This window comes from Taudactylus pleione, unplaced genomic scaffold, assembly GCF_031769625.1.
Source record: "Taudactylus pleione unplaced genomic scaffold, aTauple2 ptg000066l, whole genome shotgun sequence".
NCBI classification, from domain to species: Eukaryota; Metazoa; Chordata; class Amphibia; order Anura; family Myobatrachidae; genus Taudactylus; species Taudactylus pleione.
In genome coordinates this window covers 16,811,323-16,955,501 of record NW_028284468.1, presented here as the reverse complement: position 1 = coordinate 16,955,501, position 144,179 = coordinate 16,811,323, and the positions used below count along the sequence as shown (strand labels likewise).

The following is a 144,179-nucleotide window of genomic DNA, read 5'->3' as shown; positions in this document are numbered from 1 at the left end:
TGGCATTGAAATCACCACCCAGGAGAATGTAGCCCTCTGTTCAATCTTGAAGTTGTACATAGAGGTCTGTGAAAAAAGCATTATTAGGTCCTGCTGTCGCATAGATAGTGACTTTTGTAAAATTTTTACCTTCCAACTCAACTTTAATTAACAGAAATCTGCCGTCATCATTCACCATCATATCAATTATATTCTAATAACAAGGCTTACTAAAAATCTGCCTGCTTGACAGTAAAGGAGGCCGTCCTATAATCCCCTATCCAATTATCCCTCAGATCAGATTTTCGCCAGTGGAATTCTTGAAGCACAGCAACATCTGGTCTAAATCGTTTGAGATGTTGTAAAACTTTTCTTCGCTTAACCAGAGTGTTTAGGCCTTCAACATTACATGACACAAATCGAAGATATCTTTTAACCGGAGTGGAAGAAAATACAGGATCCCCCAGATTAACCTATCCCAGTCCACCACTGTAGTACCAAGCAAGCAACCTGCAATAAATTACTGTATTATGTCCCAGCAAGCATGGACGGTCAAGGATAGAAAAGGAGTGGGTCGTGTGTATGGACTCATACAAACACAGATAATAATATGTCACTTGGCAATGTAACAGAGCATACAGTATCACATTTAATTTTTGGCACATTTCTTAAACCATCTGATTCAGTTGGAAGAGCCAAATAATGAGAGTTATGGTAAGAACTTACCTTTGTTAAATCTTTCTTCGAAGTCCATAGGGTCCACAAGGAGACCTTGGGGTGTAGGTTGGATCTGCATCACGGGAACCATGCATTTAAAGCTTTGCTCCCAGGATGCACTGGTCCATCCTCCCTATACCCCGCCCCTGAGTCTGAGTAAGTTGGTAAGTAGCCAAATGCTGGAGGAGGAAAAACAGAGAAGGAAGACTGGAACACTCGAGAATCATACTCACAGAGAAGGAGATGAGAAACCGTTGACCAGCCACATAGCCCATATGAAGCTAGGTGCATCAGGGCGGGTGCCCTGTGGACCCTATGGACTTCAAAGAAAGTTAACAAAGGTAAGTTGTTACCATAACTCTTTCCCTAGGCTCCACAGGGAGACCTTGGGGATGTCCCACAGCAGTTATTTTAAGGGTGGGGATGCTCCTGCACTGAGAGGAGAATCTGGCACCCAAAGGAAGCATCATGAGAGGCAAAAACATCAAATACATAGAACCTTAGAAGGTCTGAATGGAAGACCACGTGGCCGCCTTACAAAGCTGAACAGCCGAGGCACCATGGCGAGCTGCCCACGAGGGGCCCACAGACCGAGTAGAATGAGCAGCAAACAGAAGCCGGAACAGGCAAGCCTGCCTGTGTGTAGGCCTCTAAGATAGTCATATCTCAGAGGCCGGCCAATGTTTGTTTATATCCATAGAATACAAATAGGGAGTCTGATTTCCGAAGGGAACTGGTCCAGTCCACATAAATCCGGAGAGCACGGACCACATCCAATGAGGCCACACCTGCTGAGAGGTCAGGTGACTAAAAGGCTGGTACAATAATTTCCTGGTTAATATCGAAATTAGAAACCACTTTAGGAAGAAACTCAGGGCGAGTGGGAAGCACAGCCCTGTCCAGGTGAAATATCAGAAAAGGAGGATGACAGGAGAGCGCCCCCAATTCTGACACCCTCCTGGCAGAAGCAATAGCCAGGAGAAACAGAGTCTATGCTGTTAACCACTTGAGATCCACCAAATCTAGTGGTTCAAATGGAGGACCCTGGAGGGCCGAAGAACAACTACCAAAACCCAAAGAGCCACTGGGGGAACACAGGGAGGTTGAATCCGGAGAACACCTTGTAGAAAGTTGTGGACATCCGGAAGCGGAGCTATCCTTCGTTGGAACCACACTGACAGTGCAAAGACATGTACTTTCAACAAGGCCAGTCGTAGGTCGAGGTCCAACCCAGATTGAAGGAGTGCCAGTATTCTGAAAATACGAAACACCTGAGGGTCATACTCCCTTGAGTGACACCACTGGAAATATGTATGCCATACTCTGTGGTATATCCTGGCCGAAGCCGGTTTACAAGCTCTAAGCATTGTGTTGATGACAGAGCCAGAGAATCTTGTAGACCTTAGAAGGGATGTCTCAAGAGCCACGCCATCAAAGACAGACGCTTCAGGTGCGGGTAAAGGCAAGGACCTTGAGACAACAAGTCCGTACGTTGAGGAAATAGGAACGGAGTGTCGATGGAGAGACTCCGTAGATCTGAGTACCAATGACATCTGGGCCAAGCTGGAGCCACCAGCAGGACTGTGCCTCCGTCTTGCTTGAACTTCCAAAGAACCCGAGGAAGCAGGGATACTGGAGGAAATAGGTACACAAACTAGAAGGTCCACTTCACTGACAGAGCATCCACCAAGCTTGCTTTGGCATCTCTTGTCCTGGACCCTTACCCTGGCAATTTGTGATTGTGATGGGAAGCCATGAGGTCCACCTCTGGGAGGCCCCATTTGTCCACTAGGAGCAGAAACACCTCTTGGTGAAGATACCATTCCCCTGGATGCACGTCGTGATGGCTGAGGAAGTCTACTTCCCAATTGAGAACTCCCATAATGAACACTGCTGAAACGGCAGAGAGGTGACACTCTGTCTATGTCAGAATGCGGGACACTTCTGACATTGCTGCCTGACTTAGAGTGCCTCCTTGATGGTTGTTGTAAGCCACTGTGGTGGCATTGTTGGGCTGCACCTGCACGGGTTTTCCGTGAAGAATGTGTCTTGCCATCATGAAGCCCCTGTACACAGCCCGAAGTTCCAATATGTTGATTAGAAGGATTGCTTCTACTGCTGTCCAATGGCCTTGAAAGGAGTGAGGACCGGTCACTGAGCCCCAGCCCCAGAGACTGGCATCCGTTGTTAGGAGTACCCAGTCCAGGATCCAAAAGGGACAACCCTTGGTTTGATGAGCTGTGTCTAGTCACCAAGACAGAGACAGGCGCAACTCCGGAGAAAGCACCAGCGCCTGCAGGGGTTTGAATGGAACTGAGCATATTCCACCATGTCGAATGTTGACTCCATGGATCCTAGAACCTGCATCGCCGAGTGTACTGACACCTGGGAACTGTGGAGGCAACTGCACACTCGCCGTTGTAGGGAGGAGATCTTCTCTGGAGTTAGAAAGATTCTCTGCTGATGAGAATCCAGGAAAGCTCCCAAGTGATTGTCAGGTGCAGGTGTTGCTGAAGTACCTCCGGAGAACCTGCCAGCAAATGGAGATCGTCCAGGTACAACAGGAGTCAAATACCCTGACTCCATAGAGGGGCTGCCATGACAGCATAATTTTGGTAAAGACACTTAGGGCCGTGGATAGGCCAAAGGGCAGCACCAGAAGCTGGAAGTGACATTGCAGAATAGCAAACCACAGATAACACTGGTGAGAAGGCGCTATGGGGACATGCAGGTATGCATCCTGAATGCCCAGGGATACCATGTAATCCCCAGGTTCCATAGCCAACATGATGGATCGTAAAGTTTCCATCCTGAACTTGGGCACCCTGAGGAACTTGTTCAGAGATTTTAGGTTGAGTAAAGGCCGATGATACCAATTAGACTTTTGAATCAGAAACAGAGTAGCTAGTACTGCGTTGAGACAGTGGAACTGGTACAATTAACCCTGCTTTCAGTAAGGATTCTATGGCCTCCTGGATCTGCAAAGCCTTGTTCTTGTCCAAGGGAGGGCTTGTGCAGAAAAACTGGAGTGGAGGACTTTGACGAAATAAGAGGGCGTATCCCTGAGAGACCACTTCTACCCAAGCATCCTTGGTGGTGTGACACCAGCACTGGGCAAACTGAAGAAGTCTGCCTCCTCCCTGGGATCCCCCAGAGGGAGGCCCGTCCCATTAGGCCAAAGGTTTATCCTCTGACTTGGAAGTAGGGCGTCTGGCGCTCCAGGACTGTTTCTTAGGTTTGGAGGTCGATTTGGCCGCTGATTGTCTAGGAAAAGACTGTCCTTTGGCCTTTCCTTGAGAAAGAAAGGACCGAAAGGAAGAGGTTGTAGCCTTAGAAGGCGCAGAGGCTGATGGCAGAAAAGCTGACTTAGACTTAGCCAGTGTGTCTACAATTTTGTCTAGGTCCAGGCCAAACAATATCTCCCCATTAAAGGGCAAGGCCTCCATGCCTTTTTTGGAATCAGCATCCACCCTCCAGGAGCGTAGCCACAGGGAGCGGTGAACAGACATGGCCACAGCCGAAACTCTGGAGGTCAGGAGACTGGCATCCAAAGCAGCCTCACCAATATAAGCAGCCGCATCTCTCATGTGGCCCACCAAAGACCTATGAGCCTGAGGAGCTTCTCCTGGGAAGGTGTCCTCCAGAATATTTGCCCAGCTCTCTATCGCCTTGGCCACCCATGAGATAGCCATGGGCGGACAGGCAACAGCTCCTGAGAAAGAGTAAATTGATTTCAGGCATGTCTCCACCTTCCTATCTGTAGAATCCTTCAGGGAAGAAATGGAAGGCATGTAGCACTTTTTATCAAGTGAGTAACATGAGAACCTAATGTGGGATACCCTGAGGGGGAGGGATGGCTTGCTGAGGAAACCCCATATGGGGTAAAATGTCTGGGACCGCCAGGCGGCCGGCAATTGAGTCCAGTACCTGAGAAAACACTGCCCAAGGGGGATCCTGTCCCGTAGCTGGGGGGTTTGAGGGGCCAGGTAACTGATAGCACCTCATACATAACCCATCCTGAGATAAATCCTCCTTAATTACCCCCTGCAGCACATAGCTTGCAGGATAGCAGAGTGGGTGCAGCATTGTGCTCAACATCCTGGTCAGACATGTCTGACAATAATATAATATATATATATATATATATATATACACACACACACACACAGTGCCTTGCAAAATTGTTCACCCCCCCTTTGCATTTTTCATGTTTTGTTGCCTCACAACCTGGAATTAAAATGGATTGTTTGAAGGTGTGCATCATTTCAGTCACAGAATATGCCTACAACTGTGAGGTTGTGTTTTTTTTATATTGTGAATCAAACAACATTTAGGACAACATAGAAAACTTCAGTGTGCATAACTATTCACCGCCCTAAAGTCAGTACTTTGTCGAGCCACCTTTTGCGGCAATTACAGCTGCAAGTCACTCTGGATAAGTCTCTATGAGCTTGCCACATCTTGCCCCTGGGATTTTTGCCCATTCAAGGCAAAACTGCTCCAGCTCCTTCATATTGGATGGTTTCCGCTTGTGAACAGCAATCTTCAAGTCTGACCACAGATTCTCAATTGGATTGAGATCTGGGCTTTGACTAGGCCATTCCAACACATTTAAATGTTTCCCCTTAAACCACTCGAGTGTTGCTTTAGCAGTTTGCTTCGGGTCACTGTCCTGCTGGAAGGTGAACCTGCGTCCCAGTCTCAATCACAGGCAAACTGAAACAGGTTTTTCTCAAGAATATCCCTGTATTTAGCACCATCCATCTTTCCGTCGACTCAAATCAGTTTCTCAGTCCCTGCTGCTGATAAACATCTCCACAGCATGATGCTGCCACCACCATGTTTCACTCTGGGGATGGTATTCTTGGGGTGATGGGATGTGTTGGGTTTCCACCAGACATAGCGTTTTCCTTGGTGGCCGAAAAGTAAAATTTTTGTCTCATCTGACTAGAGCACCTTCCTACATACATTTGGGGAGTCGCCCACATGCCTTTTGGCAAACTCAAATCGTGTCTTCTTATATTTATCACTAAGTAATGGCTTTTTTTCTGGCCACTCTTCCATAAAGCCCAGCTCTATGGAGTGTACGGCTTATTGTGGTCACATGCACAGATACACCAGTCTCTGCTGTGGAACTCTGCAGCTCCTTCAGGGTTACCTTTGGTCTCTGTGCTGCCTCTCTGATTAATGCCCTCATTTCCCGGTCTGTGAGTTTTGGTGGGCGGCCCTCTCTTGGCAGGTTTGTTGTGGTACCATGTTCTTTCCATTTGATGATGGATTTGATGGTGCTCCGGGGGATCATCAAAGATTTGGATATTTTTTTTTATAACCCAATTCAGAATTTTACTTCTCAAAAACTTTGTCCTTGACTTGTTTGGAGAGCTTCATGGTGTGATGCCTCTTGCTTAGTGGTGTTGCAGCCTCTGGGGCCTTTTAGAAAAGGTGTGTTTAGTCCAGTTGCTTCCGACTTATAAGCAGAAAGTAAGATCTGCGAAGCCTGTGGTAAAGTCAGTAAGGAAATGGACTAATGAGGCAAATTGGAACTCCAGGCATGTTTTGATTGCACTGACTGGAATGTTTCTGAAGTTGTGTATAACCAGGCTAGAAATATTTTATCCCAAGAGATTAAGGCGGCTAGGAGATGCTTTGCTGACAAGTTAATTGAGAATTTTTCAGCAAATGACCCTGTGTCGGTGTGAAGGGGTCTGTAGGCTGTCACTAATTATAGGAAAGCACCTTCCCACTCTGCTGTGAGCCAAGATCTGGCTGTCGAGCTTAATGGCTTTTATTGTGGATTTGAGGAATCCAATTTTTTATTAGCTACTAATTCGGACTTTATTGTTCGATTGGAGGATACTCCCATTATTTCTACGGGAATGGCACCTGCAATAAGGGTAGAGGTGAGGGATGTGGAAAAGTTGTTTCGAAGCCTGAGGTCCAGGAAAGCTCCTGGTCCAGATGGGGTATCGCCACTAAGTTTAAAGACCTGTGCAGAACAGCTGTCAACGGTTTTTACAAGAATATTTAATCACTCATTGGAGTCATGTGCAGTTCCATCTTGTTGGAAGTCTTCAATGATTGTTCCAGTGCCTAAGAAATCTTGTGTTAACGAGGGTTTTGAATGATTACACACCAGTGGCGTTGATGTCTGTGATCATGAAAACGTTTGAGCGAATACTGTTAGCCCACCTGAAGGACATTACAAGGCCCCTACTGGACCCATTGCAGTTTGCCTATCGTAAGGTCAGTAGATGATGCAGTTAACATGGCATTGCATTATGCTCTTCAGCATTTGGATTTGCCAGGAACATATGCAAGGGTATTGTTTGTGGACTTCAGCTCGGCGTTTAACACAATCGTTCCACGTTTATTGTATCCCAAACTTGTTAGTTTGAGGGTTCCAGTGGCTACTTGCTGCTGGATTGTTAATTTCTTGGAGGATAGGAAGCAGCAGGTTAGGCTTGGGAGATTTACATCAAGTGTTAGGATGATTAGCACGGGGGCTCCTCAAGGATCTATCCACCCCTTCTTTTTTCCTTATATACAAACGACTTCACCTCGAGTGACCCATCCGTGAAGCTCTTGAAATTTGCGGATGACACCATGGTTATTGGCCTCATCTGGGATGGTGAGGAGTCCGCTTATAGATGAGAGACTGAGCGGTTGGTACACTGGTGTAGTCAAAATAACCTAGAGCTAAACCCGCTGAAGACGGTGGAAATGATAGTGGATTTTAGGAGGCACTATTTAGTGGTGCCTCCACTCACTATTGGAGATAGCGTGGTGTCTGTGGTGGAGAACTTTAGTTTTCTGGGTCCTGTGATATCCAGGGACTTGAAGTGGGTGTCCATTACAGACACCATTGTCAAGAAGTCCCAGTAACGGTTGTATTTCTCGAGGCAGCTCAAGAAGTATAACTTGCCGAAAGAATTGTTAATTCTTTTCTATACGGCAATAATCCAGTCTGTTCTGTGTACATCAATCACTGTATGGCTTGGATTATTAACCAAACAAGAGAAGAACAGACTGGAGAGAGTAAACAGGGCGGCGGAAAGAATTATCGGTGTTAATCTTCCTCCTATTAAAGAATTGTATTTAAGTAGAATCGAAGGGCGAGCAAAAAATATCGTAGAGGATGTAACGCACCCCAGCTATGACCTGTTTCAGCACCTCCCGTCAGGTAGGCGTTATAGATCGTGCCGGGTTAAAACTGCTAGGCACTTAAACAGTTTTTTTCCACAGGTAGTTATTGTGCTGAATAATCAAGGATTAGTCTAGAGCAGTGGTTCAAACTCTGTCCTCAGGATCCCACACAGGTCACATTTTCCAGGACACCCAGCAGGTGCACAGATGTATTCATCATTTACTGACACATTTTAAAAGAGCCATAGGTGTAGCTAATTATTGCACTTGTGATTCTGTGAGACCTGCAAAACATGCAATGTGTGGGGTCCTGAGGACCGAGTTTGAGAACCTGTGGTCTAGAGAATAGTAGGTCTATGGCATTTGCGATGTATTGTATAATTAGTATGTGAGTGTTTTGTTTTTATGGGTGTGTTATGGTTGTTGTTTTTATGTTATGGGAGGAGCAGCTGCCAAAATGAATTCCTTGTATTTTTATATTTGCCCAATATAACCCGATTCCGATATGCTGACAGATCATGTGATACTTCGATTTCACACAGGTGGACTTCATTTCACTAATTATCTAACTTCTGAAGGTAATTGGTTGCACCAGAACTTTTGAGGGGCTTCATAGCAAAGGGGGCGATTACATATGCACATGCCAATTTTCAGAATTTTATTTATAAACATTTTTTTATATATATTTTTCTCATTTCACTTCACCAAATTAGACTATTTTGTGCAGATCCATCACATAAAATTCAGATTTAAAAATATAAATAAATTACAGGTTGTAATGTAACAAAAAAGGTAAAAAGCCAATGGGGGTGAATACTTTTGCAAGGCTTTATTTATATATATATATATGTGTATATATATATATATATGTGTGTGTGTGTGTGTATGTATGTATGTATGTATGTATATATATATGTGTGTGTGTGTGTGTGTATGTATATATATATATATATATATATATATATATATATACACACACACAGTAATAGTCAAAAGTTTGGACACACCTTCTCATTCAGTGGTTTTGGTTTATTTAAATTATTTTCAACATAGTAGATTAATACTAAAGACATGCAAACTATGAAAGAACACATATGGAATTATGTTGTAAACAAAAAAGCGTTAAATCACTTTAATAATGTTATTGATAGGGGCCCCCACAAGTTTGCTGCCCAGGGGCCCCCACAGACCTTAATCCGGCCCTGATGTAATGTTACCTGCTATATATGGGCTGTTTACATGGAAACTTATAAAGACACCGACTATAAAGAAAGTGGAACTTTAAATCAATTATAGCTGGTTTTTCTCTGGAGAGAAGGATGAGACTTATTTCTAAAGGCGATTGAACTTTACCTTGTCCTAAGGATACTAATTGGCTGTTCCCATTGTTGGGCTTTGTTTTAGACGGAGGTTTACTTAAAGACTACTTTTTCTCAGCACATCTTTTTACTGTATACTAACACATTTTTTATTGTGGACTTTTACACTGTGCAACTTTCATTTTCTTTTATATTTGTGTATGTAGATCTATTCTAAATTAAATATTGTTTTAAACTTGTAATCTTTATGCGCTTCTTGTTATTGTAAGTTAGTCAATACTATTTATTTGCTTGGAGTATAACAGAATCACTCAGTAGGAGCAGCTGATTATTACAATTAGGTTGCACTATTCTTTTTATTTTTACTAATTAACTTTTATGCACCTCAATTATATCTGTTTGTTTTTCTATATTTCATATAATACACTGCAAATTGGCACTACATTCAACTGCCCAGATTCAGTGACTGGGAAGGCTATAGCGCAGTGTACACTATCTGAAAGGAGAGGTACACAGGGGGACTGGACCAAACGCTATCCCAGGAGATCTGCGATGCACCATACAAGAAAAAGGGCCGCCGGAGACCTCAGAGGGGGCGTGGCCATAGGAGGGAGCAGCTCAGCTAAGCCAGACCGCAGTGGAAAGGCACGGTGAGCTGAGGGGAGGAGCCGGCTGACTCCCCTGGCTAAATATTAACCCCTGGGATGCTAGCTTCCCGCGCCGATACTGTCCCTGTGGTCTAGTGGAAGCGCAGGGTATGAGGGGCCTGCATCCACCTGAGCGCCTTCTGTCTGTCTCCTGAGATTGGAGGCAATGACTGCTAATATGCTTGAAGTGACCCACCTTACCTGTCCCTGTACATCCGGTCGCAGTCTGGAAAGTCCGCGGGGCCCAGACAGCATGGAACCCAGGGTCCCATTGAGCTCCCCAAATCGTTACTGGCGTTGCGGTGCCAGCAGGGTGACGGAGCGGCAGCACAGACATCCAATTGGCAGTCTGTTGCTGCGCGCTCTGAAGATAGTTCAGAAACTACCAAATCATAATATAAAAATAAAATAGCTTTAGGGACTGCTAAGTAGCCTCTCTGCATTAACAGTGACCCGACTCCGGCCGGGCACCAACTCAAACTGAAGTGCCTCTGGCTCGGTGGCAGGGTATAGGGAGTATGGACCAGTGCATCCTGGGTTCAAAGCTTTAACTGCATGGTGCCCGGGATCCGGATCCAACCTACACCCCAAGGTCTCCCTGTGGAGCCTATGGACCCTGAAGAAAAAAAACAAATTATCATTATAATGACAGGAGGTAGAAGGAAAGGATGGAATTGGGGAGAAGAGATAGGGTGAGAGTCACAGGACAAAATTCTAAAACAGTGCAACTACAACAGTATAAATGAAGATAACATAATGAAGATAACAGTTTAATGAAGATAACAAATAGAGCATGAACTTCATATGGAGCAGGAGATAAAGAGCCAGAAACCAAGTAGTATCAGCCTGCAGAATCCATTAATGATTAAGGCACAGACTGTAGACAAACTAAAAATTTCTTGATTGGTGCAGGAGAGTCAAAGTAGTATTGTTAACCATTGTGATTAAAGGAGGGTATCCACTACTCGATTATAACAGAGCGATTGAACGATAACGACCAGCACTGTGTGCTGCCGCTGGTCGTTTCCAACATCAATCATCGCCCGAACATGCTGGTCAATCTGCCGATAACGACAGATTGACCATGTTCGGGGATGATGGAGGGTGCCTACACTGAATGACTGATAGTTCAGTGTAGGCACTGCAGGGGATGAGGAACGACGGTACGATTACGATGTTGTAATCGTACTGTCTTCCCTGTGTCGGGTAGTGGATGTGCACCATAATTGTAGCTTTGCAAGGTATATGAGCAAAATGAAGCTTGGCTTTAAATAGAGCTTTGCAGATGGGAGATAATTTGTGGCGTTCATTGCCACTTGATTCAAAAAATCCTGAATAACCAAGAGCTCGTCTTCATTATAGAAAAGAGTGCTAAGCGGTAAGCTTAGTTAGCAATATTGTGAATAGTACAGCTGTACTCACATTTATGCATATACAGGCTATATTGCATGGAGAAAAGCATACAGGTCACGAGCCGGTGACAATGTGGGTAGCAGTGCAGGATGCAAGTGGTACCAGCTTGTAAAACAGGGTGGAATAAGCAGTTATTAGCAGTCTTTCTGAGCTACTTGGAAGAAGTCAGTCTCCCACTGTGGAGCTTTATCACATTGACAAGATGGCACATCGCGGAAGTGCAGATGGTGGCCATCTTGGTAAAGGAATTGAAGCCTTCCTAAAGGAGCCAACATGAAGCATGCACAGTAGCGCTTTCCAGCTTCACTAATTGTTTGGCAAATTATTTAATGCTGGTAATATTACAATTATTGTATAGGGAAGGATAGAAATAAGTTTTATGAGACCGTGTATGAAGATGCTAATCTGTTCACTGTATGTGTATATATAGTGTTCCTTCTAGCTCCGGCGGGAGGCAGGGCGCCGGAGCTAGAGAGGGCATGCCTGCGCGCGCGGCGAAGGCGCGCGCGCGTCCGAGAAGGGGGCGTGGTCATCGGAAAAGGGGGCGTGTCTATAAGACGCGTCCCCTTTTCGTCACTCTTGGGGGCGTGCCCGGCACTTACGTGCCCTGCAGACAGGGAGAATAGATGCCGGGCGCATGCGCCCGGCGTCTATTCTCCGGCGGTGACCGGGTCACCGCATGTTTCTCCACCCGCGGGACACTGCGTCCCGCGGGTGAGAACGGCTCCCGCAGGCTGTGAGGGCAGGGCGCTTTTTGCCCTCCAGAAGGAGGGCAGGGCGCCGCGCCCCGCTAAAACAGCCTAGCGGGAACGCTATATATATATATATATATATATATATAACACACACACACATACACAATTTGAAGTGGCAAAAGTCATCGGATAGATGCCTAGTATCGTGTAGGACCCCCCTAGCCAGTCGAAGTGCTCGACGTGACATTGATTCCACAAGTGGATGGAAGACCTCTGGAGAGAGGTTGACCGATGCCATCTAGATAACTTCCCACAGCTCCCTGATATTTGTAGGTGCAGGATCTTGGGTGTGAATGGACCTCTCCACCATGTCCCATAAATGCTCAATTGGGTTCATGTCGGGCAAACATGGTGGCTATACCATTTGTCGGAACTCTCCAGAATGCTCCTTGAACCAATTCTGGACAACTTGGGACCGATGGAATATTCAAGTAGGATAATGCACTGTGCCATCAGTGAAAATGCAATGTAGGGGTTACCAATTTTTTTTATATATTTATGATTTTATGCATATAGATAATAAATGTGATATATGATTTTTCTACACATCCATTTCTCTATCAATGGTATTTCATGTTTATATGATTGGTATATAAGCGCCGGTCTTCAGACATACAGTATATATTTTCATATTCCCTAAAGGTTGACAACCTTGACTGGCTGCTGGTTGACAGCACACTTGTAATTTTATCTACTATTTCTGTACACAGTTTTTTTGTCATTTCAAAGTGCTGCAGTTATGAGCTATTTTTCGAATTTTAATGATCGATTAAGTAGAAGGCAATTCTACTTCACCCGATGGGAGGAGCAGAAGGATGTTATTTCTGAAGAATCTAATACTGATATGAATAAATATTTTTATAAATTAGAGGATTTATTGAAGACAGAGTCTAGGAATTGGCTAGATAGTGTTAATATGCAGCAATATAGATAAGAAAATGATTCCAAGGGGCCTGCGGATATTTAAACCATCCATTTTTCAGGGCAACATTGAATACTAACAAGAATTGGACCAGTTATTGGATGATTGCTCCCTAGCACTAATGAAATTAGTGATTCAATTTAGAACTGAAAAAGTACAAAAGCTGGAAAAAGAGAAGTATTAAAATCATCTATGGATAAGTACTCTACTCTATTAGAATACAAAGATAGGGCTCATAGAGTAAATGAGAGAATAATAGGTTTTGAGAAAAATCGAATGAAAAAACAAAGTAAATTTAAACGGGATTTGAAGGACTATAAAAATAACGAAGTGATAGACTTTGGATATTAAAATAAAAATAGGGACAGAACATATGAAGGGACCAATAAAATAAAGATATATATACCTCCCCAGTGGACAAAAGAGTTGGTCCATATTCTGATTATGATCATATTTTCAAAAATAGATTTCAACAAAACAGATTTCAGATAGATACACAATGCCTAGTGAAGAACAAAGGGACAGTAAATATCGCTCCCCAAATACTATGGGTGCTAGGAAAAAAGAGTTCCGAAATACAAATAAAAAGGAAGAATCACAAAAGTTTAGTTATCAAGAATATGCTGAAGATAAAGATCATACTGTACAGAGGGATTTTTTAGAGAATCGTCCAAGACATACAAGCTGGGATCTAACAAACAATCACACTCAGAGATATAAACATACCCCAAAGAGACAGAGATACAAGCCCAGAGGAACAAGAGGTGGGAAACAAAGGAAATAAGAATATAAGAAGGACCTAATTGATCCATAAGATATTCAGGAGAAGCCCAAGAATATCTATAATATATAATCTAAACATCTGGATGCTTCCTAAATCTCTCTCCTCAGTAAGGGACTTACATTCTCTCCTACAAGTGCTCCAAATATATTTGATCTCTTTGTGGATCTCAATAGGTTCATAAGAACTTTATGCCATAAACACTTCTTTGCTAACAAGAATCTTAAAAGAACAAATGATAATGCCATTCCGATTGTTTTAGACCAGTGGTGTCAAACTCGGGAACTTCAGCTGCAGTGGAACTACACATCCCAGCATGCAATGCCAGAGTTTTACTATTAAGGCATGCTAAAACTGTGGCAGGGCATGCTGGGATATGTAGTCCCACAGCAACTGGAGGGCCTGAGTTTGACACCACTGTTTTAGACCGAACAGATGATGTCCTCCTACTTTCCCTTGAAGAATTGTGGGAGGAAAATAATACAATCAATGCAACATCTCCGGTAATAGACAAAATATTTGATATTCAAAAAATTCAAACACAATTTAAATTAAAACCTGAGTTTTTTCCAATAAGGGCTAAAAGCATTAGCATCGAAGGGTTTTACAAAATCACATTAGATTTTAAGAATCTTTGTTCTCAGAATCCCAACAAAAATAGGTCTAACATGAACCTTTCGAGGGAAGAAAAGAGAGCCCTGGAAACTTTGACACAAGACACCTCAATTTTTATAAAAGAGGCAGATAAGTGGGGGCTCTGGTAGTTATGAACCGTGCCACTTATGTAATGGAGGTTCATAGGCAACTACAAGATGATAGATATTAGTCTTGACCAAAGATCCAACATCAGACTATCTAGCGTCCTTGAAAGAAATGTTGGAATCGGCTGTCAGTTTGGGTGTCATATCCAGGGAAGAACGCAGGTTTTTACTTCCTTAGTTCCCTAATACCCCCTCCTATTACTGTCTACTAAAATGCACAAATCTCTCTCTTCACCACCTGGTCATCCCACAGTTTCTAGCATTAATTCCCTTACTTCTAACATCTTTTTATGTTGACTCATTTCTTCAGCCATGGGTGAGCACACTGAGGGCCTAATTCAGACCCGCTCGCAAGCGGGTCGATGGTGACCTAATGCGCATGCGCATGACAGAGGGAGCTCCGTTGTGCGCATGCGCGAGACCCGCATAGCGACAGCTAAGCTGTCACTATGGGTCTCGCACCAAAGGGGGCATGCTGTCGATGGTGACTGACAGCACGCCCCCTTTGGTGGGCATGCTGGGGGCGTTGCTGCCCAGACGGAGGCGTTCCCATGGGAACACCTTCTGTCTGGAGCCGGCTCCACTGACATCACTAGTGATGTCAGTGGGAGTGCTTTTGGCTCTGATAGAGCCAAAAGCACACCTGGGCTACCACGACCATCTTTTTGGCCGCTCGCATAAGCTGTGGGTGGTCACCCACAGCTATGCGAACAGCCAGGAGGCCGCTTCATTGTTAGGTAGGAGGGCCCTGATTCAGAGCGAGCGCTCTGGTCAGAGCGTCCGGCTCTGAATCAGGCCCTGAGGTCCCATCTGAAAGATACCACACATTTTCTAAATTTAATTCAATCAATTCAGTGGAGAGAATCATATACATTCCTTACACTAGACGTTACAGCCTTATACACACGCATTCCGCATCAACAAGGGTGTGAAGTGTTATATAGACGAATATCATCAGATGGTGACCTCAGTGATTTGATTGTTAATTTCTTATAGACACTTTTTTATTTTAACACACAAATATTTTTTCTTTTTTGACACTTATTTACAGGTGATGGGAACAACCATGGGGACCAGATTCGCTCCCAGCTATGCAAAACTATACATGGGCAAATTTGAAAATGCCCATGTGTGGGGTGGCAGTTGGGGCACGTCTCTGGTCTTCTATGGCCATTATATAGATGATTTTTTATTATTTGGGATGGGGATCTTTCTTCTGCCATTTCTTTTGTTCAATCACTTTTAAAGGCGCATACACACGTAATGATTTTTTTAACAATTTAACTATAACGACATCGTTATCATTCAATCGTTGAAAAAATCATTCAGTTTCTGAGTTATAACGATGAACGATTATCGTTCATGCGCGTTCACATTTGTAGTTCATTCTGACAGACCAACTGAACGATTTTCATTAAGGGAAGTTACAAAAATCGTTTGTAGTTCAAAAAATCGTTCATTACACTTTAAAAAATCTATATAGGGTTAAGTTTTGCACAGTCAAAACAAGAAAGAAAAAATTCCTTTTTTGGGGCACTCTTATTAAATGAAATATAAGTAATATGAAATGATGGTGAGTTCTAAAACATAACTTTTAATTTAAACATACCCTATAAAATATACATATATGAATCATAGTACATATCATGAATATCAATGTTGAAAATAATATCTCAATACATAAAAATAAAATATCAATAGGCGAAAATATAGAAAACAGCAGTGTATACCTATTAGTATGATACACTGCCAGATACATATTAATCCTGTTCACAATACCATTATAATAATGTCGGTGAACAAAAAACTGTATGCAGCAAGTGGAAAAAATTTATATACGTAATAATAAATATCCACAAAATAATAGGGTTAATTGCCAAGATAATGATTCACATTTATCGATTAATGAAATCACACAGTTTCAGATATAAACTCAATCAGGGATCTAATACATATCTAGATTATATCAGCCTCTCAATTGCGATGACCTTAAATACATCAATCCTGTGAAAAAAGCAAAGGGGAAACAAGAAAAAAACGAATGCATATAAATTGCACCCATAATTAATATATATCAACAGTGCAAATGATCGTTAGCAATTTATATGTCTCTTAATAGTGATCGTCTGCATGTGTATCTAAATGTCACTCAATATAAATAGGTCAGAGATACACATGTTTTATAGAATAAGTAAGAGTAAGACACCTAGATGTCCCCCACATCTACTTTCTCCTGTTGTACTTATTCGCCTGGCATTGGACAGGTGATGAGAGAAGAGGGGCTGGTATCTATGGAGCATAAAGTATAGTGGTGGGTTGTTAAAGATCTTATGTAGCGGGAGTTAAATTATCTCTGGTGCCATCGGGTATAGCGGAGATCAAGTGCACCCAGATCAGTCAGGTCGCCACCTAGAAAAAGAAAAGATTTTACCTGTGCAGAACTCAGTCTGTTTTTGTTAGTATCGTGTCGGATTATAGTATCCGCGTCTGCTGCCTGTCAGCTGTGAATCAGCTGTGTCTCACCAGTCCCCGTCACGCATCAGCATGCTGCTCACTGCCTGCATCGGCCGTGTGGGACTCTGTTTAGTAGCGCGTTTCACCGAATGGGCTTGCTCACAAGACACCTTGTCTTGTTGTGAGCAAGCCCATTCGGCGAAACGCACGTCAACCCTACACACCTCCAACCAAGGACTCGATCAGCTGACCGTGGACGTTCTCCCACTCCCACCTCTACTAAACAGAGTCCCACACGGCCGATGCAGGCTGCTGTGAGCAGCATGCTGATGTGTGACGGGGACTGGTGAGACACAGCTGATTCACAGCTGACAGGCAACAAACTTAACCCTATATAGTGATATATTTATTCCGGGGAGCACCACCAATGCTGTAAATTGCTTAGATAATTTTTTCTTTTAAATTTTAATCTATACTGTTGGTATTCTATAATTATTTAATAATTAATTTCAATAGATCCTGTGCCTTAAATTACTCCCAGATCCCCCTTTCCTACTTTTTTTGATACTTTACAAAATCTGACAGATAATCTGACAGAAAATCATTGGTACCAAATTTGTTGTGTGTGTGTATGCATCTTAATTCATATAATTTGTTCTTTACTCATTGCTATCACCAGACCTGTGTTAATTTCCTGGATGTGACCCTCAAAATTGTTGATAATAAAATTGTGACTTCTAATTATGTAAAGGATGTTAATACCTATTCATACCTCCATTACAATAGTGCACATTATGGTCCTTGGAAGAGAAACATTCCAAAGGGCCAATTTATGCACCTTTGACGCAATTGTACACATGTAGATACCTTTTCTTCACAAGCTCAAGAAATGTTAAATTCATTTAAGAAATGTGGATATCCAGATAACCTGTTACAAAAAGCTTTTTCTGAAGTTTCCTCAATGGAGAGGGATGTATTACTTCAACCAAAATCATTGAAAAAAGAGTATGTAGAGAATAAACATTTAGCTTTTATTTGCAAATACAATAATCTAGCTCAGATATTAAAGGTATTGTTAAATAAAATTATTCAATTCTAAAACAGGATATTTTACTTGGTGATCTTTTACCTAACAATCCACAGATTATATACAGAAAGACTAGATCTATTAAAACAATCCTAGCTCAGAGTCATCTAAAAACAGAGAAAATAGATAAAAAAAGAAGGGTTAGTACAAAGACCATCTGGTTTCTATAAATGTGGGAAATCAAGATGTAATATGTACCCACATGAACAGAAGGACTACCACAATTATTATACCAACACAAAAGGAAGAATATGCCCTAAAGAGTTTTATGAATTGTGAAACCTGTTTTATTGTATATTTTACTTACATGTGGATTGCATTATGTGGGCCGCACCACAAGACCCCTTCGTGTATGGTTCATGGACCAAAGACGCAATATTCTTAATCTAAACTCACATCATAGTGTCTCACGACACTATGAAGCGGTCCATAATGGTAATCCTAGCTGCCTCTCGATTGTGGGCATTGAGACAATCTTACGCACATCAAGGGGAGGGGACAGATATAACAAATTGTGTTGCCAAGAGGTTTATTGGACTTTACAGTTCAACTCATTACATCCGGTTGGACTTAATGAGACCATTGAATTAAACTCTGTACTTTAATATCATAATATTGGAGGCTATGTTGGGTTTTCCCCTCCTGAATTGCCCACATATATATATATATATATATATATATAATTAGGGGTGAGCGGGTTCGGATTTCTGAAATCCGAGCCCCCCCGATCCGAGTCCGATCCGAATCAGGCTCGACTTTTCCCGCCTGACTCGGATCTGAAATCGAGGCAAAACGTCATCATCCCGCCTTCCGAGTCTCGCGGGTTTTGGATCCTATATAAGGTACCCACGTCGGCGCCATTTTCTCACTCGGCTGTGGACAGTGAAGAGGGAGGGTGGGAGTTAGGGCTGTGTAGTGTAGTGTAGTGTAGTGCTGCTGTTGTCCACTACTTCAAAGTCCATAGGGGCTGGCTGTGTTGTGCTGTGCTGCTGTTATTAATAGGGGCTGTGTCCATTACTTCAAAGTCCATAGGGGCTGGCTGGACTGTGTTGTGCAGTCAGTTCTCCATAGGGGCTGTGTCCACTCCAAAGTCCTGTGCAGTGTCCCAGTCCTAAAGAGGTGCTGTAGTGTTGTCCAGGGGGTGCTCTGTCCATCAGGGGTGCTCCCCCCAAGTGCTAAAAAAATAATATATTTTCTGTGTTTGTGAATTGTGTGCGCAGTAGCCGCACGTGCATCAACAAAGTAGTGCCAAGCGTGCGCCTGTGTCATAAGTAAAGGGCCGGCTGGCTTGACCGTTAAAGGGTTCTGTAACCCCCAAAGTACACTCCAAACCAAAAAAATATATATTTTCTGTGTTTGTGACTTGTGTGCACTGTGGCTGCACGTGCATCAACAAAGGAGCAGCGCCAAGCGTGCGCCTGTGTCCCATAAGTAAAGAGCCGGCTGGCTCATTTCTTAAAGGGTGGTGTAACCCACAAAGTGCACTACTCTCCAGCAAAAATAAAAAAATATTTTCTGTGTTTGTGTGCGCTTTAGCCGCACGTATATATATCAATATAACATAAATGGAGGACCAAACTTTCTCTGATAAAAATAAAATAGGGAAAGATCAAGAACCACTTCCTACTAGTGCTGTTGCTGCTGCTGGGAGTTGTTCATCATCCCAGAGAGGAAGTAGGAACATCACTACTTTTACTAAACAATTGACCCTCCAACAGTCCCTAGCGATGAGGATGAAGTACGACAGCAGTCATCCTGAAGCAAAACGTATAACTGAGGCCTTGACTGCTATGTTGGTGTTAGACGTGCGTCCGGTATCCGACATTAGTGCAGTGGGATTTAGACAATTGATGGAGGTAGTGTGTCCTCGGTTCCAAATCCCGTCTAGATTCCACCTGCATCCTCAAAGCAGCAGCGACAAGCGTGCGTCTGTCTGTTAAAGGGTGGTGTAACTCACGAAGTGCTCCAAAGAATAAAAAACTATTTTTTTTAATGTGTTTGTGACTTGTGTGCGATGTAGCCGCACTTGCATCCTCAAAGCAGCAGCGACAAGCGTGCGTCTGTCTGTTAAAGGGTGGTGACACCCTCAAAGTGTGCTACACAAACAATAAAAATATTCTTCTTTTTTCTGTCTTTGTGAATTGTGTGGGCTGTAGCCGCACCTGCATCCTTAAAGCAGCAGCGACAAGCGTGCGTCTGTCTGTTAAAGGGTGGTGACACCCTCAAAGTGTGCTACACAAAGAATAAAAATCTTCTTCTTTTTTCTGTCTTTGTGAATTGTGTGGGCTGTAGCCGCACCTGCATCCTTAAAGCAGCAGCGACAAGCGTGCGTCTGTCTGTTAAAGGGTGGTGACACCCTCAAAGTGTGCTACACAAAGAATAAAAATCTTCTTCTTTTTTCTGTCTTTGTGAATTGTGTGGGCTGTAGCCGCACTTGAATCCTCAAAGCAGCAGCGACAAGCGTGCGTCTGTCTGTTAAAGGATTACATCGGTGACAGCATCCAAGTAGGCATGTCAGACCTGTACTGGCAGGAAAAAGAAGCAATTTGGAGGTCCCTGTACAAACTGGCTCTATTTTACCTGAGTTGCCCCCCCTCCAGTGTGTACTCCGAAAGAGTGTTTAGTGCAGCCGGGAACCTTGTTAGCGAAAGGCGTAGGAGGTTGCTTCCACAAAATGTGGAGAAGATGATGTTCATAAAATGAATGATCAAGTCTTCCAGGGAGACCAGCCTCCAGAACGTACAGAGGGACCTGTGGTTCCAGCAGGGACGAATTAATACTCTGTGAGGATGAGGATGTACATAACACTGAAGAGGGTGAGGAATCTGTGGATGAGGAGGATGAGGACGACTTCTTGCCTCCGTAGAGCCAGTTTGTGCAGGGACAGATTAATTGCCAGCTTGTTTTGTGGGGGCCCAAACGAACCAATCATTTCAGCCACAGTTGTGTGGCAGACCCTGGCGCTGAAATGATTGGTTTGTTAAAGTGTGCATGTCCTGTTTATACAACATAAGGGTGGGTGGGAGGGCCCAAGGACAATTCCATCTTGCACCTCTTTTTTTTCTTTGCATTATGTACAGTTTGGGGCCTAGTTTTTCAATGCCATCCTGTCTGCCACTGCAGTTTCACGCCTAGATGGGTCACGTGTTTGTGCCGCCCACTCGTGTCGCTTAGCATAGTCATCCAGCTACCTCGGTGCAACCTTTTGGACATAAAAACACTATTGTGAGGTGTGAGGTATTCAGAATAGACTGGAAATGAGTGGAAATTAAGGTTATTGAGGTTAATAATAGCATAGGAGCAGAAAAACCTACAAATTCTGTGATTTTAGCTGTTTTTATGCTTTTTTTCAAAAAAATACAGATCCAAAACACAAAACCCAGAACCCAAAACACGGAAGGGTGGTTTTGGCAAAACCAATCCAGATCCAAAACACGAAGAAAGATCCAGATCCAAAACCAAAACACAAAACACGAAAAGTGGCCGGTGCACACCCCTAATATATATATATATATACACATACATACAAATATTTAATATTATTATATTATGAATTTATGAACATATATATTGTTTGACATTGGGATATAAATATTCCCTCCCCTCGTCCCATCCTTTTTTTCCCCATCCTAAAAGGTATGAGAATGGTAACAATTAAAGATAATGTAACAACATTCATACAGCGGTGGTAGATTGTGCTTAAAACTGGGGAGTTATAGAACATTTATTATTTAGTCATGAAAGGATATTGGAAATAATGGTATTAGTAATTGATTACTTAGGTGTAAATTTTTTATTTATCTAAATATGACAAATTGTTAGGCAACATTTAAATGAATAGCGAGTGATATGATTGCCATTTTTTACATGAACAGATACAAAACATACAATAAAATAATATCTGCTGCTGAAATGTATAATTTGAGATCTTTGTTATTCAATAAGGGACTATATATAGGAATAACTAATGACAAAGAGTAATGGTAATATTGGTATGGTTAGGATATATGTTGTTTACCAACAGGTCTGAAATTTAATTGGGTGTTTTAAAAATATTGTTTCTACTACAGGGTCCATAGGGCTCCACAGGAGACCTTGGGGTATAGGTTGATGACGTCAGTCGTCGAGCACCTCGATAGTTAAATTTGTGCTCCCAGCATGCACCGGGCTCCTCTATTATACCCCGCCCCCAGGCACCTCAGTTTCGTAGGTGCTCAGCATGGAGTCGGGTCACTTCAAGAGGGGCTGCATTGACAGCCCAGAATATAGTTGTTTTTACTGCAGAGTGGTCAGCACGGGCTGTCCAGTGGACGCCCATGCTGCCACTCCGACACCCCGCCGGCGCCGAGATGCGGGCACTGCACTACGGATCGCGGCGGGTGTCTGGGGGTTTTGGCTAGCAAAAGCCCTCAGTCACCCAGGGCTGTGGGCAGCTGGCGCCCGCTGATAACAGTTCATTTACTTCCCAGGGCTGGGGGGTCCCTGGGAAGAGGCTGCGTGTGGCACCAGGCACGGCGCCTGCGCTGTCACTATACCACCAGGGATAGGGGGCCATAACGTGCGGACGTTGTGGCATCCCAGGGGTTAATAGCACACCAGTGGAGTGGGCCTTCCCTGTATGGCACAGCCGGCCACTTCCCCACTGTACTGCGCGCCTCTCCACAGCGGTTTGGCGGTTGCAGGCAGCTCTCCTCCCTCAGGCATGCCCCCTAAGTCCTCCGGTGGCCATTTTAATGTGCATTAAACGCTAGTCTCACAGGGATTTGTGGAGCCTGGGTCCCCATACACATACCTCCCAACTGACCCGCATTTAGCGGGACAGTCCCGTTTTTCTGGGACGTCCCGCTGTCCCGCCAGCGGGCCGCAGTGTCCCTTGGTGGGGGGGGAAGTTGGGGGGAAGCATATAGAGCATAGCAGAGCAGCATGTGTGCAGAGCTAGAATAGACGCTGTGCGCATGCGCACAGCATCTATTCAGAGTACGGGGGGAAGCCCGGGGGCTGCCCAGCATCTCTGAGATGCTGGACACGCCCCATTAGTGATGTAAACGGGAGCATGTCATCAGACTACACCCTCTTTACGGTTAGGCAATGCCCCCTTTTCGGCCGCGCACGCGCGCAAGTCCCGACTTCCTCCCAACAAATGTTGGGAGGTATGCATACATAACCCTCCTCCAAGCAGGTCGGTGTATGTAGCACTCAGGGCCGTTTCTAGGGGCAGGCAAACCGTGCAGCCGCACGGGGCGCTCCGCCCTGACCAATGATCGCAAAATACGCGCTGCGCTACAGGCAGCGTGGGACTCAAACTTTAAAAATTACCGGGTCCTGCAACAGCGCTGTCAGCATGTCCCTAACCAATCATCACGGTGGCAGTAACCACGCATCCAATCGCCGCCTTCCCTCCTCTCCTCCTGGGTGTCACATGACAGGAAGGGCCCTTGCTCTCCGCTCTATCCGGTTGGCACTCACATCCGCTGCACTGACATTCTGGACGCCGGCTGAGAGCTCCGTCCTTCACTTTTGCCCTCTACACTTCACGGTCGCACTCCAGATGCCGCTCGAGATTAAGTTCTGTCCCCTCTGGTCTCACATAGCGGTAGGGGCCTTGGCTGTCCGCTCCCAACTGCTGCACTCCGGACTGGGCACTGGGCAAGGGACAAGCAGAGATGTGCTTCACCAGGTAACTGCACCTCTGCGGGGGGGAAGAGGTGGGGGGTGCAGCATGTGCTATATCAGTTGGGGGGGTGAGGCATGTGCTATGTCAGTTGGGGGGGTGCAGCATGTGTAATATTAGTTGGGGGGTGCAGCATGTGCTGTCAGCTATGTCAGTTGGGGGGGTGAGGCATGTGCTATGTCAGTTGGGGGGGTGAGGCATGTGCAATGTCAGCTGGGGAGTGCAGCATATGTAATATCAGTTGGGGGGTGCAGCATGTGCTGTCAGTTGGGGTGTGCAGCATGTGCTATGTCAGTAGGGGAAGGTGAAGCATGTTATTACAGACAGGGTGTGTGTATAGCATGCTGTGCCAGGGGGGTATGGAGCATGCCATGCCAGGTGGGGGATAGAGCATGCTATGCAAGGGGGTGTGGAGCACACTATGACAGGTGGTGTGGAACATGTTATGCCAGGTGGGTATGGACAATGTTATGTCTGGGGAGTGTAAGGTTGTTTGTGGAGCATGTTATGACAATAGGGGCAAAACAGAAGTTTTTGTGAAAATATTATAACGAGGGGGGGGGGGCATTTTGAATGTTCGCACTGGGAGCCGGATTGGCTAGAAACTGCCCTGGAAGCACTATTCCTACTAGACACAAGGTCTAGTTAGTTGATAATAGTACAGTATAGTGCAGGTTTTCCTGGCATTGTATGCGTCTGTTGCTAGCTCTGTCTGACTGTAAAACTCTTTTTCTCTGTCAGCCATTTTAGCTATCCCTTTACTTTCTCTTTCACTAGCCCTTGCGGTGATGATGCTGCCGAGGGATCAAATTACTTCACAGTTCAGTGGTGAAGGCGGAGCCTAAGTTGAGTTGAGGAGTTTGACACATACATTCATTATGTCTGGCAGTGATTCTGCTCATGCTGATATCTCCCTAATGGTGTATACACACGGTCAGATTTTTCTTCTGATCTGAACGATAACAATTTATAAAATCGTTCAATTGTTCATATCTGAAGGAAAATCTGACATATCTGACAAGCCTGAACAATGGACGATGAACGATGCGAGTTCCCGATGGTCAGATAACGATATCTGACATCTGATGTGTTTTCAGTCAGACTTGGATGATTCCATTCATTTTAATGCAGTCAAAAATCATTGAAATCATTCAAATGTATGCACCATTACACAGTCCTGCAATTGGTGCTTTGCTGGACAAAAGGAGGGAGATTATTGTGGGAGGATTGTGTACCCTGTGTATCAGAAATGCAGGATTACCTGCTGGGCCCAGCTCTTATCAAGAGCCGCCCTGGGCTTGTTTTGCACAAGCACTAACTACCCTGATGGGTCGGTTTGCTGCACCTCCAGTGGCCCCACAATTGGGGTACGCTCCGCAGCTTGCTATGCCATCTACGTCACAGGGGATTCCCAGACAGTTGGTTATGGCTCATAATATGCCCTTACAACCTACTCACTACCAGACTGAACCTGTTTGGGTTAATACTCTCTCCAATACAGTGCAAAACCTGTTGAGGTTTTACAGGGGGAGTCTTTCCAGCACCCTGCTAGGAAGGAAGTACTGTCTTCCCAGTCCACGTATTATCAAGATGATGTGTTGACTGATGATGGGGAAATTCAGGACTTATCTGATACAGAGCTCCCTCATTTGTGCAGTCCGAGTGGCTATGGATATTGGGGATGAGGATACCCCAGCAGCCAAATCCAAACATGCTTTCTTTAAGGAAGTTAAAAGTTCAGCGACGGCTTTTCCCCTGTCGGATCAGCTAGTTGAACATTTTTATTTTTTTATTATTTTTTATTATTATTAATGGTCTATGTATGTGTGTGTGTGTGTGTGTGTGTGTGTGTGTGTGTGTATATATATATATATATATATATTCATTGTCACATATATGATCATCTGTTATATGACAACTATATCCTAATTTAAGTGAGAACGAAATAACCATGATACCATTTATTTTATACAAATTTTTCTAATATGAAGTTTATTTATATATTGCTATTTTATATCTTGTAATAATTGGTTGTGTTTTTTGAATTTTTATCTATCCCAGTGATAAATATAAGCTGACAAGCTAACTGATCTTAATTATTTTCATGTGTTACCACTTATCACTGATCAGTATAAATAGAGTATGTTTCTGAGACACAAGATACCTCTGATGAAACGGCCTCTCCTATTGGCCGAGAAATGCGTCAGTGTTTCCTCTGAATCCTGGTTACAGATACCACCTGATCGGCTGCACGCCTCTCTCCAGCTGGCTTTGCTTCCACTGCTCTGGTGAGCATAGAGACGGAAACGCTGCCGCACCACAGCCGCCCAAGTCTTACACATTGGAGCTGTCACGTGGACCTCCGCTTTTGGCTCCCAATTGCCGCGTGGATTTCCAGCCGCTAATACACAGCGGACACGCTGATATACATCAGCTTTATTGGAGCTGTTACCCGGACCTCCGCTCTTGGCCTTCCCCTTTCTCTTGCCACTTGGACCTACAGTGATTTATATCCTGGGACGGCTGAATGTCTACATCATATTAGCTGTGATTAGCAGCAGACACCACCCAGTCACTTTGCCGGGACGCCGGCTATCGTTCTAAAGGTGGTAAGATTCTACTGTTATATGACACTATACAAGGAGCATATTGCCGTCATTGCCCTGAGCGATTAATCTTCTTCCAGCTGGAATGACATTATGCCTGCAAAACTCCTGTTTACTAACAGCCTGATTCACTAACGCTTTTTCAGCTACAATGTGGAATGCATGAGATGCTTTGCAACTAACTTTATGCTTATAAAAGCTGTCTGATGCATGCTGTTTTTTGCTACACTATATGTTGATTCCCTTTTCAGGTGGTTTATTTTATCTGGGATTCATTAATTTTTTATTGATATCTATGCTTACAATTGTCAGCTTTTTAATATTATGATATGTTAATTTCTATTGATCATTAAAATATTTACCTCTGTCCAGCGCTCTCCATTATTTTCTTTTTGTCTATTTTCCATTCGGGACCCAGCAATCCCGATTTTGTTGGGTTGAGCAGCACGACAGAGGTAATTTGTGTTTAATTGTTTATTTTATAATATATTACGTGTGTGTGTAATTTATATTCTGGGATAGCAAATTTTTGAGTACTAGAGATATTTATATATTTTTTGGTCTAATTGGACACCTATTTTCCTTAGCGCTTGGTAGATCCTTTCTTCCCCCTTTTTTTTCTCTTGGCAGAGATTTATTGCTGAAACCAAGCAGCTCTAGGCAGGATGCCAGGATTGAAATGTTTAACAGAACGTCTTAAGAGACGTAAAAACTTTTTAGATGATCCAGAAAATGAGGCTATGGTTGTCTTAGATGATATGAAAGATGATATGCATCAGCTTTTTAATAAGATAGAATCCCTTTCTTTAGCAGAAACTTGCCACTGGTGGGATAAAATTATGCTAAAAAAATATATCGATAAGGGGTTAATTCCAAAAGGATTGAGAGTCTTCAAATCATCTTCTTTCAGAGATGACAGTGTCTTCACTGAAGAATGAGAAGCTGTTTTGGATCAGTGTTCTATTAATTTAATGCAGCTCCAAATCAAATATAGGGAGAATAAAATTACTACTATCCAGTCTGAAATGGAAAAATTACAAACATCCCTGAAAGAATATGAGAAACATCCAGATTTTGATAGTAGAGATATGCAAGTAAATAAGAAAATAGAACATTTTGAGAAATCACTTATTGATACTAAAAATAGAAAATTGTCAAGCGATCAGACTGACTATGTTAAGGGTTAGGTCAGAACCTATAATAGACCACAACGTATAGCATCAACCGAGAGACCCAGTTTTAGACCTTTCTATAGATCCCCTCGTCCTGATATTAGACGATCATCTGAATCTTTTGGACAGAATAGAGATAGAAGAATGCAGAACCAATCTAATTCAAGATCTAATCAGAAGTATGATAATTCTATAACATGAAGTAAAAACTCCTGGTCAGATTTAGAACATCATAATCGATTCACCAACTGAAGAAGTAGACACTCCAACACATGATACTAGGGTTATAAGATCCAGTAATAATATAAATAAAAATAAAAAGAATAAATCTTCAATCTCTAATTTTTCTACTGCCCCTCATTTTTTAGGGACAGACTATCAGACACATCATCACACTCCCCCATCGTTTTCTCAAATAAATCACACAGAGACAAGATCAGGCTGGCCAGTCAAAAGAAACAGAGATATAGAGGCAGAGGAAGATGAGGAGGGAATCGACCCAAGAAACCCCAACAAGAATGTCAAATGGCGGTAGTTGATACTAAAGGGATATTTAATATATCTGATAAAATTTTGTCCGATGATGAAATATCCCTTCTCAGAAAAGGATTGAAATTTGCTCCGGCAAAAAAACCCAGTCTATTCACACTTCTTGTAGACCTAAATAGGTATGTGAGGACCCTTAGTCAAAAACGCTTTTTTGCCCTTAAATCACTTAAGAATAAGCAGTTGGAAGGATTTCCGATTGTCTTAGATGATGATGATAAGATTACATTACATATTTTAGAGTCTTTGAGAAAACATAGGACTTTCAGATCCTTGTCCTGAAGTTGATATAGAGATCTCCAATAGTCCTGAACAGGTTTATAATATTAATTGTAATAATCATATTTCTTTGAAGAAACCTTCCAACTTTTATCAATTACAATATTGGGGACCGTTTATTGACAGTTTTTATAGTACAACTATGGAAGACTTTAGAAGTCTATGTAAAAAAGCGGAAGATACGAATTTGACAGATAATCTGACCAAATTAGAAAGAATGGCCCTCAAGAGACTGACTAAAGATAAGAATCTGATTATAAAACAAGCCAATCAAGGCGATGGTTTTGGTAATACAAAATACTAAGGACTACATTGAGGAAGCCTTTAGACAGTTAGGGAATCAGTCTTTCTATTCTAGCCTTTTGTGTGATCCGACTGATGGCTATAGGACGAAACTTGGAGACCTATTGGATGATGCTTTGTCTTGCAGCGTGATATGCAGAGAGAGACTTTTGATTTTCTTTACACCACTCACCCGATCACTCCCATTTATTATCATTTGCCAAAATTCACAAAACACTCACCAATCCATCTGGGCATCCTATAATTTCTGGTATTGGGTCTCTCACTAGTAACCTTTCTTTTTTTGTTGACACTTATTTACAGAAGTACGTTATGTCTTTACCTTCATATATTAAAGACACAACACATTTTTTGAATCTTATAAATACAATCGAATGGAAAGACTCATATCACTTATTCACCTGTGATGTCGAATCGTTATATATACGAATATACCACATGAATTAGGTCTTCTTGCCATTAATTACTATTTGGATATAGACTCCACAGTAAATAAGGCAACACGTCACTTTATTTTGGACAGTATAAAGTTTATTTTGGAACACAATTGTTTTTCGTTTGATTCACGATTTTTTCTTCAGACACGGGGACGGCCATGGGGACCTGGTTCACCCCGAGTTTTGCGAACCTATACATGGCTTGATTCGAGGATCACTATGTATGGGGGAGCAGATTTGGGGCACACCTGGTCCTCTATGGGACATATATTGATGATTTGTATTTTGTTTGGGATGAGGATTCTAATTCTATTGATTCTTTTACTAAACACCTAACACGTTTGGGTTGAATTTCACCAGCACTTTTAGTTCTGCATCACTTAATTTTCTGGATATCACGCTGACAGTAGCAAATAATCAAGTCTTGACCTCATTTAGTAAACCAGTCGACTGTGGAAACTATTTCAATTATGCAAGTGGACATTACCTTCCTTGGAAGAATAATGTCCCCAAAGGCCAATTCCTCCGGATTAGGAGGCATTGTTCTACATTAGAAACATTTCAAGTCCAAGCTCAAGGGCTGTATGATACTTTCCTTAAACAAGGATATCCACACAGTCTGCTAGTTAAAGTATTACAGGAGTTCACTGACATAGATATGACTTCAATACTTTCTGATAAATCCAAACTCAAATCAAAATCAATTATAGATCAAGAAAATAAGAAAGAAGTAATACCTTTTATTACACAGTATAATACATTAGCTTATGCTATAAAAAAGATAATTTCAAAGAATACTTCACTTTTAAAAGCAGATAGGATTCTCAGTTCCGTCTTGGATGGCCAACAGAGAGTTGTTTTTAGAAAGGCATCTAACCTAAAACAACACCAGCCCCAAGTCTGTTCCAGGGAAAATCTAGAGACCATGTTACGACTATGATCCCCTGGTGACCTCCCAAACCACTAGGATTTTTCAAGTGTAGTGGGACAAGATGTATCACTTGCAAATTCTCTAAAAATAAAGCTACAGAAGTAGTTTCTTTTCATAATAAGAAAAAATGTAGTATTACTAACTTTATGAATTGTAAATCTACATATATTATTTGTTATCCAATGCAAATGCGGTATCCAATATGTAGGCAGGACCACCCGACCCCTACATTAGGTTTCCTGAACATAGGCATAATATACTCAATGGCATCAAAACCCACAGTCTATCTAGGCACGTGGTTTTTTTGCCACAAAGGAGATCTAGAGGGTCTCTTGGTTTTAGCCTTAGAACTGTCGAAGCTGGATTATTGGCTGAGACAAGATCAGTTTAAAATTGAATCGCAGCGACACCATCTTGCGACTGGCCGCAAGACGCCATTTTGCAAAATGGCCGCCTAAGCGCCATTTTAGATAAACTCACATTTTAGTACATGTGGCAATAATACCATTAGCATCATGCGAATGCATCTGTGACCATCACCATAGGTTATGGCGATTCACTAAAAGCCTATTTCATTACTTTACCTATTATAAAGGATATATTCCAGAAATGGCTTTACAGTATTGCATTACAGCAAGTGGCCAGGTGACAACTGGCTTGTGTAGATAAGCTTCCTGCATAGTGTTTGCCCACTACGGGTGGTCTAGCTAGAATACATTAGCAAGCTTCCTGCAATGACATGATTTCAAAGGCTAGAGTGTCACCTTAGGTCTGTCTCTTGTAGCTGGGATATTTAGCATTTTCACACAAGAGACCAGGAGAATAAAGAGTTTTCTTTCCTTTGAACACAGGAAAGCAGAGGACATGTAGAACTATCTGGCCCAGCATGTCACAACTGATAGGATGTTATAGAGGGCGTGATTAGAAAGATCCCCAGCTGTTAGAGGCAGGGAGAGTCTATTTGAACCGGAATTGGTATGAAATACCGCCGGCCGCAAGTGCCTAACCCTAATCCCCCCTCTGCCTAACCCTAACCACCCCCTTCCCTGCTGCCTAAAACTAAGTCCCCGGGGGGGTGCCTAACCCTCCCAGGGGGGTGCCTAACCCTAAGTCCCCACCGGGAGCCCTAAACCTAACCCTCCCCCCCGCGGCTGTCCGCTCGCGACGCCCGGCATCACTACGATCGTGATGCCGGGCGCCGGTCTTCCGGTGTCGGGGAAATGCGGGCGTCTACATCTGGACGCCCGGCATTTCACCATTGCCGGGATAAGACAGTCGGGAAGCTGGCTGCCGGTATTTAGGCAGTCGGCTTCCCGATTGCCTCCCTTTGAACCAGCCTGTTAAATGTGCTGTAACATATGCTTCTCTTCTGGGAACCAATGATATCAGCAACAGACTTCCCTATTGTATTGTTTATTCTGGGGGGTATAAATATGAGTTCACAAATGCTGGTCTTGAGTCTTCATGCTGAACACTGTATGACTAAGGGTCTCTTGCTGATGCCTATCTCCGGGTCCGGAAGCACCTGCGTATGTATACTGTACTTGGGGTCTGTATAATTTCCTTTTGTGCCTAAATTGTCTCCCTCTCTCTCTGTGCCTCTCTCTCTGTGTGAGTGTGCCTCTCTCTGTGTGTGCCTCTCTCTCTCTCTGTGTGTGCCTCCCTCTCTCTGTGTGTGTGCCTCTCTCTGTGTGTCTCTATCTCTCTCATTGTATTTATTTGCGCTTATTGTACACAAAACTGACTGTACTTTTACTTGAATAATACTTTGTGCTTCGGAACCACATGTTCTGAGTCTGGAGTCTCTATTTATTGTATGACTGCGTACGCAAATTAGCATCATCCTTAGAGGTTTATAGGAAGAATTTTAGAAGGTACAGGCAGGGGTATATAGAGGATCATTTTAATATCAGCAGAACATATTCCAAATACATCCAGAGGAGGTGATAGGTTTTGTAGGCTATGTAGAAGAGAAGCTTTCTGGATCTTCCAGTTGGAGACTTTGATGCCCTTCAGTCTGAATGATACAGTTGAATTTAATAATTTTTAATATTCTATACTCTGATTCTCTGAGCATGATACATCATATTATATAGTAGATTAGATGGTGACACTCTGGTTCCCCATTGGATCTTTTCTATATGTAATTTGTTTGCTATCCCCTCAACGTTTTCCATCGGTCCTTTTTCATACCTTCCCATAAACTACCTATATACCCTTATACAATATTAATAACCTCTCCCCCTTTTTGTGGTCTCTGTCATCTATCATCATTGGCCTATTCTTGGATTACATTGTGATGTGTCTATTATGTTTGTGTGTTTGTGCATATGGGTGCATGTGTATATGTATGCATATGTGTATGTATGAATTTATGTATATATGTGTGTTCACATATGTGTATGGTTATATGGGCATATATTTTTTATATATGTGTGTCATTCAATTGGTGATTATGTTGGGTTCACCATCTGGGTCTTGTTCTATAGGTCTCTTGACCATTATTGATAGTGTGTTTAAAGAGTGTTGTCGCATCATGCACACAATTTTGCTGTGTGTTTGGTTGGGTACGAATAAGATCACACTCATGGGTTTATTAAAACTTTATTATTTAATTTTTTATTATTATGGGTATATATATATATATATATATATATATATATATATACATTGTCACATATATGATCATCTGTTATATGACAACTATGTCCTAATTTAAGTGAGAACAAAATCACCATGATTATTCTGTTAATCTATTGAAGATAACATATAAATCTTTACTATATCCTGTTTTATAGGTGTCCATTTTACTTATCTTATTTTATTCTAATTTTTCTAATATGAAGTTTATTTATATATTGCTATTTTATATCTTGTAGTAATTGGTTTTGTTTTTTGAATTTTTATCTATCCCAGTGATAAATATAAGCTGACAAGCTAACTGTGATATTATTATTTTCATGTGTTACCACTTATCAGTATAAATAGAGTATGTTTCTGAGACACAAGCTACCTCTGATGAAACGGCCTCTCCTATTGGCAGAGAAATGCTGAATCCTGGTTACAGATACCACCTGATATGGTCCCTAACATACTACGATTCAAATCCAGAGCGCAGGATGCCCCCAAACCAGCCCAGCTAAGCCGCCCCAGGGCACCGCCTTAGTAAGAAAAGTGCAGTGTGAAAGAGATAGTTAGGAGCAGCTACTGCTGCATATAAAGAATGAAAATAAAAAGTGAGTTACCTTGGCCAAGATTATGCTAAAAACCTCTATCGATTGCAAAATTTTATTGCATTTATATATTATTAATAATTTGGAGTTGTGCACCTGAGATTTGTCTGTTTTTGTGCCTGCAATTGGTCTCATCAGGTAGCACCTCCCATTATATATATATATATATATTCAGGGTGTGCAGTCCAGAAATCTTTCCCATCACTGGTACGTAGATCTTCATCCATAGACACTCCGATGCTGATGCCTCAACGTCCAGACCTGTTGTCCCAAGGTCCTTGCCTCTACCCGGACCTGAGTCGTCTGTCTTTGATGGTGTGGCTCTTGAGACTGCTCTCTTGAGTTCCAGGGGTTTTTGCAGCTCGGTGGTGAACACCATGCTCAGAGCTTGCAAGCCTGCTTCTGCAAGAATTTATCAGAGTGTGGCACACCTTCTTTGAATGGTGTCGCCCCAGAGGTTATGATCCTCAGACATTTGGATTATCCAGGATTTTGGCATTCCTACAGGCAGACGTAGATCACGGTCTTCGCCTTGCTTCTCTGAAGGTGCAGGTTTCTGCCCTGTCAGTACTATTCACCGTGGGATTGCTACTCTTCCGGATGTACACACCTTTATGCAAGGTGTGCTTCACATCCAACCTCCCTTTATCCCACCGACGGCTCCTTGGGATTTGACTGTGGTCCTTAGGGCTGTACAAGGACCGCCATTTGAACCACTGGGCTCAGTGGATTTAAAATGGTTCACAATTAAAACTGTGTTACTTCTAGCCATTTCTTCGTCCAGAAGGGTGTCAGATTTGGGGGCTCTTTCATGTCGCCCTCCCTTTCTGATTTTTCATAGGGAGAGGGCTGTTCTTCATACTCGACCTGGTTTCCTTCCTAAGGTGGTATCCAGCTTCCACATTAATGAAGAAATAGTATCAGCTTTTAACTCGCCAGACCTTTCAGCTGGTGAGGCCTCTTTGGATGTGGTACGTGCTCTACAACCGTATGTGGACCGTACCAACTGATTTCGGAAGTCGGACTCATTGCTTGTCCTTTTTGGTTTCCGAAACATAGGATGGCCTGCCACTAAGCAGACTTTGGCATGTTGGATTCACCTGGCAATTTCAGAGACTTACCTTCATGAGGGCCTTCCTGTACAGTCCTCTATTAAGACTCATTCTACTCGGTCTGTGGGACCTTCGTGGGCAGCTCATCGTGGTGCCTCTGCTGTTCAGCTGTGCAAGGCAGCCACGTGGTCTACTGTCCATACATTCTTAAGGTATTATGCATTTCATACCCTTGCCTCTCAGGATGCTTCCTTCGGGCGGCAGATTCTTTCTGCACAGGAGCATCCCCACCCTTAAGGAGACTGCTTTGGGACATCCCCAAAGTCTCCTGTGGAGCCCTATGGACTCTGCAGTAGAAAATAAGAGACATGGTAAGACCTTACCTTTATTATCTCTATTTCTATGAAGTCCATAGGGATCCACAGGTCTCCCGCCGTGTCGCACATGTGCTGCAGATGGGCTGTGTTCTGGTCACCGGTTTTCCATCTCCTTCTGTATGTGAGAATGTGATACTTGAGTGTTCCAGAATTTCTTCCTTCTCTCTGCTCCTCATCCGTCCATTGGCTTATGAAACTGAGGTGCCTTGGCCTGGGGGCGGGGTATAGGAGAGGAGCCCGGTGCATCCTGGGAGCACAAATGTAACTATTGAGGTGCTCAACAACTGACGTCATCAACCTATACCCCAAGGTCTCCTGTGGATCCCTATGGACTTCATAGAAATAGAGCTAACAAGGGTAAGGTCTTGCCATATCTTTTTTTAAAAATATGGTTTAAAAATGCTGTTTATATTAGATCACTAAATGTGATCAGAAACAACCGACTCATGAGCAGATATTGCATTTTACTAAATGTTGATAAGAATGATTGATTAAAACTGCATATAAACGGGGCTTCTATGATCAAGTGAGCAGACACAAACCACGTGACCGAATATTTGTTGCCAGGGAACATGGGCTGCAGTTAACAGTTGCTAAGCAACATCAGAAACAATCAGTAGGATATTTTAACATCACATGGGTAGATCTGCATCACGTGATCGGCCCTAATATTGGGCTGAAGTTGACAGTTGCTAGGCAACATTGGAAATGATTAGAAGGTACATGATTGGTCCTATAATATCACATGGGCAGATCTGCATCATGTGATCAGACTTGACACTGGAATACAAAGATTGTATGAATACTATATGAGGTCAGACTTAACTTGATTGGATTGCTTATTTATGTCAATTCTTTTATATCTAAGGAATAGAAGTAGGATTGCCTTCATGTTATCAATAGTTTTTTTTTTTTTTTTACATGAAAGACTTAATTTTTTGGTCTTATAGGACTTAATGCACAAGTGTTTTGTATTGCCTTAAGTAAAAGGGTATATAAAGAGGTCTAAGGAGACAGTAGGGACATGCTTCTGATGAAGCTGGATGCACATAGTCCAGCTAAACTCATTAAGAGATTCCCTACACTGCTGCACTGACTTTGAAAGTGACCCTTGTATTCCATGGACTTGGGACACACTAGCCCCGCTGTTTGGATTCTTTTCACTCAGAACACTGCTACTCGTTGACTACCATTACAACCTTGCCTTGCGGTTATCTGCTAACTGGACTGCCATACTAAGATTGTTCTATTTGTTAAATATTTGCTGCACATAAAACTTTTCCTGATGTCTTGCTACAATTACAGCCTTTACCCAAAATAACCATTCAATGAGGGACTTCCTAGCAGCTGGAAAGATTACAGAGCACTGAATATTGTTGAGGCTCTTATGTTATATTGAAAGAGATGTCTCCAATTTTTATATATTTATGATTTTATGTGTATAGATAATAAATGTGATATGATTTTTCTACACATCAGTTTCTCTATCAATGGTATATAAGCACCGGTATTCAGGAGGAGCAACAGACCCAACCCATGCACGTGAACACACCCCCACACCATTATGGAACCACCACCAGCCTGCAAGGTGCCTTGTTGACATCTAGTGTCCATGGCCTCATGTAGTCTGCACCATACCTGAACCCTACCATCAGTCCGAAACAACTGCAAACATGACTCATCGGACCACGCGACATGTTGCCAGTCCTCCATGGTCCAATTAGGGACATCACAAGCCCTGGTGAGGCGCTGTGTTCAGTGTCGTAGTCTTAGCAGACACACTCTGGTGGGTCTTCTGCTCCAATATCTCAAGAAACTAAAGATCGCTGCACTGACCTGCTGAATATGCATCCAACCTATAGTAGGCATTTTTTATATCCTCACCCCTCTTGGGACTTTCCCTACTTCTAGGTATTTCATATTAATGTCATACCAGCTTTTTACATTTATTAATTGCTAGCTTTTCCATACCCTTAAGTTTATAAAAGTAATCATCTTCTACTTCCTCAAAAACCAGTTCACCTTCATTCTCATTAAACATACTGTTTTTTTACAATTTTTCACTCTTCTAGATATATCTCTAAAAATAGACATTTTTGTAGCAGCAATAATAGGTACCAACAGACAATTAAAATACAATAAAATAGCCTATATTTGTGCTATATTCAATAGAAATAATTTTGTTTACACTGAATAAGCAATTACAAACACAATAGCTGCTTCCCTAGGGATAATCTTCTATTGACTGTTCAGAACAATCCAAACAATATCATAAGTTCCCAGGAAGCACTTAATTTTTATATATTGCCCAAAGGGGCACACCAACTTAATAAGTAGTAAAATATTTTTCCTTTTTGGTGATGGTTCAAGATAAATGTGGCTAAAGATCATCTCCTGAAAATAAACCCTTGCACCAAGAATTTAGCAGATAAAAACCTTTCAGTTTTAAAATTCAACCAATATATTAATTGTCAATTTTAAATTTATTATTCACAATGTTAAAATTCCATCCTTACATGACAACATTGTGTGACCTCTCTTTAAGAAAGATGTTATATCTTCAGCTACATAAACCCTGTAAGTTAGGAGCTTCTAGTAGCGATACTTTTTTTTTTTTTTGTAAAGGGTCACTCCCAATTTAAATACCCAACACATTTCATCAAATAATTGACTTCTGCAGGGGTCTTTAATGAAAAAACATTCATATGTTTACAACATGGGTTTGAGAATTTCTTACACAAACCGTACCAAACAAATTTAGTAAAAACTGTATGAAATAAGCGGTTTCACATTTCTAGTTTATTATATCTACTCATATAGTGTTATTATCCAACAAAAGTCATTAACAAATGAAGGTCTCATTTGCAATAACTATACGTTATATCTTATGTCCAACATACAATGGTAATATTAATTATCACCAATATTGGTCCCAACAAGGTCTTTGTGTATGTGTGTATATATATATATATATATATATATATATATATTTATAAAATTAATGTTCTTAAGACTCAAAAAATTTTTTATCGTGCAGAGCAAATATCCCTTGGTTGACTTTACTGAAGATTTCAATGAATAAATGACCACTATAATATCTTCTAAACAGCAATTCTAAATTAAATAACAAAAACCTTACATTCCACCAATCCTTATTCCCTTTGCAGGGATTTACCATTACATCTATATGTGATAATTTAGTATTTACCATTACATCTATGTGTGATAATTTAGTTTAGCCACTATAAATAAAATAGCATTTGATAAAAGGTTACTTGTGTCAGAAGCTCTGTGTCAAACACGTATCCTGAATGCCTTAAAAAAGTGTGAATGAACTGACCTAGTCAGATTTCCCTTTATATACCTCTATACCCATGTTAAACACAACTTTATTTGTATAAATTATCATTTTTGATCATGTTGAACTTTTAAATAAAAGCAGCCTAGCCGGTGTTCAAACTGACTCATGAGATGTCAGATTACAACTGATGCAGGTGTGGCCATTTCCAAGACAGCACAGTATTGTGATGCCACCAACCATTACATACTACTATCCCATGACTTTAGCCACATCAGTGTAAATATGTTAGAGATGAGCATCAAAACCCGTGTTTTGGACTTGCAAAACCACCCTCACGTGTTTGGGATCTGTATTTAAAAAAAAATAAATAAATAAGAAAACAGCTAAAAATGACATAATTTTGACCGGTTAGCATGCAATCTAAAACCATAGTTCGGTTTTCAAATCAGAGCTCTGAAACGCAGGAACAGCAGATGCAGCGACGAGTTGAATTATGCAAGAACATCGTTTGAATGTCGGAGAGGATACCCAATTGCCTGACATTGATTTTGACGTGTGACTAATTGTGGATTCATCATTATGATCCCGAATCCAAACAGTAGCCCAGTGTATTGAAACATGCGAATTCGCCTCCGCCGCAAAAATTCAGTGCAATTCCTTCAGCATGTAAAGTCATGCTTCTGATGTTCTTTGATGTGCACAGTATGATCCTACAGCACTGGGTTCCCCGTCAACAGTCAATTAATGGTTACTATGCAAACTTTGTGAAAACCCATTTGTGTGAAGCTATGAGGAAGAAAAGACCACATTTGCTGAAGAAACGGTGGTTTTTGCTCCAAGACAATGCCAGACCACATGTTGCTGTTGTAACATCTGCAGCGCTGACTAAAATTAATGGGACAGCACTGGAACACCCTCCATATAGCCTGGACTGTGATTTATTGGTATTACCAACTCTGAAAAACAACTGCACGGAAAGAAGTTCTCAACAGACTATGAAGTGAAAAAATGCCACAGCTGCAACACTAAAAGTGCCGTCACAAAACAGTCTACTGCACGTCTTTGAATTGTTGTTGAAACGCTACAAAAAATGTTTGGAATGTGAAGGACACTACTTTGATAAAGACAAAAAAAAATGTTCAGTCATCTGATTCTGAATAATAAATAAAAAAAATCAGTCTTCTTACTTTTAAATCATCCCGTGTGTGTGTGTGTGTGTGTGTGTGTGTGTGTGTATATATTTCCTGATGAAAATGCACAGTCATTGAAACGTTGAGCCTGAGAAAAATTGGTATTGTGTGATTGAAACACGAGTGCCACGTCGATTCTGTCTGGCTATATTATATACACTTTGTGTCTCCCATATCCAAATATTCCAAAATATAGAATTATTTTGGCATGACTGAGATAATAAAACCTTTGATTTTAGATGGTTCAATGTACACAAACTTTGTGTAAGGCACAAATTATTAAAAATATTGTATAAAATTACCTTTAGGCTATGTGTATATGAAACAAATGAATTTCATTTCTGTACACAAACTTTGTTTGAGCCATAAAATTATGTGTATAAGGTGTATATAACACATAAATGCATTAAGTGTTTATATTGGGGTCCCATTCCTAAGATATTTCATTATGGTATGCAATTATTCCAAGCATTTTGGATATGGGAGACTCAACCCGTGTATGTGTGTGTGTGTGTGTGTGTATATATATATATATATATATATATATTAGTGTAGGGAATGTAGAGGCACACTGATTGTAAAATAACACTCCAAGTAATTAAATGCAACATATAAAAAGAATCTCTTTATTTAAATGTGACACACCTTAAATATTGATTAAGTGGCTGCTCCCAAATAGTGATAGGGTTTGGTACCCATAGTGAATATAAAGAAATGATAAAAGAAAGCGCCTACTAGTGTGTAAAAATATAAATGAACCACAAGTGAGACTAAAAAATGAGGATTATTTCATTACTTATCTGGTAAAGAATTCTTCAGTCATATGACCATTGGGAGAAATATATGGAAAAAAAACAAAAAAAGAACCAACATAGTGTTTATTGTACCACACTGTATGTTATTGAAAACTCAAATTAGACCCTTTTTATGGGAAACAATCTTTTCCCAAAATATAGCTCAATCAAGAGGTCATAGTAGGTTTTTCAATGTTAAAAAAAAGTTTTTTTTAATAACAGTGACATAAAATGGTAGAAAAACACATGTACAAGAAAAATAATTATATGCTTATCTGTCCATTCAAGGAGGATCATGGTACAGCAAAACCCAAGGTACAGCAAACCCAACGCGTTTCGTCTCTAGGACTTCATCAAGGGGATATAGACTATCTGTGGAGAGGCTGTATTTATACCTTAGTAGAATTAGAAATGAGAATCATACATGTAAAACAATTGTGATGTCACTTCCTGTGACTAAATCTCATCAAGACTGATTAAAGTTAAAATAGGATATTATATATAGCTATGAGACAATCTATAGTAACTAATACATGCACAAATACAAATAAAAGAAAAATAGAACAGAATAAAGATTGACCATTAAACATTTCACTTCCGGTATCGGACTGCTGGTGGAACGCAGGTGGCACGCAAACACGTAATTTCCGGCATCTAAGAATCTCCAGAGACGTTAATTACATCTAGAGTATCACAGATCCACACAAGGACACTGGAGCATACACAGTATGAGGTAGAGGATAGATCAGAAGCATTCCGCGGGCAATACTGAGCCACCCGTGGAACGCAAGCCCATGTGTGACCACGTCACATCCGGTGATGGGTCACTGGAGGCGGATCCATAACCATTCCTCGTCCTTTCCGGCATGAGGTGTCTTGGTGGAACGCAAATATTATCCAGAGTGAGTCACTGGTGGAACGCACCGCCATCTTTGACAGACAGTCATTGCCAATACCTGGTCTCGTCCTTTCCGGCATCGGATCTCTTGGTGGAACGCAAATATTGTCAACATGTATCACAGGTGAAATGCACCACCATCTTTAACCAGGAGAGTGTCGGACCAAACGGGACACATCGCCAACTTACATAGTGGCAGAAAATACTTATTTCCAATCTTTTATATCAGAGTCAGTTGAAAAACTCCACCATAATACATAAGGCAATAAAATATTTCTTTAAATATATGGCTGTCTCTTTTTCTTTATGCGGACAATGAATTCACTTAAAGGCATAGGACCTCCATGTTTCATTTCTATAAAAGGGCAAAGGTAACCTAAAAACAATGCATTAGAATAGAAAAAAAAAATATATATATATATATATATGCCATAAATGCATCAACTAAAACAAATAATGGGACACAGATATTAAAATGTATGAGGAATCAAGATGGCAAACCTAAATACCAGAAAAATAGAAAGGCAGCAATAAAAGATAAAAAGGATATCATAAAAGAGGTGCTATCTCAAAATATTCATTAAAACCAAGCGGGGAGAGTGTCTGTAGCTCATATATCCAGAACATCTCTCTTTTAGATACTTTATTCAAAATATTGTCTCCTCTTTCTCCAGGTTTTACTAGTTCAATGGCTTTAAAAGTCAAAAATTCTGGGTCAGAGAGATATTCAGCCAAAAAATGTTTAGATACTGTGTGACTGATGACTTTATTTTTTATATTTTTCGCACATGTTCTTGGATGCGCAATTTCAAATTTCTCTTAGTTTTTCCAACATATTTAAATCCCCATGAACATTCTAACAAATAAATCACCATGGTCGAATTACAGTTCATAAAATCTTTGACGAATTCTTTGGAATTATTAAAGTTCATAAATTTCTTCCTATTCGAATGAAGATATTTGCAGATGTTACAATTACCACATTTGAAACACCCTTTACATTTCATAAAGGAATTTGAATCTAATGATGGATTTTTCCTATATAAACTAGGAGCTAGAATATCTTTCAGATTCTTATTTTTCCTATATACAATTTTAGGTTTAGATGGTAAAATCCCCTTAAGAATTGGATCCATCAATAACACGTTCCAATGTTTATTTAGAGATGTTCTAATAAGGTTCTCTTGACAATTGTATGTCGTAATAAAGGGGATGATAGATTCTTCTTTCTTTGGCAATTATTTTTTGAGTAATTCTGCTCTGTCAGTCTCAAGAGTCTTTTTCAGTGCCTGGTTTATCACAGATTCTAGGTACTCTTTCCTTGAATCTATTTACATAAATATCCAGTTGTAGATCACATTCTTCTTGAATACTGCAGTTCTTCTTAATTCGATGGAACTGCGAATAGGGAATATTTGATCTCCATGTTTTAGCGTGACAACTTAAAGTGCAAATAGCTGTTTGTAGCAACCTGTAGTTGCAAGTATGGATTTCATCACCTTTGGCTGAGAGGGTAAGATCTAAAAACTTAATCTTGACTTTGTTCAGCTGAGATGTGAATTTGAAATTATATTCATTATTAGATATCCAATTAAAAAACTCTAAAAACTTGTCCTCATCACCTTCCCAAATAATCAAAATGTAATTACGTATCTTTTAAAAAGAATCAAATGACTTAAAAAAGGATTATTAGAATGAATAAAATCTTCTTCCCAGCTAGCCATAAGTAAATTCGCAAAACTGGGTGCAAAGATGGTCCCCATTGCCATCATGCATATCTGTAAATAAAAAGTATCCTGAAATGTAAAATAACTGTGACAAAGGATAAAACCAATAAAATCACAGATCTCTTCTTTATGTGTACTGGATAGACTGAATCTCTATTGAGGAATCTTCTACAAGCCTCAATGACCTTTTCATGTTTAATGCATGTATAGAAACTTTGAACATCATTGGTGACCCAATAATACGATTCTTTACACTTAAAATGAGACAATATATTTAACACACTATTGGTATCTTTTAAAAAGAATGGTAACTGAGTAACATATTTTTGAAGGAAGATGTCAATATACTCAGACATATGAGATGTCAAAGAATCAATACCCGCAATTATGGGTCTTCCCGGTGGGTTGATTAAAGATTTATGACTCTTCGGTAAGAAGTAAAAAATTGGTATTACTGGGGTAGAAGTCATTAAATACTGAAATTCTTCTTTTTGAAGTACATTATTAAGATATTGAATAAGGATATTTCTAAGTTCTTCAATGAAGTCATTTGTTGGATCCTGTGAGTTTCTTGTATGATGTTTCATCATTCAGTAATCTTTGAGCTTCCTTTTCATACTTTTTTTTTATCTATTACCACACTTCCACCTTTATCCGCCTGTTTTATAACAATCTCTTCGTTTTCCTGTAGATGTTACAATGCTTCTCAGAATTTTTTAGTTTTGAATTAACAAATGGTTTTATCTCTTTATCGCATTAATCTTTTTTCACAAGATCATAAAATACACCTATATGGTTGACCTTTGATTCTAAAGGATAGAATTTGGACTTTCGCTTTAATCCTGATTTTGATATTGTAGAAGTATCTATCTTTGTATATTTATTTAGATCTTTCTTGGCAAAATGTCTTTTAAGCGTTAGAGATCTTGTGAATTTATTTAAAATCAATAAAAGTTTCAAATTGATTCATTTGTCTACTGGGAGCGAACTTGAGACCTTTTTGGAGTAAGGAAATTTCTGCGGTTTTCAAGGGATATTTGATAAATTAAAGACACCATTTAAAGAAGGATCTGTTACTGGAGGTAACGCCTTTTGTTGTGCCTTCCTTCTACCTCCTCTGGTTCCTCTTCTTCTGGGAGGATTCTTTTCAAAGGGGATGCCATTTTGAATCTCTCTCGAAAAAATTTGGTTTTTATTGGATTTTGTCTCTCTACAATTGGGTCTGGTGATAAAAAATCAGAACTACTATTTGAATCCAAACATTGTAAAGCTGAAAATCTGTTTTTTGTAGTAATAGCTCTTGTAAAAGGTGAATAAAATAAATCATTAGGATGTATTCTCTTTGGTTTCATATGAAATTTATTTTTCTGATAAGGTGCAGTTCTCCAATTTGGATTTCTATTTGTATTTGTTAAAAGTTGTGGGTTTCTCTCTTTTTGAAACCTACTCCAATTGTTAACTTTATTATTTAGATAGTCTTGTTTGTCTCTAAAAAATGTTTTCTGTTGATCTTCTACGACCTCCTCCTCTATTTTTTCCAACTTTTTAGTAAGAGTTGTGTCGTTTTCTTTAAAAAAATTCTCTCCTGGTGTGGTATCAGAAGTATTTCTTTGGCTTTGAGATGTTCTATCTTGATCAAAGTATTTTTCTTCTCTGAGATAATCAGTTTCATTAAGTTAACTGAACAGTTATTCAGGATTTCATCCCAGGTATCAAAAAATGTTTTATCGTCCATCACAAATGTCGGTCTTTTGTTGATTCTTAGCCCTCTGGGGATCATGTTAACTGCGATATACTGTTCAAGGCCTTTAACTTCCCACCACACTTTAATCTCTTTAATAATTTCTCCACATCCCAGAATAGCATGTCTAAATCATCAATATTAGTCGTAGTATTTGGTGCATTAAAACCTTCTTCACTGAAGATTTTTTGACAGAGGTCAATCCTTTTCTCAAACCCTGTTTTAAACATCTAAAAGTGACCAAAAAATAGTGTAGGGAATGTAGAGGCACACTGATTGTAAAATAACACTCCAAGTAATTAAATGCAACATATAAAAAGAAAGAATCTCTTTATTTAAATGTGACACATCTTAAATAATGATTAAGTGGCCACTCCCAAATAGTGATAGGGATTGGTACCCAAAGTGAATATAAAGAAATTAAAAAAGAAGGCGCTTTCTTTTTTCATTTCTTATATATATATAATCCATACTGTGCATGCTAAATGTTTACTCGTTGGCCATACTCTGTTCTGTGCACTTCCTATGAAGTACATCCTTGGTTAGCCTACTACAATAGCAGTCTTTACTATCTCAGTGTGTCGCTGCACTATGAATGGCTTATGAAATACAGGGTGGTCCGTAAGTGTAACACCCTTATAAAAAGGAAATGAGTAAGGAAATATTAATCCAGTGTCTTGACATGATACGGGAGTAGCGGGAAACTTTTCACGGTATGTCCTTAGTATGGCAGCCATCTTGAAGTCTGCCATCTTGGGTGCAACTCTTTAATTAGGAAGGTAGTCATGCAACATATCAATCAGATGCAGAATTTCATGGCGTTCTTAATTTAACGTATCTTTATTAATTCTCAAGTTGCCATTGTCATTAATGTCACTACCTGCAAAAGAAAACTAAGTTAAAACTCAAGGAATAAAGATACGTTAAAATGAATCTGGTTGATATGTCACATGACTACTAGAAAATGGATTAATATTTCCTTACTCATTTCCTTTTTAAAAGGGTGTTTCCACACTAATGGACCACCCTGTATTAATCAGTGTCTAGTAGTGTGTGTTGCATTTTGAAATAAAAAATAAAATAACTTATAACGAGCAAAAAAACCTCTAAGGAACTTTATTTACTCAATCCAAATAAACATGTTGGCATTAAATTATAGAAGTGGCTGTGTATTTATTATTATTCATTTATTAACGATTAATATATTTTCCAGCCATTTACAAGAATATTAACCATTCATATCAGTCACTGCCCCACTGTCCCTTATCACATGCATATAAACTTTTTTTTGTGTCAGAAGCCAGTTAACCTACAAGTATGGCTTGGATTGTGGGAGGAAACTGCAGTACCTGAAGGAAATTCATGCAAGTGTGGGGAGAACATACAAATTCCACACAAGTAAGGCCTTGTTGGAAATTGAACACAAGAGATCAGTGCTGTGAAGCAGCAAAGTAACTATTATGTCACTATGCTGTTGTGTATGTATCAGCTGAATAATACATAAAAACATAACTTTAGGGTTCACTTCTGCCATATTAGGAGGAATGTGTTGTATAGTTATGTAGTATAAGATAATGAAATACAACATTTTTATTTAAATTATTTTTTCAGTTGATAAGTTTTCTCGACCATCAACCCATTACTTACCGACTGTATTTATACTTTATCAGTAGTAAACTGTTCTTTTATATTTAACAGACCCAGTTATGGTTTGAATATATCTGAATTAACTGTGGCTATAAACTACTACAGATTATGAAACACAGATGCAAAAGGTTCCCCACACACTAATTATTCTGCAGATTACAGCATACACGAGGCCCCACTAAGAAACTGCAGTCCTATCTAATCTTGATCTTTCAGACCAGAGGAAAATGTGGTTGGACAATGACAAGTATGAGATACTGTACAAAGTTCATCAGTACTTATTATGGGATTTATGGCAGACCAACTTTCTACAGCTTTTTAGATGATATACAACTACATAAAGTTTTTATTTGTTATGCAGTAATGAACACAGTGTATTATACAGCTGTCTGTTATGTTTAGACCAGGTAGGACTAACTTCCTGAAGTGTAAGACTGTCCTTTTTACGGGTAACTACACCTGTAGGAAACATAGCGGCTATTATAGTCCCGAGAGCTAAGTGTGAGGATTACTTTCTATTTAGTAGGCCACATTCAGTAATTCAGAACTCAAACCAAGCAGCAGAATCAACTCTGACACAGGGGGAGGACACGAGTAAAACAAAAGTAAAGCACATAGAGGCAGACTGCGGTCATCCTCTCAGCATGTGAAGTGACGATCAGATCACAATGGAGTATAACACTCATTTTAGTGATAGAATAGGCCCACCACCCAATACTGCCGGCCATGTAATGTACCACTCACGTGGCACAGACTACCAAAACAATAAAGAAATAAAACATTTATTTTATTTCATCCAAAAAAATGAGTACGAGAAATATGGTACAGTCTTTCAGAAATATAACAGTGTTAGAGCACTACAGAGAACAGGAACATGTTAATGCACAGACTCACGCAGGCAGCCAAGTTTAGTTTGTTGGGATGGTGAATAAAATAATTTATTATAAAACCATTCATAATTACATTTTTCTACAAAGATTGACACAAACAGCAAATTTTCTCAAAAAAATACAATGAATGTTATGAATAGGTAAATTTTTTGCATAGAAGGGTCACAATGCTGCTTGCATGTGAAAAGTAAAATTAAGCCACTCTCCCTTCATTCCATTCTCCCCAAACAATATCATTACAGACAATGTAAATACAAAACAGCCTCCATTTAAATTCACTATTTAAGAAAACATCGAACAAGAATTAAGACAATTTTCATATTCTATTTCCGCCAGTGTAACATTCTAACATCCCCTCCAAAAGAGAACATTCCAGCAACAAGCCATTAGCCCCCAGCTGGCACTTTGTTTTTTTTTGTACAATTTTTTAATTTTCAAAACTAGCTCTGAAATCAGAAATAAATCAATGAGATCATATTAGAAATTAATACAATAGGCATCTCACGACTTGTCCATGGTATGGAAGCTTCTATAAATCTTGTACCAACTTATAACTTTAAAGGAGCACCAGTGGCTTTTATCATAACCGGTATAAATGTACTAAACATTCCAGGCCACAGTGACATACACCACACATTAATGCCTGGCGACGACTGGTGTTAATTGAATGCATTTTTACTAGCAATTTTGACACTGTAAAAATGCATGTAAATGAGGGGATGACATGAAAAATTATTGTTTGTAGTGTGAAAAGACCAAGTACAGCTCTAACATTCACTAGTATTCCATTTGTTGTTTGGAAAACAGTAAAAAAGCACTAGCAATGAATAAAAGATAAAAGTAATAGCTTTGCTTGAGAGAGAGAAAAATAAAATATGGGCAGCCATAGCTTTGACATAACATACTGCAGAACTGACCAAAGTGTAGCCAGCCTAAAAACCCAGGAGCCAAGAGTAGAAAACAGCAAAATCTATATGCTTAAAATGGCAGTTTCTTTTAATCCAGTGGTCCCAAACTGGGTGAAAAGGGGCATTTGCAGGAGTACCATTGGTTGATTGTCCAGGACCAAATAAAATTATTTATGGTCAATGTGATATGCAAAACCAGTGCTGGTTGCTGCCAATAATAGAAGTGCAACTCTGCCTACCACCACGTAACAGAACCTAAGGATGACAGGTAAGTACAAATTAATATAATAATTTTTATCTGAATTACTGAAATAGAAAATGATGGCATAGGGGTACCATTAAAAAAGTGCTGATACTCTAGGATGCCAGTCCACGGGCTTTACCTCTTGCTTGCAACTATGTTCAGGAATTTTGGTTCAGCCATCGCTAGGTACAAGCATTGTTCTGTTGTATAGTCTGTATCCTTCCTTAAATATGTGATCAGTTTTGTATTTATTCATAAAAAAACATCACTGATCTTTTCTTACTATTGTATAAGCTTTTGCTCCAGCTGAGAGCTTCTCGGCTTGGTAGTAAAACTGCACACTGCAATATGGAATGTAAAGCTAACACTATAGAGAACACATAAATTGATGCAAACACTTTGCCTGCACTGAAACGTTTGTAACAATGCACTGCTAGCGCTCCTGATTGGACAGCAAGCCTGAGCTCCTCCCTAGTTCCTAAATAAGAACTTAGAGTGATACTGAATAATAATATAGTGAGATTTACACAGTATTATTCAATATCACTTTGCCTGTACTGCTCATACACATTTACACTGGCTTAGTCATATTCCAGAGATGTGGAGGCTGATGCATGTAATGTATATCCATTATTTAAGCAGCAAGGATGTATACATATTGGTGTTTTTTTTATATTTTTATAAAGTGCCTTAAAACATGAAATAAAGCACATCCCAAAAATAAATGTGAATTAAAAGGCTAATATGAAACCTACATTCAGGTAAGCACTGTGTTATTTGTTTGGCTGCACTTGTTTTTGAGTGGAATTCCATTTAAAAAGATCGCTAAACTATTTTTTTTATTCCATATCCATCATAAATGACCATTTGGGAAAGAAACAAGCATTTCAGTTAGGCTTCTTACTGTGGCACAAGTATTTCCCCAGTATGGCTTTTAATTGAAGTACAGCAAAACGGTAAGAGGTTAGAACAGTACGTTAATTATGAGAGGTGGGGTGATATGCAAATGTCATGTATAGTGGTTCCTGTGCGTTGTGTGACAATATACACACTGCTGCTGTCCTATCAGACGGCTCTACTGTTTTACAGTAAAATTGCCTGTAAGTTACCTTTCAGAATAATAGTCTGACAAGTAAAAACTTCAGTTATCTTCAGCTATAGCCTTACTGTCAAGCTCCATTGGGATAATGACAAGCAGTATTCAGTTACTTTCTTTTGTAGTGCAGTATCCAAGACACTGGAAAAGGGCAGGCCAATAGTCTTCAGTAACCTGCCTTGAGGTCACATAATTAACTTAAAGAGCCCCCTCAGTATTAAAACCTACAATCTAGTTCTCTGTTCACATTCTATTGTACACAAGCAATGCATTTTCTTCCAGCACTAAGTACTAGTACTCTAATGCTGTTAATTAGCATTATTAGGAGGTAACAAAGGCCAGCGGCTGCAATACACATCCTGACCAGCAGATGTAACTGTGTATCTGCTCCATTTGTGCATTGATTGCCAATATTCACATGCAGTAAAGGGTGTTGTTAATTTTAGGATACCTTGTATCTATAATTTATGCTACTTATAAGTAATGTAATGCGAGTTTTAATTTTACAAAAGGTGAGGGAACAATCAATGCCATAAATAGTCTATATCAATGGTTCTCAACCCTCAAGTTTTCTTAACAGGTTGTGTTTTTAGGATTTGTGTCTGCGGAAGCAGGTGGGATAATAACTGAGCCAGCAATATAGATTACCTCACCTGTACATGATTAAGGAAATCCACAAAGCAGGACCTGTTGGTGGTACTTGAAGACAGGAGTTGACAACCACTGCCCTATATACAGTAACCCTTGGTACGTTCTTATTGAAGTTTGCTAATGTATTATTTTGATACCAAATAAAAATAAATCACTAGGCAGCAATTATCAAAAAAACATTTTAATAGCTTGTGTAATACTAAACAATTTTAAAATGCATATTTTTAACTGCAGCCACTGTTTTGTGGCGTTACTGTTCTAGGAGACTTCTGGTATCATTGTTGCTATGACTTATAAAGGAGATGCCTTGCCATTGACAAAAACCCATTGAGAAAAATCATGTTACATAGCAGCACCTAGAGATTTTTACAATGTACAACATAGTTCCCTCTCGCAAAGATATGTGAATGAAGTATCTTCCAGCAATATAATTATTAGTAGGAAAAATCTTATCATAACATCACTAAGTTTTCATAAATGACAAGTGCATCTGAATAGTAAAATAATTGTGTCAGAAAAGTTACACTTCCAAACCAGGGGTAACCAGATAGCCAACAGTAAAGCTGCATACACATACACAACGATTTTGAAAATGAATGATTTTAGTAAACTATTTTCGTTTATTTTTTCAAGGGTAAAATAAACGAAAATAGTTTACTAAAATCGTTCATTTACAAAATGTAATGAACGATTTTTTTGAACTACAAACGATTTTTGTAACTGTCCCTTAATAAAAATCGTTAAGTTGTTCAGTCAGAATGGACGATGAACTACAAACGTGAACACGCATGAACGATAATCGTTCAACGTTTAGGCTAAAAAAATACAATTTTTTTTAAACGAATGAACGATAACGACGTCGTTCTAGTTAAATCGTTAAAAAAATCGTTCTGTGTATACGCACCTTTAGGGGTATATTTACTAAAGTGCAGGTTTTTAAAAGTGGAGATGTTGCCCATAGCAACCAATCAGATTCTACTTAACATTCATCTAGCACCTTATAGAAGATAATAGCTAAAATCTGAATGGATTCTATGGGCAACATCTCCACTTCTAAAAACCTGCAGTTTAGTAAATATACCCCTAAGAGCGAAGAGACAGCTTCACCAACTTTACCATAAAAGCTCCTGCACAGAGAAATCTCAAGCATTCCGGTTACAATACTGCAAGTAAGAACTGCTTCCCAAACAATGGTTTAGCACTTGGAAAGTGATGTATGGAGGGAATCTGGAAACCTGCATTTCATTAAACAGAATGTGTTTCTCCGGAAGTGTAGTGCATGTGATTTAAAGTTTGCAAAACATCTCAGTGAGGAATCACATGGAAGTTTACTGAATGATGAAACAATACAATGATCATACCTGAAAAAAAAAACTGGCCACATTATAAGTTGCAAAGTGGTATTAACAGAATACCATCTAGCACCCATTATACGGCTATACTACAGCTGACCAGTGCATAGTCCAAAGCCCACTTTTTTCAATTCATTCAAAATATCGGGGCAGCAGGTATTACAATGTTCTCATTTCTCAGTACTTGCTGAAGACTCCTGTGGGCAATTTACTAAGGAAGCTGCAGCTTCTTGGCATGTTTAACCTGGAATTTGAAACAGCAATACTAAGTTACCAGCTTAAACAGGTCGAGAAGCAGCGGATTTTGGAAGTCCCCGCTTAGTAAAGTTATTTCACTAGTTAGGTTAGGTGTAAAACAGAGCAGGATTGTGTATATGGCAAAGAAGTCTCAGTGGGTGTAACATATGTAGGCAGCATTCACATTTCACTGAGCATGTAATCGCTTTCATGCAGAAGATTTAGGTAACATGGTTTGCAACAGTTTACCATGTGAAAACACTAACATCAAAAGCAAATATATTGAAATAAAAGTGAATAGATTTGTGGGACAAACTTGCCTCTGGGTCAGTTACTGGAAATGGAATAATGTTATGAGCAGCAGATTTAAAAGGGATGTAAATTTACAATACAAACTCAACTAAAGGAAAAAAGCAACATAATTGTAACATTCATGACCAAGTGTAAACTGTCTCTGATCTCAGGATTTAAGATACTAGAAATTATGTGTGATCTATAAAGCTGCATGCAAGCTTTAGTCTTTGGTAATCAGTTATTAATTCCAAGAGGCTCCATTAAGTTTTCTTCTATTACTTACACTTGAAGTCTGGTGTACACAGAAGATAAAATCCAACACCTAATAACAAATGTTCTCACAAATTTTAGTATAAATCTAAAAACCTTTACATAGAGATCTAGAAATTATTTGTTGTTACATACAAGTTTTAATACCAGGCTTGTTTTATAAAGCCGGGGTGAGGCACAGGCCAAAGCTGGCATATTACAAAGAGGGTGACAAATACTTGAATAGTAAACTTTACCCTGAGAGCAATTTTATATTCAGTTTTCCTCTTTGTATAAAACAAAACACACACTACATACATATACATAATGTTTAAGTAAAGCAGATCAGTGGCAGGATCCTTGAAATGAAGGTACTTACACTGCTGGGAGATTTAATTTAATCCAAGTTATTAAGATTCCTTTCATCATGCCATGCAGTAGCTAGAGGTCTCTCACTAGATTAAGCTTCTGCATGTAACCGTCCAATAATCAAACATCCAGCAATGGAAGTAGTCATTTTAATCTAATTAAAGGGAATTAGAATAAAAAAAAATATTTCCCAAAAATATGTTTCTTTCCCCAACTATTATATTAGTAAAATTAAATTATGCATATTAAAAAGTAATGCTAGCGGCATGTATATATGCCTCTATAAAGGCACAAAACATTCAAATATACATTGCAACCTATCACTAACTAGCTCGTATTGCATGAGAACCTGTGTGAAAGTGTACTCAGTCCTTTGAGGCATGGTACAACACTGTGCGAATAGATCAAAACCAATTTTTAAAACATGGAAGTCAAAACCATTGATAGGTATCTAGGAAGTTGTAAACCAATTCCATACACTAAAGCGATTGGGCAGACAACAAAGGAGTGTGTTGCAGTATCCTGGACTTAGACACTTAACTGACTTCTGCAGTAAAGTGGAGGCAGTACAATCACTATATACAATTCCAATTGAAATGTCATATGTAAAATATTTGACCTCAGCAATCCCTTAAAAAAATGTGCAGAATATTTAGCAGATAGGAAAAGGTATTCAGATTGTGTTTGGTCACACAGAACAGCAGGTGATGTAGATATACAGCTTGAACTAACATAAAACAAGCCACCTGGCAATCTCAAAATGGGTACACTATGAACACAAGGTGGTCCTTTGCTCACTTTCAGCTACAGGGAGGGTTCTTTACAATAAGATCATTAAATACATGCATTACCAATATATTGGCACATATAACGTCCATAAAAGTGCTATAGTGACATAACTAAAATGCCTGCCAGACTGAATTAGTGCCTTTCCCATGTACTTTACAAACACTGCAATTTCTGCTGTCTCTTCTTATAATGCATTTTATAACAAATGAGCACAAGCAACCAAGAGAATAACAATCTGATAATCATGCTTGGATCTGAAGTTGCAGCTATTTAATCATAATGAAGAGTAATCGGGACATTCAAATGGGTTCATATAAGAATTTAGTAGCCTTTGAATGCTGGAAAAAGATTAAACCCATGGAATTACATTTGAAGAGGATGTTGAGGAGGAATAGAGCAGAGTGCTTCACAGTTTGAAAATAACTTAGTAGGAATTACTACTAATGAGCCTCAAAGTCCAACAAATCAGTACTAACAATTAGCATAAAACAACCATGTTAGACTGTAATTCCTCACAGAACTGCCTGCAATCTTGTACACTGCACTCCAGAACTTTAACCTGTATATCACATTTCCAGGACCACTTTAAACTTGTCTACTACACCCCCCAAAGTGATCTCACAAACAACTTCCTGAAGAACTCTGGATCCTACACACTAATCTAGGTGCAACATAATCTAGGACTGTATTAGGATGTGTCTTGCAAAAGCTGCATGATTGTATAGCTTATTTAGAAAACAGGTAGCACTTTGACTTAGATCATCTTCATGTTGTGTTTGGTAATGCGTTCTCTACGTATCCATCAGGGAAGGCCCCCCATCACTGAATATTCACTTCCAGTGCATCAAAACCTGTGAGAAGAAGATAATTGACAAGTCAGCGCTGCATATACAAGAAAATATGAAAAGAATAATGTAGATTGTTCTGTAGATTAGATATCATAAATCACAGAGGAGTTCAGAGACTATATAAACACACAGGGTTACAGTTCAAGGAATCTAAGCTGAATATAAAAGAACAAGTTATAATGTTCATATTGTATTTCAATAATACTTTAGACAAAAAGTGAACAAAACTGGATCCATTGATAAGGGGCATATGGTCAATTAAATGAAAGTGACAGAAGGTAAAAAGGAAAGGGATTCTGTAGAAACTGTAGTTTATATAACCACTGATAATTGGGTATATAAATGTTGTGCTACACTAAAAACTATATGATCTATATCTCAAAAGCTGTGGAATACTGTATGTATGCGGTATATTAATACCTTAGTATTATATGTCCCTTTATTTGATAATGTTGCTATCAAGCAACATAAATGTTGTATTATAGTTCTGCTGTAGCATTAACATTTTTAGCCTTTCTGTGGCAATGATGCTCTCAAGCAGCATGTAAATTTGTGCTTTTTTTAGCAATCAGCTATTTCAGAAGATCCAAAATTACATAAAAAATTATATTATAAAAAAAGAATTAAAATAAAATTATATGTTTGGGAATTTTCAACACCAGTCAAATTAAAGATATACTGTCAGGTGCATAAATATTGGGACATTGACAGAATTTTCATATTTTGGCCTCTATTCACCACAATGGCTTTGAAATGAAACAAACAAGATGTGCTTTAACTGCAGACTTTCAGATTTAATTTGAGGGTAATTACATCCAAATCAGGTGAATGGTGTAGGAATTACAACGGTTTCTATATGTGCCTCCCACTTTTTAAGGGGCCAATAGTAATGGGACTATCAACTCAAAAGCTATTTCATGGACAGATGTGGGCTATTCCCTCGTTATTTCATTATCAATTAAGCAGGTAAAAGGTCTGGAGTTGATTCTAGGTGTGACATTTGCATTTGGAATCAGTTGCTGTCAACTCTCAATATGAGATCCAAAGAGCTGTCACTATCAGTGAAGCAAGCCATCATTAGGCTGAAAAATCAAAACACACACATCAAAGAGATAGCAAAAACATTAGGTGTGGCCAAATCAACTGTTTGGAACATTCTTAAAAAGAAAGAACGCACGGGAGAGCTCAGCAACACCAAAAGACCCGGAAGACCACGGAAAACAACTGTGGTGGATGACAGAAGAATTATTTCCCTGGTGAAGAAAAACCCCTTCACAACAGTTAGCCAAATGAAGAACACTCTCCAGGATGTAGGTGTATATGTGTCAAAGTCAACAATCAAGAGAAGACTTCACAAGAGTGAATATAGAGGGTTCACCACAATATGTAAACCATTGGTGAGCCACAAAAACAGGAAGACCAGATTAGAGTTTGCCAAACAACATCTAAAAAAGCCATTACAGTTCTGGAACAACATTTTATGGACAGATGAGACAAAGATCAACTTGTATGATGGGAAGAGAAGAGTATGAGAAGGAAAGGAACTGCTCGTGATCCAAAACATACCACCTCATCAGTGAAGCATAGTGGTGGTAGTGTCATGGCGTGGGCATGTATGGCTGCCAATGGAACTGGTTCCCTTGTATTTAGTGATGATGTGACTGCTGACAAAAGCAGCAGAATGAATTCTGAAGTGTTTCAGGCAATATTATATGCTCATATTCAGTCCAATGCTTCAGAACTCATTGGACGGCGCTTCACAGTGCAGATGGACAATAACCCGAAGCATACTGCAAAAGCAACCAAAGAGTTTTTTAAGGCTAAAAAGTGGAATGTTATGCAATGGCCAAGTCAATCCCCTGACCTGAATCCGATTGAGCATGCATTTCACTTGATGAAGACAAAACTGAAGGGAAAATGCCTCAAGAACAAGCAGGAACTGGAGACATTTGCAGTAGAGGCCTGGCAGAGCATCACCAGGGATGAAACCCAGCGTCTGGTGATGTCTATGCATTCCAGACTTCAGGCTGTAATTGCCTGCAAAGGATTTGCAACAAAGTATTAAAAAGTGAAAGTTAGATTTAGGATTGTTTAGTTTGTCCCATTACTTTTGGCCCCTTAAAAAGTGGGAGGCACATATAGAAACCGTTGTAATTCCTACACCGTTCACCTGATTTGGATGTAATTACCCTCAAATTAAATCTGAAAGTCTGCAGTTAAAGCACATCTTGTTTGTTTCATTTCAAAGCCATTGTGGTGGTGAATAGAGGCCAAAATATGAAAATTCTGTCAATGTCCAAATATTTATGCACCTGACTATATATATTTATTATGTATCCAATTCTGTATTAAATCCTTTAGGAAACAGCCCCACCTACTGGTGCCAGTTTGAAAAATCTCCTTCACAAAATTAGTTATTGTTAAATCAGAATGAAATATTATACGCTATTACTTTAAGGGTGCACTGCAGGAAGTAGGGATGTGAAGGCTTGGATAGGTTCGAGTTTGCACGCCGAGTTCGGATTTTTCCCTCCAAAAAAACGGAACTCAGAAAGAGGCAAAACGTCATCTTTCATGGACAAACATCAAACATTCCTGGACAGTCATAGCTAAAGAATTTATTAGGATTACCTGAACTTTCGTCTTTACTAGCACATTTTATCTGCTCTCATTCTCCAGTCCCTTCAACGTGTGCTGACGTAGATGTGATCACTTCAGCTTGCAATGCACTACCCTCATCCAGACGTGCTCTTTTTGTGACTGGCTCTTTTTGTGCCTCACGATCAAAGACATTGGACACGGAAACAGGAATTGAGGTGCTAGCCTGAGCTGCAAGAAGCTGCAATGGGTTGGTCAGAGCTGCCAAAAACAGAATTAAAAATAAAATCACAGATTGTAATCAATAGTCAACAAAAAATCACGTCACAAGTTTCTCTCTGTCACAAGAAAATCAGCGGATGTCTGATTCCATGTCTGTAAACTACATTAACAAAAATAACTGAATTGCCTTAAAAATAACAGCAGTTTATTGCAGAGTTTCCCAAACTCCGCCACTACAGTCTACGTTTTAAAGATATCCATGCTTGCACACAGGTGAGTTAATTAGTACCTCAGTCAACTTGATTTAACCATCTGATTCAAGCAAGGATATCCTTAAAACCTGGACTGTAACGGCAGAGTTTGAGAACCTATGGTTTATTGTATAAAAAAGATATACAAGTGTTGCATATCAAATTCATCAGCACGGTCTCCTGTTGCATCCTAGTCGCATCGCATTGCAGCTAATACTCCTTTTACACCTCGGTTATTGCAGGGCTAATCCGGGTTGCTTCTGGGTGTAAAATTGGCCAGGGTTGGATTCCCGAGTCCAGTGACCTGGTAATCCAACCCAGGTAACTTGCAGGGTTTAACACGGGAACAACCTGGGAAAATTCACATCTGTTGTCGAAGGCAACCAAAGACAAAAACTATCTTTTTTGGGCACTCTTGAATAAATCTGAAATAAAGTACTGACTGTAAATTATATAATGAATATATAAAACTTAACATTTCTTAAATACCCTATAAAAAAGAGTGGTAGTTAGTACACTCCATATACATAAGCAATTTAAATACATCAAAAAATTATAAGGCGTAATCATTCTAAAAATGTATACTCAAATGTATGTTCAAGGCGAAAATATCTATATAAGTATCCCCAAGACATAAAATTAATGGTCACCGACCTACAGGGATATACAACCACTCCAAATTTTCAATTATACACAAGAAATTGAGCCACTTATACATTATTATATTTGGAAACAAATACAAAATTATTATTAGTGTATTTTCACACCGGAATTCTGTGTTGCAGTCTGAGGTGTATGCCCTCCTATTATAATAATTCAAGCATGATGCAATCTCTCAAAATCGAATGAATATTTAGGGATTCCCACATATCATCCCTTCAGAAATACTTGATGTATAGTGATAATTTCTCCATCAGTCATACTTTAAGCACAAATGTTATCTTGGTATGAAACACTTACAAACAATAATTCACACAACGAGCGGATCAAATCATAAATATGGGAAAAGTTTTTTAAAACTGTAAATCAGAGGTCTCAACCTATTAATCCTTCAAACAAGACTTAATGTGCTTAAGACAGTCTGAGGGCCATACTTATGTAACACATGGAGCGCCAAAAGGGTTCAATAAACATTTTGAACTTTAATTATGAAAATGCACGTATTTCTGACATTCATTCTGCAATTCCTGCTAGTCATGCAAATATCTTATTCAAAAAGAGTGATTATATGTCAATTAAGCAGACATAAATGGGTGTTAGTAATAATTGAATCCTCAATTAAGCATTACACACATGATTTAATACACATAGAAATAATATAGTAAAATTGAAGGATCTCTTGTTTCTACCTGACTGTGATAATTTTGTGTATTAAAACAACTGTTAGCCGGGGTACACGGTATCTCGATATCTCAGAACAGCTGTGTATTGGTGGGATATAGTGACTGAAAACAGTAAGGTCCAGGATAATAAGGTGGGCGTCTATCCACTTCTACTTTCCCTTGTCTGAGGCATCGAACAAGGGATGAGAGAGTGGAGGACGATGACCCTGGAAAGAACAACAGCAGTGCCTCTACTGTCTGGGACGTCAGCAGTGTCTCTCTCCTGTTACCATGAAGGCATTGCAGGAGAGGTCACCGGCATCCCCCCAGATGAGAGAGCACTATTAGAGTGATAGCGAAAGAGAGAGTACCTCCTGTCCAGGTGCTTATTCTAGTCTCAATCTATAAAAATTATTTTGAAAGTTTGATGAAACAGGGACAAAATAGCAGACCTTATAGATGAAGGCATCACTGTACTGCAGCTGGGTAGAATTCAAGAGTAGTATCAGCAGTTGCCATCCCCTGAACAGATGTAGTGCTATATATCACTTTTATGTGCTCTCCCATTACCTTGTCTTTTTTTCTGCCATCTGTCTTCATCACTCCACCCAGTCCTTCAGTTGTCCCCTCTACCCATCCCCCACGCCCCATCTCTTATATCTGTCCCCACTTCCTCCCTATATGTCATCTTTGTCCCTCTCACCTACCCATTCTTGTTTCTCATCTCTGTATCACTCACCTTCCCCTTCCACCAGTCTCATTTCTCCCCTCTGTCCATTCACACACACTCCCCCCAGACCTCCCTGTCTCTCAGCTTTGTCCCCCTCACCATCTCCCTGTCTCTCAGCTGTCCCCCTCACCATCTCCCTGTCTCTCAGCTCTGTCCCCCTCACCATCTCCCTGCGTCTCAGCTCTGTCCCCCTCATCATCTCCCCGTCTCTCAGCTCTGTCCCCCTCACCATCTCCCTGCCTCTCAGCTCTGTCCCTCCTCACCATTTCCCTGCCTCTCAGCTCTGTCCCCCTTCACCATCTCCCTGTCTCTCAGCTCCGTCCCCCTCACCATCTCCCAGCTCTGTCCAGGGGCAAACGCAGGATAATTAAAGGGGGGTTTCCAAATCTCCAATCTCAGAAAAAAACAAAAAACAAACATATTTCAATAAACATTACATAATATATATATGTATATATATATATATATATATATATATTATATATATACACACACACACACAATTGCATGTATATAGCTGGGACTGGTAAAAATAACAACAACATTGAATATATAAAATAAATTCTTCCTTTATTTGTAATAATGCCAGGGCTACTGATGTATTGGAAGACCATCCATGTAGAAGTACTATTCATAAGCAATCACTCTAGAAAACATCAAGGTTTTCAAATAGTTAACTCACCATTGTGACTGTCCGTGGCGTGAGCTCCGAGCAGCAGCCAGCGTGTGTAGAGGGTTCAGAAACCTGAGTGCAGAGAGAAGGAAGGTTCCCTGTCCTGCCTCAGCGATAGCTACAGATAACAGAGGTGCTAGGTTTTTTTGACAGCCCGTGCGGAGGAAGGTCTGGGCTGTCTGTATGTGCACAGGGGGGGTTTCTGAGTACCTTGCGTGAGCTACTGCTGTCCCCCTCACCATCTCCCTGTCACTCAGCTCTGTCCCCCTCACCATCTCCCTGTCTCTCAGCTCTATCCCCCTCACCATCTACCTGTCTCTCACCATCTACCTGTCTCTCAGCTCTATCCCCCTCACCATCTACCTGTCTCTCAGCTCTGTCCCCCTCACCATCTCCCTGTCTCTCAGCTCTGTCCCCTCTCACTATCTACCTGTCTCTCAGCTCTGTCCCCCTCACCATCTACCTGTCTCTCAGCTCTGTCCCCCTCACCATCTCCCTGTATCTCAGCTCTGTTCCCTCACCATCTGCCTGTCTCTCAGCTCTGCCCCCCTCACCATCTCCCAGCTCTGCCCCCCTCACCATCTCCCTGTCTCTCAGCTCTGCCCCCCTCACCATCTCCCTGTCTCTCAGCTCTGCCCCCCTCACCATCTCCCTGTTTCTCATCTCTATCACTAGTCTCAGTCTCCATTATCTCTCACCCCACACCACCCCCTGGGGCACGGGGTGGAGTGGGTGCAGGGTTGGATGCCGTTAGAACACGACTGTTCCTATCAACACTAGCACCCATCCACCCCCATTCCCTACTGGCAGAGCCCCATTATCTCATGTGAGGGGGGTGGGGTAATGCTGCTGCAGGTGCTGAGAGGTAGTTACAGTCCTGTCCTACCAGCACTGACAGAGAAGACAGAAGTCGGTCTGTGTCACGAAGTATGCCAGCCAGGGAGAGCAGTAAGGGGAAGGGGTGAGGCCTCCCTGCATCTAGACACATGCTTTTTATATATTGGATAACAGGAATCATTGAATGAAAAAATTTGACTTTACAGTTATAATGTATGTGGGCTACAAACCATAAACATTTCCAGTGAGACTGGCAGTGGTCATGACTTCTTTCCCACTTGGAGTTACTGATGAAAGGTGCGGTGCTATGCTCATTGTAGCTGTTGGCTGTAAGAGCGTAACTTTTTGTCCATGAAGAGTTTGGGGCACTGCATTTGCTACAGTCTGAATAACTCTGCTGGCAGTGGGAAGAGTAGGAATTGTAGCAAATGTGATGGTATTCACTTCATCTTTGATGCCTGTAAAATGAGAAGGGACACGGTAAATGCTTCTGTTCTGTTAAGTATGACATGCACATATTGCGGAGTATTTCTTCCTCTAGTTATCATGAGAACTGCTGGTGAAGTGGACCATTTAAAACCTTTGCAATTGGAACATTTAACAACAGAAACGTAATGTGGCCCATACAGGGCTGCCAAGACGTACATCGTGTCCGGATAATACAAGCGGTGTGGCCAAACATCATGCATTAAGTCGTGAAGCTGGACATTTCTCCTCCTCTACTACTTGCTTAGACACATGCTGTCAGTACGATCCGACACCATTTTTCTCCTGGTATTTGGGTGACCAGGACTTGACTGAAAGTGCCAACGCTGGTTCCAAATAGGTGGGGACCCCAAGCATATAGCGTCTACTTCTGTGACAGATCATTCAGTTGCGGGGAAAGTGCCCCTAAATTGAAACGATAGCTAACTAGTTGTCAGAAACCAAACAAAAATCGCCTCTTGCTGGGCCAACTGCTTTTCCCAGTTTGTCAGCGCACAGGAACATTCTGATGATCGTTGTTTGCTCCCACTGGTTGGCTGGTTTGAACGATAGCCGTTGTGTGTATAGCAAGCTTTGTTTTACACCTTCTAACAAAGCTATTTTTCCTATTCATCTTGAGTACCATATGCAAATTACACAAATAACTTGGTCGCACAAAGAAATTATACATCACTTAGTATTTTTACAAGTAGCATTCAATATTAATAGTGAGAACATTCTGTTATAACAACCTTTATACAGTATATACCCTATATACATTTCCTACAGCCTAAATCCCTGAACCACTTCCTGTAAGAAAGTCTACATATCAGAAAATAGATAGAGCAACAATTATTGCTTTCATTGAGTTTCACTGAGCTATCTCACAAGTCCCAAGTCAGATAGCTCACCTTGATCAGCAGGTGGTCCAAGTAGGGCATGACAGCCCCCTCCCTCAGATCTCAGGGTGTGCGGCTGTCATGGTCATGCTGTTGGTGAATTGTTTTTCCCATTTATTGCCTCCAGACCGTTGGAAATAATCATATCTAGTTCAGGAACGAGCAGGGATACCAATGAATACCAGTGTCCTTTATGACCCTCTGTTTGCATCCCTGGCCCTATTGGACAGCACAGTATGCCGAGGTTGGGGGGGTCAAAATCCTAGCCCCAATCAGCCCTGAGAGCAGAAACCTACTTTCAGACTTGGTCCATGCTTCGCTTAAAACTTCATCTATTTGCGTAGAAGAAGGGAAGAAAATGGTCTGTTTCTTATTCCTGTTAAACAGTGAAACCTCAAATTCTCAGCTGTCATGAATATTTAAACTCTGCCAGACACCTCTTACTAAATTCCCTACAGCCCACTTACTGTTAGTCCTTGTCAGTGCACAAAGAAACCTCAGGGATTTTAGCCACCTCGCCTTACTCTTAGGAGGAAACTCAGTCCTGATTCTTCCTGAGCCTGAACAAACAAAAGTAGCTTACGCTTTTGAGACCAGATTCCATAGTCCTTTCCAAGGAAGAGGAAACCTGAACCGGACCTCCTTCGACTTTGCAAACACTTGAGACCAAGCCAACTCCTCAGATCTAGGAGAGGAGGAGCCCAAAAGCACCAGCCGAGAGGCCCAAAGGATGGAGTACTTCTGCATTATGCATAGCTAATAAAATAATTTTGTTGTTGGCCCTTTTTTGTCATTCATAAGTAAACAACCTATCTTTCAAGGAGAATGCCAGAAAAATCGTATTATTTATTGACAAGTTTTCAGCACGGACTTCCCAGATATCAAGAACCATATAAAAGTATTTTTTAGAAGTTGATGACAGAGTTATTTATTTTCCTACACTGTCATATGTCAATTTATAGTCTAATTCAGCGGTTCCCAAACTTTCTTTTGGCACCTTTTTATACAGCACCCCTAGATCAAAAGTTTATTATTGAAAAACTCAGCAAAAATTATTAATTTTATGTCCACTATTGGAGACTGCCTGAGAGGAAGGACCATTAGCACCTTGATTTTCAATGCCTATTACCAAGAATTATACACGTAAGGATGGTATCTTAAGGAAGGAGATATCGACTTGAACACTACTAACTGTTTATCCCCATGACTAGGGAATTTTCAAGACGGTTTTACACTATGTAATCCTATTCTTATTTTTTGCATATATACTTCTTAGATAAAAGTACCACACTGTATTTCCCACGGTTATATCTGTATTCATTTCATGTGTTTCTGGACGTAAACCAAGGGATAACGGAGCCTGCGTTAGTTCCATGAAGCGATTTTTGTCACTTCCTACATTTTACATTTTAATACATGTACATTGCATATAAAATCTTTCACACCTTAATGTAAGATTAATCATAAAAATGTCACATCAGAAATGAATAAAAGTCACCACTGTTTCTGCTGTCCATAAAACTTTGATAAAAAGGACACATATTTGGCGTGTCAATAAAGCATAATTAGACAAGGATCACTTAACACTATTGCTATAAGTATGTAAAACTAAACATGGGACAAGTAAATTTTTTGTGATATTCGATAGCTAAAAGGACATCGAAAAGCAGGATACTCCAATACGTTACCTATAGATACCCCTATATGCAGTGGCCAAAATGGAAATTTAGATAAAAAATTTTAGTCACAGTCCAGAAAATATAAGCGAATGGGATTTGATTGTTTTACAACACAATCAGTAAGAAAAGTGATGGTATAGAATACCGACCCCCTTTGACCTCTAAGTCCAAAAACAATATAAAATTTGCTTCGCTAGATGGATATATAAAATAATTATTTGCAAAACTGACAGAGCAGACACCTATGGAATGGTTCTGGCCGTATAGGTGCAAATAGCATTGGTTCTTTAAAGGGGTTAATGGACACCTAGTTTATTGACATAATAATCTCAATGCTCTGCAGGTGAATTTACCCAGATCATGTTGCCAAACATTAGAGGTAAAGAAACTTGATACTTAATCAAGAATAACACAGAATTGCTCACTTCTGGCAGAAGAGACACCATCCAGTACTGTACCACGCAGTTCGTCTCTGGTACTGTGAGGCCTTTGGCTGGTAAATATATATCCATTGGCAGAGCTGGTGGGTGTTGTCACTACCTGTACCATGGTGACTGTGGGTGCTTGCTGCACTACATGGATGGCATGACTTGTGGGCTGAGAGGTCATGATGGAAGCAGGCATATAGGCCAAAGGCTTTGCCATAAAATTTGTTTGGTGTGCAGGCTTTGCCATGATAACCGGATGAGCACTGACAGGAGAACCTGCGACAGAAGAGAAAAAATCACATGGGTCACATATAATTGCAATTCTCTATACTTCATAAAAGATAAGGGATTATCTAAATGTATAGATACATTTTTTTAATCATATTGCTTTGGCGAGAGCCTCTCACCTAGTGCCCCCCTAATTTGTAGCATTGAAAATGGTTCGGTAAATTACGAACAGCCACGACCTCTACCACTAATATTCGGACATGCTGGATCTCACCGAATTAGATGCAGTGACTCATTTTCAGTTTGGCTCCAGTCCACCAAAGCTTTGGGCAGCACATACAGTGTAATGGTTAGCATTACTGCCTCACAGCACTGAGGTCATGGGATCGATTCCCACTACGGCCCTAACTGTGGAGTTTGTATATTCTCCCTGTGCTTGCGTGGGTTTCCTCTGGGTACTCCTGTTTCCTCCCACACTCCATAAATATACTGGCAGGTCAATTGGCTCCCAACAAAAATTAACCCTAGTGTGTAAGTAGGTGCGTATACATGTGGTAGGGAATATAGATTGTAAGCTCTACTGGAGCAGGGACTGATGTGAATGGACAAATATTCTCTGTAAAGTGCTGCGGAATAAATAGTTGTCAAATGTGAGAAGCAGAGGTAACGGTCTATATGTATATAAATGCACATAAAAATGTAAGACCACTCTCACTGATTGCCGATTATTCATAATCTCTAATCAGGTATAAAGATCTGACAGTCTGGTCTAGAAGAACCCTGCTCAAACTGTAAATCTTCCATTTAAACAGATCTTGTAGCTGCTACACTGTGTGGGAAAAAAAAACAAATGAAAAAGGTCTCAAATTTCGCCCTCCCATATATGTTATTCACTTGCACAATGCTTAGTTGCCAAGACCCTGCCTGGCTCTGTAGGTAATGGAATGGTGGTGTGGGAGCAAGGACAATCTCAATGAAGACCCATTATAATGAAGCACTGCAGAGTAGACTAATACAGAGAAGAGAAAGTTCCATCACAGCACATTACTGGAATGAGCAGGCTGGCCGGTATTGAATGGGTAAAGATGCTGGGCCTTGTTTATCAACAAGTTTTATCATTCACAACGAGTGATAAAACTTGTTGCGTATGATAAATGGTGCTCCAGCCAGAAAGCTCCCAATTGTCATCTGTTTGATAAAAGACAGTTGGGAGCCGATTGGCTGGAGCACCATTTATCATACGCAACAAGTGTTCTCACTCATTATGAAAGAGAAGACTTGTTGATAAATGAGGCCAGTATGTGTAGGTGACAAACAGATCAGAAATCTCTGGCTATAAGTATGGACAATTATGTCAACACCTGTACACTTATGATGGGAGAGAAGTCTACTAAATAAATTTAGAAATCGGTGAGTTTTTTCTTTTCTTATACAAGCAAATTCAAAGAGATTGTCTGAAGACAATCAAACGTATAAGCTGATAACATTTAACCACATAATATTTTTATGATACGATTGGTAAAATGTTCACTTAAAATTATATTTCAACTTAGAAAGTGTTTTCCCACCAGCTTACCCTATACTACACATTTGTCTTTTCCCATGTACATTACGCTATTCCTCTGGAGATCCTCGTTGTAACCAGCCATGAACCACCTCCGCCCATCATATGAATGGTATTCACCCAATTTCCCTGGTTTGGTACACTGCCCCCTCTATATAACAGCCCACCTTTATAATGTTGTCTATAACCACCTCTCCACAGCAATATAGGAATATATGTCACCCTGGTTATGACAGCTTGACCTATCCCTCTGAGCTGGCAGTATATGTTTAGTAGGTTTGCATTACAAATAGTATGGCTTCAGTAAAAACATTTCCACATGAACTTTGGCTTGAAGTACGTTTGCTATTATTTGTTACACAAATACTAACCTGGTGCGCTCTGGGAGTATCTGTACTCTGGCACCGAGGCCATCTTAAAACCGAAATCATGTGGAATGGGAGATCCCTCTCGCGACATGCTTTCAGGAGTCTGCAGGCCACTGGAGTTTGAGGTCATCAAATCAGGATATGTCGGAGAAGCAGGCGCACTCCTGCAAGGAGCAGATAGTATATTTTATATATAGAGATAATCCTGGCACATAACATAGCCAAAAAACATTTTACAGTAAATTCAAAACCCAATGTCACCCAGGCCCGTATACATGGGATTGCATATTTACCACACCTAAGAATGACTAATGTCATATGTTCTCAGGAAAATGACAGCAGCTTGTGGAGTAGGTAATATTCGCACAGAACTGACAGCCAAATAGATGTCAGATCACATTCTACAAAACATATCCACTTCTGTTTTTTCAAGATCAGTTTCTAGATTAAACAAAGTTTTTAAAGTCGCATACTAACTGATAATCTCAACCAAAAATCCCTCAAAAGGGAATATATTATTAACTGTATCCATCACCTGGAGGAAAGTGGACCAAAAGGAGTACGAAAGGAGGAGACACCCCTCTGCCTGCGCTTTCTAAATGCCTGTTCTACTAGCTTGGCTTCAGATGTAGGATCTATTCTCCAGAATGACCCTTTTCCGGGCTCCTCTTGGGAACGTGGCACTTTAATAAAGTAGCGGTTCAGTGAGAGGTTGTGACGTATAGAGTTCTAAAAACAAAATAGAAAATAAATAACAACCAAAGTTGATAATCAAGAGACAGCTAGACTAATTGTTTGGTCCATAAGGTCAGTGAAGGTGGATGAATAAACATGTACATGAAATGATACACAGCTGGTATTCTAAACACAATTGGTCAGATGCACAGTTGACTCACGTGCATCCAATAATATTTACACCCTTATGCAGAGTAGGGCACATCTCATGATGCAACCAGCCCTGCAATGGTCACATATGGCCTGAGTTACTACAGAAATACACCCAGATAAACTCACACCCAACCAGGCCATAAGTTTTTTGTTTTTTTTTAAACATTTTTCTAGATAGTGAAAAAATGAAAATTACTATAAAGTTTCATTTAAAATAAAGAAGAAGAAAAAACACACACCTATGATTCAGCAAGTATAATCTTCCTTCTAGGGTATGATTTAAGTAGCAAAAAAGGAAAATTAACCATCATCATAAGTGTGCATTTCCACCAGCACTAAGTCTCAGGCACAGCTACTGACAAAGCAGAAAAGAAATATGCCTGACAGAGGCGTAACCAAGGTTTTCGGTACTCAGGGCAAAATTAAAAACTGTGCCTACTAAGAAAAAGAAAAAAAAAAAAAATCTATAAAAGCATGAATCTTATATAGATACATAAACTAGTTAATTGCTATAATAATGCAACAGAATGAAATAAAAAATATAATAAACATATAATAAACTTTGATTGTCACCTGGGGCTGCTTCTTTACGAATTAAGCAAAATCTGGGGCCTTTTTTTTTTGTTTATATATATATAAATAAGCAAGGCCTGGACATTTTTTTTTTTCATTATTATTATTGCTTAAGCAAGGCCTGGGGACGCTCACATGGCCAGGGGGCGTTACGAGAGGAAACCGGAAGTTGGACTTGTACAGCGGAAGGGACCAGGTGAGATCCGGTGGCGTGTGGAGCAGCAACGGGTATATAAGGTATGTGTTTTGTATGTATGTTATAATGTCTGAAGCCTGAAGACGGGCTATTAAAGCCCGAAACGTTGCAAGCCATGGCAGCTGTGTGAATTATTTTTTAAAAATCCACTGAGTGCCGCACGTGGGGGATTATATATATATATATATATATATATATATATATTTCTATATTTAAATCAGGGGTGGCTTTTTACAAATTAAATATGCCTTACAGCTATGCCAGTGAGCAGAGATAAAGTGTTACAAATGCAGGCCCACCAGAGAGACAGACAGATGGGGCCCTAGGCAAGATATCAGTCTGGGGCCCCCCTCCTCCATTACATCCTTATAGAAATTTTTTTTAATTGTGATCTGGGTTGTTAAATAAATAAGGTAACAAGACCTCTCATTGTGTAAACTTATTCAACTCATACATATACGTATAATCAATAGTATGGCCTTGGTACAGAATATTTTCACACATAGTCTCTATACTTGTCCAAGCATTTATTCCAAAGATACCTCAAGGCATATGTCCTGGCATAGAAGAAATTGGAGTGTCAAGCACCTGAAGCCAGGACACGACAGCTTGGTGAACTTCCACCCAGGTGCTTCTTCAATGGTCCAAAGAGATGGAAATGACTCAGTGCCAGGTCTGGGCTGAAGGGAGAATGGTCCAGTACCTCCCAATGGTAGCGCCTTAACAACTCACGAGTGCAGTTGGCCAAGTGTGGCCCGGCGTTATCGACATCTGTTCGCAGCAACCCAGATAGTTTTTTGATGAATTGCCCTCCACAAACAGCTCAGTGTGTCACAATAGCGGACAGCATTCGCAGTATCTCCCTTGGTAAGGAAATCAACAAGCAGCATGCCTTTGTGGTTCCAGGGTCGCCATGACCTTCTTTGCTGATGGAGTAGTTTTTAATTTCTTTGAAGATGAAGATGGGGATGATACATGTTTCAATGTCATGGATGCTTGCTTTTTCTCCGGTGACACATGATGCACTCGTGTTTCATCGCCTTTAACTCCCTCATGGCACCACAAGAGATAATCCTATCCTATTGGTTTTGTTAACTTGTGTGAGTTGCTTTCCTTTACTCCAGTTGCTCATGATCGATGTTGTGCACAGTACCCACTGAGATGTTCAGTTCGTCAGCAATATCTAACTCAAATACGTCTGTCCTCCTGAATCAGACCTTCAGTGAGGCACAATTTGTCATCTTTGGTGGATGTGTTTGACTGGCCGGATTGCTCATCTTGAACGCCTGTCCTGCCGTTATCAAAGGCAGTGCACCAAACCTGTTACTGTGACATGATGTTATCACCATACACTTCAACAAGTTGGCGATGAATTTCAGCTGCTGATGTGCCCTTTAGAAATCTGATCACATCATGCACCTCAGTGTTTGACCATGTTTAAGCCAGCCCCATCTTACAACTGATGTTGGGACAGTATGATTGACATGAGGTGCAGTCTAATGGCTGTAAGGGAAAGGAGTGGTCTACCTGCTCTGGCCTGGTGGGAAATTAGAATGAAGTAGAAAACATTACACACATAAGAGGTCTTGTTACTTATTGAACCACCCTCGTATACAGTATAGTGAAGTTTACTTAGGTTAAAAGTTAATGTACAGATGTGTCCACATATATCTAGCCTCCTTAGACGTTAACAGCCCTTCTAGTCGTGCCATTCCGTTGCCAAGCGTCTTTTCGTGCAACTTTTTCCCTTATGGTGAGTATTATTTGCAAAGTTATGCAAATAGGATGCACAAGCAGCTTATGCTGATTAAAATGATATGCTGCATGCCTATATTTTGTGTTTGACTGCGGCTGCATCTGCATGCAAAATCGTTACAGTGTCAGTGGCTGTGACACTATAACGTAGCATTTTGCATGCAGATACAGCCGCAGTCGAATAAGAATAAGACGACGCACTGTAAGGGAAAAAGTAACACGAAATGCCCATCAGTGCCAAGGCGTGATTAGCCTCACGGGCCTAGAGCCCAACAACCTGGTGGTTTAGGGAGGGGGTTAATAAATACCGGTGGCCACCATGTAACCTGCCGCTACTGCTTTGCCAGCACTGGGAGCAGACACCTGGTCCCAGCACTCGCTGCCACTGCTGCTGCACTTCTGGCGCTGGGATCAAATGTGTAGCAGTGGCGGCAGACAGTGGCAGCCAGTGCTGGGACCAGGTGTCTGCTACTAGCACCGGCAAAGCAGCAGCAGAAGGTTACATGGTTGGCCTGATGCCACCATGTAATATATCTATACTGCTAAGGTCTTCGACATCTCCCTCTGCCGGGTCTGCCATGGAGCCCAGTGCACGTGCCATGCTCACCCCACCCTAGTTACTCTACTGATGCCCATGCTTAGTTTTACCCGTTCCATGCCAAATCATAACAAAATAAGTAACTTTTCAACCAGAGCATCCCAGCTTTTTGTTAAATTTGGTAGGATGGTAGACGGCATAAGTAACTTTCATATGTAAGATGTTAGTCCTCAGTGATACATGGTGTTCATGTAACAGGGTTGCAAACATGACCAAGTGTAAAATTTATGCTTGCAAAGTCAAATAAAACAAATCATAACTTTGCTTCTAATTGTAGTAGAACTTCATGTTGGTATTGTTTTGAAGCTAAGGGACCATAGTTTTCATAAAAAATTGTTTTATATTTAAATATTGACTTCTACATTTCAAGGTCACATGACCTTTGACCTTGAATATCTAAAAAAGTGTATTTTAATTTTTTTTTGTACATAATGTTATACAGTTAAATATAATCTCTCTTTGGTATAAGTTTCATTTTGGGAAGTCTTTGGGAACAGGTGTGAAAAAAATATTAAGTACAACAGTTTAACCCATCTTGCACTAACAATGCAACTGGCAAGTTCAGACTCGTCTTGTTGTGTCTCTCACTGTGTTCTAGGTATGGCCATAGGGATGGTGATTACCATACATTGTTATCGTACCATCGATGGTTAACTGTCGATGGTTTACACCACTCTATGGCCACCGCTGCCGGGTGGCTGTCAAGCCGCGGGCTAATATAAAACGGGCAGGGCTAAGCTCTGTCGTCAGCAGAAAAAAAAACCCATCAGGTTTCACTTTTGCGATGGCAGAAAACAATTGCCTCTATGCCATCGATGGCAAAACCATCGACCATCGGTAGTAAACCATCAATATTTGTAAACTATTGATTGTCAATGGTCATCACTACTGTGTACTTCTGAGTCTGGCTGCAGATTCTGCATTGAGAACTAGTGACAAAGGACTAAGGGCACGATTCAGCTTGGATTGCAGTTGCTAATACGCACGCAATCGGCCGATTGTTGCGTACTGTGCATGCATCGCAGTGCGCGACCTGACCAATGTGAACGAAGTGACTACGCAGACCCATTGCAGAGTGATTGACAGGAAGTGCCGTTTGTGGGTAGTGACGAGGGGGGTGGTCGGCGAAACACAGGCCTGCCAGTGCGTTTGAACACCGTTGCATGGGAGTGCATAAATTATCAACTGCGATGACCTACACAGCCTGAGGTCTCATAGCGCGCGCTGAAGTTAGCAATTTCTAAGTAAGGTCAGAGCTTGTGCAAGTGTGAGTGAGGCTGCGATGGTACTTGATTGTACCGATGCTTTCGCAGTCTTGCTGAACATTACGGATGTGTGTAAGGTAAAGTGAGCGTCCTTATGTAGTGCTGCAGCGGCATAGCGATCTCAATAAATTAGCATACTATCGCAGTTGAACTGCGTGCGTAATTGCAGCTGCGATCGCAGTAGCGATCCAAGCTGAATCAGGCCCTAAGTCAGTTTATCTAATACAGTTTATCAGTGAACAGTGGTAGTTTGATCAAGAGCGTGACAAATGAATAAGAAGTACTTTAAGACTCGGTGTTGCAACCCTTTATTATCTGGCAAAGGTTCCTCAGCTGGAATATGGATCACATCCTTTTTTTTTTATAACTTTTGCAAGTTTAATAGCTTTCCTTTTGCAATAGTTTTCTTCTTTCATTCTTTTTCTCTTGGTAAGTGATGCTCCCACACAGCTTAAACTTTCATTTAATGACTGCAAAGCTGATTCAGTCCTGCATGTTGCCACTTCTGTGTCACTTTCCTCATCAATTAATGTGCTTGGTCCTTCCTCAGCAGTTAAAGAATCCCTTTTAGTTTGTTTCCTACAGTTATCACAAATCATTTGATCACTATTGACATGTCTCTGTATTTTAATCACCTTTCTTTAACATTGATTTCTACTGCTGCTATGTCCTTTAAAATCAAATTGGCTGCTGCACTGAGTCCTAATGTACTTTTTATCCATTTGTTACGCTCTTGATCATACTACCACTATTCAGTGATAAACTATTAGACCAGTGATTCCCAACCTCGGTCCTCAAGGCACACTAACAGTCCTGGTTTTAGTGATATCCATGATTGTGCACAGATGGTTAAATCAAAATATCTAAGGTACTAATTAAGTCACCTGTGCTCAACTATGGCTATCCTTAAAACCTGGACAGTTAGTGTGCCTTGAGGACCGTGGTTGGGAACCCCTGAATTAGATAAACCAGAGTTTCCCAAACGCGGTCCTCAAGGCACCTCAACAGTTCAGGTTTTAAAGATATCCATGGTTGAGCACAGGTGTTTAAATCAAACTGACCGAGGTACTAATTAAGTCACCTGTAGTCAAGCATGGATAGCCTTAAAACCTGGACTGTTAGGGTGCTCTGTGGACTGAGTTTGGGAACCACTGAGATAAACGGTCTTAGTCCCTTGCATAATACTTGCCTACTTTCCTGAAACACTCCCGAGCCCCCAAAAAAGCAGTCAAGTCTCCCGGCCGGCTGCCTTCCACCTAAAAGCCCCCCTCCCCCCCCCCCTCTGGAGCAGAGGTGCCGATGACATGGTTTGCACTGATTCGCCTCTTCATGGCCCCACCCCCGGCTTCACAATGTCCATATAGTCTCGGCATTGTGTAGCTGTGCCCAAGTTACGCAATCACTTGACCACAGCCCCTTCTTCGCTTCCAATGCCAAGTAATATCCCCAGCCACACCACCTGTGCCGTGCCATACCCCCCACTACGAACACCGGCCTCCCCCCTCCCGGAGGCAAGCATGCCTTGTATCACTAGTTCTCAAAACAGAAGCTGCAGCCAGACTGAGTGGTGCAAACCATAGATTGTTATTGTACCATCGAGGGCTACCAATGATGGCCATCCCTAGAACACAGAGAGAGACACTACAAGACAAGTCTGAACTTGCCAGTTGCATGGTTAGAAGGGTTCAACTTTTTTTTTTACTCCTGTTCCCAAAGAATTTCCAAAACTAAACTTATACCAAAGAGGGATTGTATTTAAGTTTACAACATACTTTATGTACAAAAAAATTAAATATACACTTTAGATATTCAAGGACAAAGGTCACATCATGTGACCTTGAAATGTAGAAGTCATAATTTAAATATAAAACTATTTTTTATAAAAACTGTGGTCCCTGAGCTTCAAAACAAGACCAACATGAAAATTCTACCACAATTAGAGGCAAAGTTATGATTCGTTTTAGTGTACCTTGCAAGCATAAATGTTACACTTTTTCACATGTTTGCAACCCTGTTGCATGAACACCATGTATCGCTGAGGGCTAAAATTATACATATGAAAGTTACTTCATGCATTCTACCATCCTACCAAATTTCATGAAAATCTGAGATGGTCTGGTTGGTAGCTGTGATGATTGGTCATGGAATGACCCTATGGTACATGGTACCAACTGCACGGCAGTATTAATGTCATATGTATACAAATCAGAAAGACTTACCGGCGCTACCAATAATATACTGCAAATCTGTGTGTATCTAGCAAATAAAAGCATTTAGGGGGGGAATTCAATTAGCCGCGGTACTTTACCGCAGGCAAAATTATTCCCCGGGCTAATTCAAATAGCCCTGAAAACTTGGCCCTTATCGAGAGAGTGGCCTGAACGTGGGGAGATGTGACCAGGCCCCCTTATAAATAAATAAATAAATAAATAAATATATATATATATATATATATATATATATAAAAAAAACACAACGGCCACACTGAAGCATCCACCACCCTCACAGAGAAAAGTAGACTGCTGCTCAGCGGCAGTAGTCTACCTCGTCCCACTGCAGTCCAGCTGACAGGAAGTCGGCACCATCTGGGATCTTTTGTTACCTGCCCGGAGGCAGGTGAAACATGAGCTCTGATAAATGCAGTTTTATCATGACAACACATCAATCCAGGAACTTATCCCGGATCCTGTGTGTTTTCGCCAGAAATGGGAGATTTTTCATGCAGTAAAAATGGTGGATAATTGACTTGCGCACCCTCCCCTCCCCTAAAAAAAACCTGGTAAAGTCACGTTTTTACTGTATGAAAAATTATCGTGGGTAATTGAATTCTCCCCATAAGCTTGCAGCACATTACCAAGGGACCCCAAATCTCTGCAAGTTGCTTTAATAGCATAAATGCCTAAAGGCCCCCATACATCAGAGATTGATTGCAGCAATCGTGCAATTTGCAATCAATTGTGTATAAAAATCTTTCCCTTTTTCAATCGATTGCAGAATTGCTACAATCGATTGAAAAAGGGAAAGATTTTTATACACAATCGATTGCAAATTGCACGATTGCTGCAATCAATCTCTGATGTATGGGGGCCTTTTGACATCTATAAATTGCAGTTAAATGCACTTACCTCTTGGGTACAGAGGATCATAACTATACAAGGGCTAGCTTGTGAGCCACACCCAACTAAGGCCCTCATTCAGAGCCGTACGCTCTGAGCAGAGCGCACGCTCTGAATGAGGGCCGCCCTCCAAAATTATGGAGCGTCCTTCTGGACGCTCGTATAGCTGTGGGTCACCACCCACAGCCTATACGAGCGTGCAGTTTGATGGCCGCGATGGTCTTGACCATCGTGACCATCGCCACTGCGAGCCGGAGCCTGCGGTTGAGTTTTTCAACCGCAAGGCCCGGATTGATTTTGGCTCTATCAGAGCCAAAATCACTCCCACTGACATCACTAGTGATGTCAGTGGGCCGGCTTCTGACGGTAGGCGTTCCCTTGGGAACGCCCCCGTCAGGGAGGCACACCCACCAAAGGGGGCGTGCTGTCAATCAACATCGACAGCACGCCCCCTTTGATCAGACACAACGAGCGAAGGAAAGTCCTTCGCTCGTCGCGTCTGGCGCATGTGCACGACGGAGCTCCCGCCGTCGTGCGCATGCTCAATGCACAACATCGACCCACTTGCGAGCGGACAGCCGCTTGCGAGTGGGTCTGGATCAGGCCCTAAGTCTTTTATAGCCTTGATTGGAAGCAGCCATGTTGAACACCAGGCAAAATTTTGAAACAAAAAAGAAATAAGGCTACTGACAAGCATGTATCCGTCTCTGAGCAGGTCTGCCTCAGTTCCCCTTACTGTACCCGGCCTGCGTTTGCACGCCACCTCCTCTTGTCCTGCCCCTCCAATTGTAAGAAAGCGCAAGGGCAAATCTGCATATGAACATGAATTTTTGTTTGTGGACAAACGTAGTACTTATTTTCGTATTTTCCACTAACTAATTAGACAAATACCCAGGAATGCTCAGAATGAACATCAGTGTTGTTGTAAAAGCCATAAATAATAACTACAGAAGCAAATCATTTACAATATATTATTTCTATAAACCTTATTCTGTATGCTCAACAGAAAGACCACATTATAGTCTCCAAAGTTGGTACAGGTCATTGTAGTAGCTACCTTAGTAAAACCTACAGACACATGAAACGTCACATCAAGAGTGAGCAGGAGCGGTTTATAAAAGCTTCCATTTGGCATGACTTTTCAAAGCCAGTATTTTCCTCTATTTTAAGCCAGAAAGCCTCAACTTACAGTTTTAGAACTGAAGTGATCGGAAGCCATCAAGCGTGCCCTGCAGAACAGCTGCAGCTAGTGGACCAGTCTCCTAAAGAAATCTAAGGAGCAAATATAATTCAATTCATAGCCGCAAAGTAATTTCAGAACTGTCAGGTGCAGGCACTTCATGGCCAGTAACATAGTCTGGCCAACTATAACGGTGTTGCAGGGAAATTTGCAATGTTAGGCTACCATGTTAATAGGTAATGTGTGAAGGCAAACATGACAGCATATGGCTAATAAAGTGGAGTTTGTATGTTCTCACTGTTTGCTTTGTGGTTCTTGCTTCAGCATTAATCGCTATTGTGATCGCAGCTGTTATTACGCACGCAGACCCACTGCGAAAATATGCTAATGTTTGCAATCGCAATACCATCAAAGCCTAACATAAGGATGCCCACTTCCCCTTACTCACATCCGTAATACATTGCAAGTCTGTGAAACCATAGGCAACATCGAGTACCATCGGAGCCTCACGCACAATTACAACAGGTCTGATCTTACTGAGAATTTGCTAACCTGGCACACAGTGAAAGCTCAAGCTGCGTATGGCATCGCAGTGGCTAATTTATGCACGCCCCTGTAACGGCGTTCAAATGCACTGACACGTTTCGCTCCACTAGCAGGTGGAGTAATGCCACAGCCAGAAGACACACTTGACAATGTCCCCCAGCCAAAGCATTCATCCCCCTAACTAGTCAGCACCAGCCGGGGATTCCTGGGGAAGTATAAAGGGTTCCCCCTTTCAGGACACCCAAGGTCAGGGCTGAAGCCCAGGACTATCCCCGGCACCCCTGGGCTGTGGGTGCAGAGTTGATAGTCCATTAGTAAAAGTTTAATATTGTCTTTTACAGCTGGAGCTACAGGTCCCAGAAAGCCTCCCCCGCATGCTGGACTTGGGGACCATTGTACTCCTGTAAAATATATAGTAAAATAAAAACAAAACACTGAATGTTTTAATAATTTATTTTGCTGCACCTTCACCTGGGGGGCTTTTAAGCTCTTTTACAAGGCTGCCGCTGCCCCCAAGATTTCCACGGCGTCTTCAACTGAAGGACAGAGGCCTTAAGCTTTTTTACATGGCTGCCACTCAACCAGGACTTCAGCGGCATCTACTATCTTCAAGAGCTCTTCATCACTCCTGCTCCGCCATCGGACTGACACCTGCTGCCTCGCAATGGCTTATATAAGCTGGCATAGAGCGGGCGAGCCAGTCACGGCTCACGGCAGCCATTTTGAATTTCAAAAATGGCGACGCCATTTTTTAAATGGGAAGTCGTGCCGTTGCCGAATTCTGCATAGGTAGTTACCTAGGCATCTCCCGCATCGACACGCTGCTGCTCACTGCCATGCCCGCCGTGTCCCACAGCAGTGGCAGACAATGTGGGATCCCACACCGCTGCAACGGTGATGGGTGTGCTGAGCTGCCGGGACCAGAGTTCGGTTGCCAGCTCCGATCTCCGCAGCCTATACACTAGAAATTCGGTCGCCTGGTCGGGTCTTCTAGTTTTTAAGCATGATCAAAAAGCAGGAGATCTGACAGGCGACCAGTATCAGGTGTGCGGGTCCACACACGTCCAATGTCGGGCAGGCTGGTCGGACGGGAGCCAGATCTCCCGAAGATTTGACAAGTGTGTACCCAGCTTAAGGGATGCCTGTTTCAGATTGATCTTTAGCATCCACCATGGGGTAGGTGTAAGTACCTATAGCAGAGGTTCCCAAACGCGGTCCTCAAGGCTCCCCAACAGTTCAGGTCTTAAGGCCCCCATACATCAATCGTGCAATTTGCAATCGATTGAAAAATGGAAAGATTTTTATACACAATCGATTGCAAATTGCACGATTGCTGCAATCAATTGCTGATGTATGGGGGCCTTTAGAGATATCCATGGTTGAGCACAGGTGACTTAATTAGTACCTCAGTCAATTTGATTTAAATTTGATTTAACACCTGTGCTCAACCATGGATATTTCTAAAACCTGAAGTGTTGGGAAACCTTGAGGACCATGTTTGGGAACCTCTGGCCTATACTAACAATGGCAGTTGCAGATGGAAAGACAGTGGGTGGTGCAACTATATGCATTAGGCAGTGCTTCAGATTGTGACCACATAATAGAACGGACTCCTGTGGTTACGGATGTCAGAATGTGGGAAATCTGGGCATCAGAATCTCCCCCATCTATAGATTTCTTAATGCCTTCCATAGCATAGCGTATTATCTGTAACCAGTACATAAATACAAAGAGTGCATACTGTAGGTAAAAGGGGACTCCCTTATTTCAGACAATGGTACCCATTAGTGTGCAGATGCCAGAATTGGGGAAACTGTACAGTTACGTGCTCTCCCTATCTATCTGCAAGATTTACCAGCAATTCTGCAGTGCAGGAGGATTTTGTCTGGTGACCAGACAATAACCACTAAAGGGGCCACATCAACAGAGAGTGGGCTATCGAATTTTAAATGAGAATGTCCCTTGTGTGGGCGTGGTATGATGTGAACATTCATCAAATAGACACTGATAAAATGTTGACATGATAGAATGTCGACATTGTATCTGGGGCCCAGTGGTGACTTACTGTCTTACAGGTGCTGGCGGTCATGCGAGTGTTACTGTACAGACAGTCATCCGACGGTGCGCCGTTCTGGAAAGTAGGATCCCCCAAAGATTTAACATTTTTGGCATTTTTCCAGCAGGAATGCATCCCACTGATTTACTAAAGCACAAACTGCCCGAAACACATCAAAGCACTATCAATGTTTTTAACATTATTACAGAAACAGCAGACTTACTAAGGCAGGTTTAGAAACCGCTGCAAAAAAGCTGAAATTAAAAATGAGGTGGCTGTGACATGCAAGACAGCTGAAAAAGCCGCGGTCTGCGCTAACTGGCCAAGCAGAAGCAAAGGAATCACAATACACTTATAACGAGGGCAATTTTTATGTACGGAGTAAGAAGGAAGATACCACTGATAATTCTCTTATGGGTGTGCTGCTATTTTATTACTATATTAGTGTTTCTTTTTATTATTATAGACCAATATTATTTAAATTAGATTAAAGGAGAAATATTATTGCTAATTGGAGTTTAATATTTTTATGATGGAGGCATATATACCTACTAGTCAGCAGCCCGTCAAATTGACGAGACACTGTCGCGCCCGCGAAAAGTCCCGTTTGATCGCTGAAACGGGTCACTTTTCAGTCATTTCAGCTCAGGGGTTTGCAAGTAGAAATGTCAGCATCGGAGGCTGTGCGCGCCTGATGGAGCAACAATTGAAGTGCTCCATTGTGTGCTATCTAGTGGCCGCCGACACGCAACACGCTTATAGGCCCCCCATAGAGGTGAGGATCAGTGTTCGCTTTTCATATATACATGTATAGATAGACAGTGCTGCCCCCTGTATGGTGCTGTCCACCTCATATACCTGTCCCTTGTATGGTGTTGCCTCCCTCGTATGGTGGTGTCCATCTAATAGACCTGTCGTCTGTATAGTGTTGCCTTCCTGTATAGTGCTGTCCCCTGTATGGTGATGTCCTCCTAATAGACCTGTCTCTGAATAGTGCTGTCCCTTGTATAGTGCTGCCCCCTGTATGGCGATGTCCACCTAATAGACCTGTCACCTGTATAATATTGCCTCCTTGTAAAGAGCTGTCCCCTGTACTGTGCTGTCCATCTAATAGACCTGTCTGTGTACGCCCGAACGGAGCAACAAGTGAATTTCCCATTATGGCCCTGTAATAAACAACAGCGAAAACGTTGGAATTAATACCTGCAGACTCACTGTCTGTATGTATCCGAGTGCCGCCGTTCTGTTGAAGCTTATATTGGGACTCACTGCCTGAGTCAACTGTGGAGGGCACCAGGATATTTAAAATGTCTTTAAATGTGTGTGCTGCCCACCAGGCTGGGTTGGGTGTGTGGGTGTGGGTGTGTACGTACAGTCAGGTGCATAAATATTGGGACATTGACAGAATTTTCATATTTTGGCCTCTATTCACCACCACAATGGCTTTGAAATGAAACAAACAAGATGTGATTTCACTGCAGACTTTCAGATTTAATTTGAGGGTAATTACATCCAAATCAGGTGAACGGTGTAGGAATTACAATGGTTTCTATAAGTGCCTCCCACTTTTTAAGGGGCCAAACGTAATGGGACTATCAACTCAAAAGCTATTTCATGGACAGGTGTGGGCTATTCCCTCGTTATTTCATTATCAATTAACCAGGTAAAAGGTCTGGAGTTGATTCTAGGTGTGACATTTGCATTTGGAATCAGTTGCTGTCGACTCTCAATATGAGATCCAAAGAGCTGTCACTATCAGTGAAGCAAGCCATCATTAGGCTGAAAAATGAAAACAAACCCATCAGAGAGATATCAAAAACATTAGGTGTGGCCAAATCAACTGTTTGGAAAGAATGTACCGGAGAGCTCAGCAACACCAAAAGACCCGGAAGACCACGGAAAACAACTGTGGTGGATGACAGAAGAATTATTTCCCTGGTGAACAAAAAACCCCTTCACAACAGTTGGCCAAATCAAGAACACTCTCCAGGAGGTAGGTGTATATGTGTCAAAGTCAACAATAAAGAGAAGACTTCACAAGAATGAATATAGAGAGTTCACCACAAGATGTAAGCCATTGGTGAGCCACAAAAACAGGAAGACCAGATTAGAGTTTGCCAAACAACATTTAAAAAAAGCCATTACAGTTCTGGAACAACATCCTATGGACAGATGAGACAAAGATCAACTCGTACCAGAGTGATGGGAAGAGAAGAGTATGGAGAAGGAAAGGAACTGCTCATGATCCAAAACATACCACCTCATCAGTGAAGCATGGTGGTGGTAGTGTCATGGCGTGGGTATGTATGGCTGCCAATGGAACTGGTTCCCTTGTATTTATTGATGATGTGACTGGTGACAAAGGCAGCAGAATGGATTCTGAAGTGTTTCGGGCAATATTATATGCTCATATTCAGTCAAATGCTTCATAACTCATTGGACGGCGCTTCACAGTGCAGATGGACAATGACCCGAAGCATACTGCAAAAGCAACCAAAGAGTTTTTTAAGGCTAAAAAGTGGAATGTTATGCAATGGCCAAGTCAATCCCCTGACCTGAATCCGATTGAGCATGCATTTCACTTGATGAAGACAAAACTGAAGGGAAAATGCCCCAAGAACAAGCAGGAACTGAAGACATTTGCAGTAGAGGCCTGGCAGAGCATCACCAGGGATGAAACCCAGCATCTGGTGATGTCTATGCGTTCCAGACTTCAGGCTGTAATTGCCTGCAAAGGATTTGCAACAAAGTATCAAAAAGTGAAAGTTAGATTTAGGATTGTTTAGTTTGTCCCATTACTTTTGGCCCCTTAAAAAGTGGGAGGCACATATAGAAACCGTTATAATTCCTACACCGTTCACCTGATTTGGATGTAATTACCCTCAAATTAAATCTGAAAGTCTGCAGTTAAAGCACATCTTGTTTGTTTCATTTCAAAGCCATTGTGGTGGTGAATAGAGGCCAAAATATATATAATGGATTAACATGACAGTGTGCCCAGACTGCTCATTAATTGTTTGTGTTAAACTACTAGTGAGAATTAGTAGGAACAACGGGGTATGTAGTGAAATTAAGTAAACCACTGAGAGCTTCTCACAGAAAACAATCCAATATAAAGGAGATGAACCACTAAAGGAAGTGCACACTCAAATGTAAAACATGCATGTAATAAAGCACAATGTTATAACACGGTCTGAGAACTCCTTCAGTATAATATACCAGCATCTTGACTATTTTAATAAATAGAACAATCTGCGGTATCATGATGTTTGTCACATCCCAGGCAGTTATTCTACATAAACTGATATACAGTATATTGTATAATGGCTCTTCAGATCAACCCAACAAAACACCAAGTCGCTTACCTGCCAACCTTTATCAGCAGATCTGTAGTAAGGATAATGCTTAGTGATATGAGCATAGATGCCACTCAATGTGAGCTGTCGATCTTTTGCATATGAGATTGCTTGAACGATGAGTTGTGCATATGAATATGGAGGTTTTGATTCATCCTGATGAAAGAAGAATTATAACTTACAAAATTTGAAGATTTCTAATATATTCTGTAAAATTGCATATTAATTCTTCACTTTACCTTACCTCAAATTGGCCCGTTCATTAATGTATTTACTTGCCCAAATCCATAGCTCTTCCCGCATTTTATGCCACAAAAAATATCCAGGTACAGTAATTGTACGGATAGTCATGTAGTATTTTTTTAATCTTGCACTGCAATGCTGCCAGTGTTTAGTAAAATACTTCAACTATCAGCAATATGAACATTCTAAAAATACTGTACATTTTCGATACAGGACAGGCAATTCTTTTTTGTCTTCAATAAACAGTGTTTATGATCACAATAGATATTAGTAATTTTTCACTTTCCTACATTTCGCACCAGATGTTTCTTGTCTCTTCAATTCAGAAAGAGGATGAAAACGTTTGTGCAGCTTTACAGAATGGTTTTCTCTCTCATATACATATATATATATATATACACACACATATATATATATATATATATATATATATATATATATATACACACACATACACACAAAATATATAATATATATATATATATATATATATACACACACACACACACACACACACACACACACTTCGACAGGTGCCGCATTCCACGCAAAAGAAGGCGTCAACGTTTCAATGCTAATCTACAGCACTTTCATCTGAGCAGTAAACATTTTTTATTATATATATATATAAATATAAATATATATATCTCAATTGTATTTCTTAATGAAAAGAAAAAAAGCACTCTCCAGATTTTCAGCAACATTAATCAGCTTTTAATAATATACCAACGTAATTTGCCAGCCAACGTTTCGGTCCAACATGGACCTTTGTCAAGGCATTGAGTTTCTAGACATCATAGTAACTGCATGGGAGTACATATAAACAACGTCAGCATGCAAAGTCTAACAGGCCCTTCAATCATACATGTGTATAAATGCCATAATCTCTGTGTTTATAAATGGATCATGAAAGCAGTGTTCAGACATATAATGGAATAATGGACATGACCTAGCATGAAAGCTGTCCGTGCAGGCAAATATAACCATAAAGTATATGTCTAAATCACACACATATGCTAATCTTGGGTGAATCCTGATATGTATACATCATATACCTGCATAATATACAGTGACTGTGTATTATGCATATACCTGCACAATACACCTTGACTGACATTTTAAAAAAACACACCAAAGAGTGCATGAAACATGATAATATATATGATAAGTAATAAAAAAATAAAAAATATTGAAAAATAATGAAAAACTAGCACACGCCACATATCAGATCATGCTGAAATAACCATAGGTGAGTGACAGCGTGATGAGTCTATGTAAAAAATAAAGGTCTAAAGGCAAGCCATAGCTGTGTCCTACCTGTGCGCTGGTCTGTCAAGGGATCAGCTGGTGCAAACGCTGTGTCAGACTCCAGGGTTTATATACCCCGCGACTGGAAGTGCGTCAGCGCTGCCGGAAAACCGGAAGCGTGCGTGTGCAATATAGTGCACCGTATTATAAGTGCCTGTGTGTCCAATAGTGGTGTTTGCTCGGTTCGAAGAAGCTGGCTGGACTTGTATTTGAACTAATATACAGCTGCAGGAATACAAATCTAAAGCAGCATGGCACAGCAGGAAGTGGGGCTCTTAAATGGTACAGACCCGGGATATTCAACCCGGGTCTGAGAAAATAGTGCTGATTGGCTTTTTCCAGTCAGCTGACCAGCCTGCACACAGAGCACATGTCTCTATATTTACATTACTGTCCTGCACTGCACACTTTGGGCCTGATTCAGACCCGGTTGCGAGCGCTCGCAACCGGGTCAATGTTTCCCCACTGGGCATGGGCACGACCCGGTTAGCGACGGACGCTCCGTCGCTCCGGGTCTCACACCAAAGGGGGCGAGCTATCGATGGTGATTGACAGCTCGCCCCGTTTGGTAGGCGGGCAGGGGGGTGGCTGGCCAAACGGAGGCGTTCCCGAAGGAACGCCTGTCGTTTGGGGGCGGCCCCACTGACATCGCTAGTGATGTCAGTGGTGAGCGAGCTTCCGGCCGGAAGCTCACTGGGGCTTGCGGCCAACGAGACCCTACCACAAGGGTCTCGTCGCAATCCCAATGGTCGCGATGGTCTTGACCATTGCGACCATCAACCTGGCTGCTCGTAATAGCTGTGGGTGGTCACCCACAGCTATGCGAGCGGCCAGGAGGCCGAACAAAAAGAAAAAAAAAAAAACGCCCTGATTCAGAGCGAGCGCTCGTCCGTCTCTAAATCAGGTCCTTTGCACACTTTGCATCTGTGACAAGTGCTCTGTCGGCCATGATTGGGCAGCATTCCCCAGCCCCTCCTTTTTCTTTACTGAAAACGTCATCATAATTGTGAGCCAATAAAATCCTTTAAAAATTACATCACACTGTTTTAACATGGGCAATCCGGGTTGAGTTAAAAGGCACCAAATCCGCAATAATCTGGGAACAACCCGGGTTATTATGGCGATGTGAAAGGCCCTGACCTGGGTTCAAAACCCGGGTCCGACCCGGGTTTGCGATGTGAAAGGGGTATTAAAGACACATGGTGGGGAATCCAAGTCATATGAAACAGCATAGACAGGCGGCACTCAGTGCAAATCAAAACAGGAGACCAGCGATCACTGACGTTTCAATGTTTATGTAAACATTGCCCTGAGGAAAATGTTTACATAAACATTGAAACGTCGGTGATCGCTGGACTCCTGTTTTGATTTTCACTGAGTGCTGCCTGTCTATGCTGATATATATATATATATATATATATATATATATATAACATACACCTTGTTGGGTGACATTGAGTACACCATGTGTTGCATACATAGATTTACCTAACCCAGGAAGTGGTTTTCAGGTTTTCAACAGTTGGCAAGTATGCGCAGGTAATGTTTACAAGAAGTTGCAGGAGCAATAGAGAATAATCCAAGCTTTTAGATATAGGAACATGCAAAATATGACAGATTTGTCCCTGCCTCTTAGATACAATTCACATTACATATACTTATTTTCTAGTCTATAGATTTCAAAGTTATGAAGTAGTATTTAGTTAGTGATGATGAAATAAATAATAGTAAACGTGTCCAAGGTCCACTGACATAGTAGGTGACGTAGTTACACTAAATGAGCGGCAGAGTGTTTCAGGAACATTTTACAATTTCGGCAACTTTGTACATGTATATTCATCTATTGGTAATTTCACTTTGGAGAGGAAACAAAAGCAGACAAATATGTTCTAAGTTCATGCTACACAGACTCCTCCCAATATTCAGGTTCAAGTAAAGCTTGTGACCCAGAACAGGATCGTGTGGCATCCTGAGTGCTGGAAGCCTGACTATGTGAGACTTCCGTGCTGTACAGGTCATCCATGCATTCTATCTAGGGTTACACCATTCTCACATTTCTGTATACTTCAGGACTGCGGTTCAGTACGTGGGGATACTTAAAGTAGCAACAGACAAGTGCTCAGTTACACTGCACTGCTGACACTGAGGCAGTAACGGCTCTGGTAGAGTATCGCAGAGATTTCAGATGTGGAAGGATATTACAGATACTACATATAATGCTTAGTGGGCTATTTAATAATATGTATTACTATAGAGGCTTACAAGGATTGATAAAGTCAGATGTTTTAAGATATTTTAAGAAAATCCATCAGCTACAAAATAAAAATATGCAAACATAATGGTTTATGTGAAGGTTATATTTTCTACAAATCCCACAGTAGTTACCTCCAACCCTATACCCCTCTATAAGCGCCAAGAATGACAATGTGTAAACTGATATTTTACAAAACATGTTCCTGATTGAGTATGGAAAATCATGAATATTATTTGTATTATTAATTTACACAGACCAGTTCAAATGTGTGGTAATGCAGTCACATATCGCTCACATTGTATAATCCCTGCAGCCCTTACACACTTCTCTAATAACTCTTCCAACTAGACCTGGACGGATGTGCCTGAAAAGTGTAATAGTCAGTCTATACTGCCAGTGTGCTAGAGAAGCACACAGACTGTGGCACAAGTTGGCCAGAGCAGAGCATCTTTTGTGCTCACACTGTGTTATTCGCATAAAGACAACTGGAAAGGACGAAACTGGGCCTGGTTCAGAGTTGTATGCCATGCTGTTTTCACAGCTGAGCTATTATTGGCTATCTGCACATGCGTCAAAGTCCATTACCATAGTCACAAGCAGCGACTTTTTATTCACATAGTGATTGACAGTTAAGGGTAATTTTGGGGAAGTAACAGGTTGTGACGCCAAAAACGCAGACATATCGTGACTGTTTTGGAGGCATGTAGCTAGCTGCGTCTGTGATCCCGTACACATAAAAACATGGTTTGGGCAACTCAGTTCAGGCGACCATTCTGCATGACCAGAGAGTTACTAGGGAGGCCGATTATCAAAGGATCTGCGTATGTCGCTGCATATTTGTAAGGAGTTGCATGAATTTACAATGGCACCTGTGGCGTCACAATAGAAATCCCGGTGTCTTGCATCACCATATTATCACATATGCCTTATATACACATCTCCAGCAGCAGCGGCGGCGGCATTAGCGTACAACTGTGAATCAGGCCCACTGACCTCTGAGGCTTGTGACATTAGTACATATGTGTGCAGCCAAGTCTGAATCTGTGTGAAAAGGGATCCTATGCGGGGGTATAGGCAGCATCCCGATAGTCAGGTGGCCAACTGTCACACTACCAACAGCGGCATCCCGACTGTCAGAATACAGACAGATTGCGGCGTTAAGTATTAGGGTTAGGGGGAGGCTTAGGCACTAGGGGGAGGGTTAAATATAGGCTGCAGGAGGGGGGGGTTATATCTGTCGGGTTTCTGACTGTGAGGATGCCCCTGTCAGTATTCTAACTGTCGGGATCCCGTACCCAACCCCCGATACGAGCATCCCTTGCTTTTTGTCACACCATGTTCCTTCCATCTGCAACTTTATATGTATGGTACACCAATAACTGTGCGGCTAAAGTCGCAGCCTAGCATCTCTAGCATAGTGTGTGCAGCTTATTTGTTTGTTACCGGCCCCAGAATACCGATGCCTATCAGAATCACGGTGCTGGCATACCGACCGCCGGGATGCCGACGATATGTAACGGGGTTGGGGGGAGGGTTGGGCACTAATGGGGGAGGCTTAGGTTTAGGGTGCGGGGAGGTTAGGCACCAAAGAGGAAGGGTTAGGGTAGGGAGAGCGGGAGGGATAGCATACCGACCAACAAGTGCCGATACTAAATATGTCGGGATCCCGGCGTCGGGATTCTGACCGCTAGGATCCAGACTGTCAGTATTTCATACAGGTTCCCATGTTAGTAGTATATCAAATAAGCAACTACTTCTCCTGAACATTAAACACTGTTAAAATAGTACTTTAAATATCAATTTAGCATTGTTGGTGCACATGTATATACTAGTTGATGTACCCGGTTATTTACAGTTTCCATTTCCTTCTCAGCACTCCAATAATGCATTAATCCTTCACCTCTATAGTAATGCATCACTTCTATAGTAAGACATTACCTTCCCGCACCTGCGTGCCAACACATCCCACTCCCTTCCTCTGTAGCAACACCTTTCCCACCCTCGCCTGTGTTGTAACACATTCCACATTCCCCTCCCACACCTGTGTAGAAATACAGTCCCTCCCTCACACCTGTAGTAACACATTACCCTCACTCACACCTGTAGTAATACCCCCCCTCCTCCCCTACCTCTGCAGTAAAACATCCCTCGTCCATGTTCTAACACATTCAAATATGGGAGCCACACCAACTGCCAGTGATGTTTGGCAGCACTTGGGAAGACAGTGGGTGTTTGAATACGAACTATGCTACAGCCACGATAAGACAGTCAGACAGGACACTGCACAGGGGGTGGAAATATTTTAGCCCTTTTCACCCCCTTAGGAGTCATAATTTGAAAAATCTGTTCTAAGTGGGCACCAATGTCATGGAAGTTATATACTCCCCGATTTTCATGTTTCTAGGTCCAGGGGTTTGGGCTGGGTGTTGATGAGTCAGTCAGGACATTTCCTTACTGGGTCTATAGAAATATAAGTTGTTTAAAGGTAAGTCCTCCCTGTTTAATATGTTGCTAACTACCGTTTTTGGAAATGGGGGCTGAACTGTTGAGTATGAGCTGTCTGGATAGAGGTTAGATGGTGCTGAGATGTGATGGTCAATAATTTACTTTTTGTATCAGTATCAGGTAGAAGCTAGTATTGCTATTAACAGTCCAATTTGTGTGCAGAAGAGTATTTTGCTGTATGCAGACATAAAAAAGGAGTTGGTTTCCAACCTGCTCCAGTGGCCTCACTCATGTCTTGTCAGAACTAGAAGCCTGGAGATCGCTCAGAGCAGCCCATCTTATGATAAGGCTAGTACTAATGGCAGTTACCTCAAATGTACTTGGCCCTCAGCACTTCCCCTCATGCCTGGATCTGAATTCTCCTCCGCAACTAACTAGAGAATCCCAGTCCCTCAGCACGGGCCTCCTCCGCAAGCTGATTCCACTCATTGATGCAGCCTCATCAGTGCACACAGCTCTCCTCCACCTCTGCATGCCGCCAAGCAGGCACTCTTTGCAGGGCTTCTCGTTTTTTCTTTTATTGTCATCTTGGAGGACGAACCACAGATCTTCTGTGGATGCAGGCTTGCTCATATCCTTCTGTCTCTTCATGTAATCCCAGACAGACTCCTTGATGTTGAGATCAGGGCTCTGTGGGGGACATATCATCCAGGATTGCTTGTTCTCCTTTACACTGAAGATAGTTCTTAATGACATTGGCTGTATGTTTGGGGTCATTGTCCTGCTGCAAAATAAATCTGGAGCCAAATCAGATGCCTCCCTGATGGTACTGTATGATGGATAAGTACCTGCCTGTATTTCTCAGCATTGAGGACACCACAAATCCTGACCAAATCCCCAACTCCATTTGCTGAAATGCAGCCACAAACTTGCAAGGAACCTCCACCATGCTTCATTGTTGCCTTACTGACAAAAATTTCTAATTTTGACTCATCAGTCCAGAGCACCTGTTGCCATTTATCTGCACCCCCGTTCCAATGTTTTCGTGCATAAATGAGTCACTTGACCTTGTTTCTACGTCGAAGGTATGGCTTTTTGGCTGCAATTCTTCCATGAAGACCAATTCTGGCCAGACTTCTCCGAACACTAGATGGGTCACTGGTTTCTGTCAGTTCTGAGCTGATGGCACTGCTGCAAATCTTCCAATTTCGAAGGGAAGTAAGCATGATGTGTCTTTCATCTGATGCACTAAATTTCCTTGGCCGACCACTGCGTCTACGGTCCTCAACGTTGCCCGTTTCTTTGTGCTTTTTCAAAAAAGCTTGAACAGCATATCTTGAAACCCCAGTCTGCTTTGAAATCTTTGCATGGGAGATACTTTGCTGATACAGTATAACTACCTTGTGTTTTGTTGCTGTTCTCAGTCTTGCCATGATGTATGACCTGTGACATGAAACGGTCTTCCACAACCTCATCTTTGTAGCAGAGTTTGGCTGTTCCTCACCCAGTTTTAAGTCTCCTACACAGCGGTTTCTGTTTCAGTTAATGACTGTGCTAAATATGAAAATGATGATCACTATTACCTGTTTGGTATGATTAGTTAATCAGACACCTAACTATAATCCTACAAAATCCCTGACTTTGTGCAAGTGTACCTAGAAGAATTGATGCCTTTTGAAGGCAAAGGGTGGTCACACTAAATATTGTTTTGATTTAGATTTCTCTTCTGTTCAATCACTTTGCATTTTGTTAATTGATAAAAAATAAACTATTAACATTTCTATTTTTTAAAGCATTCTTACTTTGCAGCATTTTTTCCACACCTGCCTAAAACTTTTGCACAGTATTGTGTGTATCCAACTAGCAGTACAACAGTCAATCAATGCGGATTACACTGCTTAATGACAATGTTTATTTTGTTACCTGTCATTCTTAAACATGCATCAAAACCCCACTAAAAGACATTTCTTTTTGTAGTTGTGGTTCTCATCAACAAGACTGCTTAAATTACATGCATTTTAAAGCCGATGCAGTACTAACCTCTATGGGATTGGGTTCCCAATTTACAGTTGGTTGCTAAAATGTGTCCAAGAAGAAACTGCAAACATACATTTAGACACAAGTCTACTTGTATAAATAATATGTACAAGTTTAAATTATCAATACATCCAGAGCTCAAATGGGTTATCAGCACGTAAACGTGCACCGGACCTATTGGATGCACAAAAAGTTACCTATCCTTAAAGTGTATCTCAAATATATGGTAATCAAAATTGGACATACAGCGCCTTGCAAAAGTATTCACCCCCTTTGCATTTTTCATGTTTTGTTGCCTCTCAACCTGGAATTAAAATGGATTGTTTGAAGGTGTGCATCATTTCATTCACAGAACATGCCTACAACTGTGAAGTTTTGTTTATTTTATATTGTGAATCAAATAACATTTAGGACAACATAACAGAAAACTTCAGCGTGCATAACTAATCACCCCCCTAAAGTCAGTACTTTGTTGAGCCACCTTTTGCGGCAATTACAGCTGCAAGTCGCTTAAACCACTCGAGTGTTGCTTTAGCAGTATGCTTCGGGTCATTGCCCTACTGGAATGTGAACCTCCGTCCGAGTCTCAAATCACAGGCAGACAAACAGGTTTTGGTCAAGAATATCCCTGTATTTAGCACCATCCATCTTTTCCTCGACTCGAATCAGTTTTCAAGTCCCTGCTGCTGAAACACATCCCCTCAGCATGATGCTGCCACCACGTTTCACTGTGGGGATGGTGTTCTTGGGGTGATGGGTTTGCGCCAGACATAGCGTTTTACTTGGTGGCCAAAAAGTTCAATTTTAGTCTCATTTGACCAGAGCACCTTCCTCCATACATTTGGGGAGTTGCCCACATGCTTTTTGGCAAACTCAAATCGGGTCTTCTTATTTTTTTCACTAAATAATGGCTTTTTATCTGGCCACTCTTCCATAAAGCCCAGCTCTATGGAGTGTATGGCTTATTGTGGTCACATGCACAGATACACCAGTCTCTGCTGTGGAACTCTGCAGCTCCTTCAGGGTTACCTTTGGTCTCTGTGCTGCCTGTCTGATTAATGCCCTCATTTCCCGGTCTGTGTGTTTTGGTGGGCAGCCCACTCTTGGCAGGTTTGTTGTGGTACCATGTTATTTCCATTTGATGATGGATTTGATAGTGCTCTGGGGGATCATCAAAGATTTGGATAGTTTTTTTATAACCCAACCCAGAATTGTATTTCTCAACAACTTTGTTCCTGACTGTTTGGAGAGCTCCTTGGTCTTCATGGTGTGATGCCTCTTGCTTAGTGGTGTTGCAGCCTCTGGGGCCTTTCAGAAATGGTGTGTTTATACTGACAGACCATGTGACACTTAGATTTCACAGAGGTGGACTTCATTTCACTAATTATGTGACTTCTGAAGGTAATTGGTTGCACCAGAACTTTTGAGGGGCTTCATAGCAAAGGGGGTGATTACATATGCACATGCCAATTTTCAGAATGTTATTTATAAAGATTCTTTTTTATATATATTTTTCTCATTTCACTTCACCAAATTAGACTATTTTGTGCAGATCCATCACATAAAATTCAGATTGAAAAAATAAATTACAGGTTGTAATGTAACAAAAAAGGTAAAATGCCAGGGGGGGTGAATACTTTTGCAAGGCACTGTATATCAAAGGAATAAATCAGGACCAATCGGTTTTTAGCATGGTGTTCAGTGTACAAGCCAGTAGTCTGTATATTTTTAAAGCTGAAACACATTGGATGCAGTTTTAAGAATACTTCAGATTGATAATGCTGTATGAGTTTGAATACTGTAACCGACTGTTTTATAATCTCATGATAAATTATACTTTGATGTATCTCCATCTTGAACAGTGACCCAGCCCAGTGAGTCCCTGGGGACTGCAGCATGTACCACATCACAGAAGGGGGCATAGTTTAAAAAGAAGTGCCAAGTTACAGTCAATGACACGGTTTGTACACAGTAAGTGTAAATGTTCTCAGTTGGATTAGAACAGTGCTGATGAGTACACTGTAAAACCATGTTCCTGCACATTGCTATATAACAAGACCATATTTTACTCAACAAATCTGAAGAAAAGTATTTAAAAAAAAAAAACCCAATTGTAAAAAAGTAATTTCATATTAACGGTAATTGGTGCACACCTTTGGACTGTCTCCTCCAGACGTTTCTGTTTGTTGCTCTGTTGCAGCCTTTGCGGCACACTCTGCTGCCAGCTTGAGTTCCGATGCAATATTATGGATGAAATGTAAACCTGAGGATCCAGCCCCTCGTGGACTGGCAGGACAGGAGTTGGGAACACTAGAAATGGAAGAGATACATTTAGTAGAGAAGATAGACAACCAGAAGAAACACAAGTAATCCAATTAAAAAACATTCATATCACATTTCAAATAAAGTTAGATATGGCCATTATGCTGGATTCCTAGTAAATTAAATGTTCAGGTTCCAAGTCAGTTGTATCATTCACATAGCTTAACAAGCACATAGGTTTAGTCACAGAGAGAAACAAATTGCAGCTGTAAAAAACAAACAAAACACATTTTTTTTAGTATTTACTGTTACATCACTTTGCGAAGTTAATCTTATGGACTCATATACCATGGGGTTGTGTTAGGGATGCAACACTAAATAAGTTTAATTTAAAAAATTAGTTATGGTAGACTTGCCTAGATAACTCCTTTTCTTCGAGGTCCATAGGGTCCACAGGCATAGCCTGGTTGGAGACCAGGCACCAAACAGTTAAAGCTTCAGCTCCCAGGATTCCTTTTGGTCCTCCTCCATATAAACCCTGCCCCTAGCCATAGGTCTTCAGTTTAGTTAACAAGCCTCAAGGCCAGAGAAGGATAGAGAAGGAAGAGCAATCGTACACCAGAAAACACTCATACAAAAAATTAGGGAATCAGTGACAAAAATAAAAAATTACCCATGCAGCCAGGTGCGTCATGGTGGGTGCCCTGTGGACCTCGAAGAAATGGAGTTATCTAGGTAAGTCTACCATAACTCTAATTTTCTTCTTCAGGGTCCATAGGGATTCACAGGGATACCATGGGGATGTCCTAAAGCAGTTTCATTAGTGTGAGGGACGCTCCTGAGCAGAAAGAACTGGTAGCCCCAAAGGAAGCATCCTGAGAGGTATAAGTATCAAAGGCATAAAACCTAAGAAAAGTGTGGACAGGAGACCATGTGGCTGCCTTGCACAATTGTTTAACAGAGGCACCACAACTAAATGCCCACGATGGCCCTACGGACCAAGTAGAATGTGCTGTCACCGTGCTTGGGACAGGGAGTTCAGCCTGTGTGTACACCTGAGAGATAGTCACCGTAGCCATCTCGCCAGAGTCTGCTTATTAGCTGGCCATCCTCATTTGTGAAAACCATATAATAGAAAATCAGATGCTCTTTTTGTAACAGAGTTTGTGCACTTCACATAGATGCGGAGAGCATGGACTACATCCAGGGAGGCTTCACCTACAGAAAGATCTGGAGCCTGAAAAGCTGGAACAGCAATTTCTTCATTCACATGAAAACAGGACACCACCTTAAGAAGATAACCCTTCCTTGTACGAAAAACAGCTTTATGCTGGTGAAAAATCAAAAATGGAGAGCAGCTAGAAAGCACTGCCAAATCAGAGACACTACGTGCAGAAGTGATAGCGAGGAGAAAAAGTGTCTTCGCTGTCATCCATTTCAAGTCTACAGAGTCCAGAGGTTCAAATGGGGAAACCTGTAGCCCCTTAAGAACCAAAGACACATCCCACGGTGCAACAAAAGGAGGCTGAACTCGTAGAACTCCCTGAAAAAATTCCAATATCTGGCAAAGAAGCAATCTTTCTTTGGAACCAGACAGAGTGCTGAAACCTCTACTCTCAACGTAGCCAGGCGGAGAAAAGGTCTAATCCAGCCTGGAGAAGCCAGTATCCTGGAAATCCTGAACATCTTAGGATCATACTTTTTGTGGGCACACCACTGACCAAAAGAATGCCAAATCCTGTAATAGATGCAGGCTTTTGTGCTCTAAGCATTGTCTGAATTACAGAACTGGAAAAACCTTTTGCTCTTAAGGTGGAAGATTCAAGAGCCACGCCGTCAAAGCCAGACGAGGTAAGTCCGAATGCTGGCAGGGACCCTGCATCAGCAGATCCTGCCATAGAGGAAGAGGATATGGACTGTCTATGGATAGATTCTGTATGTCTGTGAACCAGTGAAAGTTAGATTTAGGATTGTTTAGTTTGTCCCATTACTTTTGGCTCCTTAAAAAGTGGGAGGCACATATAGAAAGTGTTGTAATTCCTACACCGTTCACCTGATTTGGATGTAGTTAGCCTCAAATTAAATCTGAATGTCTGCAGTTAAAGCACATCTTCTTTGATTAATTTCAAAGCCATTGTGGTGGTTAATAGAGGCCAAAATATGAAAATTCTGTCAATGTCCCAATATTTATGCACCTGACTACCTTTACAGGTATCATTTACCAAAACTAATGAGAATAACATTTGCAACTGTTGCATTCGATTATATACAAATCACAGATTACTGATTTTAACTTTTTGCTTTTGCTACTGTTACAGTTTTGATTGCTATAATCTACAGATTATTGATTCAGAACATTCAGTCTGATACACTTATCAACAGCGAACATTACCTAATTGTGATTAATTTATTAGTGTAATTTTTTTGACACCATTCCAAATCATTTATCCCCTTTTTCAATTTATCAACCATTGACTATTTCATTATTCTCCAATTTGTTTGATTATGTCTCTGTGTTATATGTGCTCATTGCTGTATGTGTCTATTTTTCCATATATGATCTGAATATTAAATATTTTTATTTTTGTATACTAGCGTGGTTTTTCTCTTCATATTTGTGGTTTTTGTGGGGTTGCAATTTTTCCCCTTTCCTTTAATGACCGCTGCAGTTACAATATTAACAGTGTATATGTAAGCGCTTGGGTATTTTTCCTTTCTTGTCTGTCTATTTTAATTGCTTCCTTGAGCTGCTAATTTACATCTGTTACTAATCATGGTGGAATTCACCTGGTTCAATAATTTAAAAGCTAAAAGAGAACATTATTTGAGTAATTTTGATAATGTAGAGATAAATGATATTCCTGAACCTGATATGAACAAAGGATTTTTAGAACTAGAAAATATGATATGGTAAGAACTTACCCTTGTTATCTCTATTTCTACGAAGTCCATAGGGTTCCACAGGATACCTTGGGGTATAGGTGATGTCGACAGGCATCGGGCACCATAGAGTTAAGCTTTCAGCCTCCCAGGATGCACTGGGGTCCCCCTCCTATACCCCACCCCCGAGCCAAGGCAAATCAGTTATGTAACAAGCCTCAGGCCGGAGAGGAAAGAGAGAAGAAAGATCTGGAACACACAAGAATCACATTCTCACCAGAAGGAGACGGAAAAACCGGTGACCAGATGAAAGCCCATCTGCTGTACATGTGCGACAGGGTGGGAATCCTGTGGAACCCCTATGGACAAAAGTATGGACCACGTGGCAGCCTTACAAAGCTGAACAGCTGAGGCACCACGTTGAACTGCCCACGAAGGACCCACAGATCTAGTGGAATGAGCCCTAACAGAGGATGGAACAGGAAGGCCTTCATGTCTGTAAGCCTCAGAAATCGCCATGCAAATCCATCCTGCCAAAGTTTGCTTAGTGGCAGGCCAACCCTTCTTACGAAAGCCATAGAGGACAAACACAGAGTCTGATTTCCTAAAAGAATTGGTGCAGTCAACATAAATCCTTAGAGCCCGCACCACATCCAAGGTGGCCTCACAAACCGAGAGGTCTGGTGAATTATTTAAAGGCCAGTACTATAAATTCCTCATTGATGTGGAAACTAGATACCACCTTCGGGAGGAAACTATGAGAAAATGAGAAGGGGAGGCCGACATGAGAGAGCCCCCAATTCTGAGACCCGCCTGGCTGAAGCAATGGCCAGAAGGAATACAGTCTTAGTTATAAGCCATTTCAAATCTACTGAGCCCAGTGGTTCAAATGGCAGTCCTTGGAGAGCCCTCAGGCCCACAGCCAGATCCCAAGGAGCCACAGTTGGAACAAAGGGAGGCTGAATACGAAGTACACCCTTCATAAAGGTGCGGACATCAGGAAGAGTAGCAATCCTACGCTGAACCACACTGACAGGGCAGAAACCTGCAGCTTCAAAGAAGCAAGGTGAAGACCGTGATCTAAGCCCGCCTGTACGAAAGCCAACACTCTGGATATCCGGAACACCTGAGGATCATAGCCTCTAGGGCAATACCACTCAAAGAAAGTATGCCATACTCGATGGTAAATTCTTGCTGACGTAGGCTTCCGAGCTCTTAGCATGGTGTTAACTACAGAGCTGGAAAAACCTCTGGACCTTAAGAGGGCTGTCAAGACAGACAACTCAGGTTCGGGTAAAGACAAGAACCCTGTGACAACAGGTCTGGACGTAGAGGCAACCTCATTGGAGCATCTACAGAGAGACCCCAAAGGTCTGAGAACCAGTGACGTCTGGGCCACTCCGGAGCTATCAACAGGAGCATGCCACCTTCTTGTTTGAATTTTCAGATTACCCGAGGAAGAAGGGAGAACAGAGGGAAGAGATACGCAAATTGGAATGTCCACCGGACCGACAGAGCGTCTACCAGAAGTGCCCCCTTGTCGCTTGTTTTTGACCCGTACACAGGCAGTTTGTTGTTGTGTTGGGAGGCCATGAGGCCCCACTTGTCGACCAGGAGTTGAAACACCTCCTGGTGAAGAGACCATTCTCCCGGATGTACGTCCTGCCGGCTGAGAAAGTCCGCTTCCCAGTTGAGGACTCTTGTGGTGAATACCACTGAGATGGCCGGGAGATTGCCCTCGCCCAAGTCAGGATGCGGAACACCTCCGCCAGTGCTGCCAGACTTCGGGTTCCTCCTTGGCGGTTTATGCAAGCCACCGTGGTGGCGTTGTCCGATTGGACCTGCACGGGTTTTCCTTGTAGAACCTGTTTTGTATGAATACCACGCAAAGTTCCAAGATGTTTATTTGAAGTGCCGCTTCTGCCGAAGTCCACCTGCCCTGGAACAAGTGTGGACCAGTGACTGCTCCCCAGCCTCTGAGACTGGCGTCCGTCGTCAAAAGGACCCAGTTCGCCACCCTAAAGGGACGTCCCCTGTTCAGGTGAGTCGCTTGCAACCACCACGCCAGAGACAGACGAACCTCCGGAGAAAGCACCATGGTCTGCGTCTTTATCCGCTGAGGTAACCCATTCCATCTGGAGAGGATCAACAGCTGCAGAGGTCTAGAGTGAAACTGGGCATATTCCACCATGTCGAAAAGTGACACCATGGTGCCCAGTAAACTCATCGCCGAGTGAATGGACACTCGGCGGCTCTGAAGGCAACTGCGTACCCTTGTACACAAAGATTCTTTGCAGTCGAGAGTCCAACAAGGCCCCGAGATGGAGAATCCTCTGCGAGGGAACCAGGGTGGATTTTTTCCAGTTTATTAACCAGCCGTGATTCTGCAATACTGAGATTGTCAGTTGCAGATGAAGTTGGAGGACCTCTGGAGACCCTGCTAACAACAGAAGGTCGTCCAGATAAGGCAGCAAGCGGACGCCCTGCATCCGCAGGTGGGCTGCCATGACCGCCATGACTTTGGTAGAGACACGAGGCTCTGTTGCCAGACCAAAGGGCAGTGCCTGCAATGGGAAATGTTTGTCGAGCACTGCAAATCTGAGGAATTCCTGATGCGCCAAGGCAATGGGGACATGCAGGTAAGCGTCCTGGATGTCCAACGACACCATATCATCCCCAGGCTCCATCGCCAGTATAATGGAACGCAGGGTCTCCATCCTGAACCAAGGCACCCTCAAGGACTTGTTGAGGGATTTGAGGTTGAGGATTGGACGGTAAGACTCATTGGGTTTCTGCACCAAAAAGTGATTGGAATAGCAACCCATGCCCCTCTGGGAGAATGGAACAGACACTATAACTCCAGCCTAGAGCATAGAGTGCAACACTTTCTGTAGTTCCAGGGCTTTGTTCTGATCTGACGGAAGGCCTGTGGTAAAAAACCTGATGGGGGGCCTGCACCAGAAGGAGAGGGCATACCCCGAGAGATCACCTCGTGTACCCAAGTGTCCGTGGTAATCAGACAGCAATGCTGGGCGAACCGAAGCAGGCGGCCTCCCACTCTGGGATCCCCCAAAGAGAGGCCCGGTCCGTCAGGCCGAAGGCTTGTCGTCCGACCTAGGGTCAGGGCGTCTTGTGCTTGGTAGCCTTTTTGGGTCCGGCCTGTCTTGGAAAAGACTGCACTTTTGACCTACCCTGGGCCCTGTAGGGCCGAAAGGACGAAGTACCAGATCCTGACAGGACTGTAGCCGATGGGAGACACACAGACTTGGCTGCTGCCAGCGTGGCCACTATCTTGTCTAGATCAGAGCCAAATAGGATCTATCCATTAAAAGGCAAGCAGTCTAAGCCCTTTTTGGAATCTGCGTCCGCTTTCCAAGAGCGCAACCATAAGGTGCAATGACTGGCTACAGCTGCAGAGGAGATTCTGGAGGTGAGGAGACCGATATCCAAGGCTGCCTCCTTAATGTAAGTCTCTGAGATTGCCAACTAACTCTGCCTGCTCCGCAGAAGTGTCAGAGTCCGGAGACGCCTCCAAACTATCAGCCCAGCGTTCCATGGCTCTGACCACCCAACACACAGTCATAGCCGGTCTGGATGCAGCAATGTAGCACTTCTCACTAGGCGTGTCACATGAGAATCCACTTGCGGAGGAGATTCCCACTTAGAGAAATAATTATCCACAAAGGGGTATGCAAATGCCAAACGTTTTTGAGGCTGGTACAGTTTACCCGGATTTTTCTATGCCTCCTCTAAATGATCCACAAGATGACCAGAAAGAGGAAAAACAGTTGCGTCACCCTTAACATCCTTAAAGAAGGCGTCTTTGGATTTGGTCACGGTGGGATCGTCATCCTCAATAACCAAGGCCGTACGGACTGCACGTATAAGGCCAGGTATATAGACCTTAGACTCCGTCTCTTTAGTACGGAGGGGCTCCAGGTCAGAAAGGTCAAAAATTTCACCGTCATCAGATGACACATCATCCTCATCATACTGAGCTGTCTGAGACTGCAAAGGTCGTTTATGCGGCCGCAATGATGACTCTCCCTGTAAAACGTCCGACAGGTGTTGCACCGTAGTGGACAAGGAATTAACCCAAGCAGGCTCTTGTGAGACCTGGGGGGGGGGGGGGGGGGGCGAAAGCGGGAGACAACTGTCTGGGGAACCCCTGCATGGGCAACGACACCATTGACTGCTGTGAAAACCCCATCTGGGGGAACGCAGGGGGCGTCGCTAGCTGGTCCACAAGGGTTGTAAGTGCCTTAGCAAAACAAGCCCAGGGTGGTTCCTGCACAGGCACAGTGAAAGAAATCGGCGTGATATTAGATAACACGCCTTTTACACAACCCGTCAGAGTTTCCATCACCCTCCACTAATGGTACATTACATGTGGTACACTTTAGCTGGAGAGGAAAATCACGTTCACTGTCAGACATGATGAGTGTAACGGAGCTGTATGTGACACACCTCACAGACAAATGCTCGTATAGTGAGGCAATAAACACCCTGCAACACCGCACCGCAAGGGGTTTAGCAGAGAAGAATAGGGATAGTAAAATGGCTGACAGTCAGAAGTGAAAGTAAAGGCAGACAGCGCTATAATTAAGTCACATACAATGCAGAATAAACCCTGCACTATCAGCGCTGTGATCAACTACACAGACACAGAGCCTGGTAGGAAACAGCGCTGCATAAACTGACCTTACACAGGAGGAGAGGTATGCAGGTGGACCCAGACCGCGATGCCACCGATGATCAGCGTCCAGCAGTGTTTGCCAAGTCACTTGGAAGATGGCCGCCGAGGAGGCAGGCCCGGGGGAGGAGCGCTCACACTGAGACCAGACCGCAATGGAAAGGCAGTGTGCACCGGGGGGGCCGCCGGCATTATACAGGGAAGGCGCGCTCCCCTGGCATGTATTTAACCCCCAGGACGCCGCCGCTTACCTGTCCCCCTTGGATCCGGCCACAGTCCAGGCATTCGGGGTCACCGCTAGCTGTGACCCCAGATACCTACCAGCATCCCCGGATCGGTACCGGCGTTCTGGTACGGTGGGGTGTAGGAGTGACAGCATGGACGTCAGTACTGACTGTCCATGCTGTACAACTCAAATGTGCAGCCACAGCTGCATGAAGAAAACTTCAGGGGCCATAACTTCCCCCCTCTATTACAGGAGCTCCGAATTTGAGCACCAACGAAAACTGATTTGCCTTGGCTTGGGAGCGGGGTATAGGAGGGGGACCCCAGTGCATCCTGGGAGGCTGAAAGCTTAACTCTATGGTGCCCGATGCCTGACGACATCACCTATACCCCAAGGTATCCTGTGGATTCCCTATGGACCCTGATGTAGAAACATTGTTACAATCCGAAAGCTGACATTGGTGGGATTAGATTTTTTTACAAAAATATATTGACCTTGACAGGATTCCTAAGGGTCTACAAGTTTATAAAAACGTATCCATTATAGATGATTCAGAGCTGACCGCAGAATGGGAAACAGACATTAAAACATTGTTCAATCTCCTTAATTAAACTTCTAATCAAATATAGAGAGAGGAAAATTTTGAAAACTACATGTGAGATTGAATAAACTAAAAATAACCTTTTGAAATTTAAGACTAATCCTGACTTTAAAAAGAGAGAGTTACATCAGAATATCCAAACATATGAACAAGACCTTATTGAAAATAAAAAACAGATATTATTTAGAGACGAGAGACCTGGTCCAATTAGAAAACAATCTTTTTCTTTAAAAAAAAAAGAACCTATATTTTCAAAAGAAAAGGTTTTTGAATGAAAAGAAACCACATGATGATAGCTACAGCTATATGAATGATAAGAGAAAAACTAAATCAACTATGAACTTTTCACCCCCTAAAGCAGATGAACCTAAACATCCCAGACTATTTCCACATAAGGGTACACCTAGAGTTGAGATGGGAGCTAGACCAAAATATAATGTACAAAGAAATCAGGATTTTTTAAGAGAGAGATCTAGAGTGGAAAATACCGATTTACAACAATCGGTACGATCCCCTAAAAAATCCAACACCCAAAAGATTCAGAGGCATAGGGGGAAAGAGGGGATTGGGACGAACAAAAAATACGAAGACCAAGGCACCGTTAAAAGATTCCCAAACAAAAGGTATATTTAATCTATCTAAGAAAACCCTTAAAGACTCTGAAATCACCTTATTATCCAAAGGCCTCAACTATGCCCCTAGTTCCAACCCCAACTTGTTCCATCTATTCTCAGAACTGAACCGTTATGTACGGTCCTTGTGCAGACAAAGATATTTTTTCTCCAAAAATCAATCAAATATTGGAGAATCCCATCTTATTAGATGCAGACCATATGGAATGCCTTTCCATATTACAAACACTCCACAATGAAGTTGGTGAAACTACTACATCAGAAAACAGATTTGTTTATTAGCAATCATCATATAGATCCTTTAAAATGTAATGGGAGAATTTTCAAAAAGAAACCCCAATTCTTCCCTCTTCATCATACAAGTCTGATGATTCAACTGTTTTATAAAAATAGAATTCTCTGTCTATCCTTCTCTCCCCTTTTTTCATATAGGGTTTTTATGTTATGTCTGTTTACGCAGTGTGTGTGTGTGTGTGTGTGTGTGTGTGTGTGTGTGTGTGTGTGTGTGTGTGTGTGTGTGTGTGTGTGTGTGTGTGTGTGTGTGTGTACATATATATGTATATTTTTGAATTAGGTGGCTCTATGTTATTTGCTTTATTCCATTCTTATTAATACCAAACACATTGCCATATGGTTGTTTTCATCTAGTAATTACTTATTATTTACTATGACACATATATGTATTTTTACTATGAATATTAGTGAGATTTCACGATTTTATTTATTTCCTAAGATGTAGTATTTACATGTATGTATTTTACTCAGTTATTTGTCCATGTCCTATCAAATTCAATATTATATTTTGTCTATGCTAGTGTTTAGGTCTTTATGTATTATCAGTTATGTAATGTAGTACTAATTTTCATATATGGTTGTCTAATGATAGGGTATAGATTATTTGTAGTCACATAGACAATTTAATCTGATATGTTTATGCATATCCATCAATATTATAATATCTTAATACCTTGTATATGTTGTTCATATATATTGCCGCTTTATGTAATATATATATATATTTTTTTTTTTTATAATAATTATATTTGTGTATATATATATATATATATATATATATATATATATATCTATATCTATATATATATTTATGTATCTCCTTTTTTACTACAAGTATAAACACAACAATTACTTTATTGAACATGCTGGGTAAGGCTCTAAGGATTTGTACACCTGTCTCTTTCAATTAAAACCTGATCAGATCTGCAAGGCTCCCTATATAAGGGAGGGATTTTCATTATGGGCACTCAGCTTGAAAAAGTCCCGGGGTGAAATGAGTCGCTGTTCCTTGCTGCCCTTGTTCTCCTACTATTGCTCCTGTTGCCATCGGTTACTACCGCTATATCTGTGTACCTGCCACCTACCTCCGTGTGTGTGCGGTGGACATTTCTACAAGTCGCGGCCGTGCCTTCCCACACCTCGGATCTCTATCTTCAGCGCCCATCTAGACACTATCTACGGGCGGCTCCCTCTCACACACATGCGAGTATCAGAGAACAGAGTACCGAATTACACACACCAGTTTAAGATCCACACGCTGGTTTACACCAACTGCCTATAACTTGCCGGCTGGGGACTAAGGCAGCTAACAGGGTGCTCAGTGGTTGGATACCTATACAGCGGCTTTTATCAACTGACCTAGCCCTGTACTACCTTACCTTCTGGATCTGACACGGTTAAGCGGATACAATATATCTTTGCAGGTATCATTTACCAAAACTGATGAGAATAACCTTTGCAACTGTTGCATTCGATTATATACAAATCACAGATTTTAACTTTTTGCAATTGCTACTGCTACAGTTTTGATTGCTATAAACTACTCGGGACATTCAGTCTGATACACTTATCAACAGCGAACATTACCTAATTGCGATTCATTTATTATTTAGTGTAATTTTTTTTTTTTTACGCCATTCCAAATCATTTATCCCCTTTTTTCAATTTCAACCATTGACCATTTCAATAGTGGAGCGGCAGATATGTTGGCCGTATGATCGTGCATCGCATTGCTGGGTGCACATCGCACAGTGTATGGGGCACTTTATTGCAGGAAAAAATGTAACATATAAAGTGTCAATTCCTGTATGCCTAACACAACCCCATGTCCCTTAGATAGAGGAAGGACAAATAAAAGTTGCCCTATATAAAAGATCCACTAACAACATTCACAAGGGTAAAAGAAAAAGCACCATGAGATATTTAACAATGTACTTACATGTGTTACACAACTGAAGCCTTTTGGCTAAAACCACCTGACTGCTGTTTTTTTTATATATAAAAATCGGTAATGTTACATCCAAACAGGCGGTCAAAAGAGAAAGAGGGTGTTCCCTTAATTATACACAACATAACTTTAATATTATTTCTTAACTCGCATATGCTCAATGATTTGATCACCATTAGTTACTTTAATGCCCCTACTCTTTCTGGGGGTGATTCAGCATAGGACAGAATTGCAAAGCCACATACAAGCATCTTTGCAATTCCGTCCTTGCTAATATGCAAATGCAGCAGGTGGTGTCTGACATCCTTACTGCATTTGCGATCCCAGCACTACGACTGAGGTCGCAGGCTGGGATAACCATCACAAGCATCGGTTGAGATGGTGGACAGTACTAGCCAGCTAAGTAAGCCTCAGCTTACGCAGGCTGGCCAGCTTGCAAGGCCAGGAAATTGAGTCTGTGAACGCAGATCCTGGTCTTGCCACTCCCGGAGAAAGGGGATAACATGCCCCCATTTCTGGGAACGCCGGCCGCCCTGCAAATGCCTCTGCCTGCCAATCAGCAAAATGGGTACTGCGCACAAAGCAGATTCCCGATAATCGTGAATCTGCGTTCAACATTGCACGATGAATCAGCCCTCCCGTCCTTTATTACTTAAACATGCATTCCTCCTTGTGCACAAGGTCCTCTTGATAAAACACATTGTTTTCCCTTAAAACTAAATCGCCGATTTAAATCTAGCACATCACAGCTTATCACATTTGGGCGTTAATCTCCCAGCACAGGCTGGGAGATTAACTGAGGGTGAACAGGGGGAAGAACAGAACAACCAGCTAATAAGTGTAGAGTAAAAATAACTGCATGGTCCAGGCTGATTGACATGAGAGAGAACCAATCAATCTGGACTGGTTAAAGTGACAGGGTCTGTATTACGCTCTACCAAAATGTGTTTGGAAGACTATATTTAAAAAAAAAGTGCAAACTAACCAAAGCAAGGGTAGAACATCTTAACGTGGTATTGTGCGTAACAACTCATTTAAGAGCCATTTCTGAGCAAAGCGTCGTTTCCATCAATTATATCCCCCTAATTACTCAGCTAACCAACTTGTCTGTGGCTTGGATGAATCATGAGGTCTTTTGCTTGGGCCGCTTATCAGCATTCAAACTGATGTTACTACCCAAAATGATGTATTTGTTTCACACCATTCCTTACCTGGTGACCCGCAAATGCATTGACTCCATGAAAAACTTATGCTTTCAAATGTCTGGAAAAACAAGCATCACCACCTCGCATTTAGACTTATCGTTCGTGCTTAACGGCAAAGTGGCTGGAGTCCCCCCGACATTGCTTTGTATCACGATACTAATCTCCTTTTACCAATTGAGGTACTGGTTCCTCCCCCAAACTCGATACCTTGGCCATATTTAGAGGGTGTTTTTACTTCAGGTTTCCCCCTACCTGACTTACTGTGATCAAGTAGATGACTAAGGCCACAGCATTGCCTCTTATGGCCATTTATGAAACTCTAAAGCAGGGGTGGGGAGCCTTTTTTCTGCCAAGGGCCATTTTGATATATATAACATTATTTGAGAGCCCTGTGCTGGCCACTCCCCTCCATGTGATGTCACACGGGGCGGGGCCACAGTCGCATGTCACGGCCAGGGTTTCTCGGCATGGTAGTCACCGGGTATTGCCTGTGAGGTAGTTATGGCGGGGGGGTCTCTGGAAGCGGTGCTGGTGTTTGGCGAGAGGCATTGGCTGCGCGTAGTTCTGTGCGGGCACATTGTCACTAGGCCTGGTGAGGTCTGGCGGTGTTTCCGTTCAGTTAGCATGGGCACCGCCATCTTGCCTGCGGCCATGTGATTCCGGCTGTCCAATCCTGGTAGGTCATGTGCTCATTCCAGCCAGTCACAGCGCGGCAATGAGTATTTAGGGAGGTACAGAGCCTTCCTTCCTTTGCCAGTGCAACGTGTTTCTCAGCTGCGGCTGAGAGAGAGTACCTGTGCCTTACCTGCATGCCTGTTTGTTACGCTACTAGCCTGAACATTGCCTGCTCCAACCTGCTGGATTTACCATGCACCCTCCACATACCTTTTACCTGCCTGAGTACCTGAACCTGCTGTTCCCTGCACCTTGCCTCCTTTCACTCCCAGCTGGACTAAATTACCTCAGCCTGCATTTGTTACAGCTCACCATACCTGCATTCTGTTTCAGCTCACCATACCTGCATTCTGTTTCAGCTCACCATACCTGCATTCTGTTTCAGCTCACCATATTTGTTTACTGGACTGTTCCTGCCTGTCACTATCCGGACATTTCCCATTAACCCCCACTACAGTTATCAAGTGCACTTTAGTGCTATACCTGGACTTTTCATTTGCCATTCCCATGTCTTCTAAGTCACCTATTAAAAACCCAATTTTTTCATTTAAGTCTGCTTCTGTGTCTGCTCCTATCACCAAACGGGTCCACAACAAATTCAGAACCTCACACAGCAATGCCCGAAGCATCCAGAGGATGCTCCGGGAAGCTGTAAGGGCAGCGGTGTGACTATCTGAAGCGTCCTAAGGACACTCCAGGCGGCACTGCTGCATAGATTCTGGCTGCAGGGTGCCATTCTAGGCACCCTGCTAGCCAGACGAGGCTAACAGAAAAAAGCTCAGAGGGCCAGACCAAATTATTCCACGGGCCTTATACGGCCCCCGGGCCTGAGGTTCCCCATCCTTGCTTTAAAGGTACACTAAACTTGTGTTTTTTTGTTTTACTTTGCCCTGCTTAATATAATTTTGTTCCTTAAGGCCTTGGACATGTTGCCTAAACTTCCTCCCTCCTCCCTTTTCCTAACCCCCGTATCAAATTTGATCTTTTTTTGAAATTTCACCTTCCGACTGGTTCAAGTACTTCCAGATCCAACACTGGGTGAAGACTACAAGAACATCTCCTAAAGTCTTTTTTTCACCTCCTGCCCAGATACTGACCAGACTAGCCCGTGATACCATGCGGGAGACCTTTTACAGACTGTACAGAATGTGGCCCTCTTGCTCAAAGCTCTGCTGGTACCACTGTAATAAGGTACCATTTTGCATTTCTTTTGGCACTGCCCTCTGCTTCATCCCTTCTGGAGATGTACGTTCTCATTACTGATGTTCTTAAACTTCCTCGTTCTCCTGACTCTGGGCTGGCCTTACTTCATTGGTATCCCCTTGTAGTTCCCAAGTCAGATTGTTATGTCCTTAAACATATTTTGGTATTGATAAATCTGAAACCTTCTAAAATACTTTTGCCATTTTATGGCGCAATAAATAGAAGTGTAGTGTTTGCGTATTCACTATCTTTTTAAAGGATTTAGGGCCTCATACATCGAGTTTTCTCACTCGCAACAAGTGATAAAAGCACGCTGCATATGATAATGGTGCTTCAGCCAATCAGGGAGCCAATTCGCTGGAGCACCATTATCATATGCATGAGTGATAAAGCTCGTTGATGAATGAGGCCTTTAATGAGAAGTCCTTGTTAAAGTGTTAATTAGACAGCTTTTATCATTTTATTGCACAATAAATATTTTATAAGGTTTCATATTTATTGATATTCTTATTCTCATTTTTGAAAATGATTTGCTGCAGACATGTTTACATTCAAAAGTTTTTACACTTTGAGGGGTATTCAATATGAAACGTAAACTTCGCTGTCGAAGTTTACGTTTCATATCGGAGCTTTTACCTGCGTTAAAGTATCGGGCGTGCGCCCGCTTATCCCCGTATTCAATATGAAACTAACGAAAACGGGAGCCTGCGAAGTGGGATTTGCGTAAAGTTACGAAATTTTCCTTAAAAAAATTGTAGGACCCCCCTAAAGTTGTAAAACATGGGGGATCACTATGGGTACCCGCGTTTTAGCCTGTGATTGAAAGTCGGGGATTTAAATAGCGGCAGCAGGTGTTTTTTCCCGACATTGAAGAAGTGATGCAGAAGAGCACTTAGGTTATTTTTTTCGTTTTTTTAAGTGGCCCCATCAAATTTGGGGTACATGAAAATGGGTATGGCATATTTTGATGTCCCTAAGTAAGTTTTTAAAAATTCTGCATTTGTGCACCTGCCACTATAAATCTATTCTAGAAAACACCTGCCGCATACTTGCAGAATAGCCCTGAACTTATTTCCCTATTGTTAAACAATTTTTTCCCATTTTTTTTTTTTTTTTCACCCCAATTTTTAAAATAATTTTTTGGGGTGGCCCTGTTTTTTTTTAAGCCTGCACCCCTAAACCCCAATTCTGCACTTTTTTTCAACACCTATTCAATGGTGAAAAGTTATCCCCGTTTTTTATCAAAGACTTTTCGAACCTGCGAAAAGTCTTTGAAATTGAATACGGTGTAAAACTAAAACCGGCGATAATGACGTCATAGGTGCGATATTAACGCAAAAACAATGTTTTCGCTCACATATTGAATACCCCTATTTATGTTTGCCTATTCACTGTATATTTTGTAACCTAGTGGTGGAAGCATTTATTCTTCTACGACCGGGATCATGTTGGTACTTAGTGCAATGCTGAACGCAGAATCCGATAATCGGAATCTGCGCGTGTGCAGGACCAGTTCTACGAATGTGCAGTACAGGTCCTACGTGATCGCATGCAGTCCCTGATTGACAGGCTGATTGACAGGCTGAGGCATTAAAGGGGCGGGGACAGCCGGCGTTCACGGAAAGGGGGGCGTGTCCAGCCCATTTTACGGGAGTGGCTAGGCCATGGGCTGCGTCCACGGACGCAGTTTCCTGGTGAGCTTGCTCAGCTGGCCAATGGTCGCGATGGTGATCCCAGCCTGCGACCTCGGTTGCAGTGCTGGGATCACGAATGCAGCAGGGGTGTCATACTGTACACCACCTGCTGCATTTGCATATTAGCAAGGACGGAATTGCAAAGCTGCCTGCGTGCAACTTTGCAATTCCGTCCTAAGCTGAATCACCCCCTTAGTTAACACAGTCGGCAAGTGACAAAAGCAGGTATGGGCAGTAATGGCAAAAGATACATGGTTACAAATTCTCCTGACAGTATGGCAACATAAGCACATCCTGCCACAATTTTGTATGACGAAGCATTAACTACTTGCAATAATTTTAAAAACACAAACAAATGGAAGAGCGACAAAAAATTGTATAGTTAGTATACCTAAATTGTTTTAGACACAGGCCCTGATTCAGAGCCGGACGCTGACAGAGCGCTCGCTCTGAATCAGGGCCGTCCCTCCTAGTTTTTGGAGCGGCCTCCTGGCCGCTCGCATAGCTGACCACCCACAGCTATAGCGAGCGGCCAAAATGATGGTCGCGATGGTCAAGACCATCGCGACCATCGGGCTTGCGACTAAACCCTTGCGGTAGGGTCTCGCTGCCGCTAGCCCTGGAGTGCTTTTGGCTCTATCAGAGTCAAAAGCACTCCCACTGACATCACTAGTGATGTCAGTGGGGCCGGCCCCAGACAGTAGGCGTTCCCATGGCACTGGCACGCCCACCAAAGGGGGCGTGCTGTCAATCACCATCGACAGCACGCCCCTTTGGTGCGAGACCCATAACGACGGCTTGGCCGTCGTTATTCGGCTCTCGCGTATGCGCACGACGGAGCCGGCTGCGCACTTGGGCAACATCGACCCGCTTGCGAGCGGGTCTGAATCAGGCCCACAGGCCATTTGTTTAAGTTTTGAACAGACTTTTGTAAACCAGAAAAAAGTAAGAGGGCACTAATCGTTCTATTTTGGGTTAAACACAACTGCATTCATTTTATTGAACAATGCATACATAGATGCTTGAGCGAGACAACACGTTCATGGACTATATCATGCTTTGTGCAACAATGCCAATTACTCTGTTGTATGAGTGGAACCGATTGTCTGCAAAAAAAACAACAACACATCTTTTCTAAGAATTGCCTATATACACTTTATTATTAGAAACATTGATTTATCTGAACATTATTTATGCAGATAGAGATAAAAAAATTCAATAGAAAAGAGCTCCAACGCAGAAAGATCTACAAATAAAACAATGTAAATAAAGTGTGTGTTTGTGTAAATGTTACACAGCACTTCATGCACTATAACTTATCAGTAGTATGTATTTTTGTTCTATGGTATCATGGTGAAGAAGAAAGCTGTTTCTAGGAATTATTTTGCACTAAACAGAAGGGGAAAAGATTTTGTTCATTTTGCACAGTGTACATAATTCACGTTTTATTTCTTTTACTGTTCTGGAGCAAAAGTCATCAAAGTAACCTGATCGCTGTTGCTGAATGCATTTATCTAATCATAAATAGGTAAGCGGAAAACTGCACAAAGTAATCGGACATTTGCTAAACACCACAAAAATCCATGAGTATGGGAAGAGTTCGGCCCACTACGGGGGAGAGTTCAGCTCCCGCTGCCGGTGTTTCCCTGCCGTTGCAACGGCAACTCGCCCCCCTCACATGTAATTGTATCAACCCCTAACACTAGATTAGAACTAATTAATTCCACCTTTAAGATGGGGTAAAATAGAAAGGCTCTGCAAACAGCTGCTACATTGGGAATAGCACAAAATCTCGTTAGAACCTTCTATTCCATAAATAGAAATTCATTTTTCTGCTACTATAAATATTAGCATTTTAAAAGAATGCCCCAATCCTCCCATGTCTAGTCAGGTACGGCCCACAGATAATCTTAAAACAAAATAATTTTCATCCCTCTTCATTTTGCTGCAGACACTGAGGCAAAAGAAGATGCAATCATGGAAACATAGGTACATGACGGGATGTAGTTAGACACCCGACGGTAAGTATTAGGATTAGGGGGAGGGTTGTGTTTAGGGATAGGCACTAGGGGAAGGGTTAGGCTGCAGGGGGGGGGGGGGGGGGTTAGGGTACTTAACTAGCTAGGTCGGGATTCTGACTGTCGAAATGCCGCTGTCAGTATTGTGACCATGCCCGCCAAGAGTCGCGCCAGACCCGGGTAAAAGGGGGCGTGGCTACACCCCCTTAGGTAAAACTAATAAAAATAACAGTTTTGCAGAGGGGGGCTCTGTGAGCCCCCTCAGCCTGGCGCATAACCAGTGGGGGAGCAATCAGTGTGATCGCTCCCCCCACAGGCATAGGAGACTGCTGTGGCTGCTGTGTTGCAAACGCGAGCAGTCTCCCAGAGACTGTTGTGATGTAAGAGGGAGGGGGGAGCGGTACCGGGCCCCTCCAGCAAGCCCGGGCGATTAGTACCTGCTCCCGCCCCCATTCTCTGCGCCCCTGATTGTGACCACAGGCATCCCGACCGCCAGTTTCTCCTACCCAACCCATACATGGCATAACATATTCTTTACTCTGCATTTGTATGTAGTTTATATTTTAATAGCCATACTGTTGTTTTGATGATATAGGGGAAAATGTATCAAACCTTCTAAAGAGAAAAAGTGGAGAAGTTGCCCATAGGAACTAATGAGCTACTAGCTCTCATGTATCTAGCACAATCTATAAATTATTATACAGGAAAAAACAACCGCACCAGTTATCGACCTTCTCTTCGGTTATACATTAAATAAAACATTGGTTATCAAATCTATTAAAGAGGTGCTACCCACTATGGTTGTATATCAGGTATTAGAAAAACGAGATAATGATATGGTGCACGCGGTCATATATAGAAGTAAAACAGAACGTTTATTTCATCAAGATTACATTAATTTCAATATGGACATACACTATACAAAAATGGTGAAATATCAAAATCAAAGTGAAATATAAATTAAGTAGCAGAAACTGTTTTGTAGACTGTTCCACTGGTTTTCATTGTTTTGAATTTAAATTACATAAATAATGTGCACTTTATTTCCTAAACTACAATATTAAAATCACATATTAAATATGTGCGTCTGTGTGATTTTTATCAGATCTGTGTTCATAGACAACTACACCAAGATTTCTTCATTTATCTGATGGTAGAGTTAGATACATCCCATGTGCTTAGCCCAAAAATAATTTTATATGGCTGCGGAGATATGCTGTCCCAATAAGTAGCCTTGAAAATATAAAAAAAATAAAAAATTATAATATATATATTACATATATATATATACATACATATATATACACACACATATATATATATATATATATATACACATACACAAATTTGCAGCAGGCTAATGATTTAGCCAATAATAAGCAGTATAGCTGCTAATTATTGGTTGAATTAGAAGTCAGCGGCGAATGTGTATGTACATCTAATCTACCTTCAGACAAATGAAGAAATCTTGGTGTAATTGTCTATGAACACAGACCTGATAAAAATCACACAGACGCACATATTTAATCAATATGTGATTTTACTTTTTCATCAGTGTTTTGTAACCGTTGCCAATTATGGATAGTAATGATGTGATGTAACTATTTAATACAGACATAGTACTCATACATTTTGGCATTGAGCCTCTTAAACAGAAATTATATTCATTCTCTGGTTGTCTACAAAACAGTCCTTGATACTCAATTTATATTTCACTTTGATTTTTTTAATATTTCACTACTTTTGTATAGTGTATGTCTAAATTGAAATAATTTTAATAATGATGAAATAAATGTTATGTTTTAATTCTATATACGACAGAGGGCACCATATCATTATCTTATTTTTGTAATACCTGACTTACAGTACAATCTATAAAATGACAGAAGCGGATTGGTATTGGCAACTTCTCCACTTCATATATATTTAGAAGGTCTGATACATCTGCCCCATTAAAAGCAGAAGTGCTGTTTTCTAATGCACATTTATTATCAATACTGAGCAAAGTATACAACATTTAATCAGTTTTAAATGTCATTTATGCTGTCAAAGCAAGAAAATACGTAAACAGCCCTTTTGTATAACTTACATTTAAAGGGACAAAAGCCAAATGACAGCGTTTATGTAGCGGCGTTCCTTACCTTATGGTTCCAGTTGGGGAAGGTAAGGGACTGATAAAGCTTCGCATGTCTGGTTCAGGGATGTGGATTTTCAGCGGTGAAATGTGACGATACATAGGAGAGGGTGGCAAGGAAGGTTTCACTTCCTTTTCTTGATAAAGTGCAGAAAACTTTATCTTTATGACTGTGCTGGGGAACCTGAGCGTGCACCTGTAAGAAACAAAACAAGGCACGTCTATGAAAGGATATTGTAAGCACTGTTTGCAGACACGCATTGGGACAAGATGAAATCTAGAATACATACTGTGGGACATATAAGAAATCAAACGATGTACACATGAACATTTAGCATACAGTACATAACCAAGTGCAGTATATAATTCATTTATAAATAGATTTCACCAGAATGGTGAAATGTCATGTATAGAAATAATTACAAGTGGTACATCAGTAATACTACCTTTATATGAACAATATAATTATAAAAAAATTGGATTATTGTGGCTTGCTTTGATGGCAAAATGATACACATACAGCAGTGCACCTAAAAAGTGTCATAACTATGAATGTGCAGTCACAAAGTAGTTAAACATGGGCATATGATAGCCGATTTAAGAGAAAAGGGCACCTTAAATTAAGGCAAGCTATGTACAGTAAGGTTGTGGTATATTTTGACAACATTCATAATGTCGACATGCTCGCAAAGTCGACACTGACCAGGTCAACATTCTTCATGTCGATACTGATGAAATGTCGACATGAATAGTCATGACCGCATTCACAATACATGAAGTGTGTTTCTGTGCAAGTGTCATGTACAGTGCTTGAATTTAAGATGCGACAATGACTAAATGAGCTACTGCAGGGGGAGGGGACAACATTTTCTATCTGCAGGGTAAATACTGGCTGCTTTTGCATGTAGCCCACAAATACCAAAGAGCTTTATTTTTACACTGCAATATTGAGTTGGCATGGACACTCCCCTCCCAACTCTAATGCTGCATACACACGGGACGATTTTCCTGAAAAATAACGATATCGTTCAACGATAAATAGTTCCCATCGTTCATTTTTATCCAGAGAACGATCAACCAACGATGTGCGTTCCCGAATGATCGATAACGATATCTATGGTGACTGTACATGCAGGCCAACTTGGACGATTTTGTCAAGATTTGCCTGTAAAGACATGACTTCACTGAAATATCTATCAAAGATATCGTTTGCCCTGCACTACAGAAAGTTGGAGGGAAATCTATCAGCGATATCTTTGGTTGTGCAGGTTGTACTGTGTGTATGCAGCATAAATCCATCCATACATTTAAAAGATCCAGTGCAACCTGGTTTGCGTTTGTTTTTGATTTGCTTATCGTGCCTAGGGAAGAGCACAATGCCTAATCTAGCCAAAAACATTTGTCATTGAAATTGTAAAAAACATTAACTAAAACCATTCCTTTGTCATTTTATTTTTTGTTATAAGCACTACCAACTAATACTTTGTGGAGCTAGCCTCAACAATTATCTCCCTTCTAAGCCAGAAAAAAGCAGGATTCTACATTTAGGTTCCCATAATAAACCTGCACTTGAAAATTTAGTTTTTGTCATTTCGAATTAAGTGCTTGCAATGTGCAGGAATAAAATGGTAGCCTGACAAAGCATACCATTCTGAAAACTAAAAACATTAATTTAATTATTTTGGGGTGTCTGAAGTTCCCATCTAAAGCAATTGCTTGTGCTGCTGGTGCGCCCATCACTTATCGTGGATTTCTGTTTGAGGTGCATGTAGAAATCTGCCCTAAGTAGGACTTTTGGGTGCCTTAACTGTCTCTTTAGATGGGATTAGCCAATTTACGCAGCGAATACCCTGCATTTTGGTTGTAACATCTGCGAAAGTGATGGGCACCCAAAAACAATTGCATAGCTCATCACTTTAGGAGGAGCTGCGGCTGCGATAAAACAATTAATTTCCACCCCTAAATATATTTTTGTTAAGGTTTGCTGTAGTATTGGGTGCTACAGAATGGTGAGAACCGGACAATAATTACTAAGGGGCAAAATAGTTTGAAAAAGGGGACCTGACTCTTTCAATCAAGAGTGTCTCCAAGTGTGTATGTGCTATCTAGTGTTACCACCTTTCTATTTTCAGATTCCCAGAGAGGGCGTTTGGCCAGGAGTGTGGTCAAAACTGCTGTATGATTATGACCATTTTAGTTGTCATAATTGAAGACTTTTTACAGTCTGCACGCAAACATAGGAAGTGGTTCCGCGAGAACTGCTTTACCTGTAAGCCGTGCACACCTTTATCTTCACGCTGGGGGGTTATACCCACTGATAGACACATGAACACGGCATCTAAGTAGAGCTGCAGTGAGAAGGAGCCACCCAAGCGCTCTCCCCCCCGGGATGCAGGACAGTGCCCGAAAAGCAGGACTGTCTCGCCAAAATCAGAATGGTTGGGAGGTATGCCCAGACTGACACGTGACATGACATGTAGTTCATGATTACATACCGTTCAAAAAATCAGCAACATTTTGCAGTGTGAAGACAACTTTAAGTGAAGAACCCCTGTAGGATGTAACACATTTAGAAGTAACAGATCCTGGCCAGATTCACACTCAATGTTAATCTATACTGACCCACAGAATGAGACGCTCAATGTCATGCTTTTTGCCTGAACTATTAAAACTTCTTTCAGAGTTGCTATCCCATAATTGCCTACTTTGAAGGTCTCGTCTTCAGGAAAAGCCTGGAGAGGAAACACAACTGACCACTTTAGGGGGCAGGGCTGGACTGTCACATCATCAGGTCCCAGTCCCTTCACAGCAAAATGCAGCGAATTGCGGGTCTGAAGGGATGGATCTAATATGACACAATTGAGTTCTTTTAGCCCAGCCCCCTCCTTATGGACCAGCGGTTCCCGATATTATCTCTTCATCCTGTCCACTTCACTAGGAAGTGGGTGGGATGTGGGAGATCCTGCCACTCTTCCGGGAGTGCGGTGGATTAAAAATCTGGAGCCTACTCCCGGGAGACTAGGCAAGTGTGTGCTATCCATTTCTGCACACAAACCATAACTTCAGTGGACTCCAATGTTGCCCTTGTATAAATTATATTGATGGAAACAAGCCAACAAATATACCAAAAACAAGGTCTGCAGACAGGTGGCAAGTCAATAATGTGCTTTCTACCTTTCCTGTTGGTGCTGGTGTAGTTTGGATGATAGAATTATGTGTAAGTAGATGTATTATATACTTAATTCGGTAAAAAATAGGCAACCAATGTAAGGCTGAGAGTGCAGAGCAGCAAACATTTTGCAAGGAAGATCTGTCTAGATGATGCATTCAAAATAGATTGTAAGAGGGAAAATCTGTTTCGGGGAAGACCAGTAAGGAGACGTACTGCAATAATGAATTTGCGCCCTTCCATTTTTGTATAAAGGGACAGCACGCACAGAAGATGCGAGTCATAAAAAAAGAGAAGTGGTCTCACAGGAAAGGTGCGTGGTCTCACAAGAAAGGTGTGTGGCTACACAATAGTACCCCAATTCAAATTATGTCACACAGTAGCACAATCTTATTCACATTACACCACACATAGTGCTTGAATCAAGTTACGACACAGAGTAGTGTCCTTTACACACACAGTAGTGCCCCTTACACGCAATGCCCACAGTAGCATTGCACCCTATACAATTCTAACAGTAGCAGTGCCCCTATACCATGCCCACAGTAGCAGTGTCCCTATACAATGCCCACAGTAGTTGTGCCCCCTATACAATGCCCACAGTAGTTGTGCCCCCTATACAATGCCCACAGTAGTTGTGCCCCCTATACAATGCCCACAGTAGTAGTGTACCCTACACATAATGAGACACACACAAACACAGACAATACTGTACTTACTCCTGCTCTGGCCGCTATCCAACAGCTCCTCGTGCTCGGCACTGTGGGATACATCTCTCCCTACGCCCACTGCGGGAGCTAGAAGGCAAAGCTCAGGAGTGAGCTCCAGCCTCTGGCTGAAGGGAAGGTAACAATAGCGCTTCTCCAGATCGGTGCCTCCCTGCTGTGCAAGGCCGGCCCTGTATGTATATAACAGGAATTGGATATGTGGCCAAAGACCACGTGGTCAATATGGTGTCCATGGCACTGAGGGGGCTAATCACTTGTGCTTCCATATATAGTAGTGGCACTAGGCACCATGTACTGTAAATGTATATGTAATCATGTGGTTTAACATTAAATGTACAGACTATGCAGAATTGCCATTTTCTGTGACATAGGAAGTTAAATGGCAATTGTCCTGGCTAGCAGGGGGTTTAGTGAAGACTCACCTAGCACTTTCTTTGAAATGCACTCCGGGGGGTATTCCTGCATTGTGGAAGTTTAAGAAGGTGGTGTAAAACATTGTAAGCCAAACTGGTTTGGGGCATATATATTTGAAAGAAGGAATGCAAATTAAATGTGAGTTTACCTTTTGAGAGTCAGTTGTCTATGTTCTAGTCCTAGAGGTCTCGGAAAGAGAGCAGTACCACTCCCCACTGTCCATTAGGGACAATGTTAAATGTGTGCATGCACTTAGCTTAATTGGCTAATGGACCAGGGTGGGCTTTTGCCCCGTGGTAGTGTGTGAAAAAAAAAAGGGATAACAAGGCCTGCAAGCTCTGAGTGTGTGTATCATCTGAACATCAAGGATTGTACTTCCTGTATGCTGTGAATTGTCCCAAGGACCTTTAGCGACGGCTAAAAACTAAGCTGAAACCATTTGCCAGATACCCTGCAGATTTGTCGAGAGTAAGGGAACAATTGGAATTAGCCGACACTATCCAGAAAATATAGCAGCAGTGCATACATATCAAGCAGTTCCAGGTGACGGTGGTAGAAACTTAATGGAGGTAGTGAAGAACCCAACCGCTACGCAGTGGGAGGAGTCAGTAACAGGCGATTACAGACGGTGAGATGTAATCCCTAGTTGTGATGAGGTAAGCCCACTCACTTGGTAGGCCCAAGTACAGTAAATACAGCACCAACCTATTTGATAGATCCCGTCCAGATCTAGTCTAGCTAGCCCGCGTCCAAACTGTCAGGGTCTCCTCTACACACCGACCACACAGTCTATGGCAGGGCATAGCTGAACCTGCACTGTCTCGAGTGGGTGGACTACTCACTCTTTCAGGATTGAACTGGAAGAGGGAGAGCCATTTCACCCACCAATTGGAGAGTTGGAATTGACGTTGCTGCATGCCGCTGCACCCGCGGTCTGCGATTTGAATCCCTGACATGTACGGTCTGAGATTACCACTTACGCGGATTCTGGACAGTCTTTCAGAATTCCAGAATGTCCAGGGTAAACTCGGAGGGGTGGTAACCCTTATGCCAGTAAGTGTGAGATCAGACTTCTGTAAAGCCCATCCCCAAAAGCGTAATGTTGCCTGGTGTTATTTTCTGGTAATTACCAGACACAGGGGCGTTTAAAGAGAGGAGGGGCCCGTGTGCAGCCTCCGTTTGGGCCTCTTCCTCTCTGACGGCGGCTCAGCAACACTGAGCGCTGTAGATTCTGGCTTCATACCAGAATCTACAGCGCATGCACGGGTCTCCAGGAAAATGGCGCCCGCGCCTACTTTCCCGGGGACATCTTTAATGCGCATGCGCAGATGACTGGGAGAATGGAAGCCGCCATTTTCCCAGTGATAGTTTGCTGCTCTACTGCGCCGGTCCCGCACTGCGGAGCAGCACTTCGGGAATCGTCAGAGAGGTAAATAATAATTCCCTATGGGTGCAGGGTGTGCAGTGTGGGCCCCACACACCCTGCACCCATTATAGATACACCCCTGACCAGACAATACTAAGGATGTACCCACACTAAATTTCTGACCAATTTTAATGGTGATGAAGAAATCTATACAATAAGCACCGCCAAAGTTTTGTACCTAGCTTCACCAAATATGGTATTATGGTGTAGGTTACCAGGATTAGGTTTGAACTTCATCTGGGCCACACACTGTCATAACAATCCCATAAAACCGAGACACTCTTAAAGTACGCAGGTCCTGGGACTGGCTTCATACACACATTGTCACACTCTGGTAGGCTCATAAGCAACTCAGCACTTAATATATTCAGACTGTGGCAGACAACATAATCAATCCACAATCTTTGATCCTGGCAAAGTTTATTATAGAGTTTACAAACAGCAGGGGAGATTGATCGCATCCACACAATGCCACGGCGGGCGGGCCCCCTTCTGTCCAGCAATAGGACTCTAGTCCTGGCATTCCCCCCAAGATGGCAGCCCTGCTAGACATGGTCTTCAAATTTTGGTCTGCAGAGTGATTTCAGGGGGTGATTCAGCTGCGGACACAATGACAGGGATCACACAGATTCCTGATCATCGAGAATCTGCGCATGTGCGGTACGGGTCCATGATCCCACACGCAGTGCAGCAGCAGACTGTCAGGGATTGACAGTCTGTTGCCGTTCGCGGGCAGGGAGCGACGGCACTTCCCAAAAAGGAAGCGTGTCGCCGCCGTTGGGGTGGGGGGAGAGGCCAGGATCGCTGTCGGCTGACAAGAGATTTCCTGGCCTCCTTTATTCATCTGCGGCGGCTGGCTTGCGTGAAACCATGGCCGCAGCTTGGATCAGTAATGCATGCAAGAGGCGGTTACGCCTCCTGCTGCATTACCATATTACAACTCTAAGAGCTAAGGAAAGGGAAAAAGCTTATCGCCGATACCCACATTGGCGGTGATTAATAACATTCACCAGCACTTTGTGCACAGACGTTTCTTCCCTATTTATTTGAAAACTTCTTTTCAAAAGTATGTGCATTATTTTTTTCTTTTGTTTCTTTACATCTCATAATCTATACTTAGATCTTGATTGTGATCTCATGTGTGTTCTCCATGTATTATATAGATTACTGGATTTTATATTAATTAATTAAAAAGTTATATTTTATAGAGGTGTGCCCCTACATATAGGAGTACTTTTTCCTTCTTTCTTTGCCCATATTACAACTCCCACAGCTGCTAGCACGATAGCATATCCATCTGCAGTGATTTCTGAAACTCAAATGATTGTGGAAGCTATATTGATTTCTGTTCTGCAAGTTGGTCTGCTCCTCATATACTCCATTCCAAACAGTATGAGAATACACCTGCCTGCACTGTCATTTACATAGTTATCCAGGTTATAGGCGAGGACAAATTAAAAAAATTAAGCGTGCAGGTGTACTTCAGGGTCCAGTCTTCAACCTGTGCAACGCCAGGTATTCCAGCTAGTTCAACATATGTAAGGATGATAATAAAGATATATGGATGATTAAATCCAGTGAAAATATCTGTATCATTCAATATTATCAGGAATGATGCAAATTTTTAATCTGAAGTGGTTGAATTTGAAGTAGTAGCATGGAGAGCCAAGGAAGAAAAGGGCCAGATGCAGAACTGTACGGAAATCCGATGGTTTATGTACAGCTCCGATGTTTCCCGATCGGCGCATGCACAGGATCTGCACGTGCCAATAAGTATCTGCAACGGCACCATTACCATCTAAGTCACAGCACAATTAAAATGCTGCAGCCGTTTGGGAGCGGGGAAAGTGCAGAGATAGCCTGCATCCTAGTAAACGGGTGACATCGGCCCAGTTTTCTGGGCATGCAGAGGCCAATGTCTGCGTTTTCTGATGCAGCTTTATTGGCCTCAGCTGCGTGAATTTTACAGCCATCTTGTGTAACTTGAGAGTTATTCAGATGGCCGATGTATATGCAAATTTAAAAAAAAAACAGCAACAAGCCCCTGCCCTCTCAGCCTGGTCTGGTATTGGACTATAGTGGGAAAAAAAAAATGGCATAGGGTTCCCCATATTCTTCAATGAACCAGCCGGGGGATGATGCCATAGCAGTGGGACACTGCCGTCACATTAACCAGCCCCAAACTGGGGCTTCGGAAAGTGGGGGCCCCTTAAATAAATTGGGGTCCACCATTCCGAGGATCTACCAGCCCGGGCTATTTCCAGCATCCCTGGTGGGAGCGGAAATGGATGGAGGGTTAATAGTAATAAAATAGCTAATATTGGGTCTGATTCTGTAAGGATCGTAATTGCAAAGCTGCACTCAGTCAGCTTTGCAGATATGGTAATGCACAGGAGGCATCAAGCATTACTTTACCTGTAATTACTTACCTGTGCATTACTTAACCGAGCTGCGTTGTTCAACACAGCATCAGTTAATCTGCATGCCATTGGTCGGCTGTGAGGACCCATAGGGTCCTGCAGCCGGCTGCCGCAGTTTACAGGAAGAGGCCTCTTCCCTCCCACCCAACGGCGGTGATACATCTCCGTTTCGGGTAATGGAGGCTGTCGCCGCCTTCCTCTACCCCCAAACGGCAGCAGACTGTCAATCACTGACACATGTGCAGAACGGGTCTGGCGCCTGCGCAGATTCCCAAACTACTGAGCCTAGATTACTAAACACATACTGCACTTAAAGCTATACTGAGTTCTCAAGGAACTTTTTAAAGAACAGTTCTTCAGTAAAATCCACTACAGCAGAGGTTCCCAAACGCGGTCCTCAAGACTCCCCAACAGTACAGATTTTAGAGATAGAGATATCCATGGTTGAGCACAGGTAACTTAATTAGTACCTCAATTTGATTTAACCACCTGTGCTCAACCATGGATATCTCTGAAACCTGAACTGTTGGGGAGCCTTGAGGAGGATTCAGTATAATTTACCACCGGCCGCGTTCTAATTTCGACAGAGGAGGAAATTCCGATCATCCTTAGGGTAAGTATAACTAACCTAATTCCCCCCCCTAACCCTCCTTTAGGAGTGCCTAAGCCTAACCTCCCCCCCGGGGGTGCCTAACCTTAACCCCCCCATCCCCTAGCCTAACCCTAACCTCCCAGGGGGTGCCTAGCTCCCCCGGGAGCCCCAAACCCCTCCCCCCCACATGGCTGTCATTTGTACCTTGCCGGGATTAAGCAGTCGGGAAGCCGGCGGTCGGCATTGCGACCGCCGGCTTCCCGACTGCTTCTCCTTGAGGACCGCGTTTGGGAACCTCTACACTACAGTATCATTTTTACTAAAATCAGACTAAAATGAAAGCTGAGGTCTACTGACTAAAACAAAGCAAAAAGTAGGGACTAAAATGTGATTTCAAACCAACTACAAATTTAAATAAGCGACTAAAACTAAATTTGACGCTTTGTCAAAATGAACACTGTTTGCTACTATTGCATATTGTGAACTAAAATTTTCCCAACGTTAGTCTGACGTATATGCCATCCTTCATATCAATATTGGAAATGGTCAGGTGGGGACCCCCGGTCCACTTGACATGGACTGACCTAGATGTAACTACTACTGGCCGGTAGAAATAACATTAATTAGTTCCTTCAGTAACATGGGCCAACATGGATAGTGAGAGATTTGGAGAGGATAGGTAGATTTGGGAATCATCCACATACAGATGATACTGAAATCTGAAAGAGCTGAATAGTTTGACAAAAGACAAGGTATAGATAGAGAAAGCAGAGGACCTTGGACTGAGGAGGTGGATCTGAAAAGAGTGACTTGAAGGACAAGGATAGGACTGTATCCTGAAGACCTAGGGATTGGAGTGTTTGTATGAGAAGAGAGTGGGCAACAGTTTCAAGAGAGATCCATGAGAGAGAGAGATCCATGAGAATTAAAAGGGAGCAATGGCCTTTAGACTTAGTAGTGATCAAGTCATCACCACCTTAATTACTGCAGTCTCTCTGGAGTGTTGGGAACCAAAGTCGAACTGAAGTGGTTCCAGTAATTTGTGCGAGTCAAGATAGGGTGTGAGAAGGGTGTAGGCAAGTCTATCAAGTAGCTTGGAGGGGTAAGCAAGCCAATAGATGGGATGGTAATTTGAGAGAAGTGGGATCAAATAAAGAGAAGGTGCCAGAGGCTTCAGGGAAGGAATTCATCAGGTTGCTGGCTGAGGAAGAGCATACCATTTTATGTCAGATCTTAATGTTTTTGTTTTATTGTTTTTTTAAGTAGAAAGCAAGACCTTGGGCTGAAAGTAGCTGGTGGGTTTGGAGTGGGAGGGGTGAGACTTAATTAAAAAGGTGCTTGGGTTTAGAAGCTTGAGCAGAGTTAAGAGATTGGAAAATAAGTTTATCGGACGTTGTCCATAAGCTTTTGATAGGAGACGCAGATAGCTTTTCATTTAATAGTCATTAGGAATACGAGATTTACACCAGTGACATTCTAATTTACATGACAGATAACCATTTGTAGACAATCTACCGCATCAAATGAGTGGACCCCTGAGTTTATTGATGCCAAAATGAAGAAGATACAGGCATTAGAAACCTGCTATTTCTGGACTTCTCAGTGCATCCTCTGGCATAGGGTGTTATTGCTAGCGATTATCAGAACGTAACTACTAAGGGGACACATTGTTTTAAAAAGGGGACTTCTCACTTTCAAACAATTATGCCCTCAAGTGCGTAGGTGCCAGAATGGGGGTGAACGGGCACATTATGTGCCCTACCCCATCCATCAGCTCAACTAATAAAAGTATTTGTACAGTGCAGATTTATATTGTCTGGTAGTTGACAGACAATAACCACTAATGGGCAATTTCATTTGAAAAAGTGGAGTTGTCTCTGTCAAATGAGGGTGCCCCTGAGTTTATTGTAGCCAGTATAAAGGGAGATCCTGCCCCATTCTTTGACTACATAATAAGTTCTGCAGTGAAGGGGTGTTCTCTGGTGATCAGAGAATAAAGTTTCACAGTCACAAAAATTAAATGAGGGAACACTCCTCTTTGAACAATGCTACCCCTGAGTCTTATGGTACGAGAATGGGGTGATCAAGCTTTTTTAATGCTCTCTCCCCATTTTCTGGCTTTTCAAACTATCTGCACTGCAGTGCCTGGAGGGGATGCAGTTAGGATACCGGCGGGTGCCATCCCGCCCACCGATATCCCGACATGGGACTGAAGACAGGCGTCAAAATCTCTACGCCTATCTATGCTCCACTACAGAATCCCGACACCCAGCATACCGAACAAAGGTTTGCCGGGTGTCTGTTTAGCCCCGAGGGTGGGGGGGTATGCTGGGATGGTTAGGGTAGGGGAAGCAGGGATGAGTCTTAGGCATCACTGGGGGGGTTAGGCACCCCCCCGGGAGGGTTAGGCTTAGGGTGCGGGGAGGGGGGTTAGGTTTAGGCACTAACAGGGGGGAGGTTATTGTTAGGCACTGAGGGGGGGGAAGTTAGGCAACCCTAAGGGAGGGTTAGGATTAGGGGGGGGGGGGGGGAGAGGGGAGGGTTAGGGTACTTACCTTCAGCTGTTGGGATTTCAACCCGTCGGGCTGCCGCTGTCCGTGTTTGATCCGGCGGCTACATACCAATTTCGCCTGGAGGGTGCAGGGCTTAATTATATCATTGTGCTCTCAGCATGATTATGTCATTAAGCCAAGACCTTTCTGGACTCCCAGTGATAGTGCAGTAGGCGACATACTGCTTACTCTATTCACTCGCATTTACTGCAAGTCTAAACAAAGGGATCAATGGAGTGTGATCCAATGAAACCTACAGGTGTAAGAATTAGGATACACACAGAGGAGTAGTGCGGAACCATGGCGCCCGGAGAAACTGCATGTCATAGCACCCCCATGTACTCACCTGTGCCAGTGGGGTATGACCAGCCTGCGGGGGAATACTGAAGTGAAGAGAAAAATAGCAAAACAGCGGCAGTATCATGCTGGGCATTGAGGTCCCATTGGGGGAATAGAATGCTTCGGTGATGCACTATCTGACATAAAGGGGTAGCTCCTTGCCACTGCTTTATTTATGTATAGCACCTAGGATCTGACTTATCTGCTTTGAATCATCGTTATTAGTCAATAGAGGAGATTGTATTATATATTCTGATCATTTAACTTAAATTGACAGAATACATGTGCTAGGGTGAGATTCCACAGGGTACACAGCTTATTACTGCAATTACTGCCCCAAACAGCTTTCACTGGAGAGGGGACACCTATAGGAAGCTCCCTTCTCAGCTATGCTCCTACTTCGCAAATATACATTGCACCTATATTAATGTGAGTACTACTAATCATGTTCTGTCTGCCACCATTATTTCAGGTCTCCTAATACAGTATTTTTAAAAAGACCTTTCAAATAACACTTTGTGGTCATGCCTAGGAACACCTCCTTACGTTATATAGCAAAGTTGTTGGGGTTTTTTTTAAACTCTTACCTGCCAATAAGAAAAGGAGAGGGGTGGTGACAGAATGACAGAGGCCAATAAGAAAAGGAGAGGAGAGGGTTGGTGACAGAAGCCAATAAGAAAGGAGTGGACAGGGGCAAATAGACGATCCAATAGTAGATAGGGGAGGGAGATAAAGAGGTGAGAAGTGAAAGTAATCTGACAGGAAAGGGGAGGTGACAGAAGATGATCACAGAGGAGGAGGGAAGGCCGGAGGGGAGGCAATCTGGGCAGCTTGAGGAAGCATGAAATGTAGAAACGGATCTCAGATCCGTAACTTATTTAGGATATAGAGCAAATAAACTAGAGATAAAACTAACAGGTGGTCGTCATACTGTGCAGCGCCCCATGAATTCTGGAAACCTGAATGGCGCCTGGAGCTCATGCTCCACTGGAATCACCCTCGCTACTCCCCTGGATACACACCACATGTCACACACATAACCATGTTTGAAGTGCAGGATCACTAGCATATTCTCAATGTCAATAGGTATGCACCCTAACAATGGCGATTTATGCTGTGTTAAATATTATGTCACTTATTTGCAGGTCTTTGGGGGAATTCAACTCAATGGATCGGATGTGCCATTCTAGAACAACATATATCGTGCCAGCATCTCAAGTTTTCCCTCGCATCCCATAGATTTGCAAGGAAAATCTGGCAACATCGGCACTACCGTAAATGGCCAATATGTGATCAGCAGAAGCAGATTATTGGGGGTGGACAATTTATATAAATCTTAAATAGTTTAAAAATGTAAAAATGAATGCACAGTATACTATAAAAATAATTTTTATGGTATTGGGGCAGGATGTACTAAGCATCACATCAGCCATGTTGTACATCCCACCACTTATCGGGTACATTAAAGGACAGCTCTCCTGATAATAGCTGTCCTTTGCAATATAGGAACTACCCAAAAGCCCCTCTGCACAGATCAGCTCGCATGGAGAAAGAATCCCATAGGATTCTATTGGGTAACCACCGTGTCCAAGCTCCGGAATGCATTGCATTCCATAGCTTGGTACATATGGAAATGTGGCTAAAATTCAGAAAACTGCATTTTCAAAGTTGTGGCCACATTTTCATGCTTAGTACATGCCACCCAATGTGTTTAAAAAAAAAAAAATATATATATATATATATATATATATATATATTATTTCTTTTTTTTAAATAAAATCAAGTTGGTTAAGTTTTAAATAGCAGGTCATTCAGTGTCAAATCGACACACTGATTTTACCTCACCAGCTCAGATTTTGCTAAAATTTGGTATATGGAGAGTATATATGCAGTCTCAGAAAAATTTAAAATATTATTTAAATATATCATGCCGTTGTAAAGTTTTCAAAAATCTGTCAAAAATGCACAACCAGCATATTTTCAAATCGCCATAGCAGCTCTCCTAATTAAGCTAGAGAGGTTGGAGTGGTGTCATTTTACGGTGTTTTTTTATGCCCTTTTCTATATACAACACAATAGGCTTTGTGAGGAAAAACTTTTTCAAAATTCAAACTAAAATTTTTGATCATAATGATCTCAAAAAAGTTAAAAAAAATTCTGGAAATAGTCTATACTAATGTTAAATGTTTGTCAAAATTTAAAAGTGGGGAGGATAATGGGTTCATATTTAAAAATAATTTTAAAGCAAGGTAGTTTATTCAAAAAAGCCAGGTGTATTACAAGTAGTAATAGGTAATAATAGATTTGATGGTTTCATTAGTTTAATTACATAAATCAAGTTGAATAGAAATAATTGACATTGTATTAGTCAGTCAAAAATGTTAGCTGACGATAGTTTGACAATGCCTCAGTGGTTTTTAAAGTGTCATCAGGACACATGACAAATTCTTCCAGTTGGAGTTATAGGTTCGAATTTCCATAAGACATCTATTAGAGGTATCCATAGTATATCAGGCTTCCTTGGATAGAAGAATGATGATGAAGGTCCTGCTGGATGGAGGAAGGTCACTTTTAATTCGTCTTCATCTTCATTCTTGTCCATCACATAAGCAAGCCACCATTTCTTGTTATAGACAACGGATATATAGCCATTTATATATATCTGGAATTAATTTGCTGTTCAAGAAGACTATATTGAGTCTGAAACATTTTTGAATTTTCATTTCAGCCAGTCAGTAACTAATCAGGGAACACAACAGTATCATGCAAATACCTGTTGGTTCAAGTACATCAAAAATATCTGTGAAAACCTTTTCTAAGGCTACAACATCATCTACAATATTTGTTACAAAATCTCTAGACACACTCCAGTTGACACAAATAAATGGCTATATATCCGTTGTGTAGAACAAGAAATGGTGGCTTACATATGTGATATACAAGAATGAAGAAGAATTAAAAGTGACCTACCTTCATCCAGCTGGACCTTCACCATCATTCTTTGTTAAAAATATTAGCCCTTTAAGTGGTTAAACTGTACTGACACAGTTGGAGGTGGTTTACACCTCTATGATCAGTAGTTTGTAGTTGTTTGTAAATCTTTTTACTCTTGTGCCACTTTGATTCAACTAGGAATTATTTTTAAACTCTTAAGGGGATATATAATGACCAATGATTTCACAGAAAGTGCAGTGTGTACAGATTTCGGCCCAATGTCTGCTGATTATTTAGCATTCCCCGACAATCTATAGGATCGTTTGGAATTAAATGGTTATTGGATAAGGTTTATATTGGTCTTTTTTAGGATCATTTTAGTGTAGTCATTTACATTGATGGGCAAAATCTTTAGTGTATACCCAGCTTAATTTATACCTGTTTTCCATGGAGCAAAAACCCGGGTTATTGCCGTGTCAACCCGGGTCACAGCTCAGTGGAAACGGCTCCTAGAAAAGAATCCCGGGTCATCTGACCCGGCATTTATTCCCGGGTCTCGAGAAGGGTTTTACATGGGAAAGACCCGGTAATCCTGCAGTGGAAAACAATCCCTTCCTGGTTATCTGAACCGGATAACCACAAAAGTGGCTGACTGGAACTTCCTGGGAGCTGGATGGTGATGTTATCAGCCAGAGACCCTGAGAGGAGACGCACGTCCTTGCTGGGAGAGGCTGTGTTTTGGGAGAGCTGGGCACACAGTGCCCATCCCACCCTTTCCTTCCCTTGTGAGACCTCATATTTGTGAACCTGAAAAAGGCCAGTTTTAATAACATCCACAGATTTTGCAGGGCTGACCCGGGTTCAGTGTAAACGGCGCTGACCAGGGAAAAACTTGGGTTGAAGGTGCAGTGGAAACGGGGTCGGAGCAGGGTCTGAAATCCAGGGTCGGACCCAGGATTTTGGTGGAAAAGTGGTATTACAGAATATTACCCTGAAATATTAGCGATTCTGCAAAGTACAGAAATGCTAAATATATACTTTGTTAAAGGACTTATGGCATTTTAGGGCCAGAAATGACCATGCTAATTTTGTTTAACCATAAGATATAAGTTAGACATACGCTGTGATGCTGGTATTGGTTGATTCTAGGTCTCAGGTGTGCACTAGAACTATCTTTCCCTATCACTGCCTACCTGCTACTGGACGTCCTTGTTAGGCTTCCTCTGGCTGATTTTCTTCTGGCAGGGAGAGTGTGTCTGGCAAGAGCAGGACTAGTTAGGCAAGGATAGGGAAAGACCGTTCTAGTACCCACTTGAGACACAGTGTCACCCAATACCGGCATCACATTATGTGCACCTGTATGATGCCCAATACCGGCATCATACAGGAACACTGGCTGTGTCCAGCCACTGCAGTTAAGGTGCGTACACACCGATAAAGTTATCATTCATATCGTGCATTTTTCGCCCACCAACGAACTGCGATGCGCGGGCACGTTTGGGCGATAATGAACCATCGCCCATGCATGCAGGCCAATCTGGTCGATATCGACCAGGTTACTATAGGGACCCGCCATCGTTGATAGCGGGTGGTTATAGTATTGGTGGTGTGCTGGATAATCAATAATCCAGCACACCCGGGAGATCGAACAATGATATAGTTATCGATCGTCCCGTCTGTACACACCATTAGTCTTCAAAGACGTCTAAGTAATATTTTATGGTACTGCATATTACACTTCCATATAATCATATACTGAAGCGCTCCATTTTTAATATTTTATATTGGAAAAGCTAACAATGGAGCAGCTATAACACACCCACTATTAGCACGGTTCACTACATATAGATTTTAATCCATTAACATTTTCACCATGTCCACATTTTGTCCATGTTGACAATACCCAGATGTTGACATAATATTTGACATTCCAGTGTCGACATTTTGAATGTTGACATAGTGAGTGCATACCCACAGGATGACAGCACTAGCAGGAGAAGCCTATCAGTGCACTCCTGCTCTCCACTAGCAGCGTCAGGGTGGCCAATGCAGCCATGCCGTAAACAGGCCAGCCTCAGGCTGCAGTGTGCAACCACCACGTTTTCACTCTGTGTTGACATAATCTGTTAGAAAGCAAAGGCAGGGCCAGGCAGGCGCCATACACCAAAACTAATGCAAACAAACAGCAACTGCAACAAACTGACAGCTAACTATAAATGTATTATCTAGGGTAATAACATAATCACTATCAAAAACATTCCTAAGTTTGCTGCTGGAAAGTTAAGTGAATAACACGTGTACTCCCCAGGAGAGCTGCTCAGCACAAGGACCGCTCCCCTAGTGCAAGAGTTACTTCACCCCTTCCCGGATACACCAGACGAAAATGCACCCCCTCCAAAAACAGAAACCTTAGGCCTCCAATCCCCATCCAACTCACTGCCTGGAAAGCTGCAATGGGGGAGCCCCCCGCCGCTGGAAGGCCCCGTCCACAAACACACCGTTCTTGCCCAGACAGCGCAGGTAGAAGTGCGGCTCCACGAAGCTGAGCTGGAGGTGTCGGCGAGATATGAAGCTGGAGCGCCCCATGTTTACATCCACTGATCCCTGGCTGGAGTCACGGCCAATGATGACTGACGATGTCCGCATGAGGAATTCAAAGTCTCGTCCCTCCAAACGGGCCAGAGCTGGGACCTCACGTACGGGAGAGCCAAGGTCAGGGAAGGTCCGAGCCGGCTGCAGCGGGCTGCATGGCGCAGAGCGAAGCGCTAGCAAGGCCAATACCCCCGAGTCTTCTCCGGGCTCCATGGCGGCCGCGGCGCGTTGCCAGCTAGGATTGTTTTGGTTGTTGAAAGTGAGTGAGTGCAGGCGGGTAGCGGGCGGAGCACAGCGAGATGGACGGGTCACAGCAGGAGGAGGGGGTGTGGGCCAGGACAAAGCTCAGGTAGATGACTGGCTGCTGTGCTGCTGGGCACATGGCATTAGCCCTACATGTAACTTGCTGTGTACTTTATGCAGTTACATTGTTGCTAAACTAGCTGGAATTATCCTGCAATAACAGTATGTGAAATACAAGTAAAAAGGTAAATTAAAGGCTTCATTTTTTTATTATTGTTTAACATGCCTTTTTTTTTTTAATTCATTTCTTTCTCTAATCCTTTTTTTTCAATCTTCTCCCTACCACTCAGATGCTGCTAGTATTCAATTAGCCTGTCCCTAAAGGCCGAAGCCTCGTGTCACGACTGCGTTGTCATAGAGCCAGTCATGTGACGCGTGGACCATGTGGCTGCCAGCATGGTTAGGTCTAGACTGTACAGCGCTGATGGACCTATGACACACCCACGTGACCCGGCCTGAAAGGGGTAGTGGCGGGATGCTAACGAGGGACCAAAAGTGTCTCCCCTCGCGGGCTCGCCACGCTTCAGGCACGGTGGCTAGCTGCGCTCGCCACAAATATTTATTTCCCCTCTATGCCCTCGTGGATGGTAACACAGGAGCTGTCCAGCCTCCTGCAGCGGAAATAGCAGCAACCCTGCCAGCATGCCATGCAGCATTATTATTTGGTTGTGTCTAGATCCCCTTCATCATTTACTATCCACGTGGACATTTATTGAGAATAGTAACCTGCCAGAAGCGTGGTGAGGCAGAGCCGTAACTAGGGTGGTGTGACATGTGCCACGGCACAGGGCACCACAGGGCAGGGAGCGCTGTTCAGGCCTGTAAGTTTTTTGTACCATTTCTCGACCCAGGTGTTACCAACATACCTCGAGTAACAGTGGTACAAAGGGATCGGTACTCCATCATTGTACGGGACACATCAGATTTGTCATGGGCCTTACCTATGAGGCCGCGCCACTTCTTTTTTCTTTTTTTGGGGGGGGGGCTGATGCTTATTCAGGCCCAGGGCACCAAAAAGTCTAGTTACGGCTCTGTGGTGAGGGTACAAGTTTTTACTGTTGGTGGCCGGATACAGTTAAGACAAAATAACAGCACTTTCAGGGAGGGAATGGAACCACTCGTCTGCCCTCACATCCGGGTCCATTAGCTGAAGGGGATCTAAACTCAACCATTGTCATTTCTTAAGTGAGATCACTCTACGGCAGAGTGAACGCACGCCGGTGTAATGACGCCCACTTTTCTTTCTTAGCACACGTCATCTCCAGGAAGTGTATGATTAATCAGTAACATCGAGAGCCATCGGAGCTGCACGCAGCACTTGAGGTAGACCCTACCCCGCCGCAAGCACTGCGATCATGGCAGGCTGAAATACAACCAAGTGACGTGTACAATGAAGCCTCCATGCTAATTATGCACGCCCATTAAACTCCATTTTGATGCCCAGACATGCCTGCATTCGCACCACCACTCCCCCATTCACAAACACCTTCCCCTGTTACCACCCACAAACTGCACTATCTGTCACTCAAAGTAGTGTCCAGTCTGTGTACTACGAGCGCACTATTCCCCGCATGCAGTGACTGGTTCGTGCATGCGTATTTCAATGCATGCGCAGACGGGCGACAATAGCCTATAGCGACCATTCGTGGCTTAGCGTCCGAGTCTGAATCAGGCCCTGAGTGTTGACAAACAGTTAATTTTTTTGTGGGGAATGGGGAGAGTGGACCCAATGGATCTCTGCCAGTCTGCTAAATTCAGTCTATATGGTGCTCCAATGTCTAAGGCAAATTTATCATTATCAGGTATATTTCTGTTAATAAAATTTGTTGCATTTTATTAATAACCATAGTTTGTATTTTTACTATTTATTTTTTATTCAGTGGTCAATAATATAACAGGTGATCTATGCTTCATATTAGCAAAGAGGGGAGGGAGATTGAGGTAGATGAAGGTAGGCGAGTAGCTATACCTTCCATGGTGTTAGCCACACCCCACAGCACAGGCCACACCTCCACAGTACTGGTCACATTCTCATATCACTAGTCACACCCTCATATCCCCCTGCGGCAGCACACAATAGGCCCGTCTAAAATTTCAACTCCAGGCCCATGAAGACCTTAATCTGGCATTGGGAGCAGGGAGAGGGGGAAGCCCGGCCTGGTCCCACACTCTGACCACTCAACTCTCTGACCCCGCAAAACCATTAATTAATAACGAGGTAGATGGGGAGTTATATCAAGGCCCTAAATTCCGTACCAAAGCCACGACGAGACAGGGCTTCATAGAGATATGGCCAAGAGACTTTGGCCCTGATTCAGCAAGCAACGCAAGTGATAGAACACACGGTGCAAGCCGATGTTTGCGAGAGAGCCAGGGCTGCCACCCAGCTTGGCAAGAACATGATTTTTTACATCAAACAGTCTAGGGCTTATTTGCAAAGAGTGAACCCACCTGTTTACCCCAACTTTTACCAAATTTAATGTTAGATTTGGCCTGTGACAATAGATAGCTTTCTAATAAGATCTGTTTATTTTGGATTTTCAATAATCAAGCAAAAAAAAAAGTTACAGGCAGATACCAATAACAGCAAATTACAGTGTTCAATGATTATACACAGGTAACATGGAAAAAGCAAACTGGTGTGTATATTCAGCGGCTAAACGCCCATCAGGGAGGTAGAACCACAGTCCCGTGTCAAACAATGGTAGTATAACACAGCAAATATAACCAATAAACAACATCGTAATTTTCAAAGAAATGGAAAACCACACATATAGATCCGTCTGGACTAGAAATACAAAAATACAAATACTAGAACAAAGAAGGGGGGGGGGGAGGAAATGCAGCACCACAGTAGAACCAATGAAAAGAGAGTGTGTGGTTTATATCAGGGTGGTGATCAGAGCATGGCCACTGATCATACATATATAGACTAAAAATAGACTGGCATTTAAAGCAGCACACAGGCCCACATCGCATCAGTATCTGGCTCCTGGCACAGACCCCCCCTTACTATTCCTGACTCCTCCTACTTCATAGTCTATGCTCTTACAAATATAATAATTATTAGAACAACATACAAGTATACATCATTCTCTGCATTAAAATACACACAACAGAGCAAATCCTGCAGGAGATTCAAACATGTGCCCTAGTGAGAAATTTGGTATTTGGTTGTTTCTGTTAGGTAAAACTGGCACTTGATTGGTGTAGGTCACACACAAAGAAAAGGTAAGGCATTTTCCCAATTGACTAAGCTCTAGCTTAACAGTTGTAGAGGATTAGAATTTTTTTTAGGGCAGGGGATGCTGAACAAAGAGGATACATCTGTGCACACCAAAGCAGAGCCAAAACTATAAATTTTGTGCCCTATGTACATAAAGAGCATTGGTGACGCCATCCACAGCCGCAGCAGGGAGAGTGTGCGCTGAAAAAAACAGGTGTGGTCTCACTGGGAAGGGGCGTGACCACACAATTGTATCCCTAATTCAAATTATGCCACACAATAGTGCCCATTAGTCACACTGCACCACACAGTAATGCCCCTTATTCACATTACACTACACGGTAATGGCACTTATTCACTTTACACCGCACAGTAGTGCCCCTTAGTCACGTTACATCGCAAAGTGGTACCCCTTAGTCACGTTACGCCACACAGTAGAGCCCATTCACTTTATGCCGCACAATACAATAGTACTCCTTATAAAACACAGTAGTGCCCCTTATAAAAAATTATGCCATACAATAATGTTCCTTAGAACACAGCAATGCCCCTTTTTATAACACGGTAATGCCACACAGTAATGTACATAACACATTATGCCACACAGCTCTCCTCCTGACACCATAACCCTTACGGTAGTGGATAGATCCCCTTCCATAGATGTACCCTGACATCATCAGTTACTGTTCAATGTCATTCCTTACTATCCATGTGGACATAGAGTGGGAATATAAACCTGTGGTGAGCGAAGCGACACACCGTGCCTAAAGCCTATCTCTCACACAGCTCTCCCCCTGACATTATCTCCCTCACACAGCTCTCCCCCTGACATTATCTCCCTCACACAGCTCTCCCCCTGACATTATCTACTCACACAGCTCTCCCCTGACATTATCTCCTCACACAGCTCTCCCCCTGACATTATCTCCCTCACACAGCTCTCCCCCTGACATTATCTACTCACACAGCTCTCCCCCTGATATTATCTCCCTCACACAGCTCTCCCCTGACATTATCTCCTCACACAGGTCTCCCACTGACACCATCTCCCTCACACAGCTCTCCCCTTGACACTATCATCCACACAGCTCTCCCTCTGACACTATCATCCTCACACAGCTCTCCCAACACACCATCTCCCTCACAAAGCTCTCCCCCTGACACACCATCTCCCTCTGATACCATCTCCCTCACAAAGCTCACCCCCGACACACCATCTCCCCCTAACACACCATCTCCCTTAACACAGCTCTCCCTCTGACACAGCTCTCCCCCTGACACACCTCCCTCTGACACAGCTCTCCCCCTGACACACCATCCCACCTAACACAGCTCTCCCCCTGACACACCTTCTCCCTCTGACACAGCTCTCCCCTTGACACACCTCCCTCTGACACAGCTCTCCCCCTGACACACCTTCTCCCTCTGACACAGCTCCCCTCCTGACACACCATCTCCCCCTCACAAACCATCTCCCCCTGACACAGCTCTCCCCAGGGCCCTCCTCACACAGTTTACTTGTCCTCTACAGTTTACTTCATGTGGCTTCCCCCCTCATGCAGCTGAACTTACCACTCTTGTGCTCCTCATGCCATCTTCAGAACTCTTCCTTCACCACTCCCTGCTTCCTGTTACTGATGCCAGCATCCGCATGGGTCTGTCCTCTAACTGCTCTCATGGTGGCTCCCCTCCTCTGTCCTCTTCGTGTGGCAGGAGAGACAGAGAGATGACATCACCGCGTTGTCTCATTCCTCCCAGCACAATGAGAGGGGGACTGAGGGAGGCTGGCTGAGCCACTGCCTGCTAGCCGCATCTATTCTGTTGATATTGGAGACACAATGGCGGGTGGCTTGTTGCACAGACACAGCAAGGCAGGAAGTCTGTATCCATCAGGCAGACACAGCACTGCATGTACAGAGTGCTGTTGTCGGTAATACTACTGCAGCCCGAGCACCCCATTGGCGGCACTGGCAGGACTGGCCCATCTGGCCATTGGCCCTTAACGCATTTGCCAGAACTGCCAGATGGCAGTCCGGCCCTGTATAGGCATATCCAGGTCTGCAGTTAAACAAAATATAGTACGTTGGAATTTCTGCTATCATTCAGGATATCTGTCTAAGTAGATACCACGAGGTGGTCTCAAACACCTTCAAGGTCTGAGCTTGTGCCGGGGAGTCGAGTGATTCAATATATGTGCCCCATTTTTTGGTAAAAAGATGTGACCCCTGTCTCCAGTGCAGGAAAGATTGCTTGTCTATCATAGTGTTATGTCTGGAGCATAATAGATTTAACCGTTCCCAAAAGGGAGGGGAAGGGGAGGTCCAAGCACACAAAATGACTTTTTTAGCTATGGTGACAATGACAGTCAGTAATGGGACTATGCGAGATTTATCAGGGCCCAAGTCCCAGTTTGTGAAGTTAGCACATAATAAGGCCATCGGATCACTATAAAGGTTCAGGTGAAAAATAGAGTTAATAAAATGCATTACCTTACCCCAGAACTTTGCAATCTTAGGGCATGTCCAAAACTTATGAAAAAACATAGCATTCAGGCGCCTACATTTCAAGCAATCACTCGTCTCACCTTGCACCATAAAGCTCCTGTGAGCCTGCAAGATATATGTCCTATTAATAGTTTTGATGTGAACATCCTGTAGCCAGGAGCATCGCAAAAATTAGCATCATAAGTGGGCAGCAAGGAGTCCAGGGAAGTGACAGTAGTCAGATCTGCTCCAGGACAAAAATGTATGTTTCCATACCTTGTAATGCGATCTCCCCTCCAGATCTATGGTAAGATACCTAGGGCTCTATTTATTAACATTATTTTTACTAAAATAAAGTGAAAACGGGTGTTTTCACACCCTTTTCACATTATTTCGGTTTCACCTAAATTTACTAAAGAGCAATTGGAGTAGAATTCGTAAAATTCTACTCCAAACCCTAATTATCACATATTTTTAGTAAGCAGATCGCATTTCCCAAATTGTAATGGGAAATGTAATCTGCCTGAGATATAGTAAAAATAAAATGTGAAAAAATAGCGGGGAAGCCCTGTGATAATAACGCCACCTGGAGATGGCGTTATCCAGGGTTTACCCCAGGTTCCCTGACTCCTGCTCTGCTGTAACCGGCAAATCCGAGCCGGGAGCTAGCCCCAGTGATCAGCTGTGTGGTCTAAACAGACCACAAGCTGATCACTGCAAAAAAAAACCTAACACCTGATTCCAGAGAGATCAGTGCTCAGTGATGTCTTCCGGGGCTCTGATCAGCTGGTCTCCTGGCTCCTGCATTGTGACCCTGGTCAGCTGCTGCATAGAACAGCTGACCGGTTCACAGTGCAGGATGGGAGACCAGCTGACCGGAGGCCCAGAGGGAGGACATCATCGGAGCAGCGCTGACAGGTGGTAAGTCAAATGAATGGGGGGTCGCAAGGGCTTGCACGGGGAGTCTTGATCGCGGGGGTGGGGGGTAGCGGCATCTTGTCACTATTTTTTCTGAAAAATACAGTGATAAGGCTGCGGAGGAGATTCACAGGGACAGAGCTTTACCACAAGCTCTGTTCCTGCAAGGGATTTTTAATATATCCCTGTGATATTTCCTAAATTCACAATTCAGTCGGAAATACCACACTGCATTCTTAATGCGGATTGTAATAAATAGGGCCACTAGTCTTATAGGGCTGTAGCACGAGGAAGGATAGGAGACTGTGCAGGGGGTCTGGTGCAGAGGTGTAGCTAGGTACCATGGTGCCTGGAGCAAGGGTATGTTTCTGCACCCCCTCCTTTGTATTGAATTGGGGGCGTGGCCAACATATAGGGGCATGTTACATTTGAAAAGCACATGCGCAGTGTCAGATTCCCGAAGAGTCTTTCTCAAATGTGAAAGATTCTTCTGATGTAGCCACGATCTAACTCGCAGGTATAACAGTTATCGCTATTGCTGTCCCTTTGAGTTTTGTTTAGTACATAGAGGGGGTATTTAAATTAAATTATCCAACACGATATGGATGGGTAATAAACACGGCATAGCCCCCCCCCAAATTAGATACATATTGCACCAGCCATGCAGCATGGATGGTGTAATAGTTAGCATCACTGCCTCACAGCACTGAGGTCTTGTATTCGATTACCACCATAACAATAACTGTGTGGAGTTTCTATGTTCTGCCAGTGCTTGTTCTCCGGGTACTCCGGTTTCCTCCCACAATTAAAAAATATACTGGTGGGTTAATTTCATCATGAAAAAAAATAACCTGTGTGTGTGTGAACATGGTAGGAAGTATAGATAGTAAGCTCCACAGGAACAGGGACCAATGTGCATGGTCAAATATTATCTGTAAGGCGCTGTGGATGTGAGCTATATAAATAACATATATATATATATATATATATATATATATATATATATATATATATATAGCAACAGAGCCAAAAAGTTTACCCACCAGGATAAACCAAGGAACCAGCACACCACCATGTATATATCAATAAAGCATATTTAATAGAAAAAACTTATTAAAAAAGCCTTCATCAAAAAAATTGTCATAAAGTACTCATCCATAACTGGAAACTGCAGTTAGAGTATAAAGCGATGAGAATCAGCCATCCCGACAGGCCGTTTCGGCACATATAGCCTTTTTCAAGGGTCAGCCATAATGATGCACTGTATAGTGAGGCTTAAAATAGCACGAGAAATCAATGGACATCGTACTCACCTGTCCATGCGCGCGCAATCGTCAAGTGCCGTCACCTGGAAACATCACCCACCGGGAACCAGTGTACACACCATTGCTTCCGGAGGGACTCACTAAAGGTTCCGCCGACCCGGAAGTGACGCGACGGGAACGCCGTTTGTCAACATCCGGTCAGACGGAACCCCGTGTTGCCAACAACAGAAGCAAGGGGAGTGTCCAGGCTCACTCGGGGGGAGCTAACAGGTGGTCAAGACAACAGCACGTACACAAACAGACAACATATAACACAAATAACACATAAAGTATACATTCCCAAAATCAAACCCATCTAAGGGGTGCATATCATAGCCAGAAGGTATGGTTGCTACTAGTTAAATAAATGTGTATTAATAAAGACATTAGCACATTGTAAGCTATTCAGCCATTAAGCCTAAATTACTGATTATTGCAGCTAATTTAAATAAATACCCTTCTGGATTAACAAGAGCTATCAATCAGAATATGAAGGGTTAAACATGTATACCTAAACTAAAGAAAAAAATAAAATAAACATGGAATCTTAAGAAATAATCATAAACATAAACAACAATAACATGGAGCCAATATCTAATAGTGAGAACGCCATCATTAATATAAATTAACGTTACCAGGATGCATGCTAACTTCATGATGCCCAAAAATATTAAAATAAGTGTACAAAAACACCAAAAATAATATTTTTCATAAATGACATTCATCAACACATCAAAAAAATGTTCAAATAAACGGAGTAAATAGTAACTCCTCATTGAGGCCAGAAGGAGACATTGCATTAAGTTTATATATCCATTTGCATTCACGTTGTAACAATAAGCGATGTCTATCACCCCCTCTTCGTGAGGGTGGTATATGGTCCACTGGCATAAATCTAAAGTCCTTGATCATATGTCCACAAGTAAAAAAATGCTTGGCCACAGGTGGTGTGCTAGTATCAATATTATTAATGGCTTTTTTTATAGAACATCTGTGCATCCCAATTCTTTACTTCAGCATACGCATTGTTTTGCCCACATACAATTTCTTGCATGGGCACAGGATCACATATATAACATATTTGGTTTCACATGTCATACGATGTTTCAAATGAAATGTCCTGCCCGTAATGGGATGGCAAAATTTGTTTCCAGTTAGTAAATAGCGACAATTCACACATTTGGCACATTTATATGCCCCAATTTGTAAGGACAACCAGTTAGAGTTAGTACTGACCCCTGGGCTAATATCAGAGTAGACAAGATGTTCTTTTAGATTACGGCTTCTCCTATAGCAAAACAACGGGGGATGAATGCAATCCTTCCAAATGATTGGATCGGCCTGTAAAATATGCCAATACTTTAGTATACTTTTACGGATGAAGCCAGAAGATAATGAGTAAGTCATTGGAAATAATAACCTGTCTACCTCCTCTTTTTTCGGTTTAGTAGTTAACAGGTCCTCTCGTTTGAGAGCCGTGCATTTGTCAATTGCTTCATTAACTTCACGTCTATTGTATCCTCTCTGTATACATTTTTGTCCCATTTCCTGAAGTGCCATAGGAAGATCCTCATTATGGGATGTAATCCTTACAACCCTCAATAGTTGTGAGTAAGGGAGACCCCTTTTGAGAGCAGGGGGATGGAAACTGTTGGCACACAAAAGCGTATTTTTATCAGTCGGTTTCCTAAACAACGAGGTCTTCAATTTATTATCAGTGATGGAAACCAAAACATCCAAAAATTCAATGCTGGTGGAACTCCATTTATGTGTGAACTTGATCAAGGTTTCTTTCTGGTTAAGGCCTTCAATGAAGGTTTCTAATTCCACTGGGTTACCCGTCCATTTCAGAAACAAATCATCAATGAAACGAAAATAACATGCAATAAATTTCGAAAAAATGGGATCAGCGGTAATGTGGGTAGTCTCAAAAATATACATGTATAAATTGGCGTAGGCTGGGGCCATATTCGACCCCATGGCCGTCCCTTTGATTTGTAAATAAAAAGTATTGTTAAATAAAAAATAATTTTTTTGCAAAATAACTTCCATTAACAATAATAAAAAATCAACCGGGGGACCATTGTAGCATGTATTGTTGGTGACCGCACGCCTCACCGCCTCCAAACCCTTCTTGTGTTCTATATTGGTGTAAAGACTGGACACATCCAAAGACACTAGTAAACAGTCTTTAGGTATATTCTCAAACTGTTTTAGTTTAAGCAAAAAATCTGTAGTATCTTTAAGATAATGTGGTGTTTTTTGCACAACAGGTTGTAAATGAAAATCGCAGAATTGTGACAGGGATTGACTAAGAGAACCTTGTGAAGAGATTATGGGCCTACCAGGAGGGGCCACAGGAGATTTATGTATTTTTGGTAATGTATAAAAGAGTGGAATAATTGGGTGATCTTGAATCAGAAACTTTACATTAGGTTCATCCAACCAATTATTATTGAAACCAAGTTGGATGATAGCATCAATTTCACGTTTATAGATGTTAGTTGGATCAAAATCTAATTTCTTGTAACAGGAAGTGTCAGCCAATTGGCTTAATGCTTCATCAATATAGTACATTTTATTTAATATTACAACACCCCCGCCCTTATTGGCAGGGCGAATGATGATGTCAGAATTGTTTTTTAATGAAGTAATAGCATGAATCTCATTTTTATCGAGATTTTGATAACGTTTATATTTACGTTTAATGACGGGCAAAATGTCTTTTTTAACCAGTCTGCAGAATGTTTCTATCGAGGCATTATTAGATGGAGGATCGAATGTGCTTTTGGATCTAAAGGGTTTGTTCTTAGTTCTGACACTATCATGCATGGGTAGTTTATTGAAATGATCTTTTAACCTAAGTTGTCTCTGAAATTGATAAAATTCAGTTTCCCATTTAAACTCTGTTTGTCTATAGGTCTGAATAAAGAATAATCCTTTTGATAGGACAGTGTGTTCAACTTCTGTCAATCTATAATTAAATATTAAATTAAATATGACTATCTCCTGTTGCCCCTCTTGGATTTTTCTTGAAGTCTTTTTGTGTTTGATGCCCCCTCTCCTTGTGGGTCTCTTTGTAGTTTGTTTTTGCTCCATGTATGGGCACTTTCCCCTAAAAAAGGACCTCTAGAGGAAGCAGAGTGATCCGAATCACTCATAGAATTATGTGAATCCAAATCAGAAAAAGCTGTATTAACTCTTCTTCTGTTATACTGGCCACCTCTCCAGACTCTTCTGGTTCAATAACCATGGATATACCCGTAGTTCTTTATAGTCACCCCTCACTTTTCTGTATTTATTTTTTTTTAAACTCAAAAGATCTGTTTTGAAATTAGTGATATTCTCACTTAATTTAGCCAACCAATCTGTACTGGTGTCTTTTGATAATGTCTCAGTCCCATTAGCTTCACATACAATTCAAGGTTCTTACATTCACCTACAAAGCCCTCACCAAATCCTCTCCCGCATACATTTCTGACCTTCTCTCCCTTCACACTCCCACCCGCCCACTTCGCTCAACTAATGCATGCCGCCTCTCTTGCCAACTGATTACTTCCTCCCACTCCCGCATCCGAGATTTTGCCCGTGCTGCTCCCTACCTTTGGAATGCTCTCCCTCTCCCTATCAGACTCTCCACCTCTCTACAAATCTTCAAACGGGCTCTCAAGACCCACTACTTCATCAAGGCCTTCCAGCACTCCTCCTAACCCACCTCATGCTCTTTCCTTCCTATCTTCCCCTTCTGTGTCACGCCTGTCTGTCTGCCCCTCCCCTTAGAATGTAAGCTCTCATGAGCAGGGACCTCTTCCCTCATGTGCTTCTCTTTACATTTTCTTCTACTCTCTACTCCCCATTAGGGCACCTAACACGGGACCGCCAACTCCCGGCAGCTTATTGTGAGTGCTTTAATCACTATTTCAGCAATGTATATAAGTTGTGTCCCTGTCCTGCACTGTAATGTACTGTAAGTTACTTGTTTCTTGTTCACTTATTAGTTCTATGTACTATGTAAGGCGCTGCGGAACACTTGTGGCGCCATATTAATAAAGGATAATAATAATAATAATAATAATATCTTTTTTGACGTTCTTAATATCCATTTTGGCTTGTTGTATAACTAATATCATTAGATCGAAACTACACTGGTTGAGGATCAAGCACCATTGACGACAAAATTCTTTGTTATTACGACCAATTGTAGGTTGATTTTTTATTCTAAAGCCCCTAGGTATTAATTTATCTTTATGATACTGAGAAAGAGTTAATCCATGGAGTTCAAGCTCCACCAGTCTTTTTTTCAATTTAAGTAAATCTTGATAAATATCATTGGGGCTATCCTCATCAAACACCAATTGGTCTGTGTCTACAAAAAGAATTTTGGAAATGTCTTTATCCAAAAACCGTTTAGTACCAGTGATGTCACCTATATCTGACTCCATTTTTACATACACAGGTATATGTCAAATAAATACAATGAAGTATAAGAAAACAAAAAAAAATATTCACAAAACTAACAAAATATAGAAACAAAAGAAAAAAATTGAAAAACAGTCCATAAAAAATTGTGGTGCAATCTGTAAGCCAAAAAAAACTTTTGGTAAATGTAAATCCAAGTTTCAGATCGCACACACTTTCAAGTGTATATTTGTGGGTGCCAGGTAATCATAAGTCCAGCAATAGAGCCAAAAAGTTTACTCACCAGGATAAACCAAGGAACCAGCACACCACCATGTATATATCAATAAAGCATATTTAATAGAAAAAACTTATTAAAAAAGCCATCATCAAAAAAATTGTCATAAAGTACTCATCCATAACTGGAAACTGCAGTTAGTGTATAAAGCGATGAGAATCAGCCATCCCGACAGGCCGTTTCGGCACATATAGCCTTTTTCAAGGGTCAGCCATAATGATGCACTGTATAGTGAGGCTTAATATAGCACGAGTAATCAATGGACATCGTACTCACCTGTCCATGCGCGCGCGATCGTCAAGTGCCGTCACCTGGAAACATCACCCACCGGGAACCAGTGTACACACCATTGCTTCCGGAGCACTCACTAAAGGTTCCGCCGACCCGGAAGTGACGCAACGGGAACGCCGTTTGTCAACATCCGGCCAGACGGAACCCCGTGTTGCCAACAACAGAAGCAAGGGGAGTGTCCAGGCTCACTCGGGGGGGAGCTAACAGGTGGTCAAGACGACAGCACGTACACAAACAGACAACATATAACACAAATAACACATAAAGTATACATTCCCAAAATCAAACCCATCTAAGGGGCGCATATCATAGCCAGAAGGTATGGTTGCTACTAGTTAAAATATTAGTTTAGGTGTTTTTGTACACTTATTTTAATATTTTTGGGCATCATGAAGTTAGCATGCATCCTGGTAACTTTAATTTATATTATTGATGGCGTTCTCACTATTAGATATTGGCTCCATGTTATTGTTGTTTTGTTTATGATTATTTCTTAAGATTCCATGTTTATTTTATTTTATTTTTTTCTTTAGTTTAGGTATACATGTTTAACCCTTCATATATCTGATTGATAGCTCTTGTTAATCCAGAAGGGTATTTATTTAAATTAGCTGCAATAATCAGTAATTTAGGCTTAATGGCTGAATAGCTTACAATGTGCTAATGTCTTTATTAATACACATTTATTTAAGTGTGTGGCTCTGGCTCCTCTGTCCAGACTCCTGTCCTGTCTCCACCCATCTGACGTCACATGCACGACTGGGAGCACACAGGGAGGAAGCTTATGCGACTCAGGTCCTCAGGCTGGCACCCTCTAACTTTTGCGGCGCCTGGAGCTTGCACTCCACCGGAGCCTAACTCCCTATGCCCCTGGTCAGGTGTATTAGAGGGATTGACCGGGAATTTAAGAGTGCGGGCATAGTGAGTGGCTTGAAGGTACATATAGAACTGTCTGTGTGGAATATTGGCTGCAGCATGGAGGGTAGCGAAAGGGAGAATAAATCCTCCTGAGTCCAAAATTTCCTTAATTAAGGCAATACCCTTCTGCTTCCACTGGCAAAGTCGGGGTTATCTAGTCCTGGGGGGAACATAGGGTTACCAGTAAAAGTGACATACTTTGAGGTAGTATAGGTTCTAGATAGTTTGGAGCAAATAGCTCTCCAGGCCAGATAGGTATCATGAAATAAAACATTATGAAATATGTGAGATGGGATAGATTTCATGGGCGTATGCAAGAAAGTAACAGCTGAATAAGGCGTAAATATAGCTACCTCAGTAGGTGCATGGGTATATGCAGGGGCGGATTGGCCGTAGACTTCAGCGGGAACTTTCCCGGTGGGCCGACGGCTCAGGGGGCTGCTAGCTGCAGATTTTGTGCTTTTATATATATATATATACATAGTAAATATTTTCCCCCGGCCCTGATGATTCGGCACT

The 144,179-nt window shown here is 41.9% G+C and overlaps 1 protein-coding gene across 1 annotated transcript; it reads right to left on the bottom strand.

Annotated features, from left to right (window-relative positions):
• Positions 1-49,837: 49,837 nt before the first annotated feature.
• Positions 49,838-129,845, bottom strand: FOXK1 (forkhead box K1). The gene is made up of 10 exons (XM_088466695.1): positions 129,367-129,845; positions 112,363-112,551; positions 92,044-92,200; positions 81,613-81,759; positions 66,610-66,803; positions 66,078-66,238; positions 63,912-64,190; positions 60,674-60,901; positions 56,442-56,669; positions 49,838-53,813 (listed from the first exon to the last, which is right to left on the bottom strand). Exons 1-9 carry the CDS (start codon positions 129,732-129,734, stop codon positions 56,479-56,481), a joined length of 1,914 nt encoding a protein of 637 aa, XP_088322821.1. The 5' UTR covers positions 129,735-129,845; the 3' UTR covers positions 49,838-53,813; positions 56,442-56,478.
• Between the last annotated feature and the right edge of the window lie 14,334 nt (positions 129,846-144,179).

Bases quoted from the DNA above. Each gene is read 5' to 3' on its own strand.
- FOXK1 (XM_088466695.1), bottom strand. From the start codon at position 129,734: ATGGAGCCCGGAGAAGACTCGGGGGTATTGGCCTTGCTAGCGCTTCGC. The intron at 112,552-129,366 runs GTGAGTTGGATG...TGTTTCTTACAG, and splicing joins CCATTGCAGCTTTCCAGGCA to GTGCACGCTCAGGTTCCCCA. The intron at 92,201-112,362 runs GTAAGGAACGCC...TTCCATTTCTAG, and splicing joins TCCCCAACTGGAACCATAAG to TGTTCCCAACTCCTGTCCTG.